This window comes from Eretmochelys imbricata, chromosome 2 (genome assembly GCF_965152235.1).
Source record: "Eretmochelys imbricata isolate rEreImb1 chromosome 2, rEreImb1.hap1, whole genome shotgun sequence".
Classification (NCBI taxonomy): domain Eukaryota; kingdom Metazoa; phylum Chordata; order Testudines; family Cheloniidae; genus Eretmochelys; species Eretmochelys imbricata.
The window spans coordinates 209,432,536-209,544,751 of record NC_135573.1 but is presented as its reverse complement, the minus strand read 5'-3'; the positions used below and the strand labels follow the sequence as shown (position 1 = coordinate 209,544,751).

The 112,216-nt window shown below is 40.2% G+C and overlaps 2 protein-coding genes across 4 annotated transcripts; one reads left to right on the top strand and one right to left on the bottom strand.

Moving 5' to 3' along the window:
- Positions 1 to 13,891: 13,891 nt before the first annotated feature.
- Positions 13,892 to 95,495, bottom strand: HYCC1 (hyccin PI4KA lipid kinase complex subunit 1). 3 transcript variants are annotated; one of them, XM_077811388.1, is made up of 12 exons: positions 95,437 to 95,495; positions 60,009 to 60,097; positions 56,661 to 56,762; positions 51,043 to 51,222; positions 45,062 to 45,142; positions 44,523 to 44,638; positions 41,544 to 41,639; positions 32,035 to 32,151; positions 31,072 to 31,159; positions 30,337 to 30,496; positions 19,684 to 19,979; positions 18,660 to 18,790 (listed from the first exon to the last, which is right to left on the bottom strand). In XM_077811388.1, exons 2-11 carry the CDS (start codon positions 60,057 to 60,059, stop codon positions 19,711 to 19,713), a joined length of 1,260 nt encoding a protein of 419 aa, XP_077667514.1. In that variant the 5' UTR covers positions 60,060 to 60,097; positions 95,437 to 95,495; the 3' UTR covers positions 18,660 to 18,790; positions 19,684 to 19,710. The 3 variants fall into 3 exon arrangements, with proteins under 3 accessions (XP_077667512.1, XP_077667513.1, XP_077667514.1); XM_077811386.1 differs by lacking the exon at positions 19,684 to 19,979 and having other exon boundaries at positions 13,892 to 18,790; XM_077811387.1 differs by lacking the exons at positions 19,684 to 19,979; positions 95,437 to 95,495 and adding an exon at positions 90,175 to 90,218 and having other exon boundaries at positions 13,892 to 18,790.
- On the top strand, positions 52,950 to 56,146 carry SSR4 (signal sequence receptor subunit 4). Its single transcript, XM_077810151.1, is given in 2 exon segments — positions 52,950 to 53,018; positions 54,467 to 56,146. Coding segments are annotated over 2 exon segments (666 nt in total). The 3' UTR covers positions 55,064 to 56,146.
- Positions 95,496 to 112,216: the final 16,721 nt, after the last annotated feature.

Sequence of the window (112,216 nt, the reverse complement as noted above, 5' to 3'; positions counted from 1 at the left end):
TGACATGGAAGAAGCTGACTTTCCTTCTGCTGACCACAGAGGCGCAGTTCTAGAAGGTGCTGGAGATCAGAGCCAAAGTGGAGAGGCCTTCAGAGAAGCAAGCATCATGGGTTATCCCTTTGATGGTACTGAAGGGCATGCCTACATGAGGCTGGCAAGATACCCAGCACTGTAGCAATTCTGCTGGTTCTCTTGTGTCTGCCAGCGCCGATAGCGTCAACTCTTGTACTGCCAACGGCCAACTCTTGTACCGACACTGACAGAGTCAGGGTGTCCCTGGCAGCTGCAAACGCCTCCAGTGGGGTTGGTACTGAGACAGTGTCAGTATTGTGTAGTGCTGTGGACGTGGAAGGAGCCACTCTGGCTCTAGACTTGACAGAACCTGCCTAGGCACAGGATTCAATGTTGCCATCTTCTGTGGTACCGAATAGACTGCACTGTACTCTTAACACCATGCGTAGCAAACTTTGGAGCCAGGGATCTCCTGCTTTGATCAGACGGCTTCTTGTGCCTCTTGTTAGGCACTGGGGATGGTGAATGCTGGCACCCAGGCATGGCAGGAGGCACACTCCTTCCCAACGCTGAGGCACTCAGCGCCAAGTCTGACTGACCTGGCTCAGATGGAGGTCTCAAGGCTGCCTCCACAAGTAGAAATTTTAGGCTGGCTTCTACTCACAATCTTTCTTTGTGTGAGACTTAAAAATCACTGCAAATTTGGCAACACTCCTCTGTATGAGCTTCCCCAAGGCACTTCAAGCAACTTGAGTGTGGGTTGCTTATGGGCATAGCATTACTGCAGGAAACATAGGGACCTGAAGCCGGGTGACTGAGGCATCCCACGGCACCAGGAATCAATCAAAACCCTAAAAAGCTAACTAACTCAACAAACACTGAACTATTTACAATAAACTACAAGAGAATACAGTCCACTGAGAGCACCTGCAAAAGCAAGAGCAGGAGCTTCAGCAAGTCTCACAGGCAGTGAGGTCTTGTCTACACTACAGGGGGGAGATCGATCTAAATTACACAACTTCAGCTATGTGAATAACATAGCTGAAGTCAATGTACTTAGATCTACTTACCATGGGGTCCACATTATGCTATGTCAATGGGAGACTCTCTCCCGTCGACACCCCTTGCGCTTCTTGTTGAGATGAGTACAGGAATCGACGGGAGAGTGATCTGCGGTCAATTTAGTAGGTCTTCACTAGACCTGCTAAATCGACCATTGATACATCAGTCGCCATGTGTCGATCCCCTGGTAAATGTAGACAAGCCCTAAGAAGGCGCTGAGGGGGCTCAGGATCAGATGGGCCTATATATTGATGCAAGTGGCACACAGCAGCAAATAGCACTTGAGCTGCCCTGATGGGTACCACTGAGGGAAAAATTTCCGGCGACTGTACTCAGAGCACATCCGCATGCAAGAATGGAATGCACATGTGCAATCACTCAAACAGGAAAACAGTGTAACATGTATGCGACACTCAAATTCAGGGCTGGCCTTACCATGAGGCGAACTGAGGCAGCCGCCTCAGGTGCCAGACTTGGGGGAGAGGACCGGAGGGATGCCACTAGGACCCAGAGTGTAGAAAATTGTCTCTGCTGCTGGTGCATATGTATTCTCTCTGCTCTAGATGCACAGAGATGGTGGAGTGCTGTGCTGGAGGAAGGAGGGCACAAGAGACATAACAGGCACGCAGGAGAAAAGGTGAGAGGGAATAACAGAAAGCAGCAGGAGCTGCAGGGAGAGAGAGGAGGAGCCTCTTATATATCTTTCTAGCACCCCCAGGAGCCTGGGCTGATTAACACCAGCTTCTCAGGGAGCTTCCTGTTTCCTGTTGCTTCCCTGAACCCACTTGAGGAGAACAGGCAGTCAACTGAAGTAGTAGGAGCCAGTTAGGCCCTTAAGATGCTGATATCTTCCCTCACTCAGGCCCTGCTACCAGCCTGCTTATTTGTCCTCTTCAACTGAGTGTTGAGAGCCACTGTAGCTGGCACAGAACAGCAGTCATGAGTGAAAGAAGAAAATGCCCCTCTGGGGCAGCATTCAGAAAAAGAAAAAAAGCAAAGGAAACTTTTCTATCTAAGCAGGAAGGAGCTCTCCTGAGATACATAGACACAAATGTTCACAGTGAGTCTTCCCGCCCCAGTGAGGATGTGAGGGTGAGGAGATGCCTGATCTTCCAGTTAGTCAGAGTGCAGGTGACCTGGCAGCTTCTGCAGCATCCATATCTCCATCTCAAATGGATGTAACCACGCACATTCCTGAAGAAAAAAGTGTAGATCAGAGAAACTTGTGGTGGAGGCACAAGAAACAGCTGCTGCTGAGTTTAGTTTCTTAAGTCTAGTTGATCCAGGACTGTGGACCCACTTGAGCAGTAGCCTGAGGGACTTCCTTGTACTTCATGGGCCACAGCAAGTGAAAAACTTCATGTTCCCCAAAGACCATGAAAATAGAAGTTTTCATCCAACACATTACTGGCGTGAAATCCCCAATGGTGACAAAATGGAGAGGCCATGGCTTATGTACTCAAAAACCCAGAATGCTGCATACTGTTTTTGTTGCAAACTCTTCCAGCCACATCGGGTTCTACTGGAACAAAGGACTGGAAAAATCTGGCTAGAAATCTGGCATGAGAAGGCAGCAAATCACCAGAGAGCATTCCAGAGGTGGAAAGAGCTTGAGATGAGACTAAGGTTAAAGGCCACCATAGATGATCAGCATCAAGAGAAGATTGCATCAGAGTCTCCTTACTGGCAAAATGTTCTGAAAAGGATCATTGCCATTGTGAGACTGCTTGCTATCCAAAACCCTAGCACTGTGAGGCACTTCAGATCAGCTGTATGTACTGAACAATGGAAACTTCCTTAAAATTGTGGAGTTGATGGCTGAGTTTGATGCTGTACTCCAGGAGCATCTAAGAAGAGTCATCACCCAAGAAATTTACACACACCACTACCGTGGAAAAACAATTCAAAATGAGATCATACAGTTACTGGTAGCAAAAGTCAAACAGAAGATTGTGGCAGATCTGAAGTCAGCAAGATATTACTTTGTTATTCTGGACTGCACACCTGACATCAGCCATACGGAACAAATGACTTTAATGGTGCGTTTTGTAACAACAACGGAACGTAGTGAAAATGTCCCTGCAATGGTGACTGTCAGAGAGCATTTTCTAGAATTTATTGACACTGATGATACTACAGGAGCTGGTATGACAAATGTGCTTCTTAAAAAGCTGGAAGATACGGGAATTGCGATAGCTGACATGAGAGGTCAGGGCTACGATAATGGTGCCAACATGAGAGGAAAGATCAGAGGAGTGCAGCCACGGATCTGAGAGTTAAACCCGCGAGCTTTTTTTGGCCCATGCAGTTCTCATTCATTGAACTTGGTGGTCAGTGATGCATCATCAGCTTCTAGTAAGGCTGCTGAATTTTTAAATGTAATTCAAAGCATCTATGTATTTTTCTCTGCATCAACTCATTGATGGCAAATTTTGAAGCAACATCTGGGAACATCCTCTCTGACACTGAAAACACTGAGTGCCACACGATGGGAAAGTCGAGTGGAGGCAATAAAGCCTATCAAACACCAAATTGGAAAGATAGATGATGCCATAATTGCCATTATGGAGGATCATGCTATGACAGGGACTGTTTGTGGGAGAACAGTGGCAGAGGGAAATGGAATTACCAAAAACATATATAACTTCAAATTTCTGTGTGGCTTAGTGTTGTGGTATGACATACATTTATTTGAAATAAATGTTGTAAGCAAGAGACTCCAAGGTGTTGACCTTGAAATATCTGGAGCAATGAAACACCTGGAGAAAGCAAAGTCATACCTACAGTCTCACCAGTCAGATGAGGGATTTCAAAACGTTCTGAAGAGTGCACAGAAGTTGGCGGAGGAACTTCACACTGAAGCTATTTTCCCACCCATCCAAGAACACAAGAATCACCAAAGACGACAACATTTTGATTACGAGGCACGGGATAATTCCATAAGAGACCCCAAACAACAATTCAAAGTTGAATTCTTTAACCAGGTGCTAGATTGTGCAATACAGTCAGTTGAAGAATGTTTCATGTAGCTCAAGGAACACAGCAGTATATTTGGGACATTGTATGATATTCCAAAACTCCTCACTATACCCGAAGAAGACCTACACCAGCAATGCATTGCACTAGAGACAGTGTTGACACATAATGACATGCGTGATATTGATGCGAGTGGTTTAGGTGATGAACTGAAAGCCTTTTCATGATACATTTCAGCAGGATCAACTCCAAAGACTGTTCTGGAATATATGTGCCCAAATAAGATGACCACCCTCTTTCCAAATGCTTTTGTTGCTCTGGGCATACTCTTAATACTTCTTGTAACAGTTGCCACTGGAGAACGCAGCTTCTCCAAGCTGAAGTTAATAAAAACACATCTACGCTCCACAATGACACAGGAGAGGCTGGTCGGCCTTGCACCCACCTCAATAGAGCATAAGCTGGCCCAGACTGTGGACGTTCAGCAGTTCAAATCTTTGCAACCAAGAAGGCACGGAAAGCTCCACTTTGATTATTCAAACAGATAAAAATGCCAGTGTTTACTATGCAGACAAGAAAAGTTACATTTCCTGTTCAGGCATTTGAAAGTTAAGTGTTACTTAAAATTTTTGAATGAGGCATTTTAAGTTGTTAGTTCTTTTTTATTGGGGTAGGTAGCAGAGCAGTACCATGAGAGTAGAAGAACAGGAAGAAGGCAGAATCGAGACCTTTCAAAGTTTTGGCCCAAGCGAGGTGGCATGGGGGCATCATTTGAGCTCCCCGCCCCAGGTGCCAAAATGTTGTGGGCTGGTCCTGCTCAAATTACATTGAATTGCTCCTTTGCTTAAAGGCCTTATCTATCTACAGCATGAGCAAGATCTGGAAGCAGCTCGGAAAGCTTCTGTTGTAGTGAAGCAGCCTCCAACAAGCTGAGCCTACCTTGAAAATGCAGCAAGTTAAGCAGCTGCAGATTGTGAAAACTCTTGGAAGCTATTTAATCCAAGATCTATTCATAGATTTAATTATGAAAATCAGAGGTTTCTGTCATGTGTATATACATGAGTAACAGATTGTAATGGAAAAGTATGAATCCTTCTGGGCTTTAGAAAAGAGCAAAGTGGCTGAATAAATTCACTACATCATAGTAAAGAAGTGAAGGTAACAAAATATTACATGGAATTATTTGTGTTGCAGCAGTACCTAAAAATTCCCCTCAGGATTAGGGCCCCATTGGGATAGGTGCTGTCCATATATGCAGGAAGCCACATCACACAGTCCAATTACACAAAAGATAGACTATGGCTGGAGGAAAGGGATAAGAATATATAAGCAAAGCGATTGGGGGGGATGTAGGTATGTGTTTTTATTTGTCTTTGTTAAAAACCAACCGAACGTAGGCCAACCACTGCTGGTGTTTGAAGCACAGTATCTTCTAATGCTGCTCAATGCAGAGCTTGCCGCCAAACCAGCTTATGCTAAAATGTTTAAGAAATATAAGAAAGGATGAACTTAACTAGAATTTCTATGTGTGATGGTTCTGCTAAGCAGCAGACAACAACTGCCATCAGCCCCCTCCCCACTGCACATCCCTTCATACAGACCAACATTTTCAAATTAATTTCAAGGAGCATCCTTCTCCCCGCCCCACCAACACGCCCACTGCTAGCCCCACCTCCCTCCAGCCCCATCAACACTGCCATGCCCTTGCTTCCCCCACTAATGCCCCCATTCAGTCTCAACCTCCACCCCTACCCAGTGCCTTACATACCATAGAACACATAGTGAGGTGAGCAGAGTTGTCGTCCCCTCCCGCCGTGCAGGGCCCCATCCCAGCAGGGCTATACACTTGGCTATAGGCAGTATTTGGGGAGGGAGGCAGGCAGGGCTGCTGTTACACCTGGGGAAGCAGACAGTTGCTCTCAGGAGAATGCATGTAGCAGAAAAGAACCAACCCTGCCCCCTCTATGCTGCAGCAAGTCCCAGGAGAGGAAGGGGCATTATCTCCTCTCCAATCACCCTCCCCCTGCACCCAAGATTTTGGGAGAAAATGGCATGAACCCTTTGCCTGATCTCCAAGACCCCATACTACACTGAGTTCTAGGGTGAGTGGGGCTGTTCTCCCCGCCCTGAACATCCGTTCCTCCCCTGCTGCAGCCAAGGCCTGGGCAAGAATAGGGCATGACTCCCCCCAAGCTTCACTGCACCTGCCCCTCCCCGCCCCCTTCCACCTCATGCTGTGCAACACCATTGCAGCCCCAAACTTCAAATCTGCCCTCCTCCACCTGCCATTGGCCACTGAGCCCAGCCAACTATGCCCCTTCTGCACTGGAAGAATCAGCAAAAACAGAGCAGAGATCAACTACATTACCCAGAATCTTGTACTTCAGCCACACCAGTCTCTCTCCTGATTCAAAGAGAAGGAAGGGGGCTGATGCACTTGTGTGACTGACATACAATTCTGGGTAATTTAGTTTTTATGCAGGAGATAACATTATTAAATCAGGAGCTGGGAATTTTCTGGTTGCCAATGGGAGTCTCCTTAACATACTGGGAGACTTGGTCAGTCTGATCCCACTTGTGTAGGCCAAAACACGAATGGGAAGAAATTGTCTCAAGTAAAATTGTACTCCATTTTGCTAGTTTTGAATTAGTAAGAAGAAATTGTTCTGAGTTTATTTTTTTCTGATTGTGTTTACATGTGTTCTTAGAAGAAGTTTTATGGCTGTAATTGCCTTATTTACTATTTAGTGTGAGTGAAGACTGTATGGTAATTAACTGAGAAAGGACAACTGGGCCAGGTGGTCAAGAAGGGAGTGGAGGAGTCAAGAGGCATCAACTTAATTATCAATTACCCAGATGGCAGATTGACGACCCTAAAGCAAAGGCATATGCCCCAAGGACAAGATAAGGAGTTGAGCCAAAGAGACGAGATAAGAAACAGCTGCGGATCCTCCCAGTAACAACTCAAAATAATGCTAAGTAAGAGGAACCTTGAATACCTCGTGATTGACAGCTCCGGTGTGATACAGCAAGGTCACATGTATGGGAACTTATCACTATAAAAGAAGGGTGTATTGCCATGGGACTGTGTGTGTGTGTGAGTGAGAGAGAATGGAAGCATATGCTGATTTTAATGCTTAAATTGTACTCTCAATAAACACGGCTTACTGCCTTATCCCCTTTAAAAAGATTCCATTTGCTTCTTATAAGCATAACACTTGCTCCTGGCCCGGTAGGAGCAAGGATGAGGGCCCAGGAAATTACTAGGAACTTTTGGACAAGAAACTACATTTCCCATCAGCCCCCTCCTCACTATGTTTCCTTTTCCCCTGGCCAAGAAGGAGTAAGGACCTTGACTGGGAAGTGGCTGGGTGCTTTTGGGAAGCAGCAGCTGTGTGGCTGGGTAGCTCAAGACAAGCTGAAAGCTGCTGCAGAGGAATCCCCAGGAACTGTACGCAGAGCTGCATGTGGAACAGGCTGTGACTGCTGGACATTACAGCTAGGTGCAGGTCACTGCAGGATTTATAGGGGAGCAGTTGTGACTGGGCAGGGAGCCAATGCTGAGGGGTCTCTTTGAGAGAGACACCACTAAAGCCTGGTCTACAGTAGAAAATTAGGTCCTCATAACTACATTGCTCAGGGATGTGAAGAATCCACACCCTTGTGCAGCACAGGTAACCCAACATAATGCTCTGTCTGGACAGCACCAGGTCAATGGAAGAATTCTGCCGCCAACCAGAATCCCTCCTGTCGACACAGGTAACGTGTACACTGAAGCGCCACCTTCCCCTGTAGCATTTTAAGTATAGACGATGTTAGCCTGGCCTGGAAACTGGCAAGCTCCTATTTGCCTGAAATAGAGACTTGACTGGCGAAGCAGCCTAGGCAGTAGGGCTGATGAGTCCTAGTTTTCAGTTGAACTGCCTCAGGAACTCATAGAACCATTGCTGCTCACTTTGAACTGTAACTGTTTAAGCCTCTGTACCGTGGGTATCTGCAACCTTTTCCTGACAATGCTACTAATATACTGTTTCCCTTAGGACTTTGTCTGAGTGGTTATTGGGACCCACCAGCACTAGTGCTTATAAGGCCTAGCTACTGAAGGACCTACAGTACTTGCCTGAGTCACAGTACACCTGGCAAGCTATTGGCATCTTTGAGGTTTGGTTTATTCCAGCACTGAACAGCTAGAATAATGACATATGTTTAATCAGCAAAAAGTACCATTGATTCTGGCAAGAAGAAAAGTTACTAAGCCAATTAAAAGTAGCTTCCTTTTTCTCATTTTGTCTTAAAAAATAAAAATCACAAAATCCAAGTAGCATGGGGGCGGGGGTGTCATGCCTCTACTCTTGATTATGCAGAGGGAAATTCAGATACTCTTAGAAGTAGATTACAAATTGGATCTGAAACCAAGAACATCTGGTTTCAAGCTCTTTGCTTTGGGTAATCATCTGCAACTAAGAGAACTAAAGGAATAAGAAGCCACTTATCCCAGAAAAGAGCATTCCAGCCTGTCTTCATTCACCTACTTGCTTTTTCCAGCATGTAATCGTCTCCTTTCAAAAGGCAATCTAAGGTCACATGCTCTCTCACACATGGGTATTCTTTGCTTCAATCACCTTTTGATAACGTGTCATATTTTAAACGTTTGCATGAAGCAGTCCTACCAGACCACCTCCTCCCCCCACCACCTTCTGCTTTCCTAATTTGTTCTATTTTGGAACTCCTTATTAGAGTGAAAAGAGGTAACACATTTTTATCTTCCAATCCCTTTTATAAAAAAGGAAACTGCTAGGCCACCCCAAAATTTCCCCTCTTAACAGCAAGCCATTCTCTTTTCCTATACAAGTTTATATGTTTATATGTTCAGATATTGTCTGTCTATTGCTCTCTGTTACATCTTCTCATAAAGCAATAATGACCAAGGTAATGTATCTGGACATTGAACGGTTGATTATTCATTATTTACCACCTTGTTTTGCAGTGTTAAATATGCACATGTATTTATCTGTGTAATATGACATCCTAGAACATATTAATAAAAGAAGATAGTTTTGCGTGCTTGCACAGGATGCATAAATATGGTAAAAGGAACAGGACTTATCTGATCATACAATTTTCCATTTGCCAAATACAAAGTCCATATAAAAAGGTGATGGGCATACTATTAGCTTTGTTCTTTAAAGGCCGTGTTCTTTAAAAGCCATGTGGTTGAGGCGTTGTACAGAACTACTGGTAGCTGTAAGGAATCCCATGTTCCAGTTCCTAGAGTGTCAACGGCACTGCCCACATCTCTGCCCCAACTTTCCCATTTGTGAAATACAAAAACTTAGCCACATTTGAGATCTTTAGGGGAAAAAGTGTTCTGTAACAATGCACAGTATATTTCAACACACTAATGACAAATTATTAAAGAGAATCAAGCATACTTGCTTCTGAAGATTTCAGATTGGTTAAATCCTGCAATCTATGTACATGTTGCATTTAGACAGTTTGTGGTCAGCACTTAGGCACATTTAGGTATCAGTCCATAAAGATTCATAGACTCATAGAATATCAGGGACCTCAGGAGGTCATCTTGTCCAACCCCCTGCTCAAAGCAGGACCTAATCCCCAACTAAATCATCCCATCCAGGGCTTTGTCAAGCCTAACTTTAAAAACCTTTAAGGAAGGAGATTCCATCACCTCCCTAGGTAACCCATTCCAGTGCTTCACCACCCTCCTAGTGAAAAAGTTTTTCCTAATATCCAACCTAAACCTCCCCCACTGCAACTTGAGACCATTACTCCTCATTCTGTCATCTGCTACCACTGAGAACAGTCTAGAGCCATCCTCTTTGGAACCCCCTTTCAGGTAGTTTAAAGCAGCTATCAAATCCCCCCTCATTCTTCTCTTCTGCAGACTAAATAATCCCTGTTCCCTCAGCCTCTCCTCATAAATCATGTGCTCCAGCCCCCTAATCATTTTTGTTGCCCTCCGCTGGACTCTTTCCAATTTTTCCACATCCTTCTTGTAGTGTGGGGCCCAAAAGTGGACACAGTACTCCAGATGAGGCCTCACCAATGCCGAATAGAGGGGAATGATCACGTCCCTCCATCTGCTGGCAATGCTCCTACTTATACAGCCCAAAATGCCGTTAGGCATCTTGGCAACAAGGGCACACTGTTGACTCATATCCAGCTTCTTGTCCACCATAACCTCTAGATCCTTTCCTGCAGAACTGCTGCCTAGCCACTCGGTCCCTAGTCTGTAGCAGTGCCTGGCAGTCTTCCTCCCGAAATGCAGGACTCTGCACTTGTCCTCGTTGAACCTCATCAGATTTCTTTTGGCCCAATCCTCTAATTTGTCTAGGTCCCTCTGTATCCTATCCCTACCCTCCAGCGTATCTAACACTCCTCCCATTTTCGTATCATCTGCAAACTTGCTGAGGGTGCAATCCACGCCATCCTCCAGATCATTAATTTTGGTTATAGTATATTATTTACTGTATCGTGAACCAGAGTTGGGAATTAATAACTCAGGACTAGAACTGAACAATTACAGCAAAAAAGTGCTTACTATGAGCATTCCCTTGAATTTAAAAATGAATGTGCTTTGACTGTAATTGCTAGGGCCCAACCAAATTCATGGTCCATTTCACGGTCATAGGAATTTTAAAATAAATTTCATGATTTCAGCCATCTAAATCTGAAATTTCAGTGTTGTAATTTTAGGGGTCTTGACCTAAAAAGGAGTTGTGGGGTGGTCACAAGGTTACTATAGGGGGGGTTGTGGTACTGCTACCCTTATTTCTGTGCTGTGCTGGCAGGAGTGCTGCCTTCGGAGCTGGGCAGCTGGAGAGTCAGAGCCACTGCCAACAGCAGGGCAGAAGTAAGGATGGCAGCAGCACAGGAGAAAGGGTTGTACGGTATTGCATTGCCACCCTTACTTCTGCACTGCTGCTGGCGGGGTGCTGCCTTCAGACCTGGGCACCCAGCCAACAGCTGCCGCTCTCTGGCTGCCCAGCTCTGAAGGAAGTGCAGAAATAAGAGTGGCAATACCACGACCCCCCTAAAATTACCTTGCAACCCCTGCAACTCCCTTTTCAGTCAGGACCCCCAATTTGAGAAAAGCTGGTCTCCCCTGTGAAATCTGTATAATATAAGGTAAAAGCACACAAAGGACCAGATTTCTCGGTCTGTGTTTTTCATGGCCGTAAATTTGGTAGGGCCCTAGTAATTGCACAGCTTGTGTGTTTTCCTGGACAGTCAAGTGATAGAATTTTAGTTAAGACTGTTTATAAAATCAAAGTTTTAAGCTTGTATGTTTGAGTATTCTCATTGGAAAGGATATGGTTAATATCCTTTGAGGCTCTGCTCATTCTTGCCTTACCCCAGTGAAGCAGAAAAAGAGAGAGTGCTGAATCTGACTTTCTGAAATAAAAAAGCAAGCTGAGAAAGGAAGAAATGTACAGAGTTCCCAAAATTTGTTTTGAAACCTTAAAAACACACCTCTGCTCTTAAATGGCTTTGGATGAAAATGATCAGCTACATTCTGTGCAGTAAGTGCAATGGATTTTAAGCAGTAACTGCAACTTTATTAAACTTGACACAGGGAAGGGACACTACCCACCCTGTCACCCATACTCTCACATACCAGGCATTTTAAGTGGTTGCAGTACAGGGATTACAGAACTCCCACAGAGAACTCATAACTCAGAATAAACTCTTCTCAATCTACCCCTAGAATTTAGCTTACTCTTCTGAATCCTTTCACTGCTGCCCACCCTTCCCCTGCCTGTGAGGGGGACAGAGGGTACTAAAAAGGCCAGGACTCCCCTATCCCATAAACACAAGGTCAATTAGCAAAATCCCAGGTCTTACTTCTGGGAGTGGCCCTTTTAGCCTCTTAACTACACTGGAAACGGGCTGCAAGTTATGACAAACTAACATCCCTATCCTGTACTATCACTAATTAGCTAAATCCTACTCCTGTTTAATTTAACTATGCCTCCCAGATGCTGTGTGTACGGTGGAAAAACTTCACCAAGCCTCTGTCAATTTGGCCCCATGAGGAAGAAAAATTCCTTTCCTGATGCCCATAACAGGTGATCAGTCAGACCCATAGCATCTGCAAAAACACAGTTCTGAGACTAATTACAAGGAGAAAGAGGTTGCTGAAACAGAGGCTTTGAAGGAAGGAACAGGTTCCCCCAAGGACTGAGGCTAAGGTTTAAATTAATGAAAGGGGAAAGTGAGGGGCTAATCAGTTCTTCTCCTCCCGCTGGTCCATTGATGGATAGAGCCTCCAGAGGATGAGGAGGGCCAACCTGCATTCTCCCAGCATGTGCTCCCACCTCCACCTCATTTCCTTCTGGGGCTTGGGATGCTAGTCCCATCCAAAAAGAAAAAAGGAGGACTTGTGGCGCCTTAGAGACTAACCAATTTATTTGAGCATAAGCTTTCGTGAGCTACAGCTCACTTCATCGGATGCATATTGTGGAGAATACTTTCCACAGTATGCATCCGATGAAGTGAGCTATAGCTCACGAAAGCTTATGCTCAAATAAATTGGTTAGTCTCTAAGGTGCCACAAGTAGTACTCCTTTTCTTTTTGCGAATACAGACTAACATGGCTGTTACTCTGAAACTAGTGCCATCCAGTTCCCCATCCACTAAGCTAAGCACAGTGGTGGTATTTGAAGGAGACTCTTCAGCCAGGAACTTGCTTATATGGAAATAAGAGTTTGCTTTACACTGTCTGATTCCCAAATATGAAGTCCAATAGGAATAAATAATAATTTAAGCAATTAGGGTGATGAGTATGAACCTAATGCTAGAGATACATGGCATAGCTGTATCAACTATACTTAAGAAAACTCTAAACACGTCAAATAAGTTAGGCAGCTCTTAAGTGTGACCTCTATTCTGGATAGCAACACACTAAAAACAAGAAAAAAGTAAACATTTATACTAATCCACCTGAACACAAAGTATTTCCTTCCTAAAGATGCTTTTTACATCTTGTTTCCTAGTCACAGAAGGAAGAAGAGAAGAGTTCAGGTAGTTTTAAAAACATTAAATAATGGACATCATTCAATGGCATTAGCTTGATACTAGCTCAATGCTACATTAAGTCCTACTGTATACCTTCCTTTCCATGCAGCATTACCAGCTGATAGCAAACACCACCACTAACATTACCTCTCTACTCATGCTACCAACTCAGCTCCTCAAGCTACATCAAAAAGAGAAGTGGGTGAGGAATGTACACCTAGTACTAAGTCCATTTACTCTGAACTGCCTGCTTGATCGTGTTTGCTTCTTTACTGCAGCAGTACAAAAACTATTGGACTGGAGAGCTAGTGAAGGCACCCTGTATATATTATGGCTATCAGTTCTGGCAAAATAAGGACCCGAAATTCAGCACGGTTGCAGCTCTACCAGTTGTGACTGTTCTGTAGACAGGACTGATATTTTAGCACCATGTTGCCATCAGTGGAGCTGCACTGCTAGTGAAAAATAAAATCTAATTTTCCTAGTGTAGGCCAGGCTTACAAATCTTTGCCACTGTTGACATGCTTACAGACATTTGTTGTCCAGCATATTTATTTGCAGTGTAGATAGGACAACATGGCCACAGTATATACCATATGTAGAGCCCAGGGTATGCATGAATATACCCCAAGTTACCCCATCGTAGTAGCATGATCAGTCCTATTGCAATTTTAGATTCTTTGTTTACATACAAACGTGAACAAGTGTTTTGAGAAGTATAATCTCACCACTCAAGATTTATTTCAACAAAACCTGTCAATGAGGGAAAACTCTGCTATGAAAAATGTGGAGTACTAAAGTATTTATAAATGTATACAACTTGAAAAACAAAATTCCAGTTTGTTTATTCCAATGGCCAAAAATATTAAACACAAAACAATGCAAATTCATGGTTTATACTTCAGGAATATTAACTCTAGAGTACAATTTAAAACATATTTTACTATATAGAAAGTGAAACACTACATTACCAAAATAGAAGACAGAAAAATAATCACACAAACGATGCAAAACATGAAAAATATGAAAAAGTGTGGCACTTTCATTTCACCTTAACCTTTCAAGTTAAGACTGAGAACACCTGTGAACTGATGCAGTTATTCCATAGACCTGTGTTACTAAAAATATACATCTAGTCCATTGTTGCAGTCTTTTAGAAATGGAGTTACACAGATACAAAATCCAATATGTTACACATCTATATACAGCATTTTAAACCTCAAAAATTAAACTTTGACTAAAGAAATATTTGCCATAATTACTAAACTAAAAACTTGTATAATCCTTATGCTAATCAAAAGGAGTCTGGTTACCTCCAGAAATTTTTTTTTTTTTAAGTATTACTTTTTCTAGCAATAGGAACTCCAATAACCTTTCATGAATGTCAACAATTTCTCAACAAAAAAAATTACTACAGAACATAGCTACACAAGGTGGTTAAAATGTCTACAATCTTTGCACAAAAGTGTCCTAGTTCTAGACAACAGGAAATAGTAGTTCACTGTTAATCTTTAGGTAATCAAATACTTTGATGTTAGATTTTGCTGTGTTAATGCAGCACTGGAAACATTTCCATTCGATATAATGAAATGGAGTTCAAACCTAAGTGTAAGCATTAGCTATTTTTTTCTTTAGTACCACTTATTTGAGTTTTTTGTTTTTAAATGAGATCTCTTGTTTACTTCTACAGAATATTCTATTAAATGGTGGTAACTCCTGAAATGTATTCATTCAAAATGAACTCTACATTGTACAATATAGATGTAATTTCTTAAGACTACAATAACATTTACTTTAAAAAAAGAAAACTTTTATATTCTCAATGCAAACTTGATTAGTATAAAATTTAAGTTTAAAAACTCTCGAGATTCACTAATTAACACTGTCTCCAAGTAGAAGTCTTGGTGGGTATTTGGACAGTCTCAGACACGAAGCTAAACATACTTATTCCTAAAACTTTCCAGCAGTTGTTTAAATAATACAGTTATAAGTTTAAATACTTATGGTTATAAAAAGGTTGTTAGAGTAAAATTTCAGTATTGCCAGGACCTAGGTTGTGGCAGTTACACAAAATGTACTCAATGAATAAACCATATCGATAGGCTTATAAAGACTTATGTACATAAAGCTGCATGTGTAAGTAGAAGCAGTAGCCCTTTAGCATTAAGAAATCTTTCCTTTAAATCACATTTACTTGAAAACCATAAAACCTTATATAAATTCTATTGTATAAGAGGAATGTGGGTTTTATCATTTTGTTTTAACATTTATTTAAGCCTAGGAAGAAAAAAACCCAACAGCCAAAGTTAGAATGATTAAATGTGCAAGATAAAACCAGTTTACCCTTTTAAAAAATACCATTTGATCTGTAGTTTGGAGAACAGTCAAGTGATAGCTTTGTAAACATTAAAGTTACTCATTTGTATCCCTGGCATTTCAAATACACTTCTAAAAAAGACAGTTAATTCGGTTACTCTGTAGCTTCAAACTTAAATGGCTGGATCTTCCAGTATAGCAAAATCTTTTCTACCACTATTGAATCAAAAAGGGGGTTTAACTATTATGGAGACAATTTTTTAAAAAAATCACAATTTCTCTAGAAAAGAAACTACTTAAAATACAAATTTGTTCTTAAAGCTAATCCATGCTTAATACTGTCATGATAAAAAGTTTACTGGAATTACAGTTTAAAGCAATAAGTTATAAGTCAACTTAAAGGTATAGTTCAAGTTAAATTTTAAAATTGTATTACCCTACAGCTAGGAAATCAGAGGAAGGCTGTGCTTTCTGCTTAGTGAGAGCTAGGAAAGGATCTTGTGCAAAACTCTAGTGGACATCCCTTCTTGGTCTCCCAGGAGGAATTTCAAGTTATCTTAAATGCAGAATGTCTATTATGTAGACATTACCTAGTAATACCTCTTACCAGCTCCCCAATACTCTTCCACTGCCTGTGGTTTGGATGCTATAAATATGCAATGGCTGGAAATTAACAAAATTTAACACAGCATTGTCACCCCACTCTAAAAGGTGCTTAAGAGGCTGCAGACAGTCTACAATGAGAACTTATTTAAATGTATTTGTGCTTTAGTTTTCAGTCAAATCAAGAATGGATCTCAGGGCAAAACTCAATTAGGGGAAGTCTAAAAAAGCTTTAGTCCTTGCTCTGTGTCATGATGCCCTTTGACATTTTTGGCCTATAAAAGAACCTCACCAAAGAGATCTGAATACTCATGAATGGATATACATTAGACTTTTACTTTCTCCACTTCCCCTGAGAAAAGACCACATAGTTATACAATGTAAAACACTCCCTCACTTTTCGAGGAGTGGTTATTGCCAGCTTCTCTTCTCCCCATTTGTGTGTAGCTTGCAATCAATAAGCATTGTTAAAGCTATAATCTCAGCTAATAAGATTTTTTTAAAACACCACTATAGTAACCTTAAAGAACGTTGATATTTTGGTAGTTTCAAACTGGCAAAATAATGGTGACATGAGTTACATGTTACAACATAAATGAAAGTTACAACAACATTAAGTTACAACATAAATGAAATTAGGTATAAAATAATTACAGTATCATTTCCCTTTGTGCTTGCAAGATTCTTAATTTGTATATGTCCTTTTGTAATATTGTCCTAATCTCATTCAAGAACAAGCCTGCTCTTTAAACACATTATTCCATTAAAATTATGTGCTTGATTCAATGCAACAGGTGTCAAAATCAGCATAAACATACTGATATTGTAATTATGAACATTTTCCACAGAGTGATGAAAAATGCTGATAATAACTTTCTAATTAGTAGCTTTGTGCCTACTCCTGATGACTTAGGTAAGAAACCAAAGTCACTGCATGTTCTGACAGAACGTAGTGGCTCAGAGTGGGCAGGAGGGAAGTTTAGGAGGAGGACTTGCTCCTTTGTAATTCTGCATCCCACCACACCGCAGAAGAAATGGAAAGAAAAAACTGTTTACAGTCTTTCCCAGCAGCCTGACTATCCTGGATCTTCAAACATGGTTACGGGTAAAAAATGTGACTAAACAGACTGGTATTGCAGTCAATGCAGCTAGGGGAAACAGCAGGAAGTTCTTCTAGCTCACTCATCAGAATTGATCACAGAGTTCCAGTTGAATAATATTTGTTGCCAGTGAAACTTTGAGCCAGAAATAATAAAAAAAACCTTCCCTCCTAGACTCCACTTTAAGTTAACAGGACTGGTGGAATTTTATTTATTTCGTTTATTTTATTTTTGGCGCTTTTGAACTGAGCACATTTGGTAACTCAGAATCAAACATGGAACCCACCCAGTGCCATTTTTAGTCACTTTTCTGAGTATTATGGCATTTTCATCACAGAAAACTCCTGTCCCCAGCAGAAGTTTGATCTGCCATTGTATGACTTTTGGAGCAAAGTTTTCAACCAATTGTTTACAGAGACGTATCGTACAAAAAACTCAGTTTGCATATACCCATATACTCAAAGGAATATGCAACTCAAGTGGTGTGCAAACACATTGGAGTTTGTGAATTAAGTCAGGCACATGCAAAGATCTGGCCCACTGTTATGAAAGTTTCCATTTAATATGGAACACTGAACTGGTGCTTCTAGCTGTAGGCCTATAACAAAGTACATCTCTCACATTAGCACATTTTCTCTGGCCTGGTCTGCGATGCTTGATTTTATTGTATGGACCTATTCAAATGTCATCCCAAATTTCATTCCTGAGTCACAAACCCCTGTTAACAGAAAACTTCAGTCACTGATGCAATGTAGTTACTTAACAGCTACATCCTGAGAAAGAGGATCCCTTTGCTCTGCAGTCTATATTTTACAACACACAGACACTCTATGCCAGCATGGCTAAACAGAGGCTGCCAATGTTTGTTAACAACTGGGGGACGTAAATAATAGGAAGTGCAAGTGTAAAAAAAAATGCTGTAGGCTATTAATAACATTTGAAACAATGCAAAATAGTTTAAAATTGTAATCTAGACACACTGTCAAATGCAAGCCAAGCTCTAACGATATCAAGAATTTGGAGGGTTAGATTTTAAAAGGGGAAGATGGGGAGCACAATGTACAACACTATCAACGGAATCTCCAGATTCCTTGTTCATACTATGTAATTTGTCAAACATCAATCTGTTGACAGTGTTATGCTGATGCTAGGAGGTCGTTGCTGATTTGACTGTTTGTTTGAAATGGGAAGATCTATTCTTTCTGCTCCATATATCAATTTTTCCTCTTGAAGACTACATGCTGAAAACCTATTTGCTTCAGTACCATTTCCACCACTACGGTTATTTGGAACTGTGATACCGCTGACCTGCTCAAAGGATTTACTAAAAACAGTAGTGGTAGTTCTAGCCAAACTATGACTGCCAGGCTTAGGCAGGGATTGGCTAGTAGTTAATGTCAGTCTCTTTAAAGACAGAAGATCTAAATTCTCACTCAGGGCTCTTTGAGTTTGTTTTCGAGAAATGTCTTCTTTGCAGGATTCCCCAGAAGCTTCTTTTTCTTTCCCTCCAGCTTTGTTTCCTCCAGACCTTCGTTGGCTCTTCCCTAAAAGGATCTTGCTGCTGGTGTTGTTGCTGTTTGATAAGGCAGATTGGCTTGTGGTAGAAGTAGCTCTAGAGTAAAACCCTTCGTCAACCTCAGATACTTCTATCAGTTCTTCTGGAATTGCTAGATCAGTATTATCTATGCAAAGGAACAAGAAAAGTGTTAATTAAAAAGTGTTATTCATATTGTGATTAATTCAAATATATACAGTTAGACTTTGTCATTTTCAAACACGAAGCAATAAAGCAATAGAGTATGGAGCAAAGTAGAAAAACATAAAACACTTACCTATTACATTAAATTTTAGAAAATGATTCATTATGATTTAAAATTTCATCAAGTTGCGTTTACTAAACCACAAGGCATGCCTGCATAATCTCATTTTGTAGTGATTTTGAAAAAAAAAGCACTATTATTCATGCAAAAGATTAGGAACAGATCAGAAAGATACCACACGGTATAAATCCTATTATGTGCAAATGCTTCTACATACTATTTGCAAAGCAAATTAATCATGAAGGTAGATCAATGCCGCAAAATACCCATTATGGCTCCTGAAAGTTTAGAAAACCCAACAATGTTTCAGTTTTATGACTGAAAGGTCACCTTCTGCATTATCTGTTTACCAGTATAACTAGGTTAGAAATTTAACACTGGAGTATGAATGTCTCAACATCATGAAGGTGTTTCAAATAGTATAACGGGGGGGAAGGGGGGACCGTAAAGCGTACTGAAATGCTTTTTGCATAAGTTTGAAATAGTCCACTTTGTTTCCTTGATAACTTAATTTGTAAATCCAACAAATATGCAAAATAAGCTCAAAGTGAAGAATAGGAAAGTATTTTCTGTCAGTGTTGAGTTTCACAGTGTGGTTTCCCCAAGTTATTTCATCATTGTATGTGGCACAGACACAAGAAATTGTGTGTGCAGTGCATGCATTTGTGTTTTTATTAAATGACAACATGCAAACACGATAACTGCATACTGCAACTCTCCAAACATGCAGCAGTGACCCTTTCCATCAATGGTACCTTAGAGGGCAGCTACAAAGTGCTCTGCTAAAACTGCACTCTGCCAGATGAGTTTATTCCATCCTCCATCATTTTTCTTACAGATTTTTGCCTCCTGATTTCTGGCATGCCTTTGCTGTCAGTTCTAGGATCTGTAGCTGTTTCCTGCACACCCTGTATATGCTGAGAATCATTCTCTGTTAGTGCTCTGCTTTTTTCCCCATTCCCGGTTCTCTCTCCAGCCACATTTGTGACACTAATCTCAGGTATGACAAAGTTTCCCAATTCAGGAGCATCATTACCATTCTCTGGTTGTTCTAGAAATGAAGATGGATAAGAAAGAAGGAAAAAAAAAAGATGTCTGAAACAAAATCATGAAACAACAAAACACAGAATTGGATGGCTGAAGCGTTATGAATTAAGCCACATGTTTGCATATTAACTTTTTGTTAATGAACAGTATTAGTGAGGATGGGATAGAATTTCTCCCATGCTGTGCTATGCTCCCCTCCAATATCCTTTTTCTTTCAGTGTTAAAGACCTGAAAAATGCTCTTGAAACATGTGTTCTTGAAAATTCAAAAATTTAATGTTATTTTAGACATCAAAATTGAGTTTAACTTTTTTCCCCTCAATTCACTTCTATGGCCAGATCTACAGTACAGACCAATATTGGCATAACTACATCACTCAGAGGTGAGAAAAATCCACGCTCTTGAGTGACATGGTTATACCAACTTAACCCCCAGCCCCTGTGTAGATAGCACTATGTCAACAGGAAAGCTCTCCAGGAAGACAAGCCCTATGACAATATTGTATCAGCTGTACTAAGATGTAAAGAAAAACTTTGTTTTTAAAATTATCTTTACAATTATCTCTATGTTAACTTGAAGTACTACCACATAGGAGCAGAGATTATACCTTCAGTATGCACTGATATAGCACTATCTCTTGAATGTGGTTGAACTGAAACTCCTACATCTGGAGAGCCAGATCAGCTAAAGTGGCAATCTAATTGTACCTGATCTCTGTGCTCTTTTTAAAATTATTTTCAACTGGAACAGGTCTGCATACTTAGGAAACTTTCAAGTACAGCAACTTAAAATTCACTTAACCTTTATATAAAATCTGCAAGTAACACCTGCCAAAAGCTATGCAGGTGTAACACGGAACATTTATTCTGTAGAAATTTGTGTATCACATCCATCTCCATAGCATCTGCGCACTTTCCAGTAGCGCAATAAACATGTTGACCTCAGCCCATTTTCTGCTCTTATTTGAGCTTACAGTGAAGCTTGGTTTATAATATCCTTATCACTTCCATGTCAGACTGATCTCAAGTACTAGCCAATTACCTCACTGCAGCATCAAACAGGAGAAGATGGGCTATAAGGGAGAAACAGTTTGTTGCAATGCTGGAGAATGATGGAAACAAGTTGAGGCACAAGTGATGATCTTAGCTTCAAAGTACTATAACTTGACTGATGGATGAGGAGGGGAAGAGAACAAACAATACTAAACCCACAGCAAAAGAAGAGTGGGCCATCATTTAAAAAGTAGTATGAGCATACTTTGACATTCCTGGATATTTACAATAATGGTGGCAAAAATCAGTGATTGCTGCAGTTCTTGATACTATACACATGAATAAAAATAGTACCATTGAACTGGAAAAGTGGTATTTTTCTATAGTAAAAAGGGACAGGAAGATCTTCAGAACCTAAAGTGCAATGGTGCATAAGCAGAGCTGGTCAAGAATTTTGACAAAACAATTTTTCATCAGAAAATGCCAATTTGTTAAAACCTAAATTTTTCAGGGGAACTCATCACTTTCTATGTCCATTCATCAGCAAAGGTTTCTTGGGTCCAGGATGGAATTTTTAGGGGGCTTGGGAGGCGGGGAGAGAAAGAAACCCTCCCTAGAATAGCCAATAGCCCTGTGGTTAGGGAACTCACCTAGGATGAGGAAAGTCCCTGCCTGATTCAGAGCAGAGACCTGAACTTTCATCTTTCACATTCAAGGTGAGTGTCCTAAACAGGCTCACCCTTCCAGTTTCTTGTACAAAATTTTGAAAGGTATTGGCTTCACCTGAATGCAAATATTTTGCAAATATGAACATTTTTGCAGAATGGAAAAACTATTTCCCACCCCCCCGATGCACAAGGCACTTTACAGACAAATTCCTTCCCTGAAGAGTTTACTATCTAAAGTTAGATTCCGATAAACGAAGACCCATCAAGAGAGGTTAAGGGTAGAAAGGGAGAGAAATGTGAATGGGGAGGAGGGGGAAGGAGGAAGAGAAAAAAATAAACTTTCAAACTTTACAATATATAATGTGACAAACTACACTCCAAGCAACCTACCAGCATTATAAAAACCTTTAAAGAATTAGACCACAGATTTCCAAACTTTAAGACAATAAAAACATTCAGGAGTCAAATGGCTTTTCATCACTAGATCTACTATGAACTGGATTTTGTGATGGGGGAAGCTACCAAGTGTAAGCAGTCATTGGGTATCCATCATGAAAGTTGATATCATCACATTTATACCATACAAAAGCAAGCACAGGAAGAGAGAAGAATCACACAGAAGAATACTATTTATGTACATTGAGAGCATATAGTAACAAACTTGACAAGAATGAAAAAAATCCAATGAAAGCATAGCAATAGCCAGAAATGATAGCTCATCCTTATTCTGAAGTGCTTAATTTATTAGTGAAACAGTTCTTTCAAAATCCTCAGGACTAAGTAAAGAATATCAAGATTAAGAGTATTTGAGTTTTTAGAACTGCAGACAACAACTGTCTGGGCTGTAAGGTTACTTTCAAACTTGTTGATATGAAGCTTACATATGAATATTGAAGGAACACTAATTTAGGATAAATATCTGAGTAAACACTGAAGTCGAAGGGGCATGAAACCTGGCAAACATTCAGCTACTTCACAATCTATTTGACCACCAGAGTCATGCTATCTGCTGGACAGAATGATCTGAAAGTAAGTTAAGTACCTGACAATTTACTATTATGGTGAAATGTTTGTGAAATGTTTTCAAGAACAACTTAATGGCAAAAGGCCCCCCCATGCATTGCATGAGCAAACATCCGAAGACCCTTTCTAATGGTTTAGGTTAGGGGTTTGCCTGTATGTCAATGGCCAAAACAAAAACTTTTCCCATACCGCTTAGCACGATTTTTATCAGCTGGCAGGCTGCCACTCTCTAAGTGAAGTGGCTTTAGCACAGTACTGTCGTTTGTGAAGTGTTTTGGAATTCTCAAGGATGAAAGTGTGTGTGGTTTATATTTTTTAGTATCTATATAGATATATATGCATGCCTGTTGTCAAAATTTCAGCAGTGAAGATAAGTCTGATTTCAACACTTGTGGAAGGGATTAAGTAGGAAAACTTACTGTTAGGTTTTTTAGGAGTCTGAGTGGAGGCACAAAGGTTACCTCCAAAGGGTGTCTATTTGTATTGTGTCTATTTCAGTTAACAGGAACTTTTTTGATTAGAGCAAATAATAATAAGAGTAGGGAAGAAAGGTAACAAATGAACACCACCTGGTACTAACTAATAAGGTGAACCAACTGCATTTCAACATGGCTACACACCTCTGTACTTATGTAAAGCAACAGAGAAGTCAGTTTTTTGCAGTGGCAATACCTATTTTGGCCACAAAGCTCTTCCACATCCCATCTTTTATAGCTAAAAAACACCTTTAACTGTCTCTAATGGACATAAGGAATCTTAAAATTCTGTTTAAAATTGTCTGCATGCGCATGCCTAAGTGTGTAGCCATTATGACAATGCACTGGAAACGCCAATCTCAAAAGTGTTACTAAGTTACATTTAAACACACAGTTAGAATTCATTGATTGGTATTTTCATTTATAGCCTCACATTTTTCAGATTTCAGCTGTAATTTAACAACTTGTTTCCTCTCTCCCACCCTGCACCCAAAAGCCAATTTTTACAGTTTTGGTTCAAATGACACTATTTACTACTCATTTGATGCCAAAGGAATTAATACATCTAACTGCCAAGAACATGGGATGAGACAGAAAAAAACAAAACAAAACAAAAAAACACCTAACTCTGAAGGGTCACTGTAGTTTTTGGCATGCTAGATAGCAATTAATATTTTTGAAGTGTTTTGGAATTCTTGAGGATGAAAGGTGTGTGTGGGGTTTATATTTTTCAGTATCTATATAGATATATATGCTTGCCTGTTGTCAAAATCTCAGCAGTGAAGACAAAACAAAAACGTTATAAAAACAAAACTGAACAAAAATGTACTTAAAGCTACTATAAATTTGTTAGTCTGCATCTAAGACTTTAAGATGCACTAGACAAGTGCTGCCAGAGCTTTTATCCCATTTGCTTTCAATTTTCTTTTTCTTTCTTCCTTAAATAATACAACTTTTAACCTTATACAAGACATTCAATTTTCCTACATATTTTTCTATTTATGGTTGGAGACAGAACAGCCCCTACATACCTATTTTTAAATAGAACTATAAGGACTGATAATGCAAGAAATTATTTTGCCTTTAGGCAGATTATTTACAGGAAAACCAAGTCAATAGCAACAATAATAAAAAGCCAGCCACAATTTGATGAATAGATGGTGGACTGTTTCAGACAAAGATCAAGATATCTGTCTCCCAGAGGACAGACTGATTAAGAGAGCTTTAAGCTAGGTATTCAGGGAAGATGGTTGGGAGATATAATCTCCATGCCTCATTCTAATATTGAGCTAAAGGAAAATCATGTAAAAGACAATGAACAGCAATGAAAAAAAGAACAGAGTGTGGAAGAATGGATAACAAGAAGAAAGATCGTGTCAATGCCACTGACAGTAACAGTCAGACAGGCAACAGTGGCAGTAAAATGACAGACTAATCAGGTGAGGAATCTGGGTGAAGGCAAAAAGGAACAACTGAGATGGCTGTACACCACTGCAAGGAAATGGAGGAACTAGAACTACTGATGCAGGAAGTGAGACCACATATTATAGGAATAATGGAAACAGTGGAATAGTAGTAATGACTGGAATACAGGTATTAAAGGGCATGTGCTGTTCAGGAAAGACAGCTAAGAACAATGATATTTTTCTTCAGTAGAAGTTACATATAAATATGACCATTATAATGAAGACTATTCGCTAGATTTTCAGTGTCAATAGAGAGACTGGGGTAATATTTCTAAGCCTGTTAAACAATATGCAGATCTTTCTCAAAAGACAGATTTTATTTATAGCATAGCAGTAAGTTATATTTTATAGTGAACTTGGTGTGGACAGGCTTACTTCAATGCAAATTTTCCACATTAGGTAACAATGCATTTTATCAAGAGATTGATTACTCCTGAAAAGCAAATTTTAAAATTAGACTAAAAGATTATAAATTTTAAGAGTCCAGACCATTGAGATATGATAAAAATCTAATATTAAATAAGTCCTTATCCTTTCTATCTATACTCTATACAACTGCCATTTACATATGCTTATTTTCTTCGAGTATTGGAAAAACTATTTTTTAATCATTTAAAAAAACTCTGCTGAAACATTAGTGATAAACAGTATATTATTTTGTGTTTGAATGCATTTTTCTATTAAATCTACAGCCACTGCTCCAGGATGTCTCACTCAACTCCTTCTCCCATGCTCCTGCTTTACAGTCTTCCATTTTGTGTGTGTATGATGACGAGGAGGGGGACGATGGGTGGGCATACACGTCACAGTATTAGGAAATAAATCAAATTTCAATACTCAGGTTGGTGGCTCAAATTTAAGCATTCCATGTGAGATCAGTACATCAGCCTCATAAAAAGGAGTAACTAGCTGTTGTCAGAATTAGCGAAAGTACTTTCCAGTCCTTTATGTCATGAAATCAGAATTTACACAGCAGTATCACCAGATCCATAGGGAGCATATCTAACCCTCAGCCAGTCCACAGATTTTAATGCTGAATAGGCTTTATGCTGTCAACAACTTCTCCAATTGCAAATACTTTCTAAAATTAAATAAGAACATTTTTGAAATTTCATCCTGAGCCAACTGAGTTATGTAGCATAATTATTTTAAACTACACAGCTTTTCAGATGCCCTTGTATATCTCCATATGGATTTCCCAGTTTTTGGGATTAAGTGGTTTAACACATTTTTCTCCACTGTTTTTCTCATCTTAGTTTTGCAGTTGTGTCTAATTCCAGGTTTCAGAGTAGCAGCCGTGTTAGTCTGTATCCGCAAAAAGAACAGGAGTACTTGTGGCACCTTAGAGGCTAACAAATGCATTGGGAGCATAAGCTTTCGTGGGCTACTTATTCCAATAAGTCATTACATTAAAAAAATCAACCGTCTATTTTGTTTTTTGTCATAAGTCCACACTTCTCCAACTAAACTACTGTACTTGGATGCTCCCAGAAGTTAGTGAAGGTTAGTCTGTACTAGAAGACATCATAATACTGTACTTCCATTCTAAGAGTTCAAATTATTCCAAAATGTCTCCAGAGAACAGATCTTTCAGATTTTAATTGCATTTTCTTTTCAGCTTATATGTTCAAAGTTTTCATAAGAGGGTGTTCTATCTCCAGGTACCTAACTATTGGTATTAGGAAGTTTGAGATGTCAGAAGTCACTCCATTTTCACAGAATCAAAGCCTGTGCTTTTCAGTGTAAAGTGTTCATTGTGTAATGCATTTGACATCAGCAGCTAATAGCTGTAAACATCAGGAAATCCCCATCCTCTTGGATTTCTGCATAGAGGAAATTTTACTAGATAGTCAAAGCCATTTTCCTCAAACAAATATAAAAGTATTTCACTGAAGCTCTTAGAACTATTTATCAGAATCTATATGTTACAGCCACCAGCAATAACAAGATTTGGGGTAAACAGCACATTTTGATTAACTTAGTCCACACACCCAGCCCATAAATGGTCTGTAGCAAAGAAAGAATTTTCTTGAGATAGCAGCTTGTAAGAGTGTGTGATTTGTATTCCAAATATTTTTATACTTTGCAGTCCATCTAAATTCCTATTTTCTGCACCAAGACATCTAGCTTGTCAGTGTTTCTACTAAACAATAAACTAATCTCAAAACTCCTTTAGTTTTTAAAAACTGATATCAAGTTTCAGCTGAGACTAACTTTGTATTCATGTCATGAACAGGGATTCTCTGCATATCCTAGTAAGAGCCCCCAGACTAATTAAACAAGAGATGATGAATTCTAACAATATAGTCAGTAGAGTAGCCTTCACAAGCCTTCCCCCTTCTTGCCACCAACTTGGATGTTCACCCTCGTTCGGACTATCCTCTCTCCACAACACACGTCCCTAAAGGGCATTCCAATTTTCTCTCTCCGCCTTCAGTGTCTCTGCTGACTTACCACATCTTGTCATTCCCACCTTCAGTGTCTCTGCTGACTTACCACATCTGCAAGTAGTTCATAAAACAGCAACCACCGCCTGCTACTCCCATGGGTGGGGCAGGTGGCTGCCTCCTCACATGTTGCTTCCATGGCTGAATAGTCCAGGGGCAGTTGGCAGAGTGAGAGGGAGCTGGTAGACAGATGGATACGCAGTTTCAAAGCAGCTGCTATCCATCCCCCACCCCGCCGCACCACAAGAGAGAGAGACTTCATGATAGTAAAGGATAAGAGGTAGCAAGGTAGGAGATATATCACATCCAATCCCTGGCTGCTGTTCTTGTTCTTACCTTCTACCCACAGGCCAGGAAAAAGTGAGGCAGCCCTTGGAGCCCCACTATTCCAAGTATGATGGCAATATCTTTTTCAGGATTCTCTGGTCTATGAGTGTCTAATCACTGCAGGAGCTGTTGGTTCAAGATTTATGTCCAAAACCCAAACCTTATCCAGCTCCTCAGAAGAAATTCATCGGGAATTAATAAGTCAGTTCCCACTGCAACACAAGAGTTACTTCACAGTATTTTGATCTTTATAATGAGTTTGTCTACATCAAATTTAGAGAATGGTTCAAGCAAGTCTTTCCTCCACCCAGAAAAGTACACCCTGACCCCTTAGAAAAAGGAGCAGCTATAACGTTTGAGGGTTTTTTCCCCCCCAGTCTATATATTACATTTAATGGCCTGTTAAGAAAGCCTGTCCGGCCTGGATTTATGATTCAGGAAGAAATTCCTGCTGTCCAATAGTCAGGGTTTTTGCTAGAATTTTTATAAACAACATTTTGGAAATGAGGTACACTGAAACTGGTATAATACACAGAGCCTTTTCCATCTATAACCCCCCAAAAGCCTTGTCAGTCATTGAACAGATATTGCAGATTCACTTTTGGCATACTGGAAATGTCTAGTGACAGGATATTAGGGACACCCAATCATTTTTGGCTGAAAAGTTTTGGCTACACAAGTTTATTCCAGGAGTGCAATTTTTCCCGTTAAACCATTTGGTGCCACCATCCAAAGTCTTAGATTGTAGTTCCCTCCCTGAATCAAATGGAATCTTGGCAAGAACTTATTTTTTTGTAAAAGAGCCCTTATTTTTTTCCCAGAGGTTACCATCATTCCTTGCTTGGGTCACACTAGTTGCTTAGAATGAGATTAATATTATGCTTTTCTCTATTAACGGTCACACCATCTCTCTTCATAAGTGAATAGCTTTTTCTATGTTTCATGGGAGTTTGTGTCTCTACTAACACTATCAAACCTCTTGCCTTACTGTTATCTGCTGCAGCAAATACTTGTCCCACCCAATGTCTCTTGAACTTCGCCATCTGTATGAAGCATGATCCCTGCAAGAAGGCAATATCAAAGCATGATTTTTGTAAAGACTGCAAGACCTTTATCTTTGCTGGATAGTCAGCATCTTTAAAATGCATGAAATAAGACTTGTTAGTATTGGCCCATTATAATCCATGTTTTTATTCTGTATTATCAAAAGCAGTAAGTAGAAGACACCAGGAGAGAGTTAAATTTGCCTTCAATTTCTCTCAGAAAGAAGCAACAACAGATCCACTGTCTTCGCTCTATGCTTCCCTGTATCAATGAGTTTGAATTACCAACACCAAAGCCACACAGAGGAGCAAGATTAAAGACAGAGTGACAACTGGCTAAATCATGTTCAGAGATGGTTTCTTGATTAAAACGCTGTGCTGCCATTTGCTTGAGAGTTGCTGGCCCCTTACTGATTTCAAGGAGATTCTGACAAGTCTGAAACAGCAGCAGATCCTGCCTTACTTTCTTCCGCTAATTAGAAAGGGCCAGTAGCCATTTCACACACTGTAGGCTGATATACTTCCTTGTACTCCTATGATTTCAGTTAGTAGTAACTATTGGAATTTATCTAAGCACTTGTATTCTCCAGCACTGGCTCTGACCCATAAACAGCCATCCCTTAGGACCACTGCACTCAGCCTGTTTTCACTGATACTTTTAAATTTTTCATGAAGAGATTGATGTAAATACTACCACAGTGGGCATTATTGTACGTCAAGGTAAATAAGCGAGAGTTTTGTAGATTACCTACAAATTTGGATGTTATAATTTTTTAAAAAATCAGCACTTATCCAAGATCACTAGGTCATATACTATTTTTTAAACAGTCTTGTAGTAATTTAGTTATTATACTGCCTATATAATAATGATGCCTATCATAGTAATACCAACACTGAGCCCATCCCAAAACAGTCAAAACATCAATTAAAGATAAAGAATGACCATATTATATAAGAGCCAATATTAATGATCTTCACGGCTTTCAACCCAAGGTGGTAGTTACAAGGCCTTAGGCACAGTAAGTGAACATGAGCACTGATCTGTGCTGGATTTGCTCTTCCTTCTCAGACTGGAAAAGTAGAGTGCAGATAATGGACTACCGCAAAAACAGAAGCCTTAACGTGCTGTTTTCTGCCAGCCCAGACTGGGCATGATTAAAGACCTCTGATTAAGTTTTTTTTTAAGCTTCTATTCATGCATAATGATAATAATTATTAATACCATTGTAACATGACCATCTTCTCCCACTCTACACCCTGTCCAGCTTTCTTTGAACATTTTGCGTGAAGGTTCTATAGGGAGAACATTACCTGCTTTAAATTAGTTTGGTTATTACAACTAATAATTGCTTCATTCTGGACACAAATCTGGGATACACTAACAGATATTTGATATACTAATGCTTCCAGTTAAATAAATGGTATGTGTAACTTCTTTAGCTACAGATTCAAGAATTTTGTACAGTCCTACATTTTAAAATAAAACCAAAAATTCTGAAGAACTGAATAGCTGAGGAGAGAAACAGAAAATGTTCACTCAGAGCTACAGCAAGGAAATCTGTATTTCCCAGTTAGAAAAAAGGAATCTGTTACTGGCAATTATGTCTCAGTATATAATAGCTAGGCATAAGCTAACTCAATAGCACAATGGCTCAAACATCCAACTGGGCAATACTCAATACAGAACCAAGTGAGCTGCTAAGACTGCTCTGTTCATACTCTTCAGAGAAAGATCCAATATATTGGATTTTTAAAGAGAGACTAGTATATAGCAGCTTTCACTCACTAACCAGAGACATTTTGGTTAAGATTAAAATTAAATAGAAAATGTGTGCATTACTCTAAGAATTTCAACTTTTTTAAAAAAATAGCTCTAATAACAAAAGCATAACATTTGATGTGTGCAGTGTGTTTCCTACCATGTCTCTTCCATCTGTGCCCCCGAATAGACATGCTAGTCACAGCATTTCTTGATATTCTAGATGAAGTGGGCGTAATTTCAACCTGAATACATCTTGTACCTTCTTTACTAGATTTCATGGCACCTTGAGGCAGTGATGCCTTTATTGCATTAGCAACCTAGGGAGGAAAAATGTGGGTGAAGTTCTTATCAAGATTTGAATTCTAACAGAAGTATTATTTACAGTAATTAGAATATTTTTACAACTCTGGAAAAAATATAATACCACATGCAATCTGAGATCAGCTATGATCATATGATTCAAAGTAATTATCAAAGATTAGACTAAAATCTGTTAGCAATTATGCCTTTATTTCCTGTTGGTTTGGAGTCTTAAATCAAGCAACCAGCACAATGCTTTAAACAGCTGCTTTGATGGTAGTCCCCATTTAAAACAATGACTACTTACCACATCCTTCATGGTGCTTTTGTGCCTCCCCCAAGGCTTTAAATTCTACTTTTCCATTGTTTGAGTGCATAAAGTAAACAACTTTTTTTTGGGGGGGGGTGGGGATGGGGGTGAAGGAGTATTAAAAATGCATGCTTCCAAACATCTTTAGCATAGGTAGGACATAGATGATTCCTTGTGGGCCTATGGTTCATTGGTTCATTATAATGCTGCATCACCAGCATGATTTACAGTTTAGTTACTTTGTATCTAGATTTGTATAAAAAATCCCAACATAATACCTACCAGCAGTGGTTCTGGATACAACTCCAGCTGAGCTCTATATAAAATGTCATCCATTGCTTTACGAGCTAGATCCCATTCTCCATTATAACTAGAAAAATTATAATTTAGTATGATTACCAAGTTTTATAAACTGCACCCTCATTTTTATCTTAAGTAAAAGCCAAGTGTCTCTCCTTGGTCACATTACCTTCAAACATTAACAATAACCTTATTCAGAAATCAGTTCAGGTGAGTCATTAAACTTACTATTAATAAGAACAAAACGTACAGGGAGACAATTCTCTTATAAACAGATAGTTTTTACTTTTTAATTAAAGAAAAAGAAATGCAAGTTTAAAAGCAGTTTGTTTATAATCAATAACTTACACTCCTGAGTGGTTTAATTTTAGGTAAACGTTCAACAATTTATTGCATTTTAGTCATGGAATTTCAATAGAAGTTGCATAGCTAGTATGCTGTCTGCTGTTCCACATTTTGAATATTTACTAATGTTGTGAACAAGTCTATGGGATCAGTTATTTCAGTTAATACAACAACATCAAAATTTAGTTAGTTTTACCTTGGAACATTAGTGGATGATAAGAGTGTTGAAGACAAGAGAAGCAATAATGTGGATGTGGCAAGAAAAATTTAAGATTGAAATAAATTTTCCAAAACTGGAACCACATGTGTCATTTCTAAGCATGAACACATATGTGAGTAAGAATGGATATGGGATGAATAGATACACTAGTTGCAAATGGTTATTAAAAATATTCTGATATTAGTTAAATTTACCAAGTGGAATTTTCCTTCTCAAATTGCATGCTTCCTTGCAGCTTACAGAATTATCCCATTAGGAGAATATTAGGAGAACATAATCCTAAACATAATTCTGCCAATCATGAATTAACAGGTACAAAAGAACATCTGTGCTAGAGAGAATACACAAGTTAAGCTGTCCTATGTACATGGTAAACTTACAAGGCATAGTAAATCCCAGTTAGCATTTGCACCATGAATTCAGAAGAAACTGGAATCCTGCTATTTACTCCTTTGTATTTTCTTACTTGTTGCCGAGGATATCCACAGACACAGATTCTAGAGAAACCATGCATTTGGCATTAGTACAGCTGTTAATTTAGATGACTCCTTATCTAAAATATTACAAAGCTAAGAAGAGTTTACTATATGCCACAGCTAGAAGTGGAAACCACAAAGCGAACCCATCCAGCAATCAATTTTTCTGAACCAGATCACTCTTATGTATCCATTTTGAAAAATGTGTGTCAAATAAGTGTTCAAAATGCCCTCTACTGGTGGAGTATGAGTCCTTCATACTTCATTTACACACAAAAGAAATGTAAGTCACTCATCCTACAAGCATATAGCAACGAAATACAGAAGTATCAGATTACTCATTGTACTATACTTCTCAAACACGCACACACTAGTGAATCTACCATATGTTGCTCCTCATAAAATGAAAATTACCTTTGCCAGTATTACAGCATATTACATGCTCTACATTTACAAAGTTAATCTAAAAATGGTAAAAATCTGTTCTGCTTTGATGCAAGTTTTCAATTAGATTCCATCACAGATTGTAACATATGTGGCTTTTGTAGATCAAAAATGACAAACTTGACACACATAGTAAATCACGGAATATACATGAATAGACCAGCTCAGTGGTTTGAGCATTGGCCTGCTAAACCCAGCATTGTGAGTTCAATCCCTGAGGGGGCCATTTAGGGATCTGGGGCAAAAATTGGGGATTGGTTCTGCTTTGAGCAGGGGGTTGGACTAGATGACCTCTTGAGGTCCCTTCCAACCTTGATATTCTATGATTCTATGACTTTTTTCAAAAACTAAAAAAACATAATGTAATTTAATTGCAGTATTTTAATCAAGTTTTGTTATGATGTCTTCCTCAAGGTGGAGACTGGAAGATATTAAAGATCAGAAACTAATTTTGAACTGGTTTCAGAGTAACAGCCGTGTTAGTCTGTATTCGCAAAAAGAAAAGGAGTACTTGTGGCACCTTAGAGACTAACCAATTTATTTGAGCATAAGCTTTCGTGAGCTACAGCTCACTTCATCGGATCCTTTAATTTTGAACTGTTATAATGAAATACTCTCTTAGCAGATACTTTATCCTTGTAACACTCCCCTGGTTTCTGTTTGCAGTTTACAGTAACTAGTACATGCATCTGACTTTTTCTGCCATAAACATAAGAAATGACTCTGAGACTGAGTCCAAAGATCTTCTACTGAACAGTGCCTTCAGGTGCCAATAGTTCTTCATAGTTAGGAGGTCCTATGTTTTAATCCTGGTTCTGCCATTGACTTGCTGTGCATTTTTGGACATATCACTTCATCTCTCTGTGCCTCATTCTGCCACCCAGTCTTTGTCATGCCTATTTAAAATTGTAAATTCTTTAGATGAAGAACTTCTCTCTCTGTATGTGATTGGGTTTCGAGGCACTACTGTCGTACAACTTTTGACTGAATGTTTCCTCTCAATCCTTTGAATCTTTTTACTACACCTCCACAATTTCTATCTTATTCTTGTAATGCCATCCCTTCTTTACAAATCTCTATTCCTCAGACATCAATATTTTCCTCCTGTTATAATTTATTCCATGTTTAAATAAAAATAATTCTAGCACCAGGCTCCCAAACACGGTCCATGGATATCTGCTTTATCTGCAGATATCCACAGATTTGCAGGACTCTCGATATAAAATTTGGATCCACATTCATCCACAATCCACAAACATGGTCCGTGGATATCCACAGATTTGCGGGGCTCTGATTATGTGGTAGGAGTGATGGCACCCTGCATGAATTTTTATAGGCCTCCTACATGTCTGAAGAGGATTTTTGATGGTCTTGTTGGGGAATGAAGCTAATTTTACATTTAGTTATCCTTAAGTATGTGGTCTCATGCCCCAAGTCTGTCTTGACAGTGATGATTACGAGCATTCATTTTGATGTATAAGTGATCTGAGCAGCATCTGGATCCACAGAGTTTATATTTGGATTTTATGTGATTTAACAGATAGTCAATGAAGGGAAACATTCAGAATGTGAACCCATAAAATAAACTGCATTTCTGAGTTCATCAACCATTCATGAGTTTTATTTCATGCTTCACAAAATAACAGAGTCTTCTCATCTGAAGGGTATTTTAGAGAACATTAGATCCAACTGGCTGTGTTTTTCTGCATGTCTTCATCACTAGTAAACTTGACCCAACCAAGGTCTATAATCCAATTACAGTTAAACTAGTACACTGTAATACACATATGTTGGGTCAACCTTACTGGTGATGATGCTAAGTAGCAAAGCACGCAACTTAGCCTTTAGATTCCAGGTGATTTAGCAAATAGAAAAAAAAAACACAAATATTTTTCCTTAAAGTGCTCAGCCATGGTGAAAAACAGTGCCAGGTTTAGCTATGCAGTTTAGTCTTACACATTCTACTTTTGGACAAATGCTGACTAGAAAAATTCCAACAGGCAGTAATACAAATGTTGTTAAAATGTGTTAATGGATTCCAAAAAAAAAATCCCACTTTTATAGTCCTTTCTATTTTCATCTTTGCAGGGCATAAACTAGAGTATTTTTCTGGTAACAAAAAAGTTTTCTTAACCAAGAAAGTCTTGTCTCTGATACTGAATGTCTAGATAGATGGCAATAAGGATAAGAGATGTGAAATTAGGAAAACTGAACTTTTCTTGTATATTTAAGGGTGTTTTCCGAGTCTCCATAGTTTATGAAATAGAAGAGGTTGTAGGCTATAAGATAATCGGGGATTGGAGAAAAGGATTATGGCGTTGTTTTGTGGACTAAGTTATATGAGTATGCTAGCTAGAGTTTCCACATTAGTGCTTTCAGTCACTACAGCAGAGACATTTGTCATTTCTTCTGGATCCATTTTTCCATCTCCTCTTTTTTTCCAGAAACTGAGTTTTCTTGGTTTCAGAGTAGCAGCTGTGTTAGTCTGAATCCGCAAAAAGAAAAGGAGGACTTGTGAAGTGAGCTGTAGCTCACGAAAGCTTATGCTCAAATAAATTTGTTAGTCTCTTAAGGTGCCACAAGTCCTCCTTTTCTTTTTGAGTTTCCTTGGTAACACATGCTTGCTCTATTCTGCATCAGGCACTTCCTCGCATCACTCACTCTGGCTTTCCATGTTCTTTTAAGGTTGCAAAGTCAAGCACTCAGAAGTTAGGAAATGGCTGAATTTAGGCTGCCCTGAAACTTTAATTTGGTCCCTCATGTGTATAAATTAAAAACAGTCTAATTACATGATCCTGCTTCGTTCAGTGCACAGGGAATGAAGCAGCTGTTCAACATTTTTACCATCATCCAGTCAATGGCCAGTCTCCTTCTTACTGCATGCCTGCCAAAGCCTGCAAAGAATGGTGAATACTTGGGAAGATGGGCTACTGAGATCATACGCTGGGCCTGGAAGAGGGGTTTGTTAGAAGAGCCTTACCCAGCTTCTCTCCTCTCCTGCTCCTGGAGTTCCATATGCAGTGTGTTTTGCAGCTGCAGGAAAGACATGGGCCTACCCTTAGATGAGAACCTGTTACAAAATTTTGGCACTATGCCAAAATAACTGAACCACAACAAGTGACAGAAGGGGGAAATGATTTTCAAAAGTTTGTCTTGGCTAAACCTGAAAGGAATTAAATGGGACAAAGCAGAAGCACTTCCCTGGTCTTGGTTTATCCCTGCCCAATTTCAAAGGCTTGCAGCAAACAGTGGTATCTGAGCTTCTCAAACAAATGATGCAACCATTTATGACAGAAAAAATTAGACACCACCTGGGGGTGGTGCTCCCCCTCTAATTAAGAATCTGATTAAAGTAGCCTTGAGCTGTCAGCTCTTGTTTGTTCAACTTATATAAAAATTAGTTCCCAGAGAACCAGATCCTGGTGATGGGTTAAAAAATAACTGTACCACAGAGCACTGCAAAAGCCGTGGAATGTGTTTTAATTAAACTAGCACTCAAACCCAAAGCCAGGAATTCCAGAATGTCTGGAACTCTAGATTGAGAGAGGTCTATTTTCACTCTCTTGCATAAAGAAGAATAAGATCTCTAAATCCCTGAGTAGGTTAGAGAGGTAGGTTGTTTTCAGGAGAGTACCCACAATCTGACAGCTCCCTCTTTCTTAAAGTTTGATTGCCTCATGCCCAGAGAAAAGCCTAAAGCAAGAGAGACTCTGAGGAAATCCTCTGACTCACCGTCTGTTCAGTCCATGGTTTAATCATGGACAGCTTTATTAGATATGGGCACAATGGCCTTAGATCAGTCTGGAGCTAGGAGGATTAACTTGCATGCAAACATGGCAAAGTTCTGCTAGACTGCCTAGAAAAAACCCATATCGAGTCATCTGTTTGCCCCAGACTTCTTAAACCTTCCTGAATTACCTCCTTGCTTTTGTGTTTGTTTTGGAGGTCCATACACAGTCAAAGTTTGTCTCATTTTCTGCATATCTCCTTGTCTACCACAAGATTTCACATTTCCCCAGGCTCACCAGCAAGATACTTTAATCAAACCACTGTACTTTTGATGCTTCCTGCTATCCAATCTGTCAATAATTCACAGAAGTTATTTATTGCTGCCCCTTTATCTAAGCCCACAATGGTTTCACTGTTGAAAAGGTTTGGACAGTGCAACAAATAAAGTTAGTTAAAAATGAAATCCTCCATCAGATACTTGACTGCCACAGCATACAACCCAGAGTGGTCTATTGCTATAGAGGCTCATGCATAAAATAGTTTTAAATGTACTGCTTCTGACTGCATTCTGTGAATGGTCTGGATCTTCATGTCAACCTTCCTTTGAACAAAAAGAGTTATTCCAGTCAAGTCTGCTTCTTCTGTTGAGCTCCAATTTTGGTATCTCTGCCTTGTCAACAAGCTCTAGTATTTTTGGATGTTCCTATGTATTGGAATTTGAGATATATTGAATGTCTCACCCATGAGGAGGATCTTTTTAATCAGTGACAAACTTTTTAAAGGCCAAATATATTTTCTTGAAATGAGAGAGCTGACAGCTTGGTTTTGAAGGACAGTTCTGTGGAATTTTGATTTAGTTGGTAGGGAGGAACAGTGGACACACCTACCTTTCCCCTTCTCTTCACTGATACCCTGCTCATCATTATAGCATCTCCATGCTTAATTCACACCCTCTCCTTCTAGCAGAGGCTAATGAGGCTATAGAACATTAAGACATACTGGTAGTATTTTACATGCTATCACAGAAGAGGCAGATGAACAAGACAGATTTGGCTAAGATCTTGCTCAAACTACTTGTTTCTGTTGCTGCAGAAACCAAACTAATCTCTGGCTCCCAAATGAAGCCGGCAGAAAAAGCCCCAAAGACTAACATTCATTTCAGAGAGAAAAAAAGTCTCAGTTTTTCTGTGCTAGGGGACTTTCAGTGTTGCCAAAGCTTCTGAGGCATGATAGCTTCATTTCTTTGTGATCTTCCCATAATCTTGCATCTCTGTCAAAAGAACATATCAGGACACTGGCAAGTACTAATTTTTCACCATGACCCACTAACTGCTCAACTCCATGTCTTCTGTATGTTGGTGCAGGGACTGGGCTAGCACATGTGAGTGAGTACTGAAGAACCACTAGTCCTTATGATCAGTTCTTACTTCTGAGGAGGATATAGTGGCCCAGTGACTACACATGATAGCGCCAGAGTGGTATTTTAGGGTCCCTGATGGTGCTTTTCTGCAGGGACATGCATAACGGCTGGAGTGGTGCTGGTGCTTCTTGCTGCTGCAGAGGTCCCACTTGAAGGTAATGTGTAGGGAAAGGCAATGCCTTTACATCAGGCTGTATGCATTATGGGCACTATGTAGGAGCAAGAGAAATATGGCTGATTGATTGCTTTACTCAATCAGTCTCCTTATCTGAAGGTACAATCTTTTGGTGGTGGACTTTTTTCTCCCCCACAATCCCTCTTTTCCATCAAAATACATTGGCACCTGTTCCTCCCTTTATAGTTCAGGTAGCAGAGTCCTTTAATATTTGGCTGCATTAAACACTGGTTGCAGGGGCAAATACTGGCCTGGAGCTCTTGCAGGTGTCAGCCCTGTGATATACCTGGAGAGGCTAGACAGTCGCACATGAGATCATGAGTCCACAGGCTGGGATTTCAAGAGATGCCACCAACACTCTGAGGCCCAAGACCTATTTCATCTTTGCTCAGGACCCTCTCTGATACTCCACTTAAAGAGATTGAGTTGAGATCCAGCAAGTCCCTTATATATAAAGATTATGTCACAAGACTTATACTCTATCTGATCTGGAAACTTACGCTTGTTTGCTTTCCTTCAGTGCTTTTCCTAGATCAAGGCCTAGGGACTTAAGACACACTTTAGCATTCAACTAAAACCCATATTGTCCAATAAATGGTTTTAGGGCACATGTGACTAGGGTCCAGGGCTGTGAAATTAGATCATACCCTCTTTAGGGCAGGAAACACATTCAATTTTATTTACACAGCAGACAAAATGGGATCATAATCCCATAGGGGCCTCTAAGCACCACAGTAGCCTCAGTATGTATTCTGTAGCATACCCATACCTAATTTTTTAGTGGATAGATGGTGAGAAAACCACAGACAAGACTGATATCCATGGAGAGGACAAAGATGGAAACAATCTCCTGTTCTGAAGCAAACCTATAGGATTGAGGTACATTAGCAGGTTATTGCGGGAAAGCCTGTATTGTCACCATTCATCTTTCACATTTTTCTGGATCTAAAAAAGGCATATTTTGGAGACAAATATAAATGTACAATAACTGCAATGGTTATCACTTTCACTCTGCCTGACACTTTGCATGTTGATTTCAGGATGCATCCAACAAGAAAGAAACCCAAAAGATTTTATCTTTGGATCATCAGAGCAAAAGACAAAAAAAGAGTCATGCTGAGACTCATGTACTCCTACTGGAACCAGCATCTGAGACAGGGAGTAGAGATTATGAAATAAGCTTCAGTGAACAATATGCTTGTTTACCACTCAATAGCAGATGGCTGCTTGGTAAGTCTAGTAGCAGTGTGAGTCTAGGCATATAGAAAGCTAACCAACTATGGTTAAAAGCAGAGGCATTTGGCTACAATGATTGGGATCGTTAGCTTTATTCCAACATCAACTACTTATATGCTTTAATGGGCACGGCTTCCTTAGTATGGATACATCTATTTTATGGAATGATTACCGGTAATACATAAGTAAGCATAAGGCCCTGCTTATAACCAGAAAATAACCAGAAATTTGTTCTGATTTTCAGCTACACTTATTTTTTTAAAAAGGTGTATTAGATTGAAAATAGAAATCTGTGATGTATTGTAATTGCTAAAATCATGAAAGGCTTCCCAATCTAGCCATCCATCTGATGCCAATACCACTCAGAACTCTAAATAGGTACCCTAGGCCAAGTTATTTTCCACAAAAAAAAAAAAAAAGAGCTAAAATGGAAAGAGGGGAGCAGCATTCCTCTGCTACACCGCATCAAAGTAAGATAAAGACAATAAAAACAGAGGCATTCCGCCAGTATTACTAAAGGTATCTAAACAGAAAAACCTAAACAGAGAATTCTATATATATAATAAAATCAAAGATTAGGTAAATTCACATAATTGATGTGCTGCCAATGTTATCTCTAATCTTGAGTTTGACCTTTGTAAACTGATATTGTAAAGGTTTGTCATGATGAATAGCAACAGCGTTACATTTCCAAATCTCTGATAAAAATAATTAACCTTTCTAGAAAGGCTGTTCAGTGTAACTCAGACTTTTACCTTTATTTGGGCAGATCCTTCAGCAGAACCATATGAACCGGAAACACCTAAGATATCCTGCTGATTCACTTAAAATGAGGAGAAAGGGAAAATTCTTTAGAGGGAATCCCACTACCTGTTCCACAGATCCTCCTCAGACTTAGCTCATCAGCAGATCCACATCTACAGACTTAAACGCACTGAAACATATCCTGGACCTCTTGTGCAAACCTCTTCCATTCCCCTGGTTCCCTAAATTGCTTTCAGCCAGGAGATCTTTGGAAAGACTTACAGACTTGGAAGACAGACTGTATGAGGGACTGAGGGAATTTAAGTCCTGCTATTACGAAGTTCATGTTTATAGTTTTATAAGCATCAAAATGGACCATCATTCAGTACCCAAACTCATAGTGTTTACTCAGAAATGAACTTTGGTTTGCACCTCGCATCTGCAGCCACTCTATTTGGTTAACCTCAAGATAACTATCACAACTTAATGAAGCAGGATAATCAATGCCTCACTTTCCTATGCAACCCTTAACTGCTACACATTTCTGAAACCTCCTCCTCAGGTCTCCAAGATACCATTACTATCTAACAAGATGTCAGGTACGCTTCTCCACGTATAAAAGGATTCTTTACGGTACTTACAAAAAAGAAAAAGCATCCTACTAATCTTATTCCCTCAGGATAAAAGCAAAACAAAAAACACACACAAACCCAAACCTGACAGCAATAGCTGCTCTTTTGAAGCTTGTGTGATGGTGCTTGAGATCTTTGAGTTAGTGACTAGTGGAAAACTGTTGTGTGTTACTGTTTATGGAATTTCAGGATTCTAGTTCTTGTATTTATCTGCATAAGAGTGTCACCCCATCCTTAACACCACCTCACTTCAAAGTTAGCCACAAGACACATTTGCAGGATTTGTGACAGGATGTTTGGATTTTAAGAGAGTCATGTTCTTCACTGCATCTTCTTTACTGGGTTGTATATTTCTTGTGGAAAAAAATGCAGTGCATTTCTTACACTTGAGCAAATATGTCTGAGTTTTCAGGTGAATGACTGATTTAAGGTAAATATAAGGGTAACAAATATATGAAACAGGTTATCATTAAGCTTAAAAGTAAGATATACTACAAACATTTATAAAATGAGAAACAAGAAATAAAAAATTTCAAAGAACTGATACACATTTGTCACATGTATTTCCACTTTCAATATCATGACAATTATAAGTTCTTTAGACTTCTCAAATCTTAGTAAAATATTAAGTCAGTCAAGTTCCCAGTTGTATAGCAACAAAACTGTAAAGCATCAAAACTCTGTTTAACAAACTTTGCAATGAGATACTAGTATTAAAGGATACTGACAATTTTTACTCAGTGCTTCAACAAAAAGTTACTACTAAAACTAAGATTAGAAAAAAAAAATTCTAGATCGTTTCCCCTACTGATGAGTCTCATACAGTAAGAAGGGAAAGAAAAGCCATTTTAAAGTGTAGACAATGTGACTGTAAACCAAAACAATTTACAGGATGTTTCAGGGACTACAGGTGTTCTACATAATGGTAGTATTTTCAGATATACTACATTACTGTTTTAACCTCTAGTTTAAAACTGCCTGGACTTCATGTTGCCTGTGTCCCTTTAATATAGTCAGCCTAAAGAAAGTTTACCTTGAGCAAATTTGACACAATGACTGAAGAGAAACTGCAGGCATGTAGCTTAAGGCAGCATTATAACACAGCAGGAGGAATGTCAGCACTTCAAACCTAAAGAAAAATTTTTTCAAAATGATCAAAAATGTAAGTTTAAAATATTAACATATTTTTAGTACTTTTCCCTTTTTAAAAGTGACTATAGAGAATAAGTTAACAAATTATGCCATGCACAGGAACCATATAAAAGAGATTCTACTATAAGTAACACAAATTTATAGCATCGTAGAATCACAGAAACGTAGGATTAGAAGGAACATCAAGAAGTCATCTAGTATAGCCCCCTGTGCTAAGGCAGAATCAAGTAAACATAGCGCAATCCTGACAGGTGTTTGTCCAACCTGTTATTAAAAACCTCCAGTGATGGGGATTGCACAACCTCCCTTGGAAGCCTATTCCAGAGCCTCACTATCCTTATAGTTTGACAGTTTTTCCTAATATCTAATTTAAAACTTCCTTGCTGCAGTTTCCATTACTACTTATCCTATCTTCAGTGGACATGGAGAACAAATGATCACTGTCCTCTTTATACCAGCCCTAAATATATTTAAAGACTTATCAGGTCCTGCATCCATCTTCTATTCTCAAGACTAAACATGACCAGTTTTGTTTTTTTTTTAACCTTTCCTCATAGGTCAGGTTTTCTAAATATTTTATAATTTTTGTTGCTCTCCTTCGGACTCTCTCCAGTTTGCCCATATTTTTCCCAAAGGGTGGCACCCAGAATTGGACACTATATTCCAGCTGAGGCCTCACCAGTGCCTCCTGTTTCTTACATACAACACTCCTGTTAATACACCTCAGAATATTAGCCTTTTTCACAACTACAACATATCGTTGATTCACTGAATTTGGGACCTGCTATAACCCCCAAATCCTTCTCAGCAGTACTATCAGCTAGCCAGTTATTCCCCATTTTGTAGATGTGCATTTGATTTTTCTTTAAGTGCAGTACTTTGCACTTCTATTAACTGAATTTCATCTTGTTGAATTCAGACTACAGTAGAATCTCAGAGTTACAGACACCTTGGGAATGGAGCTTGTCCGTAACTCTGAAACGTTTGTAACTCTGAACAAAGCGCAGTTCGGGCTCCAGATCCAGCAGCTGACACTCCAGGCCCGGCTTCAGCAGCAGCTGAGCTCCCTACTCAGTGCCGACAGGAGTTTGCAAGCTTGACCCTCTCCTCACCCATACCTGTGTGAAAACAGTGCATCCCGCTCCCAGCCAGGGGAGGGAGGTAAAAACAGCACATCTCCCTCCCAGCTGGGGGAAGAGGAAAGGGTGAAAATGGCGCAGACCCCAGTGCTGCTCCTGCTTTGCTGGCTCCGGCTGCATTTGGCTGGCAGCCCATGTCTTGCAGTAAGTGGCTGCCCCGCACATGGGGGTGGGTGTGGGGCGGGGACAGGCAGCCCAGATGTGCTTATCTTTAAGATGCCACACAGACACAATACAGTATTTGTTCCCCCTCCTGCTGCCTGTTTGGTTACTTCTGGTTTCACATGGTGTCCAGTCGACCAGTCAGTCCATAACTCTGGTGTTCGTTCTTTGAGGTTCTACTGTAATTCTCCAATTTGTCAAGGTCTTTCTGAATCCTGTTTTCCAAGTGTTTGCAACCCCTCCTTGCTTGGCATCATCTACAAGTTTTAGAAACCTACTCCCCCCTCCAATATTCAAGTTATTAACAAAAATATTGGGTAGTACCAGACCCAGGACTGACCCTGAAGAACCTCACTAGATACGTCCTTCCAGTTTGAAAGCAAACCATTGATAACTACTCTGAGTACAGTCTTTCAACCATTTATGCACCTACCTATGATAATTTAATCTAGACCACATTGCTCTAGTTTTCTTATGAGAATGTCATGTGGGACTGTCAAAAGCCTTACCAAAAATCAAAATATATCACATTTACTGCTTCCCCCCATCCATTAGGCCAGGAACCCTGTTAAAGAAGGAAATTAGATTGGTTTGGCATGACTTGTTCATGACAAATCCATGCTGATTCTTTATAATGCTATTATTTCTCTAGGTGGTTACTAACTGATTTCTTAATAATTTGTTCCAGTATCTTTCCAGGTATCAAAATCAGGGTGACTGGCCTATAATTCCCTAAGTCCTCTTTACTCCCCTTTTAGAAGATAGGTACTATGTTTGCCCTTCTCTAGACCTCTGGAACCTCACCTGTCCTCCATGAATTTGCAAAGTAATTCTTAACAATTCCAAGATTGCTTCAGCTAGTTTCTTAAGTACCCTAGGATGAATTTCATCAGGCCCTGCCAACTTGAATACTTCTAATTCATCTAAATATTCTTTAACACGTTCTTTCCCTATTTTGTTTGCGTTCCTTCCTCCTTGTTAATATTAAGTTTTGACTATCTGGTCACCATTAACCTTTTTAGTGAAGACAGAACCAAAATAAATATCTCAGCCTTCTTGATGTGATCAGTTATTAGCTCTCCTTCCCACTAAGTAGGAGACCTAAACTTTACTTCATCTTTCTCCTAAAGTATTTAAAGAATCTCTTTTTATTGCCTTTTGTGTTCCTTGCTAGGTGTAACTCATTTTGTGCCTTACTCTTTTTGATTTTCTCACATAGTGACTTAGCAACATATATCATTAAAGCTGTAGACAGAAGCAGTTAAATGGTTTAAATCTGCAAGTCAACGTTCTCTTCATGTAGTGAAATACAACACAAGTAGTTATTTGCAAATCTAGATTAAGATGTAATTTTAAAAATATGCCTCATGAAAGTATTTTTAAACACACATGTCTAGCAACTAATTCCTAAGATTCTAAATTATCAAGATACCTACGTACAACTGTAAACTTAGAAAATATTAGATGAAAAAGATGGCAGGATAACACACAACAAAAAATAATGAAGCTGCTTTAACCATTTTTATGGATTTTCATGTAAGATCTTACTACAGTTTTACCTGTTTTGTGCTGTTAACATCTCTCTTTGAGGATGAGGTCCACTGTACACCACCCTGGACAAACCATGTTGGGATAAAGCTCCCTCTGTAAGAGCCATGGAACCAATGCTGGAAGGCTAAAGTAAACAGGTATTTGAATAACGGATTCCAAACATTTGTCCTCATAAAGTCTCATTACAAAGTGGAGTAAAAAAACGACAAAAAAGATGGAAAAGTTGTACCTGTGCATACATTTTGAACCTACATAAATCTATCTGGCTGCTTTCTTATGTTATGTAATATAGCAACTGCCCTGAGATTAGGAGAAAAAGTTAGGAAACAAAGCTATGAAAAAGTTGGCACTTAAAATTGTTTTAAAAACAAGTCAAGCTTAAATGGCCTCATTAGAAGACAATAGCCACAAAAGGTATTGTTTGAAAAGTCAAGTGTGTCATTACATCATCAGGTATAACACATTGCCTTCTTTAACTGGCCTCAGGATAAAAGGAAGTTACACAATCTATCTGGTAACAACCATGCATTTAAGTAATTTCACTCACTTCATGATACACTGAAGGTTTGGACAAGGATGGAATTGTGAAACTCAGCATTTTACTATGCCCCTGTTTGTCAACTATTTCCTGTAAAACACAAAAGACATCAAGGGTTACGATATTAAAATTTTTATTGTGAAAATCAGAAGAGCTCAGTTAACATGCAAGAAATTTTATATTCTAGGGGAAAATTCTGAATTAGTTAAATATCATTATCTGCTCTAGAATGCAAATAGTCAGCTAGAAGCTTAACATAGCCTTGATACTTTCCCCGAAACTAAGTGTTGTTGGCTATTTTTGAATTCACTTAAAATAAAGACATTTGTTGGTATTTGTTAATTGATACATACTGGACATTGTTAATAGTGTACAAAAGAAATATACATTTCTATAGAGTCTGTTGCAAAATATTTGTCTTGAAATAGATATATAATTCTTTGATTTAACAGTATTATCCATTATTTTTAAAAGCTATATTGTAGCTATTCTTTACTACTACTGAGGAGTAAAGGCTGAAGGTGTCGAAACCTGGTAAGAAAACCTGCTTCTCAATAGCATAATAATGGCTAACTGGATATTTAAAAAAAAACAAAAACAAACAAACAAAAACCACAACACTTTTAATTAAAAGTTTCAAATCCAACTCCAGCCTAACACTAAGATCTAACACTAAGTTATATCTCAGAACATTTGCACAAGAAACCCAAAGTTTATTAGTACATATCTACACATGGGTGAGGGGGAAGGACGCTAAAGAAACTATATTCCTGGATGCAAGGGTTCAAAGAAAGGGAATTACTTTCCTGCAAGATGAGACCTTCAGAGTAACGGGCATTTTATCCCTGCATCTTAGTGCATGATTAATAGAACGAGCAAAGATGTGCTAACAATACCACAGAAGAGCACTGGTCCACAGCGTTTCAAAGCAAAGGCTTCAGAAATGGGAAACTTTGAATCAAACCTGACTGGAAGAGTTGGGGCAGAATCAACAAATGATACCCAATTGTGCTGTTGAAATCCACAGGAAAGAGGGAGCAACAGAGAATGTAGCACAGCCAATATGATCACGAAGGACCCAAGACATTCAGGATATAACATGTATACTCAGCAAGCAGTCATCTGGGACTGCCAGTCAGAGGCAGGCCTGGCTTACATTCTACCCCAAATACTGCTCTCCTCAAGGGTCAAACACATCTAGGAGCTAGGGGATTTCAGTCTCATGTTAAGGTCCTAACATCCAGGAGTTAAAATTTTGCATAGATGGTATACTTAGAAAAAAAAATTTCAGTTATGAATAATTTACCCCATCTTTTAGCTTTATCTCTACGGATTCAGTCAATAACATGGAATTCAGGATACAGAAGGCTGTGTACTCTAAATATTTCTTATCTAAAGCATGGAACATTTTCTAGGTAATTGAACCCTTCAGCATCAGAATTTATATCTCCAAAGATAGGAGCAGAGAAAGAGTTTAAGGAGAATTGGATTTTAAGATGGACTCTATGACAATATCATCACTATGTTGGAAAGCCAAAGGTATTAAGGTGGAGTGAGGGAGTGGCAAAGCAGGACAGATGGTTAGATTGGAGCAGATGAAATCTCACAGGTACACTGTTCTTTGGCCAGAATATAACTACAAGCCCCCATCATTCTCCATGTCACCATGGATCCTTCAGCTGTTGGCATTCCCTCGTTCCCTAGCCAGGAGGCAAGAGTAATTGACTAGAAGTCTGGTCTCCACAAGCTTCCAATGAACCCATAATCTCCAGAAAGAGGCAGTTGATTACGGCTCCCATAGTCAAACTGGCCCAAAGATGGAGAGGGGGAGGAAGTCTCTGTGGCCAGAATAAGTAAAGCACCTCCTGCCAGACAGGCGTCACCAGAATGGTCTTTTCCAAATACCCTACTTAGGCCTGTCTGGGAAAGAGATAAGAAAAGAGAACATACAAAAGAAGAACAGACTCTTTGGGGGAATGCCTAGTACTTTACTGTTCTCTCTCTGCCTGTAGAGCATTACAAGACCAAACTGCTTATGCGAAAAGCAGAATTCCGACTGTGGTGCAATGCCTGCTTATGATTACAGGAGCCTTTGGGTGCTAAAACTGTTCTATTGAGCCGTTTCCATGAGTGCTGGTAGACATGATTATCCAATTGTCCACTTCTAGACTGACACTTCCAGTCTGAGAAAAAGTTACCAGAGCCACTGAGATACTCCACTGAAGCATTCATTCCCTCCTTGTTGCTCCAGAGATCTAGAACTGATAGACAAAGCCAGAAAGGAGTAACCATGAATAGATGCAGTTTGACTATGGGAGCAGCAAAGAATTCGTATGAGCCTTCCACAGTAGCAGCTGCTAAATCAGACACCATTGAACTATTCATGACCATGAATACCTCCAGTACCTAGTTCTTCTCAATGTGAGATGCTATCAGTTTATTTCTCAACTAAAGTCAACTACATTTAAGACAATATTTCAGGATACCAAGCACCATACAGACGTAGGCCTGGCCAACAATTTCCCTATCTGAATTGGGCCCATTCACACCAGAAATAGGCCCAGAAGCACAGCAGGAAAACTGAACAATGAACTAAAACTCTGATCTATGCACTTCTTAACAAAATGAGTTAAGTGCACTAGCTCCTTTAGGGCAGAAATTACTTTCTCTCAACTTCTAAGGCATGCAAGCAGTTGGCCAGGAGTTAAACCACTGTTCAGTGTAACAGATGGTGCACTTGCCCCTACACAACCAAAACCCTTATCTGTAGAAGTCCCACAGGGATCCATCATCTCCGCACATCCCAGTCCATCTATATGAAGCCTTGAGGAGGGATTGTGAAACAGCTTGGTCTAAAATGTCTGCAAAATGCAGATCTTACCCACCTGTAATTCAGAAGCAAACAGCACCATTCTCCAGCTGTCAAAAGGCTTGGCTGAGATCAGCCCCTGAATGAGGAGCAGCTAGATTAAGCTAATCTTGGAAAGACTGAGGTGATTTGGGATAGAGAAACATTTTGAAGAATTTGTTCTCTCTCACATATAACCCTCAGTTTAAGACATTTGTCTGCAGAGTGTTCAACAGTCAACACCTGTTTTGTTCTCTCAGACAATAGGAATTGTAATATGTTGCCCAGGGTCTTGCGTGACAGAGGCTAGTATCAGGCACTTTGGAGGAAGGTATATGAAACCCTGGACAATTACAGAGTAACATTTCCATATGGGAAAATTCATCCTACTCCCTGCCCCATCAGCCAGTGGTGGGTTCATGCTCTAAAGCATGAGGGATTATCCCCCAGTTTATTTTATCTAGACATAAACAGATGTTCTCATCCACATAAACATAAAATCTTTCAACACCTCCCGAGTTTTTGTCTCAATGATATCTTGTGGCAATAAGTTCCACAGGTTCATTATGCATTATGTAAAAATGAATGCCTCCCTTTCTAGAATCTTACGTTTGTTGCCTTTCAATTTCACTAAAAGACTACTTTTCTTTATCATAAAAGGAGTGAATGGATTTCTCTCTACTCTATACCATTTATCATACCTTCATGTCTTCACTCAATTAAAACAGTCCCAGTTTTTTCAAGTCTGAGCCACACGGAAGTCTTTTTATAACTCATTTTTGTCATCAATAGATCCCTTTCATTTCTGCTTTATTTGAGATAGGTCACCTGACCTCTATAAGGGATGATAGTTTCAGTATTTTCTATCCTATCCTTTGCACATGTTAAAAATAAGATTTTTTTGGACTATCACTATATGCATGAGTGGATGTTTCCATTTAAATGACCACATGGATGTCAACGTCTCATTCTTGAGTAGTTAGCTGCAGCCAGTTTAGGACCCAACAACATGTATGAGTAATTCAAGTAATTCCTTCCAGCATGCATTACCTTTCATTTGTCAACACTTTCATCTGACATTCTGCCATGCATTCACCTAGCTGTTAGGTCTCTACGTTTTGGTTACAGGTAACCAATTGGTCCAGTTATATGAATTTTAATGAAACTGATTCCCTGTATTACAGATAATTCTGTAAATTAAATATAAAACTAAGTTGGAAACCAATAAGAATGACTGATCTGAGGGGACTGAAATCACTACTCCTTTGGTGAGGAAATTTTCAAGTGTTTTCAAGAGGCTCATTCCCCCTACCCCAAGAAACCAGAGCATTCAATATACAGGGATCATCACTGTTTGCATTAGCCTACATGTCTTTTTTGCTGGCATTTTTTGAGAGCTTAAAAAAATTAGCTGAAAGGACAAATCAAGTGTCTAACAGCTCATTTCAATTATCTTTTGGACCACAGAATGCAGAGAAATATCCTGTTTGTTTTTAAAACACTACACAGTACTTATGGCTACATGAGTAACTGTGTGTGAGAAGGAGGAATAAAAACTCAGCATTAGTAGGTTAGTGTTATTTCAGAATGTCTTGGAAAAATATTAGGCAGAGACTCTCTTGGAGATGTAAGTCTACCTTAACCAAATCCTTATTGCACCCAGAAGCTGGAAGACAGATGGAAACAGCAGACAAAGTTGTATTAATAATTGAGAAACCTCTCTTAACTGACTATTCTAAAGGGAGAAGGTTGTGGGTACAGCTTCAGGTTTTTCTTTCTGAAATGCAAGTGAGTGACTTTATCCTAGCAGGAAAACACAAGGGGTTATCCAGCTATACCCTGACCACCCTGGATACCTGTGTTATTAGGGAATGCTAGTTCAAAATGAATCACAATTCCAGGCATAAACCCAGTGCAAGAGTCAACGGTCCTGTCTGTGCAGGAGATTGTCTAGGAATGCTATCGTCTTTTCAGCTGCAGTTAAGTCTGTGGAGAAGCATCCATGCATGGTTGAAGGTATGCATTTAGCCTATTAGAGAGAAAGTTGCACAAAACTGTTTTGAAGTTTGCATGAAAAAACTCTTGAGCTGAACTTGTTTCACTACTTTGCCACAAAATGGGCACATCTACTCTTCCTTTTCACCCCTCCTAATTTCTCAGAATTTTAAACAAGCCCCCTTTCATAAAGTTGTCCTCTCCCTCATTGCCCTGGTCTCTCTCCTAGAAAGTACAAGGAATTAAATTAGAGAAAATCCTGAAAGAGAAAACGCTATGCTTTTAGACTACACACTCGGTACAAGGCAGAGAAAGACTGGAAATAACAGAATGGGGAAGCAACCAGTGCCTGTGCTCCAAGTTTTGGGTGTGATGCAAGCAAACAAACAAAACAAAACAAAAATCCATTAGATAGAGATGGGAACTGTTCAATGAAAAATAAGTTACTATTCTCATATTAGATATGAATAAGATCTCCATGGAAAATTTTACAGCATGAAAGGAGATCAATTTAAGTCTCCAAGTCTCAACAATTTAACAAGTTCCTGGTCCTTTATTTTTAAGAGCAAAAGCACATCTCCCCAAAGTAATCAGTCCTTAGAAACAAAAAACTGTCTCAAATGCAGTGCCTCTGAAATACTCCCTGCTAAGAAGATTTGGCTAAACATGTTCTTTATCTGAACGTGAGAAAATTGGTTCTTTTAGCTTATCCCAACAATGATAGTTTAAAGTGTGAAGAGGAGACTGCTGGCAATTCCAAGACAGAGCTTTCCAAAAAAGAGAGAGGGAGACAGAAAACTGAAGACAACGATGTTATGACAAAAGGAGAGTTGATATGGAGCAGATTAAAGAAGGCATCTTCAGCATGGATTTCAGCCAGGCAGCCTTTGCCCTACGATGCCAAATGGAGAGAGTGCAGCTTTTATAATTATAGGACTGGACTTGCTGATAATATATAAAGTTGCATTTTCAGCTGCATATAAGCAACATATATAAGATTTCTAGAATAGAAACACACAAACTCTTCATTTTTGTCTTGAAAGAAACCTTAGATTGTTTACTCTCCACTCCAATACAAGAGTTTATCTGCTACCAAAAAAGCCTACTAACATTTTAGGTATTTGAATAATTATGTACATATACAAACCAAGTTGTAAACTCCTAGGAGAAGAGCCTCTATGCAGCCACTGCTCTGCAGATCTCTGCTGGCTGAGACTGCCAGGTAACACCACATCAATTCTGGCAGAAACTGCAGGGTGAATCGTAGTAGTCGTTCCTCTCCACTGCGATAGAACTCAAAAAGTTGGTGGCAAACTGGCTCTAGCAGCTGGAATAATATAAGATGCGACTGTCAATGGAATAAAACCTGATCACAGGATATTGTCTCCTTCTGCTCAATAAATATGGAGGCCAAAATGTTAAAAGTTCGGTTACTTCTGCTTTGAAAATTAACAAATTATACATTAATTTCATGTGTTATGAAGTGACAGAGAGGCTGGCTGAATCTCCCCTATACCCACCTTCACCCTCCAATCTGGCCCAGTGGATAGGACAGAAGATTACACTTTTACCTGCAGAAGAATTCCCACGGCTCCTTTCCTTCCTCCTTTGTCCCTCTCCAATCCCATAAAGAGGCTGGATGAAGGAGGATCTTGGTGAATATTTCCTATTCATAAGTGAGTAGTACTAGTAGCAGCACAACAGGTAAAAACTTTCAAAACAATAGAAACCTAAGTATGAATACAGTACAGTATTCTCACTGAGTCAGCATATACAGCTTTACTGCACAATCTACGGAAAAAGACTACAAAGAACTTCCTTCCCTACCCCAAAACGAATAAAGTTAGCACCGTTTGAAACAGGCAGGGACTAAATTTTAAGAGGGCTGAGTCCTACACACAAAAAGTACAAGATTCTGAATCTCTTATCTACAAGTAATGAGAGGAGAGGCTCTTATCCTGGCTATAAAATAAAGATGTATGTCCATCCTAAGGAAACTGATTAGAAAATAGGTCCTTGATGCACCAAAATTAGCAGGCTTTGCACTATTGAGATTCTCCATGCAATTTATAACTTATTTTAATCAATTCCAGTTAGTACTTATAACTAAACCATGACAATTGCCGTGATCACATTTTAGCAAGTTACACATTCCTGAACTCTTGTAGGACAGAACAACTCCTGAGCAAATACTGCTGAGTTACTGAGCACCCACATACTTGGAGGATTAGTGTTTTCCCGGTCTCATCGGACCTTGCCTTTGATGTATCTTACTGCAACAGAATGCACAATTCTATATTGTATACAAAACTACACTACAAATGCACAATCCAACAGTATAGGATTTAGACAGCCGTGTGTTAGGGAAGAGTAGAGCTCAAGTTGTTACATGTTCTAGTCCTCCTTGCCCGGTGATGTAAATTCTGTCTGTTAAGTTATTTGACAACTTTTTACTGCATATGATACTATTCCACGTTCTAGCTTCAGAATGTGGTCTCATGTGGAAAGGTTATCTCCCACAGAAAGGAGATTTTTTTCTCAGTTACTTCCATGGGCTAAGACCAGAACAAAAGTAGCGAGTGTTAGTTAGTTGCATGTTTCCTATACCACTATTCCATTCAGTGTTGAAACTGTTAGCCACATCAAGCACCACTTCTGCAATCGTCAGCATTTAAATCAAAGATATGTTTCCATATCCAGAAGCTGGCAATTATTGCAGGTTTCATTTTTCAGTAAATACATAACACAGTATGCAAGCTTCGCGGCAGGATCAATTCCTTTAGTGGCACAGAACTTCCAATCCTCTATTTTTAAAGAGAGACTCACTGCAGAGCACAAAACAACTACTGATGATGAAAGAATGAATTTACTCAAATCATGCAATGCAAAAAAATTGCAACATACCGCAGTTTTGTTTTACAGGATGAGATTTCCAAAAGCTTAAGGAAGTTAGGCCTCCAATTCCCACTGAAAGTCAATAGAAGCTAAGTACCTAATTCCCGTGGGTGATTTTGAAAACCTCATCACCCATAATAGTTTGACTGATTAACTCCAATGCACAAAAATGGAAGTTTTTTGGGATTTCTATTGGAACCAAGCAATCCCACTGCTGATAACAACCAGGTAACTAGGCCATATAATATTCTGAAACGATGACTAATATGCTGGACTCTTGCTCCATCACCTTTTGGAACCATAAACTGCAACTCATTTGTGTATATATGTTGCCTGCTTTAACCTGTAAATAACTCTCTCGTTTCTTCTTCCTAGTTAATAAATCCTTAGTTTACTATAGGATTGGCTACAAGCACTGTCTTTGGTGTGAGATCTGAAGTACAAATTGACCTGGGGGTAAGTGACTGGTCTCTTTGGACTGGAAGCAACCTGAATATTTTGTGATTTGGGGAGCACAGCAACCGTTTATCACCAAGTCCAGATTGCCTGGGTTGCAATATAGACTGGACTGACTGTGACTCCATGGTAAAATGGTCAGGGTGCTTCAGGAGTTCATGTTTGTTACGTTCTACAATTAGATTTCACCAACTCAGTACCACCAGTTTGGGGTGTCTGCCCTGCTTTTTGACAATCTGTTCTGAGGTTGGCTCTCGACGTTGTGAATCACTCCAGACAGCGTGACAGAGACCTTCTATTAATATTGTTGCACCCAACTCAAAACTGAAAATGTTCATCTGACAGACTCTCAGAAATGGATTCCAAGTCATCTAACTTCTGATTCTATACCATATTTGGCCACTACTGCAGCTTTGCTGGCATTTTTCACACACAAAATCCAAAAGTTATAATCCTAGAAAATGATGGGACCAAAATAATGCTGGGTATGAGAGAGGGTGGTACTAAATTTCTATTGAGAAAGTAAATTCAGCAGTAAAGTCACCACTGCATTACCCACAAAGTAAGTCTTATAAATTCAAGGAGCTGACTTATGATGAGACAAAGTATTATTGAACATTTTTTAACTCCCTCAAATACTGTGATAGAGATTCAGGTTTACTGTAACTGTAATTATGATGTATAAACTATGTACAGTCAATTGAAAATTATTTCTGACTGCATCACTTAATTCCCATGTGATCTTCCAAATTGATAACTTCAGTTATAAGGGAGTGTGCTTGTAGAAGAGACTGTTGAGGAACCAGGAAGTATTTCTCCCCAATTTAGCTATAACCAAGGAAGGAGATGACACCACTGGACAAGGAATACAAATCACCTCTGGTACAGATGATCTGTCAGAAACTAGAGTAGGGTGAGCACCATCAGATACTAGAAAATGAGGCCAAATTTCCAAACAATTTGGAAGCAGAATATTTATCTGAAGCTCCTGGGAACCTGGTCTTCCTCTCCAGCACATTAGTCCTTGGTAAACCCCATTGTGTTAGGTGAATAATGGAGGGGAAAAGAACTTATCTTACAGTAACTGTGGTTCAAGATGTTCTGTAACACCTGGATCCCACTCTGTGCACATTCACCCCATGCACAGGAGATCGGAGTTTATTTAGCCAGCAGTATCTGTTAGTATTCTCCCTGCATGACCTCATGCTACCCCTCCCAAGACCAGGACCACCATCGTCCCGTCCTATTACACCATGGCCAACACCGTCATCTCCTCCGAGAGCATCTTCGTGGTAGAGATCGCGCTCACCTGCCACAATGGGGCGCAGAATGTGGCCCTGTATGCTGACGTCAATGGCAAACAGTTCCCTGTCACCCGGGGGCAGGACGTGGGGTACTACCAGGTCTCATAGAGCATGGAGCACAGGAATGCCCAGTCGGGCACCTACAAAGTGAAGTTCTTCGACGAGGAGTCGTACAGCGCCCTGCGCAAGGCCCAGCGCAACAACGAGGACGTATCGGCGATCTGAGCCCTGTTCACAGTCAGCATGGATCACCAGGGCACCTGGAGCAGACCCTGGGTCTCCACGGAGATGCTGGCCGCCACCATCAGGCTCCTCGTCTACTACCTGGCCCTGAGCGCCAGGGGGGAGTATCCAGGCCTGAGGGGAAAGCTGGGGTCCCCCTGTGGGGTCCCCCTGTCCTGCTGTGTCCCCCACTGTCCCCCAATAAACACTGTCCCCACCCAAAAAACCTGTAAGTCATTTCCTTTGCTGCCCAGAATCCCAATAAGATTCAAGAGCTGCAGGAAAACATAGTGGATATGGAATCCATCTATACAGAACAAAGAAGAATCGCAGTTATTGCAATGTAAGTAACAGTTCTCTGAGTATCTGTACACATGGATCCCATCTTGGTGATTACCGAGCAATTAACTCCTCCAGGAGGTGGAAGCTAGGAGCTCATATAAACAATGACAGGCGTCCTAGAACTACTGAACAATTACTTAACAATCAAGAGACAATACAGTATCTAAGAAAACACTGAGTAGGCACAGGCAGTAAGAAGGAACTCAGTGAAAGTTGAGGATGCTTCACTCTTTATGCCCTAGGGAGGGATAGCATGATGGTATGCAGAGATGTTTGACTGGCTCAAAGCACCACAGAGTGCTAAAATTTTAATGTTACATGAACCACAAAGATGTTTGTGTCTCATAGCACAGACCCAAGATACTGACATATTGGTATGCAAGTTGCATGGAAGCCCATGTACACCTAAACACACGGAAGCACAGACTCTCTTGCCTCAAGGAACTGCCTTGCATTAGAGCAGCCCTAAAGATACCAGTTGCAAGCTGGACTAAAATGCAAGTTCAACAACCAGAAAAAAAGGGTCCAAGCGAGTTGATCCCTCATTCTTTCAAATTATATCCAGGGACATGGCTAAAGACACCTCCAACTCCCAGGGAGGTGTCTGTGACTTTGTCTTTGCTTGTGCCACTATCAGCTACAAGCATGTTACTTTTTAGGACTCAGGACTCCTAATGCCCTCAGGCCATTAGTTTCTTTCCAGAAGTCCAATGAGGAGCTTCCATTTGAATTACAAGCTGCTTGAGATTTTCACTCCTATTGGAGAGTCCTTTCCTTTTGCTCCACACCTACTGAGTACCACATATTAATTGACTTTTATAGTAACATGATAAACTATAATTTTAGAGATTGCCATGCACTTAAGTGCATGGCAGTTAGATATATGTCAAGCTCAACATTCAAAAACTTTGGTAATTGAAACTTAAGGTCATAGTTAAAAAAGTAAATCAACCAGAAGGAAGCTACACAATCCTGAATGTAAACAAACATTTTGTTTCTTTTCCAAACACTTCCAAAACAAAAAATAAAAATGTGTATAAGTCAATCACTGATGTTCTCACCTAAATTAAAAACTATAAGCAAAGTAATAAAACATTTATAGCAAAAACTGCAAGAGGAAACACTGATCAGGGTCTCCTCTCATGGAAACACCACAACCAGATACAGGCTTCAATATTCAATTGGGCTTGAATCATAATGTCAGACTCTGAGATTATACAATTTGCCAATTCACTTTTTAATCCTATGCCTGAGTCCTGAAGCACAGGAATGTGAACTATAAGATTATATATGGTTTGTGAGTAGTGAGACTGAAAAACTAATTGCGTGATATTATATCACTGCCAAAGAATGGATCATACCCATATTTTAACATTTTGTTATGAGAGAACAGAGTCCTACTCAGAGTCTAATCATAACTATTTGTATCATAAATAGTATTTGAATTACAAATGTGGCCTTTTTTTTTTTTTTTTTTTTTTGTTCATCCGTGCATTCATGGTCTGCTGCCACACCAAACTAAAACCTTAGAGATATGTGCACCTACCTCACTCTGTGGCTCCCGGATAACTTTGTATAAAGATGAAACCAGAGAACTCTTGTCTTTCAAATTTGTAGCATAGTTAGAGATAGAAGCTTCTGGAAGGGTCTGAAATCAAACAAAAATATTTTTCCTTTTATGTCATTACTGCAATATCTTATTGTCTGTGCATTGAAAGAAGGCCATTTTATTGTGTCAGCTGGCTTTTCTGTTTTTACAACATCCTTTCAACTGCAATAGTATCCATTCACTGGTATTTACTCTAGGAGACAATATGTTCCATGTAGAGAAACAACATTTCTAATCATCTTTACAGTTTAATAAAATCTCAGTATTTAAGACAAACTGCTGGAAGGCAAGTTATTAAAACTTACGTTTTATACAGAGTTTTGTACAGAATTTAATTAAATTGGGTGGAAAATACAGCTAAAGGGCCACAATTTCACCATGCGTTTACCCATCCTGAACAATGTGTAAAAAGAATAATAAGTTTAAAAGAGCAAAAGGAACTGCAACTTTGAGATTGGGAAAAGCATACAATCAGGCGCGCTTTTTTGTTTTTGTTTTTTTGTCTGCAAGCAGCTATCGGTCCTCTGTTCCAGATGATCTGAATGTCGACAGCCATATGGAAGCTACAGGGTTCTTGCTACATACATACATGGGGCACCAAATATGGTTCATTTGAGCATGCATTTCACCCCCTTTCCAGCACCAATCAGAGTTCTGACTGGCAATGCTTACAGAGGTCACTATTAGATTTTCAACAGTTTACGATATGTTTCAGATAGAGCTGTTACACTTAAACTCATCATTCCTAGCTCTCATAGTGCTTTTCATCAACAAAGCTCAAAGTGCTTCACAAAGGATGCAATCATAATCCTCATTTTACAGATGCGGAAACAGGCACAGAAATGATGTGATTTGTCCAAGGTTACCTAGCAGGCAACTGAAAGAACAAGAAATAGAACCCAAATCTACCAAGTCCTAGTCTATTTCTCTGCCCACTAGGCAACACTGCCTCTCTATACTCCAAAATAAGGAGTGTTGTTATAGAAAGAGAGACATTACAAATGAGACCAAAATTACTAATCTCTATATCTGAAACTGTGTCCAGAAAAATACAGAAAACCCAAGATTTTCGAAAATAGGAGTCTAAAGCTGGTCTTTAAGAACCATATTTAGGTACCTAAATGAATGGCATGATTTTCCAAATGCAATGGAGCATCCAGAATCTTACATTTGATGCTCAGTACTTTTCAAAAATAAAGCCACTTATTTAGGTGCCTAAATTTGGCTTTTAGGAGACTAGCTTTAGATTCTTGAAGATCTTGTAGTTGGACTATTACAAATTATACAATATATGGACTGTTGAGAAGATTAAAGCAAGATATTTCATTTACGTACAGGTTACCCATTTTCCAGAAGTGGTGTGTCCAAGGCAAGTGAATCTACACCACCCATAAAAATAAGTCTGCAAACCTGGTTTCTTCCCTCCACTTCTCCTTTCAATGAAAAATTGCAACAACAATCTTGGTTTGAGGCATTTTTCTAGGAATTACTAGAAAGTAGCATTTAACAATCAAGGATGTTGTGTATTTACTACCTTGGATTTGTTGAATACAAAATCTCAACAAAATGAGGCCAGAATACTACTCTTATGTTGCTCCATAGTGGAGTAAAACATGACATTTCTGAACAGTACATAACAGGGTTGAACTCCACACTAGTAATATGCATATATTCAGGACAACTGAGGGACTTGCATTTTCTCCATGATACATAATATATACATAGTGTCATGGAAGATGGTGGGAATAGTTGTGAATTTTCTGGACTACATCTGGAAGAGAGATTCTCCAGGCCATGACTTCACCCACACCAGAAGACCAGATCTGGTCTAGTCTGAAAAGATAGGTAGTTGCCAACTGTAGGTTTTGGTTTTGATAGATTTGTATAACAAAGGCCACCATAAAAATTTCAACAACTATTTCCTGATCCTCCTTTCTTTGGGCTCTCCACAAGGCTAGGGTCCTCAGAGCAAGGCTCAGAGTACCTCTTAGCACGGCGATGCCATTCAGTTACCCCACTGAAGCTGCCACTTTTGTGGTAATTGTGACATTGGTCATGGTGCACCACCTCATCAGAATAATTGGACTCATTTACTACTTTCAATTTATCATGTGTTCAGTGCGTCTATATACCACCTGAAACTTAACAGCAACACTGTACAGCCCAGTGGCATGCTATAAGGGGTTTGCCCTGAAGTTCTGACTACAGGAATTCTGATGTCTTCCCTGATGTGCGCACACAGCTTACCCATTTTTGCTGGAGTATCGGCTGAACAACGGTCTGCATGTGGTGCTCTCAGATAGGAGTGGTAAAATGGCAGCTCTCTGGTTAGCCATTGAAGCTGCTTTTACGATGGCTGGAGGCAAAGCTGATGAGGAAATAGTTGGCTTTAAGGGAATCCCATGACTGCACCTTTGTTCCCTTCAAAGGCATATTCTCCATCGTAAGGTCAGGTGGAGAAAGTGAAAATATGTGTAAGGAAGAAACTTTCAGAAAAACAGCACAAGAGGAAATTGCTGCTCCCCTCAGATACAGCACTGGGTCTGACACAGGACACCGCAATGTGCCAACAGGTAGAGCAGGAAACAGCAAAGAGAGGGAGAGAAGTTAGCAGCTGCCTCTAAATCACTGATTTGAACAAAAAAATCCTGAAGGTCACCCCAGAATAAGACCACAAATTTGAGAAGTAAGATAATACTTGTTAAGTAAGTAAGGTTATCTTGCTAACACACAGCATTAAAATCTACAGATAAAACTTCAAGTCAATCTTTGGGAGTTACTTTACATTCCAAACAGTAAGTGCTGTTGCTACATTCAAGAAGAAGGGTAAATGAAAATAAAATGCCAGGTATGGTAAGAACCTGATTTAAAAAAATACCATTTTGGTGTAACATGAAAGCCTAGAGCTCTTCAGCTAAGAGTATTTAGTTGGTACACTAACATTTAAAGGATTTGTTTTTAAATCAGATTTTATCTATTCTATTTTATCTTACTGCATTGAAAGTTTATTCCTTTTTCCAAGCATGAATTTCATTGGGCTGTCACGAGCCAAACATAGCATACAGTCCTGAATATGGCAAGAAAGGAAATTCAAGTCATATACTTGACAATGTATTTCATCTTTTCATCTCTCAGACTGAAATTCAACTGTCTTAAATTTATCTTGGGGTTTTCTATAGCACCCATCTCAGCAACAAGCAAGAGCTGACCAGGTACTACTACTGCTACTGAATAATATAATGCTTAAAAACTAAGTTTATTTCTAATGATCACACAATATATTACCTTGAACTCTGATAACCACTCCTCCACAACTCCTGTGTCCACAGCCAACATCTTCCCACATCTGATCTGAAACCTTCAACCTTAAATACCTGAAGAAGAAACACATTTGTTAAAAAGTGACAATTTATGCATAGCATATATCATTAAGAAGTTATTGCAGTATAGAGCATTTACTCAGCCACCATAATTATATAAATGTTAATCTATTATCTTGCTTTTTTAGCTCACTAACCTATCATACATCAACATCAGCTCCAAATTTTTTTACTTTGCCTCACGGATGCCAGCTGCTGAAAACAAAATGGGAATATTCACCAGCAGCAGTTTATTAGATTCCAAAAGATTATGCACTGAGACAGGAAGTTTACTGAATAATGACCATGGTCAATAAAAATAATTTAAAAAATGGATTTTGGATTTAAATCAGATATTTATTGCTTGAAGATGATATACTCCATCTTTCTTTGGACCAGTGTAAATAGATATGAAATGAGAATTTAAAAATTTTAAAGTATAAAACTGTTTTCCTAATAACATCTAGTTTACAGAGAAAAAAAAAGAAGAGATTGGTTTAAATTTGTATATTATTCTTGTTTTGGATTTGTTCAAAGTCAGGACCTACACTAAGAACAATCTTTTCAAGGTTGTCTGGTTGACAGAGGTCCAAAGTAATTTACTCTTCAAGATGACAATTACTACACAAAGAAAATTTATTCAGCGAGGCTCTTTCTACAGGATCTGGGGTGAGAAAACAAAAAAGGTTTTGCAAAGATCTGTAGAATTAAATTCTATTTACACAATTATATGCAAATAAACAGATGTGAGAAGGCTGGTGCCAGATCTCTTAAATTAATAACCCAAAGGACAGAAAACCATTATCTTTAGGTAACTAAGACTTGATCCTCATGAAGGCCACCCATGAGAAAATGAAGATTTGATAGACATTTGAAGCCAATTTTGACAAAGGCCTGCATAACAGTGTGAACAAGTTTTCTAAAACCTTAGAAACCATCATAATCAGAGTACATAAGACAGATAGAAATTAGCTGAATTTCTAAGAGCATTCATGTTGTTGCAGGTTCAGACTCTAGTTTCAGGCTATAAACCCAATCTGTGACTAAAAGTCATCAGGAATAATGCAGATTGTTGAAAAACTGGAACCTCCAGGCCTTGCAGTCTACCGTTTTTAATCCTAGAAAATAGTTGTCTGTGAAGCCTATATGGCATGAAAGCATTACAGATGTTCTGTCTAGTCTTATTTTCTGAACTATTTTAGAAAATAGAGGAAACTAAATAATCACACATTAGTACAGTGATCTGTCTTCCACAGTCAGAGATGCTATTGTTAAGAGTGAAATACTTTTACCTTCCAGTTCTAAATTATAAATTTAATGAAAGAAAGTCATCTGGTGGACAGATGATCATCCCATTTGTCTGCTGCATGCACATGACAACTGAACCAGCTGATTTATACCTTGAACTCAGTACATTTTTCCCCCTGATAGACAAGTCCTACTTCTCCATGATGAAAAGATTCTGAAGGCCTCGTTGCTCATATTCATGTTCTTTGTCACTCCCTGGTAGTTTATGTACATTTTGTTGTCCACATGTCACTATCATTGTTCAATACAAGACGCATTGAATTCAACCATATGGAGAGTTTTGTGAAGCAGTGTTTCAATGCCATTACTGACTGCTTTGGAGTCTTAAGAATCTCAAGTTATCACCAATTGTTCAGGATGAAGAGCTATGGAGTGCTACATGTCTCATTAGATCAATATATGCATACCACCAATAGAGTAGTGTGGACAATAAATATTTGAAGGAGACCACCTGAGAGAGACAAAAAAGGATTAAAACTAGAATTTTAGGAATTACATAATCTGGTAATTCTCCCATTGTTCTATCTCAAAATGAGCTCCAAGATGGACAATACCAAGGATTTGTTCAGTAAATTAATAAAGTGCTGATGCAGTTACTGGACTCTATAGAAAGAGAAATATTTTTAGAAGACAGTCATCAGAAGGGCATCCAATTAAAGAAAAGTAAATGTAAAAGTCCAGATGGAGAAAGAGGGCAATCAACATTAAATCACCTTGGACAACACTATAGGAAGTGATGTGCAAAATGACATATGAATAGACAATGTTTCCCATTAATTGCAGGGCAATTTCCCTTAGGAGAAGATTTCTGACTCCCATTAAGGGTGGCACGATGAGTTTGGGAGAGAATCCAATTTTCCCTGACTCAGAGGAAGAGGCTGTTAGGTTATGACAGCAATCATCTTCTAGGTCCACTTCAGGTTACAACATTCTGCAAGGGCATTACCTCAGGATTTCTAAGGCTTTGAAGGAGCAGAGTGTTAGAAAACTTCCTACAGCTACTCTTTGAGGAGACAGAGGGCTGCTCTGGCCCACATGAAACAACTGAGAGCAGAAAACCTTTTCCCCTACAGATGCTAGCTATGTGGAGTGTCTGCTGGCACAGGGAGGCTAACAGTCTGCTGTGCTACTAAAGATAGCTGACAGAATGTGGTAGAGTGGTAAGCTAAGGCTGGCCTCACTGATGGGTGCACAGATCCAGCACACAGGTTTCTCACGTTGCCCTGAAGGGAAGATCAACAGGTTCTAGTTATTAACAGGCCAATTCATCTGAAGTTTCCAGGAGATATAGAGTGAGAATTTCCTTTTACAAAGCTCTCTGTTTGGTGTATAAACTTCACTAGCTAACATAAAATAACAAAGCTTGGGACTAAATTACAATGTTCCTTTAATATGTTTATTGAAAGTCATTTATGGTTCTGGTAAATTTACATGTCTATTTCCTCTGTGGCTACAACCACATGGATACAACTGCAGGATATGAGCTATAGTAAATATATGAAGTTCTAAATGCCTTATAAGCAAATGAAATATTAAGTGGATAAGAAATTATGTACTACATTAAGAGTAATTTATCAAACTGAGCAAATTCTTAGCTATGAAAGTTGGTTTAAAAGCAATTACTCAGAACTGTATGTATATTTTGAGTAATATGGCAGAGCACTAGAAAGCATTCCAGAAGAAAAGGATGATTTCAAGTTCAGCATGCTCCTTGTTATCAATATTCAGGAGCTATAGGAGTCTGGAAGTCCTGTAACTTATTAACATAGCCTTCCAAGAGAAAGAAGTTTGAGAACTGTCTTGAGAATTGAATATAAGCTATGTGCTCTGCTCAATTAATGCTTCAGAAGTCAAACCTCACTTTGATTAGAATCCTTTCAAGGAGAGTGCGTGGGGGTAGGGGTTAGGGAGGAGAGGCATTTCTTTGTGCCAGATCTATTTTAGTTAAAGAGATAAGATGGGTGAGGTAATATCTTTTATTGGACCAGCTTGGTGACAGAGACACACTTTTGAGCTTACACAGAACTCTTCTTCAGGTCTGGGAAACTTACCTCAGAATGTCACAGCTAAATACAAGGTGGAACAGATTGTTTGGCATAAGTAGTTAACACATTTCAAGGGCTCATTCAAGCTGAAGTGACCTTTTAATACCCCTCCAGCCATAGGAGAAAAAGAGTGGGGGGAAGCAGCTGGGGAAGGAGGTTGTTAGTGGGTTATAGATTGTTGTAATAAGCCACAAATCCAGTGTCTCTACTCAGTCCATGATTTTCAGTGTCTAGCAAAGTTATGAATTTAAATTTCCCATCCTCATCTTTTGAAAGTGTTGAGTAGGTTTCATTTGAGGATGAGGACTGATAAGTCAGATACAGAGTGATAACTTGGTGAAAAGTGTTCACACACAGGTGATGTGGTGTTTTTGTCTCATCATTTTTCTGTGTAAGTTAATTCATGAGCGTAGTGACTATCTGGTTTCACCCACGTAGCTGCTATTGGGGCATTTAGTACACAGGATGAGGTACACCACATGCTGTGATAGGTATGTGTAGAACCCTTGGATCTTGAAAGGTGTGTTGAGGGGGATGTTGGTCATTGTAGTTAGGGGTGGATTGATGCACAGGCCCAAGGGGCCCATGTCAACTTTGGGGCCCCCTCAGGAGCACCAGGCCCTGAGTAGAAGTGGGAGGGGCCACCAGTGCCAGAACTGTGGTCCTACCCCTGGCTCCTCTTCTTCCTCCCAGGGCCTTGCCCCCTAGCCAGGCCAGAAGCTGGAGCTGGACAATGGTAAGAGCCACCCAGGAAGTGTTAGGCAGGGTCCAGGGTGCCCAAGAGGAGCCCCCAGCCCGTGTCCCCACCCTGCGGTACAGGCCATTGCCAGTGGGACCCAGGGGCAGGGGCTCTGATCCAGCCTCATGCCCCCTCCCCAGGGCCTGCAGACACACTCTTCAGGGAGAAAAGGCCCTGCCCTGGCTGAGAGCCAGTGGGGAACCCCGGGAAGGTCACAGGCAGTGAGGAGCCGGGCAGAAGGGCTTCTCCGGCAAAGCTCCAGTTGCTACTGGCCCAGACTCAGCACCCATCACACTGCTCGGGCTCGCCCAGTTCCTGAGCCCAGTTCCTGCTGCCAGGTTCCCCCCACTGCGTCTCATTGTTGCTAGGCTGCCCCCGCCAAGTCCCACTGCTGCCTAGGCTTTGTGCCCGAGGCAGCAATCCCGTGTGGCACTGCTCGTCCCGTCACCTCTGGCCAGAAGCTTGCAGTTTGTGGGGGGAGGCAATGCCCTTGCCTCTCCCACAAACTATGCCCATGCTGCCACTGTTACACACCTGCCTGAGGCTCCCATGCCCATGTTAAAAAGTGGGCAGCCATGCCGCCCCCACCCTCTGCTCTGGTGTGCCTAGAGCCCCAGAACCAAAATGTTCTTTGTGCCCACGGCCCCAATAAATATTAATCTGCCTCTGATTGTAGTATATGTTGGCAGGTTTTGCATCTATTGTTCTGGCAGGGTCTGTTTACTGTTTAAGTTTACTAGGAGAAAAGCAAGAACTACACCAACTCTTCAAAACTCTTTGAGATTTTTAATATTATATGTAGTAGTAATTCTTAAATTTTTCATCCTGATCCTTGGCTCCCATCAAGAAGCACATTTTCACAGATGAGGAGGAGCTTTCAGCCAGCCTTGCACACCCTCAATCCTGGGGTCACTCTGTACCAGTCCCCAGACTGTTCTAACTTTTGGTTGCTGTCAACAATCCCAATGGACCAACCCAGTTATGGCACTTGCAAGGACGGGTGTTGCACTCCATATGATTTTATGAAAATATGCTAATGAGTGTGAATATAATGTAACTGGAATATGCTTTGTCAGAGAAAAACACAGTTCTCACTCTTCAGGTTGGGTGCAGCAAGTCAGATACACTTCATTTTCTCAAGCAATTGCACAGAGGGAGAGAGTGCACTAGGACACAGGGTTTTCCCCCACCTGGGCAGGTCTCTCTAAAAATAAACAATTAGAGCAAGCATTTATACCTTTATTACAGACAATAATGAGCAACAGCTGCATATTGTTTATACATATTCCTTCATGATATCTTATTTTTCCTCACCAATTTCTCTTATAGTCTACATTCTATTTTTATCTAATACAAGGTCACAACAGTCTCTCTCACAGTTCTTTTCCCACTTGTTTTGCACAATCCCCTCTTCTACAAATCTCGGGTTATTAAAGCTAGAGTTAGCCTGACTCCTGCTCATTTCAGAGGCCTGCATCCAAATTCCCTGTATCTACTTCCACAGCTTCATGCAAAAGGTCTCTTGTAAGGTGTCATTACAAAGCTACTGAGTGTGGTCATCCTATTTGTATAAATGTATCATTCTTGTATCTGAAACTAGAAATAAGAAATATAACTCTGAGGTCCTATTGTAATTATGCAAAGCGTCAGCCATTAATGGTGGTTTTGAATCTTGATGGCTCCCATTAACCAGGACAATTGACTGTAGATGGCTCTGTTTACTTGCAAGCCTTTCTGTGAGTCAGGCCGGGAAGAATGAAGGCTTGGGGTCTCATAGGACATGTGACCATGTCACCTGGTGCTTTTCCATTTAGAAGGAGGGGTAGGGACCCAGAGAGACTAAAGATTACCGCCTTGTGCCAAAGCTATAAAAGGGGGTGGAACAGAACAAAGGGGGTAGCAGTCACGAGAAATCCCCTAGCTACCACCTGAGCTAACAAGAACTGTACCGGGGAAAAGGATTGGGCCCAGACTAGGAAGAAGTCCAGTCTGTGAAAGCAGCTTATTGGAACATCTCTGAGGGTGAAATTTTATCTGTATTCAGTTTCCTACTGTATTAGGCTTAGACTTGCGTGTTTTGTTTTATTTTGCTTGGTAACTTGGTAAGAGGTTTATTGCTGGGGGGGTGTGCGTGAGATTCTGTGGCCTGCATTGTACAGGAGGTCAGACTAGATGATCATGATGGTCCCTTCTGACCTGGATATCTATGAATCTATTAAAAACTTACTTTGTTATGTCTGTTATTACTTGGAACCACTTAAATCCTACTTTTTATATTTAATAAAATCACTTTTGCGAATTAATTGACCCAGGGTAAGTAATTAATTCCTGGGGGCGCAAACAGCTGTGCATCTCTCTCTATCAGTGTGTTAGAGGGCGGACAATTTATGAGTTTACCCTGTATAAACTTTATACAGAGTAAAACGGATTTATTTGGGATTTGGATCCCATTGGGAACTGGGTATCTGGGTGCTAGAGACAGGAGCACTTTCTAAGCCATTTTCAGTTAAGTCTGCAGTTTTTGGTTCAGACTCTGGGTCTGTGTTGGAGCAGACTGGTGTATCTGGCTCAACAAGGCAGGGTTCTGAAGTCCCATGCTGCCAGGGAAAACTGGCTCAGAGGTAGTCTCAGCACATCAGGTGGCAGTCCCAAGGGGGTCTCTGTGACCCAATCCGTCACAACAGGGAAAGCAACAGACCCATATAGTGGCTTCTCCACCATTTGAGGACTCCTAGTCATATTTGTTTGGCTAGTAAACCAGTCTTGCATTGTTAAAGCAACACAAGACTGCCCTAAAGCAGGGAGAATCTGGCCCTCAAGGCCCCAGTGGGAGTAAAGGTATTACAATAATAGTTTTGAATGATAACTCAATATTTGCCCTCACAATCCATTTGTAAATATAGTCTCACTTTACCTTTTGTCACCCTGTCTTTGCTGCTTTTTCTTGTTCTGTATGTGGCTACAAGCTCAGTTAGAGCTGGCTACCTACAATTCCACTTAGCCTGATCATATCCCACAGATCAACAGCCTCTATCTCAGAGGCCTTACTCCATTCCAAATGTGCTGAGCCATTCCAGCTGCAATAAGTCTTATAGTTTTTAAGATGTACAATGCAGTGAAAATGTTTGAGTATTGCACATACCAGGCTATAAGAGGAAACAGCTATTTTAATGCTTCAAACGTTGTTTGTTTTTTGTGGTTCATTAGCTTCCGTATGCTTCACTCTATATATACACACACCAACTTAACAAAAAAAAAAAAAAAATTTCTTTATGCTTGTTGTTCCTTCAAACTTAAAAAAAAAAAAAAAGGGCGGGGGAGTGAACGACTAATCTCTTTACAAATATTGATCAAAGCTATGTATGTTGGCTAGTCCTTTTAAGAAATGATGTAAATAAATGCCAGAAGTAAATAACAAACCTCTAGATAAACACTTTATTTTTAACAACATTAAGAGATGGCTACTCACAGTGCTGAAGTTGCCAACTGAAAGGACACTTCTCTGGTCTCTACCTCTTTGACTTTCATTCCAAGGCACGTGGACTCAAAGTAACTTGTTCCATAAAGCTGCTCTTATGAGCCAGTGCTCTTATGAGAGCTGTGGTTAAAAACTGTGTCCATTTTGCATGTACTAGCTCTCCTCTTGACTGAAATCTGTCTAGAGCTGCCAACCACATCCCCATGTGACTCATCTAAAAGTACTCTTAACCCTTTTTTCATATAAGGGAACTTGTACCACTGGATCTGCAGAAGTTTAGCAATCTGGAGCCCGTTTGGTTTCAAGCATATTTCTATGCTTTGAGATACTTTAAGGAATTTATATTCGTTATCATATTCTGTAATTCCTCTTGGCACCAAAGGTACGGTATTTGGTAATGTGATCACGGAGTTCCACCCAAAGCCAAACCAAATTCAAATGAATTCTAAACTTGTATGAGTGTAAGTATGAATAAATAAGGTGAGGGAAAGGATACTGTTCTACACAAGAACTACTTTGAAACCCAGGCTGTAAAAAGCTTGAATTACCAATTGAAGGCCCTTTTAAGAGCAAAAACTAGTACTTTTGCTGTAGTACTATGAACTCTAGTTCTTCATAGTGCCTCCCCCAGCTTCTCAATACCACTGAAAAGGTAGAATTACCAAGCGCTGGACAGAAACTTGTTATTTAACCTAATTGTTAGTGACTTCAGTCTCACCTGCGGTAAGGCTAATTTTAAAGACAGGTTCTCCTGTTTGATTGAATTAGTTTGACAACAGTCAAAGAAATTTAATAATCGTCTTATCACCAGATTTGGCCTGCCACAACCTTCAACGACCTATCCCAAAAAAACGAATGTGTAAATAGATCAGTAAGTGGCAAAGTCAGCAATGTCAAGAGTGTTTCTTAAGCAGAGGCTTCACAATAGCTTCAAGATCAGCTGACGCTCTCCTGTAAGGGGAGGCAATACAGTGGAACAGACAGTATTTCTCCACTGACCTTCACCAACCAAGGATGCATGTCAGAGGTCTCAACACATCCCATCACCACAGTAAGCAACACTGGCTAAAACACTGAGAGGCCGTTTCTTTGGGTACATCTATACAGCATTTTGGAATGTGCCTCCCAGCCCAGGTCAATCGACTCAGGCTAGCGAGGTTCACACTAGTGCTCTAACAATAGCCATATAGACAGCGCTTTGAAGATGCAGCTTGCACTGAAGCTCAGGCTCTGAAGCCTAGATGCCTACCCATCTTCTATTTTTAGTACACTAGTGCAAACCCCACTAGCTCGAGTCTGTCGACCTGGGCTGGGAGGTTTATTCCAAAATGTTGAGTAGACATATAAATGTTTATTGCTCAGGAGACTTGATACTATGTAAATAGTCAGCTCAGTAACAAAACTCTTGCAGTAAGAAAAACACTCAACTAACCAAACACAGACAGTGTGGTTTAACTAGCCTGTCCACGACCCAAACAGTTCTGCTGGTAAGACTTTAAGGATACCACAGTGCAGCCAAAAAACCAGAATCTCCCACAAAGCCAAAATGACAAGATTTCAAATCTCAGACTGCAGATTTCTACTGCCATTCTAATCATCTCACTTCTTACTTCATATGTAAAGCAGCACAGCCGACAAGGATAAAGCTAGCAGAAAAGGCATTTGGGGCCACTATCATTACTGAATGACAAAAGTTATATAGTCAAACGGAAGAGCTGTATCCTCCTTCAGAGCCTGCGACGACCAATCCTCTGCCACTTACTGAATCCTGCAGAATTTGTTGCCACTTCAGTTCCCATCCCTAGACAATAGGTCACTTAAGTGTCCTACCAGAAATATTTTCTAGCCAGCCACACACACACACACACACACAAAGACTTCTCAGAAACACATATTAAATATTTTTATGTAATTTATTGAACACAATTATTGATATCAAGGACAATGTATTTAAAAATACCACCCTTCACTCCCAAATACAGTTTAAAAAAACTCACTAACTGGAGATGCACATTAAAGGCATCAGATAGTGACAAGTTTTTGTACATCTGCAAATATGAACTATTGCTTCTGAAGCAATTCTGCCCATTCTACTCCTTGAGCCTTCTAAGTGTAACCCCTACCCCCATTACCATAAAGGGGGCTGTGAATCTTACCAGAGCCCAGCAAGGGCCAAAGACTGCACTCTAGGAGCATTGCTGCCCCCTTGCCAGGCAACCCTCCCTTGTGCAGAGAGGAGGCTAGAGGGCGGGAACTAAAGCAGCAGCCCCAGATGTCCCAAAAAGGAGAGCTCGGATTAGTTCTTTACCCAGAGACCAGATGCCTGGGAGAAGGGAGGTAGTTCCTCCCTTTAGAGGTTTCAGAGTAACAGCTGTGTTAGTCTGTATTCGCAAAAAGAAAAGGAGTACTTGTGGCACCTTAGAGACTAACCAATTTATTTGAGCATGAGCTTTCGTGAGCTACAGCTCACTTCATCGATGAAGTGAGCTGTAGCTCACGAAAGCTCATGCTCAAATAAATTGGTTAGTCTCTAAGGTGCCACAAGTACTCCTCCCCTTAGAGTGACAGTTGAGAAAGGACCTGAAGAAGAGCTCTGTGTAGCTCAAAAGTGTGTCTTTCACCAAAAAGCAGATGGTCCAAAAAAAAAGATATTACTTCACTCAGCTGGTCTCTATACTTGAGAAAGAGCCAGGGGTGGTAGCTCCCTCCTAGGTAACAGCTGAAAGTGGGGGTGGGTGGGAGGGAAGCATGCAGCAGAGAGCCAGAGAGCATCAAGCTCTAAGGCACAGTGACAGGGTTTTTTTTTCCAATTTTTCAAGTCTCAGTTAGGAAACTCAGTCAAGTTAGCCCCTATGGGAACCTACCATATCATCGTAAAGGAAGTGACTCCCCAGTTGAATGGTTCAGCTGGCTACCTCAGACTACAGCCTGATCATTGATAATGACCTCAGCCAGCAGGAAAAGCAGAAAGCTTATATCTAAGCTCCTTCCCCCAGTGTGAGGAGAACTCAGACCATCCCCTGGAACTGAAAAGGGATTTGAGACCCTGACTGCTCTGCAGATCATCTGGCCCCTCAGACAACACACATTGGACCAGAGTGCATGTAACATCTTTCTATTTATTTTTTAAATAATTTAAGAAGTGTTAACAAGTTTACTAATCCTTGCCATGTAAATATCAGAAACAAAATCATTAGAACAGTTAACTTTTGTTTAAAGAGACATTATAAAGGAATAAAGTCATCAGATCTTTCTATTTAACAAGATGGGCATGAGAATACCACCAGTCATTTCTACTGATGTTATAAAATTGAATTAAATAACTATACACACATTTAACAGATTAGGAATGTCTATCAAATGTTCATATTCGAACAACTGGTCAGGTGTGCTGGGTTTTTTGTTTGCTTTTTGAACCGGTGAATGTATTCTGAGTACTAAATAAAAGGTAGACACTTGGATATTTGGTTATCTGTCCTCTATTTTGCTGGGTACATAACCGGTGTGAATTTTTCCATAACCACAACCTCCAATTCTTTTTTAACCATTCTTCAACAGCTAGGCTATTTTTCTTTTTTCCAATCATGGGCTATCAATAGCTGAGCAGCTACTAGCAGATGAGAGATTAATTCTTCATTTCCTTTTGTGGGACCATTCCCAGTAGGAAGCCCCAGGATTATCAAAGGATTATTTGGTAATAAATATCCAACGGTTTGTGATATTTGGTTATGAATTGCATCCCAATATTCTCTAATGATAATTATATATTAACCTGACTGGTGTGAGAGATACCATTGAAACAGTATCTTAAAGAAATTTTCTTTTATTGTGCTCCAGACTGACATTGCTGGTCCTCTTTTCCAGATCAAACCCCACTCCTCTGGGATAACTGTCTACCCACATCCTTTTCCCAGCATGTCACAGATGGACACTTTTTTGTTAGGAAAGCTGTCTATAAAGATTGATATACATTAGTTATAATTTTGTTTCTTAATTGACCAGATGCCATTGCTTTTATTTAAAAAAGTTAGCTTTCTGTATAAAAGAGGTTTTCTAGAAAGTTGAGAAACAGTGCCTGACTTGAAAGTATTGGTATCAGGGGAGACTGGGCCAGTTAAGGTTTGTTTTGATCTCTAAATAAGTTAGAAAAGTTTCTTTACTGAATAGTTCACCAACCATGTGTATTCCATGGCTCCCCCAATCTTTGAAGCTCTCTGGTTTGTGATTTGGGTTAAAATCTGGATTATTTGCAATGGCAGTATTGGTGAGGGAAAAGAACTGAACTTATCTCTAGATCTATCCCAAACTCATAGAGCAGCCTTGCTAAAAGATGTGCATAAATTTCTACTGCGTGTTTTTTTTTTAATTAATCCATAATAGCTGAACAAGGTTTACATTGCCACAATTTTTGTGTTCAAGAAAGACCCAGTGTTTGGCTGGGTTAGAGCATCCTGAATCCACTACGCTTTAAGCTGGCTGGCTTGACAGTACCACAGAATATTTGGAACAGCTAGTCCACCATGTTTAATGGCTCTCTACAAAGTATCTGATCTCACTTTTGGTCTTTTCTTATTCCATATAAATTCTAACAAATATCTTCTCTATTTCTGCCATGGTTTTATCTGGGATGGTCACAGAAAGATTTTGAAATAAGAAAGATATCCTTGGCAGAATATTCATTTTCACTGTGGCTATTCTTCCCAATAAAGAAATTGCAGACTTCCCTCAACATTCAAGGTTTTTTTTAAAAAAAAAAAAATTTCTGCTGAAGTAGTGGTTTTGACATTTAAATCACAGAGCTCTTCTAAGTTGTTTGAGATTTTACAGAATTTGTTGCCCATTTGTACCCAAATGTTTTCTGGAGGAGCAGTTTTTGAGAGTCTGTCAAGTTTCTAGCTAACATTTTAGATCTGGCATAATTTAATTTTAAATCCAGACACTTTCCCCAAGTCCTGGATTACTTTAGAAATTAATTTTAGGGAAATACTTGGTTTAGATAAAAATATTACATCATATGCAGATGATGCTATTTTCTGATGTGTTCCTGCAAGTTTTATTCCTGTGATGGATCTATTGTTCCTTATCCATCCTCTGTGCAAAAGGCTCCACAGCCAGTGCAAAAAGTTAAGGGTACAATGGTCATCCCGACCTAATCCCTCTGTGTAATTCACAAAGGGGGGGATTTAACCCCACTAATGCACAGCTGCTTTTGGACTGGTGTCCTTATCCATTTAAGGAACTGGTAGACAAACTCCATATGGGACAGCACTTGAAACAGAAAGTTCCATTCTATTCCATCGAAGGCTCTCTCTGAGTCTAGTGATAAGAGAAATAGAACTTTTTTCCATCTGGTATTATGGATGATTCCAAGTACTCAGAATATTGTCTGACATTTGTCTATCCCTAATGAATCCAGTTTGATCTGGATTAATAGAAGATGAGAGCACAGACTGTACTTTTGCTAGCATTATACTAGTTAGTATTTTTGCTAAAATCTTTATGCCATAATTCGACAGCGATATAAGCCTATAGGAACAACATGAGATAAAATCCTTTCCATCTTTAGAGAGAGAACCACTGTAGCTTCTTTCATAGGTTGTGTAAGTTCCTCCTGTAACAGAGTGATACTCGAGGTACCTCTCAAGGAACTCCCTAATACCTCCTTAAATGCCTTGTAAAATTCAGCTGGAAAGCCATCAGGTCCTGGAGTTTTACCACTTTTCATACTTGCTATTGCCTCTAGCATTTCGTCTGTTATTTCTTTATCTAAAGTTTCATCATCAATTTTGCTTCTCTTTGGCAAGCCTGCTACTTTGGTATTATTGAGTAACTTCAGAGCTTGGAGTATCTGAGGTACCAAGATTCTTATAATAAGCAGCAAAAGTAGCACATATTTCATTAGGGTGTGTAACAATCTTTTGCTGATTGTTCTTAACTGGAGGAATAATACGCTGCTCTTGAATCCCTTTAAGTTTTTAAGCCAATACATTATCACTATTAGTTCCTTTATCATAAAACGTCTGCTTCATATACCTATTAGCTTTTTCAGTGGCATCTGTCATCAACATATTCAACTTTCCCCTAATATTAGTTAATTGTTTTTTTATGAACCTGTGTTTTTATGAATGTCTTGTAATGCATCTCCGGTTATAGTTATATTTTTTCTTGAGTTTTCATTTTAAAATTGAGAGGCTCTGCTTATCAACTGACACCCTAAATACTGTTTTACCTGCCTCCCAGGGAAAGACTTGTTTTATATTGTCCATATCATTTATTTAGAAGTATTGAATAATGTCCTCTTTAATTGCTGCAAACCAATCTTTGGAGAATCAAGCAGTTCACTTTCCAATATAGTTGTCTTTGGGACCCAACCCACTTATCAAATATTACTGCCATTGGTTCATGATCTGACCATAACGTTGCCAATTTCTGCAGATCTTGTCTGCTTCATTAAGGATATAGTCATTAACATTAAATCTATTTTAATATATAACTGATGAAGGTGCAAAAAAAAAAAAAACCACACAATTTCTTTCAACTGTGTACAATTCTCTCACAATCTGAAAGACCTGGCACAGAGACATCAGTACTGTACTTGATTCCCTACACCCCAAGTCTTTTTTAACAGATCTGTCCCAGTATGGAATAGGTGTACATCTGAAGTCTCCTCCAAGGATAATTTCCCCTTTCCCAAAACGTTGCACTGTTTAAAGAAGACCTTTTAAAAAAAAAAAAAAGGTGTTTTGCTTTGGGTTGGGAGCATGTATTGATATTGTTATTAATAACTCAGTGATTGTGACCTTCAAGAGTATAAATCGTTCCACCTCATCCTTAAATTGATCTGTAATCTGAAAAGGTACATGTTTAGCAAATACTATATTCACTCTTCTCTTCTTTAGAAAGCAAAATATGTCTGTCGAAATCAGTTACCTTTCATATCCATAATTTGCCCCTCCTGAAAAGGAGTTTCTTGAAATAGAATAATGTGAGTAGGGGGTTTTTAAGTTCTGTTAGAGCTTTTTTCCTTTTAATGACATTATTTAGCCTTTTGACATTCAAAAATGCTACTTTAAAAGGAAGAGACATTGAGAGTAATTATTTATCTTACTGAAAAATTTGAAATTGTGATTTTTTTTTAAAACTGTGTAATGACATGAATCTTTCTGTTGCCAAAGTCTCTTTTGTTTTTAATTATAAGGGTATGTCTACACTACGAAATTAGGTCGAATTTATAGAAGTCTATTTTTTAGGAAGCGATTTTATACAGTCGATTGTGTGTGTCCCCACTAAGCACATTAAGTCGGCCAAGTGCGTCCACAGTACTGTGGCTAGCATCGACTTATGGAGCGGTGCACTGTGGGTAGCTATCCCACAGTTCCTGCTGCCCATTGGAATTCTGAGTTAAGCTCCCAATGCCTGATGGGGCAAAAACATTGTCACAGGTGGTTTTGGGTACATGTCGTCAGCCACCCCTCCCTCCATGAAAGCAACGGCAAACAATTGTTTTGCACTTTTTTTCCATGCGGACACCATACTGCTTTCAGCAGACTGTGCAGTAGGGCTGCTAACCATAGTCATCAAACCACTTCTGCTACAACTCTGCTCTCCTGCTCTTGTCTCGATAGCAAATTTCTCCATGTTGGCTGTCATAGGCTCCCACTTCAATTCTGCTCTCCTGAATCCACCTCGCAGGTCGTCAGCCACCGCTTCCGCTGCAGCTCTGCTTTCCTGCTCTCCTACAGAAGCCATACCACAGCAAGCGTGCAGCCTGCTCAGCTCAGCTTACCGACACCGCCGCTGTTGTGTCCTTTGTGCTGCTGGCAGCAGACTGTGCAGTAGGCCTGCTAACCATCATCATCCACCGCTTCTGCTGCAACTCTGCTCTCTTGCAGACGCCATACCATGGCAAGCATGGAGCCCACTCAGATCACCGCGGCAGTTATGAGCACTGTAAACACCTTGCGCATTATCATGCGGTATGTTCAGAACCAGAACCTGCAAAACCAGGCGAGGAGGCGGAGGCAGCGTGGTGACGAGATTGATGAGGACATGGACACAGACTTCTCTCAAAGTACGGGCCCCGGCAATTTGGACATCCTGGTGGCAATGGAGCAGGTTCATAGCATGGAATGCCGATTCTGGGCTCGGGGAAACAAGCACAGACTGGTGGGACCGCATAGTGTTGCGGGTCTGGGAAAATTCTTAGTGGCTACGAAACTTTTGCATGCATAAGAGCACTTTCATGGAAATTTGTGACTTGCTTTCCCCTGCCCTGAAGTGCAAGAATACCAAGATGAGAGCAGCCCTCACAGTTCACAAGCAAGTGGCGATAGCCCTCTGGAAGCTTGCAACACCAGACAGCTACCGGTCAGTTGGGAATCAATCTGGAGTGGGCAAATCTACTGTGGGGGGTACTGTGATCCAAGTAGCCAACACAATCACTGAGCTGCTGCTATCAAGGGTAGTGACTCTGGGAAATGTGCAGGTCATAGTGGATGGCTTTGCTGCAATGGGGTTCCCTAACTGTGGTGGGGCTATAGACGGAACACATATCCCTATCTTGGGACTGGACCACCTTGGCAGCCAGTATATAAACCAAATGGGGTACTTTTCAATGGTGTTGCAAGCACTGGTGGATTACAAGGGACGTTTCACCAACATCAACGTGGGATGGCCAGGAAAGGTACATGATGCTCGCATCTTCAGGAACTCTGGTCTGTATGAACAGCTGCAGAAAGGGACTTACTTTCCAGACCAGAAAATAACTGTTGAGGATGTTGAAATGCCTATAGTTATCCTTGGGGACCCAGTCTACCCCTTAATGCCATGGCTCATGAAGCCATACACAGGCACCCTGGACAGTAGTCAGGAGCTGTTCAACTATAGGCTGAGCAAGTGCAGAACAGTGGTAGAATATGCATTTGGGCATTTAAAAGCGCGCTGGCGCAGTTTACTGACTCAGACCTAGGCGAAACCACTATTCCCATTGTTATTACTGCTTGCTGTGTGCTACACAATATCTGTGAGAGTAAGGGGGAAGACGTTTATGGCAGGGTCGGAGGTTGAGGCAAATCGCCTGGCCACTGATTACACGCAGCCAGACAGACAGTTAGAGGAGCACAGCAGGGTGCGCATCAGAGAAGCTTTGAAAACTAGTTTCATGACTGGCCAGGCTACGGTGTGACAGTTCTCTTTGTTTCTCCTTGATGAAAACCCACCCCCTTGGTTGACTCTACTTCCCTGTAAGCCAACCACCCTCCCTTCTCCCGTTCGATCACCACTTGCAGAGGCAATAAAGTCACTGTTGTTTCAAATTCATGCATTCTTTATTAATTCGTCACACAAATAGGGAGATAACTGCCAAGGTAGCCCAGGAGAGGTGGGAGAGGCTTAGTTTCTGTTTGGAAACTTCCATATCCATGTTTTGTATTAAATTCCCCCTTGCCTTCCCTGTTCCCTCTCCTTTTTTGCATTCCCCTTACTCTAAATCCACAAACAAAATATCAGCATAACACATAAAACAGTCCTCAAAAAACTGCTTTGCTGAACCTGGAACCCCTGTACTTTCCCCATCAGCAATTGGGCTGCTCCTCTTGCAATCCAAAGGAGGTACATTCTCCATATGTGGGACCTTGACCTCACCCATAGGAATAGATTACCATCTGACATTTGAGTAATGTGGAGGATTCAAACAAAACCCCTAATGGCTCCTTCCCGTCCCTTCTCTTTTTTATTCCCCCCCCCAATCTTCTCCAACCTTGAAATCCCTTCCCCATTCCCTTCTTATTGTCCTTTATTTCCTCTACATTTTAAAATTCAAAACACACAGCTATTACTGACCACCCCAATTAAAGTGAACTTTGTACTATTTTCTTTATAACATTAACTGAGCTACTGTTCGGCTGTTCATTCCTGGTGACTCCCAAGAAGTCCCTTCAGATTAGGGTTTTCGATTACTACTCAGGTATCTGAGTTCTCTTGTTCAACTTCACTTCTTCCATTGCCAATATGGTCTCCAGAGTCTTTTGTCTTTTCTTTTTCTGTCTGCTTTTTCCTGTGTTTCACCATTTTCTAAGAATGTTTAGTAGCTTATCTGAAGTTACTACCTCTGGAAAGTCGACTTGTACATCTGAAATTTGGATTTCTATCCCAACTGACTAGAGTGTATTTTTCCTTGTTTACAATCTCTTATTGTATTACACTGATTTTGAATGACAATTTAAAAAGCAATCTGTAGCAGATAGCTGTCCTTCTGAGTGCTGCTCTATTTCCCCCAGTGCTCACTCTCTCTTTTTTTTTTTTTTTTTTTTTTTTAAAGTTAGGGCAGAGAGGTCATGAAAAAAAGGCATTCAAATTTGCAACTTGTGATGAGCGCTGAATGCGCTGTGCCTTTTTTCATAATTAAATTTTTCTGCTGATAATCATGATGTTTCACAATTAGCCATCTGGGATTAGTTATTATGACGAAGCCCAGATCAGGCAAGTAGCGCTCCACGTCTTCTTTCCACTTTTACCTCTTCCAGAGAGCTAAGATGTAATATCTCCCACAATTAAAAGTTTTTACATACTAGATTATGTTTCCTCATTACACTTTTTCAGGCAGTCCCTTAATTTTGATGATGTTCCTTGTTGATTGGTTTTCTATATCATCCAATTGAAGCTGCATCTTTTTCTCTTTGCTTCATCACTAAATGAAGCTCTGTTTCTCTCTCACCTGCTTCTTTTAAGTCAGCAGGTTTAAAACAAACAAAAGGAAATATTTTTTCACACAACGCACAGTCAACCGGTGGAACTCTTTGCCAGAGGATGTTGTGAAGGCCAAGACTATAACAGGGTTCCAAAAAGAACTAGATAAAATTCATGGAGGATAGGTCCATCAATGGCTATTAGCCAGGATGGGCAGGGATGGTGCCCCTAGCGTCTGTTTGCCAGAAGCTGGAAAATGGGCAACAGGGGATGGATCACTTGATGATTACCTGTTCATTCCCTCTGGGGAACCTGGCACTGGCTACTTTCGGAAGACAGGATACTGGGCTAGATGGACCTTTGGTCTGACCCAGTATGTCCGTTCTTTTGTTCTTAGTCTCTAGCACTGGGTATGTCCACACTGAAAGTAAAAACTCACAGCTGACCCATGCCAGCTAGCTCGGGCTAAGAGACTCAGGCTAAAGGCTGTAATGCAGATGTTCAGGCTCAGGCTGGAGCCCAGGCTCTAGGACCCTGCAAGGTGGGAGAGCTTCAGACGTCAGGCTGCATTGCAAGCTCGAACATCTACACCACAATTAAACAGCCCCTTAGGCTTGTGGGGCTCAGGCTGAGTCAGTGGGCACAGGTCAGCTGCAGACATCTAACTCATGTGTAGGCATACACGGACACTCTCTCTCTCAAGTTAGCAACTTTTCTTTACCTCAAGAAGCTTGATTGTCAGATCATCTCTAATGGCCTTAATAAACTCAGAGATCTGCAGACTGTAGTCTTTGGTAGACATTTGATGATCTTCAGCTCTGGCATTTCTGCCTCATTTGTCTGCCATGTGTTCACTTGGAGAGAGAGGGTTCTCCATGCTGTCAGCCAGAAACATTCTTCTTAGTGAGATCTTTTTAAACTTTCAGGTTTTCTTGGAGAATCCATCCTTTGCTACTCTGGACTCTGTTTTTCGGGAGGGGAGTTTAGTAGATTTTGTGGTAGCTAGGTCAATGGAAGAATTCTTCAGTTCTGTCAGCCCAGAGCTGTCTACGGGGAGGGGGGACTTTGTTCATCTTAACTATGCTGCTCTGGAGTGTGGATTTTTCTAGTGTAGACCAGGCCTTAGTCACTATAGTCAGGATGCCACTATAATTTGTATGCTGCAAAAATAAATATCAAGCAGCAATTAACACTGGTAGTACTGCATAAATACAAGCAGTGGATCCAGTTTTAGAAGTAGTGGGAAAAGTTGTATTTCTGGATTAATAAAATGGAGGGGAGGAGACTGAGAATGATCAAGGAAAAGAGAAGACACATTAGATTACATGTGAATCCAAATTACTCTAATTAGCTCTTGTCAGATAGGTCATTACTGTTTTGCCTAGGCTCACTTTTCCCCCTAGAACTCAGACACATTAGTCCTTTTCCAAATCAATTTTTGGCAATGATTTTCATTTTGACCCTTCTTTTGCCAGAGCCATATTTCATATTTATAAAATGAACATTCTGCCAACTCCATATCACCAAATGTCGTCCACTTATTCACAGAATTGTTCTCCTTGAATAATTTTATACATGAGCAATGCAGTCTTTCCATTCCAGCACTTCTCCCAAAGCATATGTGAAGAGGGCAGGGATAATGGAGATGTTCCCAATACGAGTATTCTACCATTTTTTCCGATCTAGAATTGTGAGAAAGTTTTGATGTGATCTACCACACAGCCTGTGTTTTGGTAGCCCAGTAAAATGACATACCAAAGTAAACTTCTACATTAGACAGAGATAAGCTTTGTCAACATAGGGGGACAGCTATATTAAAAAACATTCGGTTGGGGAATCCTTAAATTTCACAGTATTTCCTTTTGTTCTTTGCACTAAGTTGACAGAACCTACCATTAGCCTCTCAAAGTGAAGGGGGAGAGGAGGAGATAAGCACTGCCACGCTGCCTACTGGTACATAAATAATGACAGATTTTCCTCAAAAAAAAAATGGTTAAACAACCCCCTTATTGCTTTCATGGTGCCTTTCTAACAGCTATTTCACAAGTTTAGAGACTGAGGCCTGGTCTACACTACAAAGTTAGGTTGAATTTAGCTGTGTTAGGTCGATTTTATAAGGAATGAGTCTACACAACCAATCCCGTTCCGCCGACCTAAAGGGCTCTTAAAATTGATTGCCGCACTCCTCCCTGACGAGGGAAGTAGCACTAAAAATTGACCTTCCTGGGTCGAAGTTGGGGTATTGTAGATGCAGCACTGTGAAATTTGATGGCATTGGCCTCCGGGAGCTATCCCAGAGTGCTCCAATGTGACCACTCTGGACAGCACTTTCAATTCCGATGCACTAGCCAGGTACACAGGAAAAGCCCCAGGAACTTTGAATTTCATTTCCTGTTTGGTCAGCGTGGTGAGCTCAGCAGAACAGGTGACCATGCAGTCCCAGAATCGCAAACAAGCTCCAGCATGGAGCAAATGGGATCTGGATCTGATTGCTGTATGGGAAGAGCTCTTTCTCGCTGGCATAGAGTGGCTACATGAGCGATCTTACCGTGGCACAGCTGCATCAGGACGGGGTAGTTCACTAGTGTATTCACTAGCGTAGACAGGGCCTTACTGTATTCCAATTCACTAGCGTAGACAGGGCCTTACTCACACTGAATAGGACCTTACTCAATCATACTGATTTCAGTGCAACTCCTTAAAAAGAGTTAAGAGTGGCAAAATCTGGTACTTACTAGTGTTATCACCTAATTAACATTTTGTTCATATTCCCCAGTTTGATTCAGAGGCTAGCTTGACTGCTAAAGATAGACAATAGAAATTATTGGTTTCTAAGAGCAGAAATAAAATTCCAACCAAAGGGTATAAAAATAGCTAGTGTTCATACTTTTGTGAGGTAGAAGCTAAATTCTACCTCTACTTCAGATGCAGGCTAAGGGAAAAAGCAAGATAGCAATAAGAATTGATCTAGTTTCATTTCAATACTCCCTCCCCGCCCCCCATGTCTGAATTTAACATTTACAAATTTATTTCACTGTACCACTAAAAAAAGGTTAAATATGCACTCCATTTTACCTTCTGTGGTTCCTTCTTCATATGAAAACAAAAGATATCTGAATCCTGTGCTGCTTTTAAGTTCATACACCATTTTTGTTACCACATTCAGGAGGAACTACAATGGTTCAATTAAGTGAAGGGGAGACAAGCATAAATTTCTCTACTTAACTTCCTTGGACATAGCTTCATGAACACAGATGACTGAATACTGTCCAAACCTCTGTAAATACAAGATAAGCTCTAGACCATCTTTGATTTATAAATACTGTTAGTGCTGTATAAAAAATGTTTATGTTTGAATACATTAGTAGGCTTGAGTTAAACATATTTTAAACTAAAATAGCTAAGAAAATACTCTATTGACATAGGAGAACTAAGTTGCAGGAAAACAACAGCCCCTGAATAGTTGATAAATGCTGCTCCCCCTTTAAGTGGTACTTTTATCTGTTGCAAACAGAAGAAACAGCACCTTGAACTCGGACCTTGGCACACAAAAATCTTTTCAGTTTTTTAAAGTTGTCTTAACCTTTGAAGGGCACTGGATATAGCAGTAGTGTTCCCATATTAAAAGAACATTGGCAATATTTTTACAAGATAGTTGTTTCCTTTTTTGTATAGGCCACAAAGAAACATGAGTCACCAAAAATTTCTCTGTACTTCAGACAGTGCAAGCTATGTTCCACAATATTATTAAAATAATTTGGTAAATAAATAAATAAAGAGTTAATTGTATTTACAATGCCACTGAAAGGACATTTTAGGAATAAAATTCCTTCTCAGACTTATACAGTCTGCAAGGTATGTTATCTGTATGTAAATGACTACTCCAAGAAGATAGCAGGTGGCATATCTTATAATGACCTTTGCTATTATCAGAGGAAATTACTCAGCCAAAAATAAGCTGCTACACCTAAATGGTAGGGCAGATTCTAAATTATCTCATCACTAGTGTGTACTCCCAAACTACTGCGTACTCCCAAACTACTGCAAGGACTGGTGAAGTGCCTAACTTTCAGTCTTGTGCTTAAGTACTAAGAGCGGAAGGATGACCCATTATCTATTTCTCGACCTCACATCCTCTCTCCCACTCCACACCTCTCAAATCCCTAATCCCAGCTCAGAATGATTGATGTTGCAACCTAATCATATGACCCATTTTCTCCCTTGATGTCGACTGTATTGTGGCTTTCTGTTAAATTACCACTAAGAAGGAAGTGTTTCTAAGAAGTAGTTACTAGAAAAGTTCTCGTTTGTATAAAAAAAACCCAACAAAACAAAAACTACTTTAACAAGAGACACTTCCACATCCCAAGGTCTATATTAATAAAGCATAACCATTGTGCCTTCTGAGATTCACTGATGTTTGAAAATATCTGTAGCTCTTCAATAATTCAAATCTCCTTTCCTCTCCACATGTCCAGAAGAGATAATTTGCATATTAAAATAGAATTAAAATCTGAAATGCTCTAACAGTTTCCTTATATTGGAAATATTTCAAAACCATGTTTTATTAGGTCAGTTTAAAACTAAAAAGTTAAGCTAACTTTTAAAGTTTTGAATGCCAAATAATACTCTACAAGTACTCTTTTGAAACTGAAAACAGAAGAAGTCAAAATGAAGAAAGTGGGGTTTTTTTTGTATTACTCTGACACCGGAGTTAGAGTTTCATTTAATTCTATACTGTGTGTGTTACTCAAAATGGCTTTAAGTTATTTTAATAGTGCAAATTACATAAATTAATTCCAGAATATACTTGTTAGGTTTAAGGGATTTTATACTATTGCTGTAAGTGAAATTCTCCAGTAGGGAAATTATAATTTCGATTTACCGTATTCTGAAATAAAAGAAAAGCAATTAAGTGATTTTGTGTTAAAATGGGACTTTTAGTAAGATTCCCTAAAGGCTTCCTGTTTCGTGTAATAATCTTAAGTGCCTCTATTAATTTTTTACAAGGTGAAGCTGTTTTTTATACACAATCCATCATCAGGATGAAGTTAATGCCTTGGTGAAGCACAAACATTTATCCAGTGCAAACAACAGGAAGCCATAAGAGACAGCACGGTTTTAGCATTGAAGTGAATTAATTAGTATTTGTGCAGTGCTTCAAACCATACTGTGCTGTTTTAATTGAAAGGTTAACTTCTAACTTTAAAGAAAAAAAAACCAACTTACCTCTTATACAGAATGAATGTACATCCACAAAAAACAAAGGAAGCTAATAAGCATATATAAAAATGCCTTCACTAGCGTAGCTGTTTAGCCATATTACTTTTATTTTAATTTCTCTGCCATGCTTTCCATGCAGTATTTTTTCAGGGGGTCAAATAGGGAGGAAAATGTCTTCTTGAGAGATAACCAACTTTCAATCTTCCTCTCGCTAGGTCATATCCTCCACAACAGTGGCCATTTAGTTTCCTCTTTCTGTAGTTCCTATTTGAGCCTCCACTCACCGTCTCAATCCATAAAATGTAATAGGATTAAGAGATTGTCTACTTTTCACATGCTATCTTGGTGGCTCCACCTTTGATAGACTGTTACTATGAGTAAGGCTGCAAGTCTGTCACGGAGGTCACAGATTCCGTGACTGTCCATGACCTCTGACTTCTGCAGCAGCCAGTGCTGGGCTCAGGGCTAGGATGGTGCTTACCTCGAGGTGGGGGGCTCCCCAGCTCCCGACTGGCATCTCCCTGCAACTCTCAGGCAGAGGGGCCAGGGGGCTCCATGTGCTGTGGTTCCTGGCCAATGGGAGCTGCGTAGCCAGCACTTGCGGTGGGAGTAGCACACAGAGCCCCCGGCACCTCTGCTGCCTAGAAGATGCAGGGACACACAGAGGTGAGTAGGAAGCCTGCCAGCCCTTCCCACCTGCCCACCCCCCAGCACCAGCGCCCCCGAGCACCCATGGCCCCCCCACCTAGAGTTTTAGTTAGGGCTATATAGTAAAAGTCATGGATAGGTCACTAACTTGACAAACAACCCAATTCTACTCCCAGTAATCTTAAAATCACAAAAATACCTGCACAGAAAGTCATTGAAACAGAACCCATCACCTATTCCTTGCCACTACTATGATGACTACAATAGGCTGCGTCCCAGATGTTAACACTTGCTTCCTTGTAATATTCATTTACAATCCAAGACACACTATACTTTTGGTCACTCTTTCCAGTTGTAATGCCTCAGGCAATCAAGTGCTCACTAGTTAACATGGTGATGAATGCAAAGAAATGCCTGTCAAAGACCAAAACTAAACACAGCAACTTTACCAGACTTTAAGCCTGCCTACTACTTTTTATGTCTTTGGTTCTGACTGAAATTCCAATTAGGGCAGATACTGCACAGTAGATTTAAAAAATGCAAGAAAAAATTCAGTTCTAGTAGAGCAGCATCCAGGACATTAACATGACATGAACCGAAAGTTTACCATAATTGACAGAGTACACCCAGAATATTTCACTGGTTTTTAATGTTGTGCAGTAGATGCAGTAGTTTTTTGTTGTTTTTTTTTAAGTCACACACAACCAGGCCGATTAGGCATGAGGCAATTCTCCAAAAAGGGAGATATTTCTGGGGCGTAATGTGCACACCCTAACACACACCCACAACATATCATTTGAGAGTTTATTTTATATACATTTTGATCAGGTTGGATATGGAGCTGTCAAGTGGTGCTATAAGCCTGTAGGTGAGGTGAAACAATGGTACCCAAAATGAGAAAGTGTCTTTTTTTTTTTGCACAGTTCCAGAAATACTGCAAGATGGCTATGATTACAATTCTTACAGTTTAAGTTAATTTCAACACCTTAATGTGTCATTTATTGGTCAAAGCTACCAAAACTACAATGTGTTAAGATTTTTATTGGTTTTGCATGGACAAGTATTTTTTCCAGAAATGATCAAGGTGGTTATCACGTGGCTAAAATGGCAATTTTTGTGATACACTAATATGAAGTGTTTTCACATCACATATTCTTAATTGTCAAAAGTATCTCATAAGACTATAATAATTTTCTATATATTCAGTTGAAATTTGCTGACCAGATTAGTCTCATGCTGAAGGTTGCGCAACAGTAGTAGAACACTACGTGCCCATAGATTGTTCTGCATAATGGGTAGTTACAAATGTATATGAATTCTTAATGTAATGCTCTTCCATTAATAAGTAGTTGTACATACAAATGTAGCATCTAGTCTGCCCGGTAGAACATTTTAATTTGTAATTGCCTATGTCTGCAGTACTAGTCTTTGAAATATTCTAAAATTAGGTTTTTAATTCAGTGACTCTTATGCACAGGTCAGTATTAGTGTCAAAGATGACACTACACAGCTTCATATTATGAATATTCAAAAGCTATGAAAGAAAGAAATGTCCCAAGAAGTAATGAAGACAAAGTCCACAAACAAGTCCTTGCCTCTGCACAGAAGAGGGATGAAGTGCCGGTTACTGCTCTTACCAACCACATCAACAATATGACAAATTCATCTCACCCTGAGTCACATCCAGAGGTTCTTATCAACGTATTTACTGGACTGCATGTGACATCAGATCTACAAGAGTCTCAACTGAAAATAGCAGATGTTGGTAAAAAACAAAATGGAGAGATTTGAGAGAATCATAGAATCATAGAATATCAGGGTTGGAAGGGACCCCTGAAGGTCATCTAGTCCAACCCCCTGCTCGAAGCAGGACCAATTCCCAGTTAAATCATCCCAGCCAGGGCTTTGTCAAGCCTGACCTTAAAAACTTCCAAGGAAGGAGATTCCACCACCTCCCTAGGCAACGCATTCCAGTGTTTCACCACCCTCTTAGTGAAAAAGTTTTTCCTAATATCCGATCTAAACCTCCCCCACTGCAACTTGAGACCATTACTCCTCGTTCTGTCATCTGCTACCATTGAGAACAGTCTAGAGCCATCCTCTTTGGAACCCCCTTTCAGGTAGTTGAAAGCAGCTATCAAATCCCCCCTCATTCTTCTCTTCTGCAGGCTAAACAATCCCAGCTCCCTCAGCCTCTCCTCATAAGTCATCTGTTCTAGACCCCTAATCATTTTTGTTGCCCTTCGCCCTTCAAGGTGCACTTGATTCTGATGGGGGACACAGCTTCCTCAGTCATCAAGAAATCTGGCATCAAAACATCTGCTGACACAGCCAAGACGATTTAACAGAAGACAACCACCAGAAGCTATCAGTCCAGAAATTGCAAGATGCAGAACAGATGCTTCAAAGGCAACTATTCTTAGTTACCCAATAGGACTTGTGCCTATGTCCCTCTTCCACGCTGATGGATCAATAAGAATAGACAAGGCTGAATTAGGGTATTAGCTGGAAGCTCAAGCTGAAATAATCCATGAGCTACCAGCATGCAACAAAGAAACCACAGTGTACATCAGAGATGCCATGGCAGTCATACAAATGATGACTGGAAACTTAATTCCTCACATTTGAGGAGTTGGCTGCTGAGTACTTGAGGCAGGTCCTAAAAGGATTTGACAAAGCTAATTCCATAATCAAAAGTTTTATTGTTGTCATATCTGTCAAACTCTGAAAACTGCAAGACAGCGCCAGGCAGCTCTAAGACTGAATTTAAGATATGCCAGGTGATTGGTGAACACCAGTGCCTGTGTCTCCATAGCAAATGTTGCTAAAGGTAGCATCTAACAAGCACTTACTTGTATAATTCACTTGTTGGAGGCTTTTCTTGTGTCGAAATAGCAAAGTCCATTACCAGTAGAGGTTTTGAAGAAGCTTAAGGCTTGTACAATACTGAGAAGGAAGCAGACGCAAAGAAGCTTCTGCATGCTATCTATGCCAATATGCTTTTGGGCCTCTTGCTATCAAAGAAACCATAGTAGTTAGATCACCTGGTACACGTTTTGGTCCTGGCTGTTCACTACTTTCCAAAAATGGAACACACAGATAACATGTGGATTGAAACAGGCACCATTCCCAGCTTAACTGACAAGTGTCACCTCAGACATGCCACCTGATTTCTGCAAAATGCTTCCAGCTGTATGTGCATTAACAGAATGCAACTGTCATCCCTATCTGGTATTGGGAAAACAATATTTAATGCTGTCAAACAAAGAGAACTTACCATTCAGAAATCTTGCCAAATTGGTAGAAAGTGATGGAAAAGCTGCAATTTCTGCAGCAAAGATCCACCCTTACACAATAAATTTTCATTCTGGTTGCTTTCCCCTGTCCAAGCTGGATAGACCCCTTTTTCCTAGGGCCCACTGCCCAAGCCTTCTGCTCATCAAGCATCCCCAGCTTTGATCAGTTCCCATCAAAAACTTTGTACTAGTTCCCTCTACTGGGTCTCCTGAAGTTCAGTCTTAGGGAACACCTTTCTTGCTGCTTCCTGTCCAAGTCTCAGGCAGATCTCTCCTGCACCTCACATACTTGACCCCAACTTTCCAGGTCTCAGACAACTCTGACATTCTAATCTTCTTCTCTCAAGGCCCAAGTGCCTTCCTTTAAGCCAGGGGTGGGCAATCTATGGCTCAGGGGCCACATCCAGTCCTTCAGACGTTTTAATCTGGCCCTCAAACTCCCACCAGGGAGCGGGGTCCAAGGCTTGCCCCACTCAGCTCCGGAAAGCAGGGGCATGTCCCCGCTCCAGTTCCTAAGCGTAGGGGCAACCAGGGAGCTCTGCATGCTGCCCCAGCCCCAAATGCTGCACCCGCAGTTCCCATTGGCTGGGAACCGCAGCCAACAGGAGCTGCAAGGGCAGCACCTGCAGACGGGGCAGAGCAGAGTTGCCTGGCCATGCCTCCACATACAAGCTGGAGGGGGGACATGCCTCTGCGTCTGGGAGCTGCTTGAAGTAAGCATCACCCAGAGCCTGCGCCCCTGACCCCCCTCCTGTGCCCCAACCTCCTGCCCTCCGATCCCCTCGGTCTCAGCCCAGAGCACCCTTCTGCACCCCTAACCCCTCATCCCCAGCCCCACGCCATAGCCCACATGCCCAGATGGAGCCCTCACACACACACCCCAACCCTCTGCCCCAGTCCGGAGCCCCCTCCCACACTCTGAACTCCTCATTTCTGGCCCCACCCCAGAGCCCTCCCCCCCACATCCCAACCCCCAATTTTGTGAGCATTCATGGCCTGCCATACAATTTCCATACCCAGATGTGGCCCTTGGGCCAAAAAGTTACCCCACCCCTACTTTAAGCCTAACAATGGGTCCTCTGACCAGTCACAAGTACACAGGTCTCTTCCCTCTTAAAGGGCTAGTGTCACCTTGTGACAAGGTATCAGCCAGCAGCTAGTTATAGTTTGATACTAGTGAAACTCCATCAGATGGGGCAGAGCCTCAGCTGGAGTATGTTGTCATAGTTCTACTGACATCAATGAAGCTATGACACTTGATACCAGTTAAAGATTTGCCCTTGTTTGTTTATATTCTGCAATTTTTAATCATACCTTGACTTGTCAACAAAGACATCAAATGGAATAATGTAAGAGAAACCCATAAAGTTGCTTACAGTACCTTTACAAGTGCCTACACAATGAAGACTAACTTCCATAAATAAGTCCCATTTAATAAAGTCACCAATAAATTGATCACATTTAATAAAGTCACCATCAAATGGGAAAAATTGATCTTATGCCCTCTCACTTGTTTATTATGTATAAAGAAAGCCTAAAGAGGTGGGGGAGGATGCTCCTCCGCTTACTTTCATTTTTAATAAGAAATTTAAATCTTGTTCAGATTGTAAGGCTATGGTCAACTGGAGCATTAGCCAAATAACGAAATCACAAGAAATTGAAGCACTTGAGAAGCAAAGAATTGTTAATGAGACAGTTAAAAAAATGCTATATGGGGATAGTTTGTCAATGTCTCTTTAGTTCCAATACCTAATACCTGTTGAAAGGAGGTTTGTTTTTGTTTTTTAAATGAATCAGCATTCCACTCCTTCAATTCAGGTGACAGCTCAAAATAAACTTCCATAAGTGCCTTTCGCAGAGGGGCTCTCACTCCAACAAAACCGGGAAAGACCAGAGATGACAGCCCTAATATTTCTAAAGTAAAACAGGTTTCAGAGTAACAGCTGTGTTAGTCTGTATTCGCAAAAAGAAAAGGAGTATTTGCGGCACCCTAGCGACTAACCAGTTTATGCTAGTTCCCTCTACTGGGTCTCCTGAAGTTCAGTCTTAGGGAACACCTTTCTTGCTGCTTCCCGTCGGAGTCTCAGGCAGCTCTCTCCTGCACCTCACATACTTGACCCCAACTTTCCAGGTCTCAGACAACTCTGATGTTCTAATCTTCTTCTCTCAAGGCCCAAGTGCCTTCCTTTAAGCCAGGGGTGGGCAATCTATGGCTCGGGAGCCACATCCAGTCTTTCAGACGTTTTAATCCGGCCCTCAAACTCCCACCAGGGAGCGGGGTCCGATGAAATGAGCTGTAGCTCACGAAAGCTTGTGCTCAGATAAATTGGTTAGTCTCTAAGGTGCCACAAGTACTCCTTTTCTTCTTAAAGTAAAACAGTCTACACACAAAAGTTGTGCCAATTTCACTAAATCAGTTTAGAAACATCCTTTACAGGCCACCAAGGAAAAGACAGACTCCAATCATCCGTACAAGAGGACACTACGCATGCACACATACTATACAAAAACAAAGTTGTATTCAAAGAAAATTCCATACAAAGATCTTGGAAGAAGAAAAAAAAGCAGGTAAAATACAGAGCTTAAATTTTAATGTCACTGAAGTCCAGACTAATTCATTATACTGATAAACATTTAAGTTAGTTTCCCCACAAACAGCCAGTGCATACCTGTTACCCTTTACTGAAGTCTTAAAAATGGCTTTACACATCTCCACATCCTTGCCTAGGGAAAAAAAGGATGTAAGCTTTAAAAAGAATCTTTCTGATATTATATAAATTAAGGCAGAAACAGTGGATTATGAGGTTTAAAAAACAGATGACTACCCAATCATTGTCATTTCTACAATGCTGGTCTAGAGTCACCAGTTACATCTTGATTATTTTGCTTAAAACAGTTCATAGTCTTTTACATATGATTGTACATCACTGAGCACGAGGGAGCCCTGATTTTAATTATGGCCGCTGGACACCTCTATAATACTAATAATAAATAAGTGCAATGGCATTAACAAGTCAAAACCCACAATTTAGCTGAGCAGTTAGCATATTATAATCTGATACTATCTCTAAGAAATAATTTCCCAATACACAGCACCAGGAGAATCAAGTCAGATCTGCTTTTCACCCACATCCTCATCATGCATTGGAAACAGTCTTTTATATAATATCACTTACACCATTGTAAATTACTTTATACACATTGGTTGAGCCAGTTTTCCAAATTTAAGGGGTAAAAACAGAAGAAACTACAATTTGGACCCTGCCTGCTAGATTCCAATAAAATGTTAGAAGCAGCATGTACAGTATAAAGATTAGTATAAAGTATAATTATATGATTATATCATGGTACTTCATATCAATACAGTTTGAGAGTATCTTGTTTAAAGTAGTATAAAGTATAATTGTCTTTATCTTGTTTAAAGTAGTATAATTGTACTTTATAAATAAATAAATTTATAAAATTATAAATAAAGTAGTATAATTGTACTTCATCTTGTTTAAAGTAGTATAAAGTATAATTATATGATTATATCATGGTACTTCATATCGATACAATTTGAGAGTATCTTGTTTAAACTTTATGCATATTACTTCTGGAAGATAGAATGCTTGACAACTAATGCCAATCTTCGAATTATACTCCCTCCAGAGCACAGTGATTCACACATTACCTGCATAAACAACATATTTTGGGCACAATCTTGTGGTCCCGAGATTGACAAAATTCCACATTGACTCCAGTGGGTGTTACCTTCTATAAAGACTTTGGGATCAATCCATTAATGATTGTCAGCTGATCAATTAATTTAAATTGTCCAGAACAAGAGCAGTGTCTTTTCAAGAGCATGTTTTTCTAGAGTGTCTAGTGTAATTCTGATAGGTGCCCGAGTTCTAGTGTACTTAATACATCCAGCAATTTTAACATTCAAGTTTCAATTAAAAATGTAGATTTCATTTTAAAAGCTCAAGTATCAAGTGTGCTCCCAATACCTTAACTTTTAAAGAAAAACTCTGCTTTAAAATTGTTTTTCCCTGTTATAATTCATGCGAATTCCTCAAAACTATGCATCTGCTATTATGGGAGGCATAATTAGTAAATATATTCTATACATTTAGGCCTCATCTTAACTAGGAAAAAAGGTGCATTTTTAATGAGTTAACCACCATGTCCTACACTACAGCTGCATAGCTACAGTGCTCTAATGTAGATGCTTCCTGCAATTTATGGTGTTTTTCCCGTTCACGTAGGTAATCCATCTCTCTGAGAGGCAGTAGCTAGGTTGATGGAAGAATTCACCTAAGTTTTAGGTGTAGATCAGGCCTAGTACAAAAGTAAAATCATTGTGCAGACAATGTTGTTGTAGCCATGTCGGTCCCAGGATATTAGAGAGACAACAAGATGGATGAGGTAACATCTTTTATTGGACCAACTTCTGTTGGTGAGACTCATAGAACTTTAAGGCCAGAAGAGACCATCATGATCATCCACTCTGAGCCCCTGCACATTGCAGGCCACAGAATCCCATCCACCCACTCCTGTAATAGACCAATAACTTCTGGCTGAGTTATTCAAATCCTCAAATCATGATTTAAAGACTTCAAGTTACACTAGTTTAAACCTGCAAGTGACCCTGGCTGCAGAGGAAAGTGAAAAACTCCCAGGGTCTCTGCCAAACTATAACAAGACTATAACAGGGTTCCAAAAAGAACTAGATAAATTCATGGAGGATAGGTCCATCAGATTTTGCAACCTTTTGACTGGCACCTGGCTCAGTATCCAAATAACCTTTCGTTGTGAGGCAGACAACACAAAAATGACCAGACAGAGACATAAGCATCTGTTACCACCTGCCTGAAAGGAACATGCCCAAGGCATGCACATATCACAACAATACTGTTCAATTTTGTACACAAAGAAAACAGTTCTATTATTAATAATTTGTATTGCAGTACCATGGGGGGGCCACCCCAGTCATGGGTTCTGGCCAGTCCCATTGTGCTAAGCACAGTTCAAACAAGACGTTGGCGTAAGTCCCTGATCTTACAACAACTTAAGCACATGCGCTGCTTAACTTTATACACTGTTAGTAAAGTTAAGCATTTGTTTAAAAGTCTTTACAAGATTGGGGCTTAAGGAAGTAAGTATCCAGCTGTTCCTGCTTATTTGTCAATCTTCCTGTGGCACAATCTCTTGATAGAAACAAAATGAAATGGGGGAGGGGAGCCAACAGGCAGACCAAAAATATATCACTACCACCAGTGAAAGCGTAATACAGGAAAAAAAAAAGATATTCCTTTAACAGTTTTATCTATTAAAATGCACCTCAATACTGAAATCAAAAGAACTACTACACTTAGAAATACAGCCAACAAAACATTCTAGTTCAAGATTGCCATAAGCTTTGTTAAAAACTTGTTATCTTGTGACTTGTATTTTTGGTATCACACACAAAATAAAATCTTAATTTGGTACAACACAAAAATAAAATCTTCATTTTGGAAGAAAGATTTATGCTGTGTTTTCTTACAATGAAGGAAAGTATGCCAAAGAAATTAAGACAAAGAAATTGTGTCCCTCAAATTACACTTAAAGTATTTTACTCTTAATAAAATTTCATCTTAGGAATTAAAACGCTCTGGAAATTAAACCAAGCATTATAGTGGTATTCCCTATTGCCAAAGCAACAAAACTGAAGAAAGATTTCACTTGCAAAACAATAGAGAACTAAACCTGATATGTTAGAGGAAAGATATTCTATGAAGAGCAGACTAAAGCACTGCTTCTCAACCCACAGCCCACTTGCAGCCCAGTCGGCACACAGCTCTGGCCCATGTGACACCCTCAACTCCACACAGGTAGTATATACATTGTATGGATGTGACGCACATAACACAAAGGGCTGAATATGCAGCCCACAGTGGTAAATAGATTGAGAACCACTGGACTAAAGCATATTCCAAATGTATGTATTCATTTGTTAAAATCAGCTTGTACCCCAAAAATAGACCACTAATCTGTAAAAAGAAAAACCTTCAAAAGGGGTCAGTTTCCACCATCCTATTTTATAATAGCAATGTTTGTAAAATCTCACTAAAATAACTACCAATGTTACATCACAGTCTGCTTCACAAATATTCTTTAATATATCATTTATTTGTTCCTATTTTGAAGTCTGAACTTGCAGCCATCAAGACTACTCAGAAGTAGCCATTACACAGACACCTGCATCTTTTACTCATCCATTTCCTTCTTCTCAAAGAACTAACTTCCAAAACATTTCACTGTGAACAATCTAAATTGCCAAAGTTAGTATCAAATCAGAGAAGTCACACAAACCCTCCAAATATGTAAAAATATAGCAATCAGCCATTTGACACTTCTGAATGGAAAATCCTTCCAAAGGCTTTTCAAGGCAGAGATACAATTAGATGAGAAGAGGGATAAGTTCAGTGGTTTCCAGGGTTAGAGACTTTTTTTTAAAAGTCTATAGACATTGATCTCTGCCTTTCAAAAAATGTTAAGTACACAGCACAAAATTTAAGTTACCTGAATTTAATATGCAAGAACTGGATAAGGAAATCTGCATAGCGGCAAACCCAGCCACCTACTACCTAACAACTACAGCTCTTTCTGCTACCTTCACATCCCGTGCCTGAGTGGATTGAAATCAATGCAGAAAAGGAAAAGCAGTGGAGAGATTAATGAAAGCAGATTAATTTTCACTAATGTAACCAGCACAGCACTAAATTCGTTTTTAAATCTTTCCATAAAAAGTTATAATTACAGATGCTTAAACAAAAACACAAACAGAAGTGACAGAGGAAGTAGAGACTAATAACTGAGCATAAGAAGCAGAAATTCTACAAGTAACAGCACATCAGAAGTGACATCTGAAACACTCATCCTAGTGTAACAGAAGAGATAAATAGCAGCAGCCGTCTTTGTCTTGTCTGTAGCAGACTGCAAGCACTCCAAGGCACAAGCTGTCTTTTCTACGTTTTGTGAAGCAAGATGGATATGTACAGCTATTTATGAATAAGCAGTCTCAGCAAGACCATCCCCTTATCTCTCCAGCTCTTCCCCATGACCCCATCTCTGTGTGAAAGGAGACCAAGAGACTCGGGGACTCTCAACCTGTGAAGATGTGAACAAGAGATCAGAGAGTCACCAGTGCTGATAATCAAAGTGCCACAAGGCAACATACACACACACACTCCACAAGCCCTCTCCTAAAGCGAAACACGCGCAGGCCGCTGCGCCAGACTCCTCGGTTGTGAGACGATGGGCAAGTGGCTTAGGCTGTCTGTGCCTCCGCTTTCCCATCTGTCCGGGAGGGGTCCCTAGCTGCCTGTCGGGGCGCTGTGCGGGCACATAGCGGGGGCAGCGCTCCCAGCCCCGCCAGCCCCAGGCGCTGCCCGGGCGCGCCCCAGCAAACGCCTTGGGGCAGAGACCCTCTCTCTTCCCGCTGCGAGGGCGCCGGGAACACGCGGCCCCAAGCCCGGCACAAGCGATCAGGTCAGTCCTCGCCGCTGTGATGACCCAGGCCAGGCGGGGTCGGCAGGCTCCGCAAACCGACCCCTGCTGCCGGCTTCGAGCCGGGGGACCGTCCCCGCCGCCCCGGGTCAGGGCGCCCCAGCACGGCCAGCCCAGGGCGCCAGGCCGGGGCAGCGGCAGCACCAGGCATCCGCATCCTGAAGCCCGTCGGGCAGTGACAGCTCAGCCCCAGGCGCGGCGGCGGGGAAGAGAGGGGAACTCCGCTGCAGGGCGCGCCTGACAGCTCTCGGACGCGGGACTGGAGGGAGCCGGGAGGCCGCCGGTACCTCCCCACGCTGCCGTTACCCGGCGGTTCCGACAGTCCCAACGGCCAAAGTCTCCCAGCCCCGCCAAGAAAAGTTCCCTCAGCCCGAACGCCCGTTAGTCAGACTCACCCCTCCCGCCCAGCGGCTCCGGGGTCCGCCGCTCCCTCGTCCCGAGACGCCACCGCTCCTCCGCTCACTGACTTACTAGCCTCGGGGGCTGCCTGGCGCCGAGGGGGGAAAGTAAGGGGCCAACCCCGCCTAGCCTGTCCCTGCCTGGCTGCGGCGTCAGCCAATCCTGAGGCGGCGAGCAGTCACGCTAGCCTATGGGATGGCACAGAGGGTGGGATTTAGAACGGGCTCCTCCCTCCTTTTTCCACTGGTTGGAGCTGTCCTGTTCGAGCGGGTGGGGGGAGAAGAGGGAGGAGGCGGAGTGTGTGGGCGGGACAGGCTGTGGGCGTGGTTTCCAGACTTCTTTCGACATCTGATTGATAGCAGAGGGTCCATTCAGCCCCCAGTGTTCTGGGGTCAGGGGCGGTGAGAGTGTCCTTGCCGTCCCCCTGCGGGTGCAGCTGCTCTGTTCTCTCAGGACACGGGGCCCGGGTGCCTTGATAGTGACACGGGAACGTGATCCTGTGAGATGCTGAGCCTGGATGGCTGTTGCAGAGGAGGGAATGGAGGGGCTCAGCATCTTGCAGCAGTGGTTCAGCACTTCACATGATGGAGCCCATAAACGTTAGAGGCCGTGACAACATTATGGCGTGGATTACAGGGAAACTAATGGAAGCAAATCCATTACCTTAGCCTCACTCTTAAACAGAGATAGGCCCAAACCACTGGGGATCCTGCTCTGAACTGCAAGGCTCTATCTGTATAATACATACCAGCTCCTCCTTTAATAACCCTTCTTAAAGCTAGCTAGTCTATGTAGTATGAAGGAGTACTTGTGGCACCTTAGAGACTAACCAATTTATTTGAGCATAAGCTTTCGTGAGCTACAGCTCACTTCTCACAAAAGCTTATGTTCAAATAAATTGGTTAGTCTCTAAGGTGCCACAAGTACTCCTTTTCTTTTTGCGAATACAGACTAACACGGCTGCTACTCTGAAATCTATGTAGTATAGCAACTGTAGTGGTCACACACCCATTCCTATATGTTCTGTTTTGCCTAGTTCTCTTACTTTTCATTGTGCATTTAAATCAGGTCAAGTACACTAGCTACCAAATAATGTGAACCATGTACATTTAAATTGTAACATAAATTATTAATAATAACCAATTAGCTCTACACTCCCTGATTTCATTCACCACAGGTTCAGGAAACATTTCTTACTCAGACAAAATATTATCATAATGAAATTTCAGGAAGAAATTAGTACACTGAAAGAGCTTGATCCACTTTAAGGACTGATGCTTTCATTTTAGGATACAACTTGGCAAAAACGAAATTTTAACTCAAGATTAAAAAAAATTGTCTCAGATTTGGAGCTCAAAAAGGATGGAAAATTTTCATGAATTAAAAACCCCACTAAGGACCAATAGGCCTGAAATGTGTCAATTTAAACTTTAAGTCAGTGTTCAGGCACATTGGTGGGGTAGCATGAACAGCCACATATACTTGTTTTACTGTTCTCTATTTCTCAACCAATTTTGATAATTGTTCAGAAATAATAATAGGGTTGACAATGTAAGCAAATTACTACCTAAAGTGATCTGAAGTATGAGTTACACAGCCCTGACAAATAGATGCTTATAATGGAAATGCTGACAGACCCTTATGTGGTGCATTCAGAAGCCTTAATGAGAACATCTCGCCTTTAATCTCTTCCATTTATAAAGAATAACTGTTAAATGTTGATCAGCGCTGTCAACTTTTTTATGTGCATATGTAGTGTCTTCTTACCAACCCCCTGGAAATGAAACAACTGTGATGGATGATTTCAACTTTGCATCAATCATAAATAAGTCTTTCTTCTATCACAGACACTCTGTAATTCCAAAACCTACACTGTAAAAAGAAAAGATACTTCACTTTTAAAAAGGAAAAATTAAGTGCTGTTACGGTGGTGAGGAACAAGACAAAATTAATTTTTTTCTCAGTCATTTATTTTTATGAGTAACCATTTGGATGATCATGAAGAATTAATTTAAAATAAAATTGAAGGCACTTTATCATTTGTAAAAGTGCTATAAAGATTATGTATTAATCATGAAAATATATCTACACAGTAATTTCAAGGATTTATAAGGATTAAATGAGTCATTGTTGTTAGTGCAATTTTACACATGGTAAAACTAAGGCATAGAGATTTTTGACTTGCCAAAAGTTAAATGATAATCAGTGTCAGACCCAGCACTGGAATTCAGGATTGGGCCCTTTGACACTTACTCTATAATGCTGTTTTCTCAAACAATTATTCATTTCAAAGCCCTGCCCTTATATGTCATATGGACAATATTAACAGGTGAAGTACACCCTATGGTCCTGCACTAGTAGATACCTATGCTCACACAAAACTCTGTTGACTTCAACTAGGGCGACCAGACAGCGAGTGTGAAAAATCAGGACAGGGGGCGGGGAGTAATAGGAGCCTATATAAGAAAAAGACCCAAAAATCGGGACATCTGGTCACCCTAACTTCAACATATGTCTGTGTGATGTGTGGATCTTGTTGCAGAATTGGGGCCTTAGCCAGGTCTCTGTATTTACCTATTCATATCTTACTTGCTGAACTGGATGTATACTTGGATGTTTTGACATAGATACATGTAGAAGCATATAATCCAATGTGTATATCAGATTATTTTGTTTCCAATCAAATCTATGATTACTTTTAAAGACCTGTTCATTTATAATTATGTATGCCTCCATTGCTCAGTTATTCATCTCTGCCACACTCCTAGTGTGTTACCACTGAAAAGTCTTAATTTAATAGGGTGGTAGTTTTTGTGACATAGGATAAAAATACAGTGATTTTCCTTACTCAGGCTGGCAGCCAGAAGAGGTGGGTCTTATCAACCCCAACAGTCCATGGTAAAGAGGAATGGGGACTGTTAGAGAGAATCGTTTTTGGAAGAACCAAGTGGTTGTTTATGTTCAGTAAAGCTAAAAATAAAGACTAATCTTAGGAAGAGGATAAATTTGAATAACTCCAACAGGGCTTGAGTCTTCTAATTTAGACATATGTAAGTGAGAGGAGATTCAGCTGCAGTGTGTGTACTGGGCTAGGAGCATGGTGGGTACTTTACCTGCATACAGTGAGGTAAGAGAGAGAGTTTTGATTTATTTTTAATTCTATAGCTTGAAAGTGACTTAGAAGCAGCAACCATCCTGATTGCACCTATTAATTGCAAAACTGGTATAGCATGATCGTAATCCTAAATGCAGCTAATCAATTATGAGTTTTATTGTCACTGAAGAGTTATGATTCTAATAGTTAACACAAGTAATGGTGTTATGAATCCCATAAAGTGATAGGAAGGTGAATACCTCACACTGACAATACTGAGATTTTAGGTCATGTTATCAAAATAAATTAGTTTTCCTTGTATTATCTCAACAGGTTTTAATACTGTTTAAACTATTTTGATGCTTCAAGCATTTTACATGGCTTTTCTAGCTATAGTGGCTTTGTACTGTTATTAATGGTCCACATACTTTCCCAGGAGTATGTGGATTCTTATTTCAGTAATCATATTTTTATTGTTGTGTGCACATGTGACCCAAATTTATGACCTTTTTTTCTTTTATTCATTGCAGCTCTCTTATCACTAGCAAAGGGCTTTTTCAAATTACCCATCAAGAGTTCCTTTCAGGCTGATAAGGACTACAAAGAATAAAAACTTCAGTTGCACTTCAGGTAACCAGATACCAAGTGTGAAAAATCAGGATAGAGGATGGGGGGTTATAGGAGCCTATATAAGAAAAAGGCCCAAATATCAGGACTGTCCCTATAAAATCGGGACAGCTGGTCACCCTAGTTGCGCTTCCACTGACAATTGGTGATACTCAGTGCTGCCTTTAAAATAAGTGTTCCAGAAAGTTGTTTCATTGTAGGTTTCAGAAAATATTTTTGTTCCCCAGGAAAATAATTTCTAACCCTCAACTTCACTTGTTTTCTTAGCAGTTCATTCTGCACTAAAGTTTTAATTTTAATTTCATATATTTAGATTGCAAACTACTATGCATTTGTAAGCTTCTTTAAAAAGCAGAAATCCTTGATAACTAATACTTAACTGTAATCTGGGGTCATATGATTAGGTACCCAGAGCTCAATTCAGCTAGTAACACATTATTAAAGTAACAAATCTGAGCCTTTGCTATGAAAAATCTGAAGTTACTTCTGGTTATATTATCTTATATCAAATCTATAGCATATGAGACATTATAGAGGACACTGTTTAGAGAGGGGTACTGAAATTGGGACTCTTAAGACTTCTTGTTCCTGGGTCACAGTTCAAATCTAGGTCAGATCAATTGCAGCTGGAAGTCATTATCATCTGATGAGCATTGGTGGCCTGTGTGAATGGAGTAGTCATTATTCAATTCCCAGCAGAAACTTATCCACATCTCAGAACCAGATTCGAGGTGGACACTCATTGGAACCTTGGTTAGCAATCTCAAAGAGATCAAAGACTGAGGTCCCAATCATGCAGACACTTAAACCTGTAAGTAGTTCCATTAAATAGAACTATTCATGTGTTAAGTTACTTTCATACAAAGCAGTTGACTGAAGGACCACTGAAGTCAATAGCCTGACTTCCATTGAATTCAATTAACTTTGTTTTGGATTGGGACCCTAAAAGTCTGCCAGGCTAGTGCCGGAATGAACTATACTCTGACCCTCAAATTTGTCCTTCTAGAATAGGGTGAGGCGTGGTAGTGGAAGATTGTGTGAAAGCTTGCAATTCCCCTACCCGTGATGTACTGCCTTGTAGCTATATAGAAGACTTCAGTCTTCAGGACTATCTGTCTGACATCTTTCACAAGGAATAAACTCAACAACAAAAAGTGAGACCTTGTCAGAAAAAAGCCACCAGAAAGCAGAGCTTGTTGGGAAACAGGATTTCCATTTCACAGAAAATTCTGACATTTCAGAATTTCCTTTTGTCCTGAATTGGAACCAAAAGTCAAAATTCCCCACCAAATGAATATTCCTAAATATTTCATTTGGGGAACACTGAAACCAAATTATCAAAACAAAACATTTAGATCAGCTCAAAACATTTTGTTTCAGCCTTATCATTTTGAAATTTAATATAATTAATATAATTAATTAATATCAATATTTTAACAATGAATTAAATTATTTGATCATTTCCCATCACATTGTTTTGATAAAATCAATATAGTCCCACAAAACATTTCAATGTCACCGAATCAGCATTTTCTGACTGAATACTGTTCTGGAAAATGTTCAACCACCTTTGCCAGAAAGATGGAGACTATATCTTTATAGTAGTTGCTTGGCTAGCAAACTCAAAGATCAAAGATCATAGAATATTAGTTCTATTTTTTTATAGTCTCATAAAACATTTTAAATTACAAAAGCAGAACAACAAAAAGAGTTACAAAAGTTTTATTGATCAACTGACTGTACTTATGGTCCTCTTAAAGGAACATTGTCAGCTTTAAAATCATATATTGGTACAGCAATTTTAAAAATGATTTCCTTAACTTTATAACAAATAATATGTTATATTATCAAATCTGAAATAATTTTTCAAACAATGTAATTTTATTTTTAACACATGTTTCTTGTCTTCTTTGCGCAGTTCACTTGCACTGGACTCGGACAATGGAAATACACAAATCTATTTTGCATTTATCTCTACTCAGTTTCTCTTTCCAGGTCTCATGTGCTTTTATAATGCTGCAATATCTTAGTTGCAAATTCCTTCAGAGGAATATGTACTTACTGTATTTAAAAAAAACACTCCAATAGAATTTAAAACAAAATAATGGAAGCTTTTCTGCTGGGCTTAGGTTTTCAAATACCAATTTTCACAAAACCCAGATTTAGGGTCAAATTTGAGCTGATGGTGTATCTTTAAAGGCCAGTTCTCTAAACAAGATGCTCAGTGCCAGAGTCTCACATAAATATGATTAACGGATAACGTTCATAACCTTGGAGAACAGGAAGCAATAACTCCGATTTTGATTAAATACTGCAGGGAAGTATCTGCAAGGTATCTGATAACATCAGAAAGCTATTAATTCCACTGCCACAAATGTTACTCCTATTATACTGTATGACAAGATAAAAAAAATGCAGCAACCAAATCATAACAAATGCAAACCAAGAATAATATGTTCTTACCTTAAAAGGGCTAGAAAGTCCTTTGCTGCCTCTTTCTCAGACTTTTTAGAGAACACATTGGGTTGTGGTTAGGATGGGTAATAGGGCCAGCATGAGGTTAAAAATGAATTCTTACTTTTGCAGGGATAGGTCCACAAAGTAAATGGTTTGTGAGTAGCATCTATCATGCAATTGGATGTATAGAGGCCTGAATCTTGTCCTGTGATGAACAGATGCACTGGGGGTCAAGTGGTGGACAGGAATGTATAAAGACATCTCTTCCAATTTAGTGTGTCTACGCAGCAATGGGACAGAATGTATAGCACTCAAGTGCACCACAGAGTAAGGCTGGATTAAGGCAATCTGGGGCCCTAGAATACCATGACACAGGGCCCCTTGTGATTCCCATCCCTGCACTATGGCTCTGCCCACCATTTGGGGCACCAAGAGCAGAGCTATCATGCATTGTGTAACACGCCTGCATTTGTCAGCCCTGTCATGCCTGCCTTAGTCGAAATTTCACGCATCCAGCTAAACTGTAGCAGGGGCTGCAGTTCCTCCTGATGGACTCTATTGTTATGGGGTGTGGCAGCAGCAGAACAACAGCAAGCAGAGAGAGGTGGGGGCTGGATGGGAAGCAGAGAAGACATGAGTGAAGAATGGAAAAAGCTGATTTGGGGAAAGGAAAAAAAGGGAAGCTGTGCCAGGTCCCAAAACCTCAAGGATACTTGGGCTCCCATTACATGAAGCTTGTCTCTCTGCTGAGTGTAGAAAAACAGAGGACTTCATTTAGTAGGGATGTCAAACAGGATAACAACTTCACTCGTCCTATGTCCACACATTTTTAGGGTGAAGTTTATGGTTATGTGCCAATTAATTTCAAATATGCAACTTACCTCGTTAAATGTCATCCATGGAGCTGCACAAAACTTGGCAACTATGTGAGAGCACCTTGCCATCCCAGGGAAGTGGCGGCTGTAGTATGGGGCTCCCTTTTCCTCAGGGGTGGCTCTGCAGTGCTTCCACCAGCATACGTTGCCTCAGTCTTTAATAAGGCTAATGAGGATGTTGGGGATAATGATAGCATGACAAATGGGAATGAGAATATGGAGGTAGATATTACCATATCTGAGGTAGAAGCAAAACTCAAACAGCTTAATGGGACTAAATCGGCGGGCCCAAATAATCTTCATCCAAGAATATTAAGGGAATTGGCACATGAAATTGCAAGTCCATTAGCAAAATGTTTAATGAATCTGTAAACTCAGGGGTTGTACCGTATGATTGGAGAATTGCTAACACAGTTCCTGTTTTTAAGAAAAGGAAAAAAAGTGATCCGGGTAACTACAGGCCTGTTAGTTTGACATCTGTAGTATGCAAGGTCTTGGAAAAAATTTTGAAGGAGAAAGTAGTTAAGGACATTGAGGTCAATGATAAATGGGACAAAATACAACATGGTTTTACAAAAGGTAGATCGTGCCAAACCAACCTGATCTCCTTCTTTGAGAAGTAACAGATTTTTTAGACAAAGGAAACGCAGTGGATCTAATTTACCTAGATTTCAGTAAGGCGTTTGATACCGTGCCACATGGGGAATTAGTAGTTAAATTGAAAAAGATGGGGATCAATATGTAAATTGAAAGGTGAATAAGGAATTGGTTAACAGGGAGACTACAGTGGGTCATACTGAAAGGTGAACTGTCAGGCTGGAGGGAGGGAGGTTACCAGTGGAGTTCCTCAGGGATCAGTTTTGGGACCAATCTTATTTAATCTTTTTATTACTGACCTCGGCACAAAAAGTGGGAGTGTACTAATAAAGTTTGCAGATGATACAAAGCTGGGAGGTATTGCCAATTTAGAGAGAGACAGGGATATCATACAGGAAGATCTGGATGACCTTGTAAACTGGAGTAATAGTAATAGGATGAAATTTAATAGTGAGAAGTGTAAGGTCATGCATTTAGGGATTAATAACAAGAATTTTAGTTATAAGCTGGGGACGCATCAATTAGAAGTAAGGGAGGAGGAGAAGGACCTTGGAGAATTGGTTGATCACAGGATGACTATGAGCTGCCAATGTGAAAAAAGCTAATGCAGTCTTGGGATGCATCAGGCGAGGTATTTTCAGTAGAGATAAGGAGGTTTTAGTACCATTATACAAGGCACTGGTGACCTCACCTGGAATACTGTGTACAATTCTGGTCTCCCATGTTTAAGAAGGATGAATTCAAACTGGAACAGGTACAGAGAAGGGCTACTAGGATGATCTGAGGAATGGAAAACCTGTCTTATGAAAGGACACTCAAGGAGCTTGGCTTGTTTAGCCTAACCAAAAGAAGGTTGAGGGGAGATATGATTGCTCTCTATAAATATATCAGAGGGATAAATACTGGAGGGGGAGAGGAATTATTTAAGCTTAGTACCAATGTGGACACAAGAACAAATGGATATAAACTGGTCATCGGGAAGTTTAGACTTGAAATTAGATGAAGGTTTCTAACCATCAGTTTTGGAATAGCCTTCCAAGGGAAGCAGTGGGGGAAAATGACCTATCTGGCTTTGAGATTAAACTCGATACGTTTATGGAGGAGATGGTATGATGGGATAACATGATTTTAGCAATTAATTAATCTTTAAATATTCATGGTAAATAGGCCCAATGGCTGTGATGGGATGTTAGATGGGGTGGGATCTGAGTTACTACAGAAAATTCTTTCCTGGGTATCTGGCTGGTGAATCTTGCCCATATGCTCAGGGTTCAGCTGATCACCATATTTGGGGTTGGGAAGGAATTTTCCTCCAGGGAAGATTGGAAGAGGCCCTGGAGGTTTTTCGCCTTCCTCTGTAGCATGGGGCAGGGGTCACTTGCTGAAGGATTCTCTGCTCCTTGAAGTCTTTAAACCATGATTTGAGGACTTCAATAAGCACAGACATAGGTGAGAGGTTTATTGTAGAAGTGGGTGGGTGAAATTCTGTGGCCTGCATTGTGCAGGGTCAGACTAGATTATCATAATGGTCCCTTCTGACCTTAATATCTATGTATCTGGGATTTATGTGATTGGATGGGTGGACCAGGTCTTGTGCACTCTTCTCCCCCTTTGGTGGAGAACAAAGGTTAACAGATTTCAGAGTAGCAGCCATGTTTGTCTGTATCCGCAAAAAGAAAAGGAGTACTTGTGGCACCTTAGAGACTAACAAATTTATTTGAGCATAAGCTTTTGTGAGCTACAGCTCAGATGAAGTGAGCTGTAGCTCATGAAAGCTTATGCTCAAATAAATGTGTTAGTCTCTAAGGTGCCACAAGTACTCCTTTTCTTTTTAAAGGTTAACAGAGTACACTAGTGAGTGTTGGAATTCACACCTCTCAGAGCTATTGTTTCAGGCTCTCTGCTGACTCAGACAGATATCTCTGCATCTGTTACACTTGGGTCACATTTTCAAGCTTTTATTTGCAATCATAAGTGTTAGAAAAATCTTACCATTTAAACACAAAAAAAGTAAGTTATTGTAGTGACATGACTCCAGGAGCCAAGACACTAGAGACACCTGTAGTGCCTATGCCTTAATTTGTTCCAAATAGGAGGAGGTACCAGCTAGTGCACTTTCTAATACACCTTGACTCCAATTGCGTATGTCTAGGCCCCGAGGTGGCTAAGATATATGCTGCAGTTGGCTCCACATTCTAATCAGAGTGGAAGCTATTTCAAAAAGGAGCATCAATAAGATGCACCCAGAGGTGCCTTTCCACCTGTCCTGAGCCACTCGAATCTCACTAATAGCACTGACACCATCATACAGGGGCCAGCACTGGTCCACAGCCCCCTCCTCTGTGCAACTCCCATCAGTCCTTACTGGGGTCCTTACCATGGGCTTACTCATATTGTTAATAAAGTTTGTGTCATTTGTGACGGATAGCGGTTGATTTTTCTGGACAGTGATTGGCCACATTTGTTCTTTTATCATAAAATAAATGGTAACCTTTTTTCACAACACGTATAATGTGTTAAGGTTTGAATATTTTTAAGACTAAGTGAAACCAAAAGTACAGTATCAAATTACTGTATTATGGAATGCTTTTAGGATAATTATGGAAACAATCTGAATGGGTTTATAGGTATTCTGAAATGGGATTGCTGTTTCTTATAAGAAAATAGTTGCACAACATTAAAATATGCACACTTGAAACAAAACGTAAAATTGATACTTGAGGCAGTCAGTTAATCTTGTTACCTTTTCTGGCAGATCATTACCAAGTTTATGTCACTTGCCTTTTTAATATTTGAGTTGTATCTTTAAAGGCCAGTTCTCTAAACAATATGCTCAATGTCTGAAAAACACTCAGTGTGTTTTTCCGGCTCTTATAATATGTTACTAATGATATGTACTATAGGTGCCGACTTCCCCTCTCCCCCCCCCCCCGCCCCCGGCCCCGCTCCTGCACCGCCCTCACCCCACCCTGATTCCAAACCTTTCCCAGAGTTCCTACCCCCATTCCACCCCCTTCCCCCAACTCCCCGCCCCTGTCCCACCTCTTCTCCGCCTCTTCCTCTGAGCGCACAGCATCCCTGCTCCTCCCCCTCCCTCCTGGAAAGTCCTAACCACCGCCAAACAGCTGTTAGGCGGTGGGGCAGCAGGAAGCACTGGGAGGGAAGGTAAGGAGCGGGGATGCGGTGCGCTGGGGGGGCGGGGAGAAGGTGGTAAGGAGGGGGGAGCTTGGCTGCTGGTGGATGCAGAGCACCCACTAATTTTTCCTCCTGGGTGCTCCAGCCCCTGAGCACCCATGGAGTCCACGCCTATGATATGTACTACATTATGTCTTATTTTCTTGAAATTATTAACTGTTGTAATCCATCTTAAAATTGCCATGGATGCAGAAGCACTTTTTCTTGTTATGTAGGTCTTGGATACTTTGAGAGAATTCAACTAAGTAACAAGTGAGTGTCTTCCACCCACCCCCATTCATATCTCCATCTCCATATAATTAAATAGATGCTTATGTGGCTATAGTAGAAGAATAAATCCGTCCAGCTCTGAGATGGATTAACTGATCCAGAGCATTCTGATAGTCAGGTGTCTCTTCCTCCTCTATCAGGAACACTGGCTGCTTTGTTTTGATTAAATACTTGTTTTCAGTCCAGAAGAATCTCTTTTCCATTTAGTCAAGAACAAACCCTGAGCCAACAATTTTTTAATTGTTTATACTTTATAAAAGAGTTGCCTTTAAGTTTTCCTCTTGGTGAGGAAGGCCATGGAGCTGATATAATCACTTGGCCATCTTCCACACAGTTCATCTTTTTGAGCATAGGGATTGGTTTCAGCCTCCAACACCATGGGAAGGACAAGAAGATTCTTAAATTAATCAGGACAGCTGCCTTCTATGCTTTCCCTTCCCCCAAAGCCTGACATTTTAAAGAAGACAGCCTTATTATTCACAGGGCTGTAATCTACAAAATAGAAAACATTCAAATTATGGATTTATTATTTGATAGCAGTGGACATCCTGTTGATTTTACAAAAAGCCACTTACATGGAGCTCAGCAGCTTACTTGCCTTACACAGCTTACTTTAGGTTACATTCCATCTGATTGTATGCTGCCTTGATTCATTCTGTCATGAAGAACATATATGTGGCATTGGATGAAAATTAAAGGAGATAATCCCCAGACTAACTATTAATAACAGTATCAAGTATCGAATCAGAAGTTTTGGAAGATCAGTGGGGGAAAAAAGTTTGGGATTCTCACTTGCTCTCAGGAATTGCTCTCCACTTGATACATTAAGGTTATTACTACACATTTTTATAGGGCTGTGAATTTACAAAGAATTTAATAACCAGAGGAAGACGCTTTCCCTATTTTTAACAGTTTATATTCTAAGATTAACAAGATATATGACAACAGTTCAAGTGAGGGAGGATGCAGAGGGGTTGTGATGAAAAAAAAGTCAGAGGATTTCCTGAAATTAATTTTAAAGACGAATTTGAAGGAGAGAGAAGGTGTTTTATAGACAGAAAGCATAAGACTGTTCCAAACAAAGTATAGGAGGCCACATGAATGAAGGTGCACAACTGAGAAGGTGAGAAGGTTACAAAGGAAACATACACATGCATTTATATGCACACACATACATATATAACAATAAGTATTATACATATTTATAGAGACGCACTCACATAATGCAAAAATTCCATTGCTAGTGTCTATTGTAACCTCTTAATATTCACCTTAATTAGTTAATGTTTTTAAAGTGTTGTGAAAATAGAAAGCTCTATATAAATGCTAAGCATTGTTATAACTACCTTGCTTGAATAAAAGCCGTGCATATTGTGAGAAAGAACATTCTTTTTTGTTTGCTAGGCAAATGATATTTCTAGAATCTGTAGCCCCTGTTGTATTTTCCATTGTCACGATGACATCTACTGGTGGGGACAGGTTTAAACACCTGGAGAATTCTTTGTCCACACAGTAACACCTTTACAATTTTCCATCAATATGTTTTTTGCAGACTTGCTTAATAACAATATCACTAGAGAGTGATAAAATTTATAGTAAGCAAGAGGATATCATTGTTCAAAGATACTATAGGAGCTATAAAATACAGCAAACCCTTCAAAAGCTACTAGATAAAATGAGTGTAAAAAAATTGATCCATATTCCATGTAACAAGTCAAAATATCAAACATCCAGTAAGGCCTTTTAAAATTATTAGCTGATAAAGAAATAAACTTCTACTATGTCTAAAAATAAAATAAAACTGAAAACTGACTTTACAAAATAATTATCTATTATTGTGGTACTGTAAAGTTGTATAGGTCCAAAACTGTGGTTTTGTCAAAATAAATGAAATTTTAGAAATCGGTTGTACAAAGCCTAATATGAATGAAAATAAATGGAGGCTTTTGGGGGGTATTTTTATTTGTTTCATATTTCAGTGAGGATGTTTTCCTTTTATTTGCAATTAAAATATTATACATTTGTATGGAAAAAATGTTGCAGGTATAAAAATAATGTTTTTGGAAGGCAAATGCATATGTATCTTCATGTTTGTTCTTAACAGAAGCTTAGAATGTATTTGTTCGCTCAGGTATTTACTCAGGATCCTACTGTTTTTGTGGGTTTTAGAGATTAGTGTCTGGAGTTTGTTCTGAGTAAAACTGGGGGATCCAACCATATGTCTGTCTATTCTGAGCATAACTGGAAAGCGTTTGCTTACCAGCTCTCTGGAAATAAAGTTCCAAAGAGAAGAATTGTTCTATTGTTTTATAAATTTTCCTTTTAACTCTTTTGCTCTTGCAGTATCTTGGATGTATCTTGGCAGCAGTTTTAATAGAATGTCCCTTTTCATTTATAGAATACAGAGTTGTACATGAATGCTCCATAGAGAAGATATTACAGCCCTAGGCATGGATGGGTCCACTGATCAGTGGAGGGAGGATTTATGCCCAGATCCACTTATTCTCCTTCCTCTCCCTCTATACACACCCACCCATGGAAGGGCCTTGTGAAGTCCAAAGGAGGAGAAGAGGAAGGGAGTAGTGCCAGGGAAGCAACTGGCTTATAGTGGGAAGGGGGAATGTGTATGCAGAGGGAACTCTCAGCACCTGGATCTGGGGACAGAGGAAGGGACCATCTCAATCTTAGTTATTGGTACAGAAAGTCAGCTTATGCATTCACCTTTTTGGGGGAAAAGTAGTGGACACAGTGGGCCAAATTCTGCTGCTGTACAAAGCACAAAAGTAAAAGTCAGACGCTGTACAAGAAGCTCACCATCCAGTGGCAGATAAGGCAAGACTCATTCAGAAACCCAGATGAAGGCTTGAACTTAGAATAATTATTTGATTGTTTCCTATAATCTCCTTTTTCTATAATATTGGAATAGAACGAGTAACATGTGAGTGTGGATTGGTTCAGTGACCTCAGGTGAATCCTTTGGGGAAGTTACATTGAGAAGAGGGTAGGGCTTAGTTACAAGCACAGGGAAGTTATTCCATGTATAGGAAACCCATTGAAAGAAAGCACAGATCTGAGAGTAGGAGAACATGAAGGCAGTAATGATGTAGGCCGGAGTGGAGTTGTGCAGGGCCGTGCAGGAAAAGCCATGAAGTTTAAAAGTTGATAGAGAAGACAAAGGGGACCCAATGAGGATTCAAAGAGAGAAGCTACTGGTTGACAAAACAGGAAGGTAATTCTGGACAAATGAGAGGGAAACAATGTGTATGGCAGGGAGGTTAGACAGTAGGAGGCTATAATGATCATGGCAGGAGATGACCTGGACAAGGAGTGTCTGGACAGAAGGGAAAGATTAAATGGTTATATTTTATGGAGGAAAAAGAGATAGGACTTGGTGACAGCCTAGATGTGCAAGAAAGAGAAGGAATCAAAGATGACCCTATAGTTTTGGTTGAAAGATGATTGTGGGTATAACCAATCCATAGGACAGCACTGTTGCTCCTTAGAAGGAATATGTGCCCTGTTATCCGATAGATGAGACACACGTTGATGTCCTCCAAAAGAAAGCAAAGGTAGATAAAGCTACAAAGCACTTTTATGAAATACAGACCCAGTGAAATGTTACCTTAGAAAATAGCAGTGGTCCACTGCAAAAAGAAACCCTAGGTCTTTGAATGAATTGTTCACCTACACTATTAAAACAAACATAAAAATATTACAGAAATATTTTACAAAACGATTCACCAAGCAACTCCACTTTTCCAAGAATGAAATTCAGTAAGTCACACTTTTATGGGTTGTACACACTAGCGCTTACTTTGGTATAATTTAAGTCGCTCAGGGGTATGAAAAAACTACCACCCCTTAGCGACATACTTTACACTGATCTAAGCGCCGGCGTGGACAACACTGTGTTGGCGGGAGAACTTCTCCCACCAACATAGCAACCAGCGCTTGGGGAGCTGCAGTAATTATGCCTAAGACTATGATTTAGTCATAAAAAGAAAAGGAGTACTTGTGGCACCTTGGAGACTAACAAATTTATTTGAGCATAAGCTTTCGTTAACTACAGCTCACTTCATCGGATGCATTTAGTCATAGATATTTTTAATAAAAGTCTTGGACAGGTCACGGGCAATAAAGAAAAATTCATGGCCTGTAACATGTTCATGACTTGTACTATAAATACCTCTGATTAAATCTTAGCTGGAGGGGGGCGCTGCTATGGGAGGAGCCATTGCTCTGGGGGAGTAATGCTGAGGGTGGGTGGGGGAGCCACTGCTCTGGGGGGCCCTCGGGGAGCCACTGCTTGGGAGGGGCTGGGGCCACTGTTCTGGGGGCGAGGCCAATGGCCCCAGCTGCCTGGGGCTGCCAAGCAGCAGCTGCTCCAGCCACCCCCAGGGCCACCCCCCCGCTGCTGCTCCGGCTGTTCCCGCCACCCCCGGGACTGCTGCTCAGGCAGTCCTTGGGGCCAGCCACACCAGCCGCTGCTCGGGCGGTTGCCGGGGCCAGTTGCCCGGGGCCACCTGGCCCCAGGGCAGCTCCAGCAGCAGCCAGTGCGGCTGGCTGTGGGGCCACCCAAGCAGCAGCTGGTGTGGAGCTGTTCCAGCAGCGGCCAGTGTGGCTGTCCCCGGTGCTGCCTGAGCAGCTGACCACACTGCATCCATGACTTCCATCACCTCTGTGACAGACACGGAGCCCTAATTATACTGACAGGAAAGCGCTCTTCTGTCAGCATAGACTGTCTGCACCAGCAGTGCGACAGCGGCACAGCAAATTCGGTACGGCTGCGCTGGGTAGCGATTCCAGTGTAGACTAGCCTTTAGTAAAGACTAGCACTATTTCTCAGAAAGACGTACCAAACTAACTGGAGCAGCAATGCAAGAACTTCTAGCATGTCACTGTGCATCCCTGTGTAACATGGAAAATCCTACACTGGAGAGGATCATATATGCACATAAAAGTAAGGGGGTGTGAGGAGAAAGAGAATAAAGGAAAAAGGTGACTATTTTACAGGAGCAGGGGAAAATTGCAGGTTGCTACAGTCACAGTTACTGGGCTAACAGCACCTCTAACCCTCCTGGTCTCTCCAAGCCACCGCTCTCTCAGACCTCTAGCCATCACCTGTCTCTCAAGGTGGAATCACATGATTCTCCCACTTTTGAGACTAGGCCTTGGATGTAGTCTACTGTGTATCAACTGTGATGTACTTCAGCAGGTCTACGAAATTAGAAGTCGGTTTTGTAGAATTTATAGAAGTCGGTTTTGTAGAAAGCGTTTTTATATAGTCGATTGTGTGTGTCCCCTCACAAATGCTCTAAGTGCATTTAGTCGGCGGAGTGTGTCCACAGTACCAAGGCAACCCGTCGACTTCCGGAGCACTGCACTGTGGGTAGCTATCCCACAGTTCCTGCGGTCTCCACCGCCCATTTGAATTCTGGGTAGAAATCCCAATGCCTGATGGGACAAAAACATTGTCGTGTGTGGTTCTGGGTACATATTTTCAGCCCCTTCCCCCCGCCTTCCCTCCCTCCCTCCGTGAAAGCAACAGCAGACAATCATTTCGCACCTTTTTTCCTGGGTTACAGACGCCATACCACAGCAAGCATGGAGCCCACTCAGCTCACTGTCACCGTATGTCTCCTGGGTGCTGGCAGACGCAGT

Bases quoted from the DNA above. Each gene is read 5' to 3' on its own strand.
- HYCC1 (XM_077811386.1), bottom strand. From the start codon at position 60,059: ATGTTGGCTGTGGACACAGGAGTTGTGGAGGAGTGGTTATCAGAGTTC. The intron at 44,639-45,061 runs GTGAGTGAAATT...TGTTTACTTTAG, and splicing joins AACCTTCAGTGTATCATGAA to CCTTCCAGCATTGGTTCCAT. The intron at 30,497-31,071 runs GTAGGTATTATG...TTTCCTCCCTAG, and splicing joins TGTATCCAGAACCACTGCTG to GTTGCTAATGCAATAAAGGC.